Genomic DNA, 119,189 nt, shown 5'->3' on the forward strand with positions numbered 1-119,189 from the left:
TTTTTCTCACTCATACACACTTTGCTAAGTTTTCTTTTCCTTTTTTGAAGCTGCTTTTAGACAATGACCATTGTTAAAAGTGCTATATAAATAAAATTGAATTGACAAAATTTTTTTACACAAAGCATGCATTGTTAAATTGACACAAGTGTTTACATTTCTGAGGGTGGTTTTGACATAATGATACATGGATTATCCATGAATTCTTATTTCAAGAAACAATTAAAGTATTTATTATTTTATGTTTTTCATTTATCAGGTCCTCAGTAAAAAAATTTGCCCTCACGAACTTCTATAAAGAACAAAGGATGTGGTAACTTTTCCACACACACATACACAAAAAATATATTATTTTGAAAATGGAGAATTTACCACATTTTATAAGTCAGTAACATATATAACCACCTTTAGCAGTAATGGATTGAAGGAAACTTTATACATTTCACTTGAAAATGTTTTGGTGGAGTTCAGCGTTCTGTAAATAAGTGTCCCAGGTCTCGACTGTAAAACAAGCCCTCCACCACCACGCTCGACTGCCCGTTTAAAGTGTTTGTCATGATATGCACCAAAGGTAGGTATTTACGAAATATAGAGAAAATATAGAATATTTTCAGAGAGACTGGGCTTTTTCCCAGCCACCCTTCCATGAAAGCCATACTTGTGCAGTCTTTTCCTTATTGCGCTGTCATGAATAAAAATATTTAATGTGCTTGCAGAGGCCTGTAAGTCACATGATGGCGCTATTGGGATTTTTAATCTCTCTAAGCATTACATGAACTAACCCTAGACTGAATTTCCTGGAAGGCACACTGGCGATTGTTTTGATTGGTAAAATCTCTCAGTGATGAGTGGAGAATTTGCCTTAAAAATCTGCCTTAAAATCCATCTCAGATAATGATGAAGCAACAGTTGCTTCTCTGTCGTGGTTCATGTTCTTTCCTCTTGACAGGTAGACGTACCTGTCCTTACCCTTGAAAACACAGAAACAGCCAAAAAATTTTTGTTTGCGTTGAGGTTCATTTATTAATAATACATGTCTGTTTTTCTTTCAGTGATTCTGGAAATAAAAATGGACCTTATTTTTTTCCCGCAACCTAAATCTTTCAAAAATAGATTTTTTTTTTTATTTGAATCCTTTTTAAACACCTGATGTCATTTGCATTTCCACCAGCAGAAGCTACAGTAATTATATAAATACACACTTGAAGAAGGGGATGCTTTCATTTTTCCCATGATTGTAGCTGTAAACTTTATTCCACCCAGTGTATTGTATCAAGCCATTGCATATTTAGCACTACTTCTCTATTTAATTATTAAATGTGTTGTTGCAGAGTCTTGCTACCATCATCTGGAGAAATTTGATGGTCATGAAGTTAACGATGCTAAATAAGACCCTAGTAGGCCCATTATATTTTCTTATTTTAAAAAAATTGCAGTTACTGAGAAATTTCTTTCTCTTTGCTATTTGAAAGATCTTCAGCTTGATATTAAATTACCTGCTTAAATTATCCACTTAAAAAGTTGAGAGATTAGTTTGAGGACATACTGTACTGCATATATTTTTGACGATTTCAAGGGATTAATTTGTAGTTATATAGATTTTGTAAGATTTTCATGTTTATTTCGCCAGTGTGGGTCACTGTTACAAACCATGTCACTGCCACAATCAAAAAATCATCAGTCTAATGTAATAGTCAGATTAAATGATGGATGCATTATATGTCTGCTTTATGTCATGTTAATACTGTAGCTGTATCCTTTTTGTCCCTTTTGCTAGGAATGCTGTGTATTATGCTGTACATGCACATGGTACACGCTTCACACATCCTGTTATTTCCACATTCTTTTTACATTTTCATCTCAGTATTACTGTAAAGAGGTGACGAGGGTGTTGCAAGAAATGTTTCACTTCCTTCCTCTCACACTACATAGGTTTAATGTCTTCATGTACTGTATAGGCACAATATTCCATTTTATGTTGTGTAAAATTTCATTGGTGTGGCAACAAATAATCTTCCTGTATAGTTTTATTTCCTCACAGTTAGAATGTAAGGTCAATATAGTTTGCCAACTTTTACTTTAAAATAAAATTAGTAAAGTTACTATTAAAGTTCCCAATTACTATAAAACTTCTAAATTACTTCAGGCATTAGAAGTCACACAATTAGATAAATGGAGCTGACCTGTGTTAATATAAGCATTATTCCAAGAAGCACCTTAAGAAGATTAGGATAGATTTGAATAAGCTGGAGAGATCCACAGCTTGGATTTTGCCACCTATTTATATTGAAATTTTACTCTAATATTCTGCTTAGATCAATCATATTTAATCCCAGTTAAATCCATTTTATTTTCAGGTTATAACAATAAAAAAAAGTACCAGTTCAAAAGAGGTGAATACTTTAGCAAGTCCCTGTAATAAGTTGCAAGTTTGTAGTAAGTAGGGCAGAAATGTTTGATTTATTATTAAGAAGCACAATGTCTCTTTGGCAGATGTTTAAATAAATTTGTGAAGCTGTTTATCTGGAAATATGTGCTTATTTAGGCTCCATTTTCTGTCTGCACTGTAAGTGTCTGTCTTTCAGTGTTGCATGGGCATGTGGACTCTTTTGATGGACTGGCACACAATCCTGGGAAAAGCAAACAGGGTACTCTGACTGTGAGGTGCCATGTATTGGCATGAGAAGGAGAATGATGCAACTTGCTTCTGTCTTACTGTGAAAGGACGTCTCCAGTGTAGAGCTTGCTGTATGACCTGCACCGCTAGCATCTCCAGGTACGTCTGTCGATTTATTGTTTTCAGGAATAAGTGACCCCATCTTACTGGATTCTGCATGTTTTTAGTTTTAATGGGAAAAAATAGTATATAAAGTATATATATATATTTTGCGCACATTATTGTTTATAGATTATAGAAATGCGACGGTTTCGACCATAATATAGGTCTGAAAGATTATTTTCCATTTTCATCATAATCACTAGTAAAAAAATTATACTTTAATATTATATTTATAACCTAATTTGCTTAACATCACTGCAAAATTTTTGAGAACTATATACTGTATTAACACTAGAGTTTTAAGTATTTAGTAAGCATCAGTGTTTTTTAGTAAATATTTGATCAGTTCTGTCCTGTTTATGTAGTTGCAGATTTAAGTTTTTACATGTACATTTGTTAAAGTGGCTTTTTACCAACACGACTTTTGCAAATGTGTAGCCATGACATGGTTAAAACCTAACTTAAATAAAACTTTCTTCCTTCCTTTTTTTTTTTTTTACCTTTTTTTTTGTACACAAACTGAATAAAATGTTTTGTCTTATATGTTTGAAAAGTTTCTTTGGAACCTAATTTTTTATCATCTTTAAATGTTTATTGTGTACAGGTTCCTCCCACCAGACAAATGTCTACAATTATTCTAAAACTTCTGTTCTTGTAGTTTTGTGTTATGTATTAAACGCATCTGTTTCCTTACAGACAGAATTACAGCATGTCTCGTCTGCACGTCTCAGTGTTACTCTGCATCCTGATTGTGCTTCCTCTCTCCATAGCTGGTATTTGATTTGATTACCATTCCTCTATGTAATACAGGGCCAAAAGTTTGTGGACATCTGACCAACACCTGCGCATGTATGCGTCTTTCCATAAACCTTCACAAAATGTGGAAGTGCACAATTATATTGAATCTCTGCGTGCTGTAGCATTACATTTTCTCTTTACCCTAACTTAGATATAGAAACCTGTTCCAGCATGAGAATGTACCTGTGCACAAAACACAAATCCCCCAGTCATGCTCCAAAGTCTAGTGGAAAATCTTCCCAGAAGACAGGAGATTATATAGCAATTATTAAATGAATTGCAATTGGGGAATGCATCCTGAGTGAAACGCATGTAGTTGTGAATGTTTAGGGATTCACAAAATTCAGGCAATGTATTGGAGTTGACACTTTTTAAGATTAGAATGCATGTTATGTTCAGGATATTGACAGATCGGCTATTTCAATGAACCCACACATGACAAAGATTAAGCCAGTTCACTTTTTTGAAGATTTTTTTATGCATTATGTTTGTGTCTCAGTCTCTCACTCAGGCTCTGAAAGTGGAGAGGGCTCTCTTGAGTCATTGGAAGGTAGGCACTATTTTAATGTGCTTATTTATTTACTGAAAGGTTGAATGTGTATTTTCCTCACAGTTCTGGATATTGTAGTTTTCCCACACTCGGTGAACACTGTGGTAAAACCAGCTTTGTGTTTCTCCTGACATAGACACCACAATCAAAATGGAGCGTGAGGAGACATACATCATGCCCTACTGGAACATGTGGTCCTCAGACTTCTATGGCTGGATGGAGGAGTTAAGAGCTCAGGGAGCATATGATACATTGCTGGACTTGGCAAGAACCTACTGGGCTCACTTTCCTCTGAACAGCTATTTAGGTTATGACTCTGTCACTTATCCAGAACAGTCAGAGGATACTGACAACTGACAGCACCTGGCTATGTGTTTTTCCAATGAGCTGTATTTCCATGTGCTCCCTGCTACAGTAAACTCCAGAGAATAGTTTGTGTTTTTCCTTTACAGTATAGTCTCTTTTATAACTTTTACAAAATTAAAGGCACCCATACATCTTAGTTACCTCATTAATGTGAACAGAGTTTGAAATATTATGTTGTTATTCCTCAAATTTTGATTATGATCAAACAGAATCTGAGTGTGTATGACTGTTTTTGGACAGGGAGTGTATGTACAGTATACACTACATACACAATGATGAGCCATAACATTATAAGCACTGACAGGTTAAGTAAATAACATTAATTATAATTTTATAGTGACACCTGTCAAGTGAACAGTCAGTTCTTAAAATCAATGTGCTAAAAGCAGGGAAAATGGGAAAGCATAGGGTCTGATAGACTTTATCAAGGGCCACTTTGTAATGGGTAAAATGCTGACTTGGAGCATCTCCAAAATGACATGTCTTCTGGGGTGTTCGTGGTATGCAGTGGTTACCTACCTAACTTAGCGCAAAAAAAAGGACAACTGGTGACCTGATTGGGCCATGGGTGTCCAAGATTCATTTATCCATATGGGAAGTAAAGGCTAAGCTGTTAGGGCCAATCCCACTGTAGAGCTACTATGGCCAATTTGCTGAAAAAGGTATTTCAGCCTGTGATAGGAAAGTAATAAGAAGGTGTCAGAACATACAGTACATCACATCCTCTTATTGAGATAAACCTGGTCAGAGTGTCCATGCCGACCCCTGTCCATTGCTAAAAGTGATTACAATGGGTGTCATTGTCACTTCACTTTTCCGGACAAGTTTCTGGAAGACAGCAAGAAGGTGTGTTGCACTGGGCGATGCTCTGCTGTAAAACCCTTGGTCCTGGCATATGGATGGCTTTGAGATGGAACACCTACCAAAAGTTTGTAGCAGACCAAATATTTCCTGATGGCAGTGGTTTCTTTTAGCAGGATAATGTGCCTTGGCAGTGTTCTTATAAACATGACAAAGAGGTCAAAGTATTGACTTGGGCTCTAAATTCCCCAGATCTCAATCTAAGTTACCATATCTGCTGCTGTTTCCTTGTACCAGACACACAGCACATCTTTAGAGGTTTTGTGGAGCTGAGAGGTTGATGTATATATGCTATGTTTTAGAAACACATTTGTATTGACTCAAGGTTTATTGATGCCATTATAAAAATTAACAAGAAGTATGAGCATGACAACAGAACATTTTAGATTGGATTGTATTTTTAAGTTTACTCATTTGAAGCAGCATTAAATACAAAGCTTTAGCAAATGGTTGTTCCTGAGGTTGTGTTTAGAATTGAAGCTTTTTGTGTTGAGGATGTTGAGTCGTGTGATGTGATTGTTGTTGGGCTCTGGCTCTTCTCTTCATCTCTCTTTCATTAACAAAAGTTGTTTGAAGATAATAGGACATGGAGATACAACTGCAATCTTTACCACCAAGTGTTGCCAAAAACACACAAATGCAATCTTAACAGCAGTAAGTACAGTATTGAAGATGCTAAAGACATTTTTAATTACATTTTCTTTATCAACCAGCTCAAACACAAGACGAGACAAGGACAAACAATGTATTCTCAATAAAAAAAACAAAGCACCTGTTTTATAACCAGAAAAATAGCTCATTATTACAACATTCAAAATTGAAGAAAAATAACCCTTAAACAATACAAATAATGCAAAGATAAATAATAAGTTGAACGGCTATACTCAAATTTTCATATATTTTAAAATGATTAGTTCTTTATTAGTAAACCTCTAGCTATTTAAATATAATGGGTCAAAACTGAGGTTTTACAAACATCTAACCAGTGAAACTCATTACTTTTATGGTAGAGAACTTTGAGTTGTTTTTGTTCGAGTTGGATTTTAGCGCCACCTTCCAGCTTCCTCCCATCATTCCAGAATAGGGTCAATATAAAATCATCAGACCACATGAAAAGTCCAACCTTCCTAGCATGTTGGAAAGTTTTGTGTTGCCTTTTAAATGTGACACTTAGAGATCACTCTTAATCATTTTGCATCAGTGTCCATCAGCATCACACTTTTCCGCTCCTAATCTAAAACAATTAATGGAAATTTGATCAAACCTTCACAAGTTAGGAAGTATAGATATGAAAATTCCTAAAGCATTTTTTTTATTCCTCCTAATAAATATGTATTTCATAACCCCTCCTAAACCAGTCATGGGAACTGGGCCGAAGTTGAACAGTACCTTTTTTAGAAAACCTAGATGTACACCAGTTCTGGGGGGAAAAAACTATTTCATAAAAAATGAGTAAGGTTTTACAACAGCTGTCAACAACTACTCATAAACTATTGAAGGGAATTTTACAGAAAGCATACAGTACCTTTACCAACAAACACTGATAAGTACAAGTCTATTTAAGTGGTTAGAACAAATTCCAAATTTATATATTTACATTTTGGAGACAGAGAGAATGATAAAATATAAAAATAGACAGAAAGAAGTATTGTCCTAACATCTATGACCATATGAGCATGCATAATGTTTTGATTTCTTTTGTATTTCATCACTCAAGCAAAAATAAATAAATTAAAAAAATCTGCCTGTGCCCCTAACGAACCTGTAAGTGCACAAGGACCAAGTGGGTGCAGAACAGCGCAGTGCAGAACTTGTGCCACTTCACAGGTAAACACTATGTAGACTGCATGTCAACAAATGTCTTTCTAGAACGTCTCTGCAACTTGTGACAAACTCAATCTCTGTGATTTAGATTGAGATTAAAAAAAATACTTAATACACACACCTGCATTGCTAATCTGATTATGTTCTAGTAGGCTTAGTCAGTATTCTGGACTCCACTTTTTAGGTTCTTGGCTTTTAAACAAAACAGCTCTTTGTGCCCACAGTACTGAGAGAATGTCAACACTGTACACACACACGCCATCAGGCATATCCAACCATTACTCAATGGCCCTGATTTAATACAAATAAAGTCCTGGATAATAATTGAATGATAATATACAGTATTGGTAAAAAAAAAAAGTTACCTGTACACCTGTGTTTGTATATACAGTATATATAGTATATACCTCCAAGATCTTGTATTAATTTCAAAAAGATCTTGTTCAATTTAGTAAAAATAAAAAAATCAGTTTGTTCTTCGTGGTGAGATCAGTTTGTCCCTGTTTTTTTTTTTTGTTGTTGTTTGTTGTTTTGTTTTTTAGTGATTTGATTTCAGTAAGCGTAAGTGATCTCCCATTATGCTTATTCAATATGTTTTCCTGACCACATTTCTTCCTTGAAAATAATGGTTCACGACTAGCCTTCCAGTTTTTATTAAACGGTTTTACAGTTTTACAACTTGAAAGCTGGAAAATGGGGGATGTTTCAAATCATATAAGACTTTCAAATCACACAAGCCATTATTTTATTCACAATAGAACATAAAAAATGTAAACTGAGAAACTACACTTTTATCCCCAAAATGAGCTTATTTCAAATTTGATGCCTGCTACAGGTCTCTAAAAATTTGGGACGGGGCAACAAAGGGCTGAAAAAGCAAGAAATTTTCAAGAAAGATTCAGCTGGGATAACATCTAGCAGCAGCTCTGTAACATGGTTAGCTATAAAAGGGATATCTTAAATTCAAATTCAAATTCAAATTTTTTTGTCACATACACAGTCATACACAGTATGAAATGTAGTGAAATGCTTATACGACTGCCAGTGACCCTAAAAGAGAATTAAAGTTTACAATAAGAAATAAATATGAATAAAAGAAATACGATAGAAATTTTTAATAGAAAAATTAAATTAAATTAGGAAAAATAGAACTAAAAATAAAAATAGAAATATGATGTACATAAAATAGAAATATACCATACAAATTGAAATATACTGTACTGAGAAATATACTGTACAAATTGAAATATACTGTACTGGGTGTGCAAATATGCATAGAACATAGGAGTCTCTTAGAGGTAAAGATGGCCAGAGCCTTTACAATCTGTAAAAAAGTGCGTAAAATGATTGTGAAATACTTTAAAAAAACAACGTTCCTTAACATCAAACATGTTAAACATCATGCATAACATCATCAAAAGATTTAGAGATACTGGAGAAATCGCTGTCTGTAAGGGACAAGGCCAAAGACTTTTGTTGGATGCCTGTGGTCTTCTGGCCCTCAGATGACAATACATCACTTATTAGCATAATTGTATCATTTACATTACTAAATGGGCCCAGAAATACTTCCAGAAACCACTTTTGGTAAACACAATCCGCCATGCCATGGCACCTAAAGCTTTATCACATATGTCAAAAAGGGAGCCATATGTGAACATAGTCAAGAAGCGCTGTCGTGTCCTGTGGGCCAAGGCTCATTTAAAATGGACTGTTTCAAAGTGTAAAGGTGTCCTATGGTCAGACGCCGTGTCCTCCGGGCTAAAGAGTAGGGACCTTCCTTCCACCTTCCAGCGTGTTGTTAGCTTTTAGTTCATAAGTCAACATTTCTGATGGTGTGGGGGTGCATAAGTGCATACAGTATGGGCAGCTTGCATGTTTTGAAAGGCACTATGAATGCTAAAAGGTATATGAATGTTTTAGATGACATCTATTTCAGGGAAGGTCTTTCTGTATTTCAGTAGGACAATGCAAACCCATATACTGCAGCTATTACAACAGTATGCCTTTATAGTTGAAGAGTTGAGTGCTGAGTGCCTGCAGTCCAGATCTTTCACTTATGGAGAACACTTGGCGCATCTTTAAACAAAAAATATGTGCTTATTTTGTGCATAAAATTGTAAAAATTTCTCAGTTTAAAGATTTATGTTCTCTATCTCCAATTGTGAATAAAATATTTGCTCATGTGACTTAAAGGTCTTTTAATTTTTATATATATATATATATATATATATATATTAGTTATTATATATAAGTTGACTAATAAGTTGGCCCTTCTGAAACAGAGTAGCATCTTTGCCACGACTACAGAATATGGAATATGTCTTCTAACACGGTTGTTGAAGAAATGAGAAGCTACTTAGTTCCTCAGTTAGGGTTAAATGACTTGTTGCCAGCTGAACCATATCCAGTGGAAGGATTTTTTGTGCCTGTGAAAAAAAAAGTTCATAACTCATCCCAACTAGATTGTTTTCAAATCATATTCACAAACTTATATAAAGATTGATATAGATAGATAGATAGATAGATAGATAGATAGATAGATAGATAGATAGATAGATAGATAGATAGATAGATAGATAGCAGGCAGTCATTAAAGATGAATGAATGAACAATGAATGAACAATGAATTGCGCACAACTCATGTTAATGTTTAAATGTGTGTTTGTTTAAAATCTTTTACCTTTCTTTCACTTGGAAAATTTGCAGAGAAACGGATAGAGAGGATATCTCACAAAAGGAACTCAGTGCCAAGAGAAATGTTAAAACAGTTTATGGAGTTCGTGTTTTTTTTCTACTTTTCCAGTTCAGACGGACCAGCTGTAAATTAGATTTTCGCTGTATGAGAACTGCTTTATCATTGTACCTGTTTGTGGGTCACATAATATTAATATACATTTGATAAAAGGATCAGTTTCACATATCACAGTATCAATCAAAGGTGGAAAATGCACACATTGTTTTGCCTTTTGGTTTTGCAGTATTTCCTCCCTCAGGCATCTGAGCAAGTTTCCACTGGGAGTGCTTGCATAAACCTTTCTCTCCCCCTCTCTTTTTCTCTACACTGCATCCAAACCCTCAGCAGTAAACGAGTGCAGACAGAGAAAAAGAACAGCGTCCATGATGATGTACCCAAAATTTTACCTACGGCTCTTTACCTTCCTGGCAATAATCACTCTACTGGCTCTCTCAGGTAAATGCTTCCTCCCAATGCTTCTTTTCACAGATGTCTGTTAAAACTTTTCTCTCTTCCCAAAAATGCATTTATCTCTTTTCTGAGACAAACTCAAAACCAAGGCACAGATATTTTGCTCTTTGTAACTGGTTCTAGATATGCACGAACAATGAAATGCAATGAAAATGAAATGTACGTGTGATCCAAATGTATACTGTAAGGATAAAAATCTGCCTCTGTTTAATGACTCTAGCTTTCTACAGTACATGTGCTCTAGATGTGTTTTGATTTTGTCTCAGGGATTGTGAAAGTACGCTTGAATACCTGACTTTAGAGATACACAATCACTTGTTTTAAAGATCACAATTTAAACAGTGATAAAATATTATTCATATATTTAATATCTATGAATTATTAACTTTTAAAGTATTTTTTAAGTATTAAGATTATTGTCTTTGCAAGTCTAGTGTTGTACTCAAGAAATTAAATGAATTCTATAGTTCATTCCACATAAATCAGAAAGGGTTCTGGATGCCACAGCAAGTTTTTATTGTCATCAGTATTATCTACTAACTGTATAAGCTTCATTTTTGTATTTATATTTCCAGTTCAGTTAAGCACAAGAAAATCTTACACCCACAGAATTGACATAAAATGCAATCTGGTGTTTAATATACATTTTTTTATATTTTATATAGGATAGAAATTGCTACAATAATTACTGTAAAAGTAATGAAATGAGTGTAAATACTGTGGCATACAAATGGTTAACTATCCACATCACAGTTGGCCATAAATATTATCATTCATTTGCTCCATCTAGTCTGATCACACACACAATGCCATCTTTGTAGTTTTATAGTCAACTATTCTGCTTTATAGCATCCCAAAGACATTGTATCTATTTTCTTCCCCACCAGGGTACATTATATGATTTATACAACTAATATAAGCAGATTACACAAGCGGAACAGCATGATTCATAGAGCTGACCTCCATTATTTCAATAGAGTGAACTGGAGTCCTATTTACCTTTACTTAATGTCATCAGAATGGAAGACTGGATGGGAATTATGATTTTCATTTTATACTTAGTCATTAGGTTCTTAATTTCTTTTATTCAACCATTAAGGAATTATCTAACACAAAAACGTAGATTTTTTTTTTTTTTTTTACGAAAAAAAACTTTTTGGGAATGTATTTGGGAATTTTAAGGAAGGTTCTTCTGGCTCCAGCCCTATATAACCCTTGCAGCTGAAAGGTTGATAAATACCTGTTGTTGTGTCTTTACCAGCCTGCTGAACATGGTACAACAGTTGTATTGCAAATATAATTGAAGCAGTACTGTATGTCTGACGGATGTTAGTTAAACTGCCCTTCCATATCTCACTGCTCAGCTTAAACATGTTTTATCTTTAACCTGCAGCTTAAACGGTGCCTTGGTGCCTGGAGGCATGTTAAACTTAACTTATTCTGTAGTGCACTGCTCTGCTTTTCCACTTAGAAGTTATTTGCATATTATGCGTAAAGCCAAGACAGTAAATTATATAGGTAACATTCTCAATGAAAGCCAGGGAGAAAGTGTATTCTATACACCTGGGTAAATGTATGTCCAGGAAGAATATAATGTGGCGCCTATACAGTATTCCTTAGTACGCTCTTAAACATAATTTTAGGTGAGATTGAGACTATCGTGTAAAGCCTCCGTACTCTATCAGCGAATACTATTTAACTACAGTCACATAATTTGCTCTGTATGTGCATACAGTACAGTAGTGTAACATCATGCATTGTAGCCACTGTACAATCCTCTGGAGTTGCTTTAGTTGGTCAATTCTAGACTCAGCTATGTACAGTAATGTGGCAATAAAACAAAGTCAGCTGACTACCTGAATGTTCCGAATTAAAAAGTTATCCAGTAAGTTTCTTCTTCTTCTTCGATGGCACAGCCATTACCAAAGACAACAATTCCAAGATTTATCAGGCTTAATTGTTTTAAAAAGAGTGAGCATAAATCATTTTACACATAAAACTACACGAGTCCTGACCTTAATCCTATTGAGTCTCTCCAGACTTAAAGATTTTATAGAGTTTATGGAGTGCTTTTTTAATGGAAAAAAATTTATGCAACTCTAGATATAAATAAATGTTGTGAAATTGCACAATATTGTGGAAATAACGCCATAGTGTGTTGGTTTTTGGTGGTGCTGGTGCGGAGATATTTTTTTACAGCAAATCCTTGGCATGAAATCTAATACAGTACATTTTTGCACTGGAGCAAGGTATTTGTGAAGAAGGGGAAGTAAAGAAAAGACCTTCGTTACTGACAGTTTTGTATATTTTAGAAAATGGCCAGCACAAATACTGTATAAAAAGAATGTAAGGCCAAGACAAGTTTCATGTCGTTACGTTACTCGAGTTGTCTATAGATGTATTGTTCAGGCTTTTTTTCTGGCCACCTGTAAACAATCTCGGCTAAATACCTCCATATGCCACTAGCTGTGTGTTCAGTGCTAAGGAATGTGCAGCGTGTGCATTTTATGGAAATCCGTGCTCATGCATCATCACAACTTGTGGTTTCATGCTAAAAACTCTGCTAATTCTGATTGAATTCATGATTCTTTTCAGATGTGTCCAGTGAGAGTGCTCTACAAAAAATTCTGAAGAAGAGAGAAGGTGCGCGAGTATCCAGTCTCATAACTTGTTATAGTCTGCTGCTCATAATCTCAACTCGGCTCACTTTACCTGCTGTCAGCTCTTCTAGTTCATGCCATTTCTTTAATACTTACAGTGGTGTTCAAAATAATAGCAGTGTGTTAAATAAAGTGAGTAAAGCTCCATATCCATATAATAACTTTTCATTTAAAATCACATAAATGCATTGGACACCCTGCACATTCTATTTTGCATCACAACATGAAGAAAAATTTGCTAAATGTATTCTTAGTTTAATGTAAGTGAAGAAAAACAAATTTTAGCCTGTTTAAACAAATAGCAATGTGGAGTTCAATCAGAGAGGTAAATTATTCTGTGAAAACAGGTGTCAAACAAGTTCCCCTTATTTAAGGATAAATGCAGAAAAGGTTGTCCTGTGCATTTCCCTCTAAAAATCAGAGTAAAATGGGTTGTCCAGACATTGTTCAAAAGAACATCTTACTTTGATTTAAAAGTTGATTAGAGATAGGAAAACATACAAAGAAGTGCAGAAAAAGATGATACCAAATCATTTTTAAGCTTTAAAATGGAGACCAAAACCAGAAAGACGTGGAAGAAAACAGACAATTACCATTCGATATTGGATCGAACAATAACAATTGACTCAAAGAACATCTAAAGTTACCTGTGAGTACTGTTACTATTAGAAGTCGGCTATGTGAAGCCAAGCTATCAGCAAGAAGCCCCCGCAAAGTCCCATTGTTGAAAAAAAGACATGTGCTGAAGAGGTAACAGTTCGCCTAAGAACACATTGACTGGCCTAAAGAGAAATTATGCAATATTATGTGACTGATGAAAGCAAGATCGTTCTTTTTGGGTCTAGAGGCCGCAGACAGTTTGTCAGGCCCCCAAACATTGAATTCAGGCCACAGTACACTGTGAAGACAGTGAAGCATGGAGGCACAAGCGTCATGATATGGGGATGCTTCTCGTACTATGGTGTTGGGCCTATTTATCACATTTCAGGGATCATGGATCAATTTGAATACATCAGAATACTTAGGTCATGTTGCCTTATGCCGAAGAGGAAATGCCCTTGAAATGGGTGTTTCAATAAGACAACAACCCCAAACACACCAGTAAGCGAACAGCATCTTGGTTCCAGACAAACAAGATTAATGTTATGGAGTGACCAGCCCAATCCTCAGACCCTAATCCAATAGAAAACTTGTGAGCTGACATTAAAAATGCTGTTTCTGAGGCAAAACCAAGAAATGCAGAGGAATTGTGGCATGTAGTACAATTGTCACGGATGTGAAGCAGTTCTCAGAAAGCATGGTTATACATATAAATATTAGTTCAGAGATGCACAAGAAACGGTTGTTGTTTAAACGGTAAATTCATCACTTTGTAAAGATGAATGATGACACTGCTATTTTTTTGAACAAGCTAATATTTGCTTTTCTTCACTTACATTAAACTAATAACACATTTAGCACATTTTTTTTCAATAAAATAGAATAGAATGTGCAGGGTGTCCAATGCATTTGTGTGATTTAAATGAAAAGTTATTATATGGATATGGAGCTTTACTCACTTTTTTAAACATACAGTACTATTATTTTGAACACTACTGTATATACAGTATTTTAAAAAAACTATATTGACTATATAGTCCATTTCCATGCTTGTCCTGAACACTCTGCTGTCTGTTTCTTTCTAGTGGAGAGTGAGGTGAAGGCGGCAGCAGCTGTAGTAGTTTCTCCTTCTAAGGCTAAGCAGTTCCTGCCTTCTCTCCGAAGGCCTAAGAGGAACCTCTGGGACCGTAGTCGTCCTGATGTGCAGCAATGGATTCAGCAGTTTATGTATCTGGGGTATGATGAGGCGGTGAGTTAAAGCACTCCTTCACAGTTAATTTTTTTTTTTTTATACATTTTTCCTTTTAATTTGGTAATAAATGCACATTTAAAAAATCTTAAGTTTATGAAGATTAATGAGCCTAAGGATGCAAACTGTGTCATGAACCATGTGCACCATGAGGTTATTAAAAAGGTCTTGAATCTCAATTGGTTTGAGATTTTATTATTTTTGTTGCATTCAGCCTGTGCCATTCAGCTACCAATCAGCATGACTTCATACACGCTTCCTTCTGAGAGACAAGCGGCACTTTTTCAATCTCTCTAATTTTCTTCCAACATCAGACAGCAGCTGAATGCCCTTGAGAAAGATTTTGTGTCAGAAAGTAACATTTTATTTTCCTTTCAGAGACTAGAAACTGATCTGGCTTACTGGAAGGACTTTGCGCGCTCCACAGATCAAGGACGGCAGCATCACTATGATGAGAACGCTCCAATGGGTCCTCGCTATCCCACCTCTGACAGACATGGAGCAAACGTCAACTATGACTACTATTAGCTTTTTTTCTCATTAGTAATGACCTCAGAAAAGATTAAAACAGGCGACATCCACCTTTCAGGCAGATATATAATAAAACCCAACATGATTTGAATGAAATTACCAAAGCAATCTAATAAGTTTAACTAATCGCTGATTATCTTGGTTACCTGTAATAACGCAACACAATCAGTAACTTTGTTCCATCTGACATCTACTAATAGCTTCAGCTTTAGAGAAATCATCTTCTCTTCAGTAATCAAAAGCATGCTAGGGTTAGTGTAACTTGTATAAGTGTACATCAGTACACTGCTTTTTTTAAACTAGCTTGTGTTTATATGCCTAAACTTTGCAGTGCGATGCTTTAATATGTTTTCCGTTGATGTGTGTGTGCATGCGTTTTTGTTTAATGAACAAAAAAAGTAAAAAAATAAAAGTAAATAAAAAGAAACCACGATATGTGGCTTATGATGAGTGATTTTTTTTTTCATCTGTTCAATACATAAAGTAGAAAAGGTAAGAGATAAATAGCAGTATAACGAAGAGTGTAAATATTTTATTAAAATAGCCTTTTTTCCCCTGAAATCAGAAAAAAGCATAAGGGTTCTCTTCGAAGTGTGACAATGGCAACAGTAGACTTGGCTCAAAATTACATTAAAAAAGCAGAAACACGTTTCACATGTTTTTTTTTTTTTTTTTTTTAGAATAGCGCCCGGATGTCCCACTGCAGCACATTCAAGATAAATAAAGGGGATATCATTACGCTCCATAATCCAAATCTCAACATGAAAACAGAGACATATTACAGTAAAAAATCCTCACATCAAACAAAACTGCATGGCATAAATGCACAAAGCACAGAGAGAAGTTTTTCCATTTTCTTAAATAATAGGCAATTGACAAAATCCAAAGTGCAAGATGTGGTAATTAGCGTCTAGGTTTTCTCTGTCTCTCTTTTTCTGAGGCACAAGTTTGAAAAGCAAGCACGAAAGGAAGAGTTCTTGCTAAAGCTCCTTTCCAAAAACGGAGGGGAAAAAATAATAAAAATCACCCGGTTTAAGGGGGAAAAATACCTCCGTGTAAAATGGCTGCTAGAGGGCACATGAGACGTGTCCCAGCATCCCTGAGAAAAACATCCTGTTCTCTAGTTGTGTCTCGGTCTGCCTTTCTTCATACGAGCAGCCTTGGGTTTGGGAATATATTGATTGTTGGCTTGATGTTCCAGTTCCTTGCTGAAATACTGGATAGTTTTGTTTAGACCCTCCTCCAATGGCACCTAGTGTAAAAATCACACAAACAGATATTTTTGTAGATATTACAAAAACAATCAAGGAACAGTTTTTTTTTTTTTTTTTTAATCAAGGTAGTACTGGGATTGAAATGCCAGAACAGAGTTCTGACACTTTACAAGCTTTAAATGCAGCAAATAAATCTCTTTCCACTCCCTTGACACTATAATAATGTGAAAATTGCTTCTCACTCATGTGGTTACCATGGCAACAGCAAGGTAACACTAGCATATGACCAACCAAGACTTTGTATACTAAACCTACACGCGGCATATCAAAAACAGAAACCTTTTTAACATAAATACAACCAAAATCATGAATTGTTTCAGCTAAAATATAAATATTAATCAAAATATTTCACTATGCAATATTGTTCATGTTCAGAAAATGTTATTTCCCAATTGCTTACGTCTAAAGTAAATGGAAAAGACCTATTTTTCTCTTCAAACTTTGCTTTTTTGACCTGGATAGGGAAATGTTTAAATATACAAATTTTGCAGAACATTCCAGATTTTCTCAACCTTACCAAATAAATGCTTCTCTTTATTTGGTTTTAGAGACAGACATATTTTAACATGCAGTGATTAGAGGAGACTGCGTGTGTCAGGCCTTCATGGTCAAATTGTATTAAAGAAACAATTACTTCAAAAGAACAAGCAGCAAAAGAGACTTGCTTGGGCTAATAAACACAAGGAATGGACATTAGAGCAATGGAAAACTGTATTTTGGTCTGATGAAGCTAAATTTGCGATTTTTGGTTCTAACTGTCATGCTTTTCTTAGACATTGGGAGGGTAAATAGATGGTTCCTGAATGTGTTCACACATGGTTCATTACCCAACTCACAAAAGCAAAGTTTTAAAAAATTATTGTAATTTATGTAAACTTTTCATACATAAGCAAAAAAAAAACAAAAAAAACATTTAAATCATAAACGCTGCATGTTATTTATTTTTATTTTTTGCAGATTTTACTCAACAATCCTATAGTACAGCTCTCTAATCTAAAGGAGCTGGACTTGTATATTGTACAGTGATGTAAAGTGGTTCACTGTTTTCCACAATTATGCAATTGCTATAAGAATATTTCACTATATCACAAATCATATTCTAATCTAAACATATATGTTTGAGTCTAAATTCAAGGGGAAAAAACAGTGATCAATTTGTCAGTACATGTTTTAACAGTTAAGGCTGTGAGGTAATGCTCACCACAGGTTCCCAGCTCAGCAGCAATTTTGCTTTGCGGATGTCTGGCCGCCGTCTCTGAGGGTCATCCTGTGCTTCTGGAAGGAACTGAATATGGCTGCGGCTCACTGTACAGAGAGAGGAAGAGAGGAAGAGAGGAAGAGAGAGAGCGAGGAAGAGAGGAAGAGAGGAAGAGAGAGAGAGAGAGAGAGGATTTGAGAACCTGAGTAAGAATGATGAGGACATACTGCAGTCACTCACAACAGATATGTGTCAAAGAAGGAAGCAAGGTGTCATTTAGGACTAGATTTTTTCACTCACCGACCAGGCTTTTAATCATCTGAGCAAATTCCAATATGGTATGTTCCTCAGGGTTTCCCTGAAAGCAGAGCAAACATATGAAGAAATTAAATGTGAGAGTCAGCTGTGTAAATTATTCTCTGGTACATCTCTGGTAGTGTTGAGCGCTAAGAAATTTCAAGAACAAAAATAAAATGTTTCAACAAATGTAGGATCGCAGATTATTTTATTAGCAGCAAAGTATTTCATCATGAACAAATAAATAATTTAATTACAAATTGTAAGCTGTAAAGAACAAAAGAAAATCGATATACCAAATCTGATTACTTTATTTGTCCAGTTCTCATCACTGTCAATTAACTGTGCAGTTACATAAACCCATACACACTACATATACAAAACTGCAAATATTTAATCACACTTAACATCTTTGTGAAAAATAAGTTTACTCTGCCTAAATCTTAAGTAATTCTCAGAATGATAAGCAATTAAATATTAACTATGTTGTTAAAATTAAATATTGAACGTTGCTTTCTTGGTTAAGGAAGTAATTAACTGGACTAAAGTACATAATATTTTAAGAACAATATTAAAAATTCTATATTTAATTGAATAAATAGCGCTGGTAAAAAAAAAAAAAATCTTTTGATTTAGGCAGAAGATAAATATTTTTCACATTGTTGTTGAGGCCCTGCTATCATCGTCTTCTTTTGGCTGTTCCCGTTAGGGGTCGCCACAGCGGACCATTTGTCTAAATCAAACTCTGTCTACCGCATCTTCCCTTGTCACTCCAACCTCCTGTATGTCCTTCCTCACCACATTCATAAACCTAGCCTTGGGGCTTCCTCTTCTCTTTCTGTCTGACAGCTCCATCTGTAACATTCTCCTCCCGATATACCCCTCGTCCTTCCTCTGCACATGTCCAAACTATCTTAATCCGGTCTCTCTAATCTTTTTCCCCGAACCGTCCTACCTGCACTATCCCTCTAATATACTCATTCCTAATCCTGACCATTATTGTTATTGTCAAAGTAAAACACTACATCTGCAGCTCTGCCACCTCCAGCTCTGCTTCCTGTTTTTTTGTTAGCGGCAATGTCTTCACACTGGACAACACTGCTGGTCTCACTATCGTCCTGTAAAAGTCTCCCTTTCATTCTTGTCGAAACCTTTCGGTCATAGATCACTCCTGCTTCCCTTCTCCAACCATTTCACCCAGCCTGCACTCTTCTCTTGCTCTCTTTTTCATATACAATGTTGGATTTATTTCTTACCAGAGTTGCATTCACTTGACAGAAGAATCAAACCACTCAGTAATGTCATCTCTAGCACTTACAATTGGGTTAGGGTCACTCTGTAGTGACTTAAGGCCAGCTACCTTGACACATTTACCACTCAGTTTTTTTTCTTGGGGTAAATCTTCTACAACTTATTTAAAAAGACATTTTTAATTTCAATTCAAACAACCACCTTCCTTTTGCGCAGGTGTGTCATTAAGTCAGTCAATAAACGAATCAGTGTACCAGGCAGTCAGTCAATTAATTACTAGAATCCTTACCAGGTTAACAGGGCTGCTGACATTACTATTCATTAGGGCCACCAGACCATTAACAAGATCACTGAAAAAGAAAGAAGAATAAACATACTGTGCATTACAGAAAGAATAGACAAAACACAGAAAATGTACAGTAGCAGTGGTAGATATAAAACACATGATGCTAAGTCTGTGCTTTTATTTACACAATAACATAATTTAGCATTAACATTCATAATGGTTAATGCTTTATTTTCCTTGTAATAAAATGTAATAAAACAATGCAAGCATTATTAATGATGATATTATTATTATTATTATTTCTACTACTACCACCACCACCATTTCTAATGTTAAGGCCATACTAAAGAAAAGCTAACTAGATACTTTATTAAACCCAGAGGAAATTTCAAACATCCGGTAGCAATGAGGACAGAAACACAAGGACAGGGTAAATGTGAGAGCTGACCATGGTTATTGGTGCAGTGCTAAACTAAAAGAATATAAATATGAAAGCATATAAGTCATAAGCAGCATTATAAATAAATAAATGAAAAATAATAACAGTGCAACTACTGATGTGCTGTTATACTCAAGGTTGTGCTGTTAAACTGTTATCAGAACAGCTGTGATCCCATCGGCACTTGGGCATTATTATATTGCTTAAATATAAAAGGGTCATATTCTTTTGTGTCAACACAAGTTTAAGATAAACTTTTCCTTTTGCAGTTTTGTTGACGGAGCTCCAGGTTCCGTGGTTAAATTTTTCATAGCACTAAATAGAAAGCTAGCAAGCTTAGGATTAAGTCATCTGACTAGTATTAGAAGCTAGTTAACAGTGTAGCTTTGGATGTTGACTCTGTGATGCCATGCACTGAGCATGGGAGATGTTTACCCACAATCCCACAGCATGGGGATCACCATGACAGTATGTGCTGGAGTCAGGTGAATGCATTAACTAATGTCATGAACAGACAGTGAACACACATCTTAAACTTGCTGATGCTTACCTGACATACTGAAACGCTCTTGTCTGGGATCCAGAACCATAAACCTAAAGAAAACAATGCAGAGCAAATTAAAATGACATTATTGTTAGGGGTTACACTTTTAATATACCAAAATACTAAATTGTAAATGCTGTTAATGTATATTAAATTGTGGTCCAACATTAAAAAATCCTCAACCACCAATGCAGTGAGTTATGTTACAGCATCATGTACAGCTCACCGTCAGGGGCTCCCCCTGTAGAGCCTGCAGGATGAAGTTACTAACCACACGCCCATCATTCATATGCATACGAGATCCGAACGTGTTGAAGATGCGTGCTACTCGCACCTCTACCCCCTCCTGAAGAACAAATTTTGACAGTTGCATTTGTGGAAATATCACAATAGTTTATTTTTTTAAACAGAGCATTTTTTTTATTGACTGGTTAAGGTACACTGGCCAAAAACAAACCAACAAAAATAGAAGCTGCCACAATTTGTATTTAAATAAGCAAATACTTAAGATGCTTAGATTATTAGCTGGCAGCAATTTGTTTAGACTATGAAGTGAGCATCTTCTCGTCTCTTAAACAATTATGTCCGGATATGAAATCCGTGAAAAATATGTTATTGTGTTCAAGAAGGGTCAAATTATTGGCCTATTGGGTATTGTTGAAATTACTTGAATTGGGTTAAAATAAGAGGATAAAAAGAAGATAGGATAAAATAAGATAAGATAAAACTCTTTCTTGTGCTAGAGACTGCTCCAAGAGCAAAGAGAGTAAAAACATATTTACATACAATAATGTAATAAATAAAATAAAACAAATCCACAAACTAGACATCAGATAGACAAAAGTAGAGTGCAATAACCAAACAAGGTGGAATGCAGCAACCAGCAGTAATAGAGTAGCAGAAAGCTACTACTGATGTAGAATTTACGTAGCAACAACGATGAGTAATATTGCATATAATAGTTAAATGATGTTACATATGATATTGTAAACTGATATTGCTAGTTAATAAGAATGGTGCTGATCTGTCAACTCCTGTGTGTTAACGCGTGTGCAAGATGAAAGTGGTATAAAAGGATGAGATATTGTGATTTTAACCTGATTAGACAAGGAGCTGGCAGGAGAACTCGAAATATGTGATGACAGTTTGCTAATAAGAGACAAGCCTGAGGCAAAAGGGGGGGTCTCAAATGAGGACTGGCTTCTCCAGTCACATATCTACAGAACAAACTTTATCATCGCTGCTCCATTACAATCCGAATTTAACAACTAATTAAAAATGGAAAGTAAAAAGAAGCACTGAGAAAAAGACACAGTAATGCCCAATCGTGTAATGTTAATATTGCCATTATAGATATGTACCTCATTTAATTGTGACATGGCCAAACACAAAGGGTGGAAGGAGAGAGAGGAGCCCTAAACTAAAAAAAACTAAAGAGAGTTTTAGAGTGTAAGAGTGATGCTAAAAACAAAATAAAACATGGAAATAGAAACAATTTGTATCTCATGCACATGTGGTACATTCACATTTTTTTTTATTTGTGGCCACACAATAAAATACAGCCACATTTCTTAATTCAGGGGGTAGCTCAGTGGTTAAGGCATTGGACTACGGTTCGGAAGATCCCAGGTTCAAACCCCACAACCACCAAGTTGCCACTGTTGGGCCCTTGAGCAAGGCCCTTAACCCTCAACTGCTCAGATGTGTAATGAGATAAAAATGTAAGTCGCTCTGGATAAGAGCGTCTGCCAAATGCCTAAATGTAAATGTAAATGTAAGTAAGTTTTGTTACCTTTTCAGGGCATAAAGCAACTACTGTGTGCACTGAGCGAGAGCATGATTTACTTCATTGCCTTGTTTTGTGTATGTTGTGCAGAGACTATTTCACAAGAATTTAAATTGCATGTTTTTCAAGTTTCTTTACTTATTTAAAAACTTGTTCACAGGGTTTGGTTAAATGAGTGAGTGAGACAGATTAACATATGATGTGACCACTCTGTGTCTCTCTGTACGACTTAAATGAAAGCATTCTCTATCTTTAAATAGCTAAAGGATTTGATTCATATCAGTAAATTATTATAGAAATATTTTGAATAACAATTACCCAAAAATCTTAATAATGCAACTTCAATTAGCATTCTGTATTTAGCTGGTATCGTAGTTTTAAATCTAAATGTTTATGCTGAAACTAAAATAACTGACATATGAAGGAAATTATTACATATAAAGTTATCAGCTATCTGGGAACATTTCCATGATGATCTATGCCAGTATGAAAGGCTGAGAAATAAAATGTGATGACATTAGACAGAAAGAAAGGCTTCGTTTATGGTGAAGGAGAAGAAAATGGAACTGACGAGGTGACAAGATTTCAGATTCTGATTCACAAAAGGCCTGCTGCCAATCATCAAAGATACTGCACTTACAGTTGATTTTCAGTCATGTCTTATAGTTGATATGCAGTTGCTGACATTTGCTTTCCTTAAAAGCTTTTACTTTACTAAGATAAAAGCCTTTCACATTGGATTTACAAAAAAAAGAAGAGAGAACTTGTGTGATAGGACTGCAACTAACGACAATTTTGATAATTAATTTATCGATTATCAAACCAATTAACAGAATTGTGAATGGCACTGTTCCTCAATAGCTCTTATTTACCTATCAGCTTTTAAATTTAGCTTGAGGTTGTTTTGTGTGTGTGCTAATAATCAAGATAATAAAGAAAAGGAAAAAAATAAATACTTTCCTGATGAAAATAAATCTAAAAACAAGGAAAAGCAAAGTAGTAGCTATTAAATATAACGGAAGTAAAGCTTAAAAATGACAAATAGTATGTTATGAAAACTGAGATTAAGTTTGTGGTGATTGGTCTGAGAGTGAGGTAAGTAAAAACAAAAACATGCTTTTTCCAATTATAAATTAATATTTGTTCATACCACTATGGAACAAACTCTCCTGTTGTGCACAATTATTAACACCTCCTGCTTGGAAAGATAGACGCATGTTTACATTTAATATTTTGCTCAGTGATTTGGGTCTGTGTAATTTCTTAGGCTAATTCACACTCTGTAAGAATTCATTATTTTTAATAACTTGGACTGAGAGCAGATATGAAAATCAAGAGGTATGGGATAACCCAATAAACATTCGATGACTAAATAATTTGTGCCTTGTTCCTCCAAAAAGGGCATGGTTTCATCAGTTTCCTGCTTTTCTCCCCCCTGAACTTGTCTCTTCCAGGAGAAGGATACTATGGAAATTCATTAAGCAGTAATGTGTTAGTACTGACACTTTCATACATACCTGCTTCATGTATGCATAACACATAGTTTCAGCCACACGTTTCCCTTCATCATAACAAGCCCGCGGTCCGATTGGGTTCACGTGCCCCCAGTAGTCTTCATTCTGAGGATGTACCTCCGGATCTACATGCATACATACACACAGGGCAAATCAAGTTAATTGGATATGATGGGCTGTCCAATTACTCACAAACTCATGAACATGTAAACATGGAAATACCCTATGCAGCCTTGGGAAGCTGACATTGACAAACCCTGCTGGGTCTATCCAGTCCTCCTCATTATAAGGGAGTCAAACTGGGGGTCAAAGTGAGATGTTCATTAACTGTGCCCTTCAGCTCCAGTTCAGGAGACAACACTTGTCTTTTTGTTTTAATCAAAGCAGCATCCTAAAGCTCATTTTTCATAAAACCTTCACTGAAAATAAGTAATACTGCAAGTGTAAACCACTAAGGTCTGGGCAATAATGAAAGACTTTAAAAAGCAGTACTGTGCAAAGTGGCACCATAATATATGCAGAGTGGCACCATAATATATGCAGTATAAATTTTTTTATACTGTTTATGTTTATCATGTCTAAATAAATATGTACAAAATCATTCAGTATTTCCATATATAACTTAAAAATTATTAAATAAATAATATTGCAGGACAATATATGCATGGCTGTTAAAAAAAAAAAATATATATATATATATATATATATATATATATATATATATATATATATATATATATATATATATATATATATATATATATACACACACAGTATAGTACAAGACAGACCAGTTTTCAGATGGAAAGAAAAAACCTTATGTGCGCTCCAGGAATTTGTTTGTTTGAATAAAAACAGAAAGGAGCGAGTGCGACAAAGTTACCAGAAGAACTCATTCTCCATCAAGCTCAGTAAAACCTAACAGCTGTTTTCTTATAAAACTACACAAACCTGTGTCTAAAACTCCTGATTTTAAGCAATGAGTTTTCACTTCAAATGAGTGTTTATTTTATCACTTTTTATTGATCTTTATTCTTCTTTATAGAAGTTTCTTTTATGCAGAAATATTTTCAAAAGCATCTTTTGCTTATGCCATATTTTTGTATGTGCCGGACTTTTGCACAGAACTACAAGTAAAATAGTAGGTAGGTTTTACTGAGCTTGCTGGAGAATATGAGTTCTTCTGGTAACTGGTCTTGTACTATATTTTTTATTTTCTTTACCGCCATGCATACATTCTCCTATAATGTTATTTTATTTATTAATTTTTAAGTTATATATGGAAATACTGAATGATTTTGTACATAATTACAGAACGTATAACAAAATTGGTACAGCATATAATACAGTGCACCTAAGACTTTTGCACAGTACTGTATGTCTGAATTACTTGGACATTGATATTTTCCAGTACACTTTATTTGATTTTGTTTGTCTTTACATGTGCAATGATTACATGAAGACTACCAGTATTTAAGGATACTCCCATACCTCCGTAAACCTCTGATGTGGATGCAAGAAGTAGTCGAGCACCTACACGCTTCGCCAGACCTGACGACAATGAGATACAAAAAATAATAGTAAAGCAATTCTTCATCAGCTGGACCAACAGCATGTTATAGTTAAATTAAATACGGGAGTCATGAGCCACAAGAACATTGAATCTGTGTAAACTGCAATCAAAGTAACATAGCACATGTTTACTTCAGTGGATTTTTAATTCAGAATTCCAGAATCTCTGTACAAATATAAACCGTATACACACACACACAATGTGCAGTGGGTTTAAAAGCACTGTTTTGAGTCTTCTTAACAAATTCAAACACACAATCTAGATTTTATGTAAATTGCCATGCATTTCAATACGTAATTCCCACCATGTCATTAGTCTATGTACCGTACAAACATTACACAAAAGTTGAATGGAGGCTTTTAAATTCACAATGGGCAAAGAATTAACTGGGCTTTTTCCTACAGCTGTTTGTAACTGGGAAAGCTGATATAAAAGATTTCTCTTTTTTAAGACACAGATTCTCAGCATACTCTCATTCTATTACATACGAATGCTGGTTGCTAATACTTACCAAGCATATTTAGAGTGCCTATAGTGTTGGTTTTTAGTGTCTTGATAGGATTATACATGTAATTGGGCGGTGATGCAGGAGAAGCCAAGTGATAGATCTGATCCACTAAAACAGGAAAAAGAAAACAGAATGGCAAAATGTTTCAGTATACACAAAAAAGGCAACAAAATCATCAGCATGCTCCTAACTCCAAGTTCATACAAATAGTATTGTTAATATGACCCATATACCAACAGGACATATTTAATAGGAAAATTCATTTAACAAAAAAACAAACAAACAAAAAAAAAAGACCTCTCTGATTAATTCTACATCTATATAATGTACATTGAAGAACAACAGAAAATAAGATCCAAGCTTGTCCCTTTATTGGTAAATAAACAATTGCATCATCTGGACTTATTGATGTACCTCCAAGATGGGAGATAAAAAAAGTTAGTTCAAGTTGAATCTTGTGCAACTAGTTCTGTCAAGGATTTTTATTTTGATAGATATTATTGTGTACTCTTAAACTCGTGCTAAATGCTCTTTCAATTATATACCACTGGAGGAAGATGTGCAAGGGTAAATGCAGGCAATATTAAAGGAATGTGCAGATACGCACACACGCTCGCTCATTTATTCATTCACATAGAGAAGCAAGATGAGCAAGGACAAATGCAGGCAATATTGAAGGAATGCATGCACACAGAATAACAGACACACACCCACACACACACACACACAAAGAGGCAAACACAGACACAAACATACACATCTTCACTAAGCCCATTAATAAAGCAATAGAATTAATGTCAAAAATGCATGATAAAAACAAATCGTAATATATCGAAAATGTATTAAAACAAACAAATAAGTGTTCCAGTGTCTATTGGTCAAAGATTCCAAGCCGACGAATTAACTAGCGAGTAGACATGGGCATAGTATAAATACTGATTATTTAAAAATACTGGCATGCTACCATTTTTTCAATTCTTTTTCTGCAGTACTTTTCAGTACTGGTATACCACGCAACACTGACGTAACATTACTTTTGGAATTTCTTTTAATTTTTAAAAGTACATACTATTGTGTTAATATAGAATTAATTGCAACAGATTTTCAAGAAAATTTAAGAGAGAACAGTTCTATTAATCATTGGATATGGTCTACAGTGTAAGATAATATTTTGACAGGGTGATAAGTTTGTTTGTATTAATATTTATTGCCATAACAACTTCTCAGGCTATTTCATGGCAGATTAATATCAAATATTAAGCTGGTTTATTCGAACCAATATTATATTGTTATAATGTAATTTAAAGAGTTGTGGGCAAGTAAAAAAAGGATATAATAATAATAATAATGGATAAAATGAAATATCACATTATAGCATGGCCTTGGCCCTGAAGAAAAAGATTTACATTAGATTCTTTGGGTGCACTTTAGATAGAAATTGTAAAAGTTTTTCTGGTTTTGTCTTGCAGAATATGTTTTTTAAAACTTGTTCTGGTAGAAATTGTTTTCTTATGATATGAAAACTTGAGCAGTCCAAATGTATGTGCTTTATGGTTAGAGTAGTTCCACAGCGCTGACATTTAGGAGCTTTATCCTTTAATAAATACGCATGGGTTAAATTCATATGGCCTATACAGCACCCTGTATATACGACCTGGTCGTGTCTTGATTTAAAGGAGTGATAGCATCTTTTTTTCTACCACTGGATTTATTTTAAATAATTTGACAGGGTGATAAGTATTCATTAGCAATGTTACTTTTATAATTACATCAATATACAGTAGCCGTGTGTGCTAATGGTTTAAGATTTTGGTAAAAAGGCAAAACCATTTTTCTTTTTAAGTGTAGCGTAGAACCACAGGAACACTCACCTTCAATATAGAGTGGCTCCACTACATCATGGTTGATAAGCTCAAAGTTTTCATGGCCAATCCAGTGCTCTACATTGCGTTTGCGGCCAGTAAAAAAGTTATCGACCACAGTCACCTCATGGCCATCCATCATCAGTTTATCAGTCAGGTGGGAGCCCACAAAGCCTGCACCACCAGTGATCTACAGCCAGAGAAAATCTATTAAATGACCAATACAAGCGAGATGCAGAATACAAAGACTAAATACACCAAATATGTCTGAATGTCTTCCACCTATCCTTTTATCTTATCGTACAGATATGTGCTTCTCACATGCTTAATTACTGAGTCAAATCAAACTATACTACTTTTCCCTCACTTCTCTTTGCCATGTCTATAGATTACAATCTTAGATTTATAGAATAAAATCTTTTGATTAATTTATGTTCTGTGCTACACTGTTGCAGAAGCTACAAATTGAATTACTAAAGACTTGAATTTCCTTGTAATGGAGGTATTGTCATGTATTTGCTGCTTCTGAAACAGTGTAGCACAAAACATATAGCACATTACCCTTTTAATTTAAAGACTTTTTCTACTGCAATTTCTTCCATTTCTGAGTGACACGAATGAGACATCATTTAGCATCCATCAAACATCCTGCCTTGATAATTACAAAACACTTCTGAGCCTCCACTCTGGACTTTATTAATAGCAATTCAAAATTGGAGAACAATGTGTTCTTACCAAAATCCTCTTCCGATCCTTCTCAGAGAGAAACTTCACAGGAGGATACTTTTGTGTTAAGCTGAAAAATAACAATCAAGGTTTGAGGAACAATTGTTGCTAACTGACATGGAAATATGCAAAAACTTAATTCAAATTTTTTCAGGAAAAGGCAAGTAGTTGTGGACTTGATATTAAAACAATAATTTACTTATTTCATTGAGATCATGCAAGAGATCCTGGATCCAAGTGGCAACTGGGGAGGATCAGCTGGAACAAACTGAATTTACTTAACCAAAAATACCATCATAGCTTGCTTACAAACAGGTGTTTTGCCAAACCACCCACACAATCCATTTATAACACACATGTCAAGAACTTCTGAAGGGGTGTTGAAGTTAATTTGGACTTTTCTATCTCACTGTGACCAGAAACATGACCAGGTCCCTTTAAGAATGTTAATCACCAGGCTATTCTCATGGACACTCCTATGAATTATTGAACACTTCATGCTTTTTCAAGTCTCTTTTCAAGGCATATTCTTGTATATTCAGGCAATTAATCATTTAGAAAGCAGAAACCACACCATCCTGAGTGAAGGGAATATTTATGTATACATCTGTGAAACATGGGTCCACAATAAGGTGCTGGAAAGGTGTCACGCTTAAGATATTAATCATCATCATTTCACTGGATAAAATCAAGACCTTGCATTTAAATAAACTTAGGCAGAAACAGGCAAACATCTTCATGCTGGTAATCGTTTAGTAGCAGCAGAATGTACGACTGCATACCGTACTGTGTATGACTGTGTATGTGACAAATTGAATTTGAATTTGAGAATGCCATATATCTCTTTTTTTCTTTTTTATTATCATTTCAATGTTAGTGCAAGCAAAAACAAAAATTATATTCCCTTAAGTACAAGGAGTACAACAGAACATAAGTTCTTTTTCTGTAATTACATGGAGGGCTGTATACAAAACCTATTTACATTAACACACATTCCAACATGATGTAAATTTTCTTGGTATCACAGCCTTTTGGCTATGCTTGCAGCACTCCAGATACACAAAAGAATTATTGAAAACTTTAGACTAAAGCTAATTATAATGACTTCAGTTATGATGCTGCATAAGCCTGGCTCGAACAAGCAGATACACTTCATTTTGGCTGTACACTAACCATACTCTAAATTATGCAAGCAGAAGATCAGATACAAAGTCTAAATAGTGACATGCAAGACATTTCACAAGAGACTCAAACAAGTGCAAAACATACCTGAGCTCAAGATCTCGAATCTTGTCTCTCAAAGGTGCAACAGCCTGTAATAAGAAAAAAGTACAATTAAGATAGTCGGAGAAATAACAGATGAGAAGCAACTTATGAACTATATAATTTTAATTATAATTCAATATATTGTTATAGTTCATATATTCAACACTTAAGTAGTAAATGAAAAAAGGCTTTTTAAAGTGCACTCTCATTTGTATTAAAAAATATTTTTAATCTCAAATGGTCAGGTAGATCAAAGCAACACTTTCTGCTCATTGGCTTCCACCTTTTAGCAGCTGCAAAAAATCTGTAACAATAAGATAGTGCTGATAGAATTTACTGTGTTTGTAAGGTATGTTTACATCATTTCACAATGTCAGGACCTACGCCTGAGAGAGAGAAACATCACATTTATTGTGCAACAAATTTATGAAATGGCTAGGGCTCCATCATTAACCATTTTTAAATTTTGGCTATTGAATTTTAAATAATTAACCATTGTACTTTAGAAGCACCCATTGGGTAAGTTTAGACAGGATAAATTACAACATTTATAACTATCTGGCTCCATACTGCAGTGGCATAAGTGTGGACATCTAAGCAAACCCCAGAAAGCTAGATCCTATTAAAATTATTTTTATTTGATATAAAAGAATCTGTACCCAATCATCTATTTCATACATACTATACATGCACCATCTTAACCTCAACGTTCTGCTTTATTTTTACTGGTATATATCCCACCGCATCTTGACTAAAGTACTTTAACTATCCTGTGTGTAATGGAGCATTTCTATTTTCGCAATAACTCATACAGTATGTGTGTTGCAAATAATTGTAGTGCAAGAAGGTAATTCCCTAATACCTTGCACATATTCTATTTTAAGAAATACAAATGTTGGTGGTTTCTATCGTAAGAAAAAAAAAATCTTCACCCACCTCATCTATCCTCTGTTCAATCTTCAGTTCACTATGCTCCTGGATCAACCTGTGTAGCAGAGAAACAGGTTAAAAAGATTTACTGGTCCATTTATCCAAAAACACATTTTTGCAAGGATATTCAGAACAGTTTATTAATAATAATAATAATAAAAACAGTAAGAAATAACATTTTTTATAATCTGCATCATAAAATACAAGCTGCCTGATGGTTTGGTCCACTATATGAAAGAGCAAATCAAATATGGGGGGGTGGTGTGTTAATAAATGTACATGGGTGTTAATTATATTTTATGTGCTTGAGAATCTTTGCAACAATTTTCAAGCCTCGGCAGCACATACTGGCTACTGGGTGTGTCCGGGTAGATTCTGAATGTTTCAAAAGAAATGGAATGGTATAATATATATACGATTGCAGAGTTTTTATATGTCAGCTTGCAATCTGAGCATCCATAAGCGCTCATACAAAATTATTTGCACTGTGTTCATTGTGCTGCAGTCAGTCACAAGTACTGACTTAAAACTAAATACTGTAAAATTAGGCACAAGTTGTTAGATACTTGCTGATACATAGGGCTGCAACAACGAATCAATTAAATCGATAAAAATCAATTACTAAAAGCTTTGGCAACGAATTTCATAATCAATTCATGTAAGTATAAAAAATAAATAAATAAACAAAACATTAGTTGAGCGCGGAGCGGAGTGAACACACTTGGTCTCACGCACTTGTGCTAGCAGAGTTCGGCACCTCATAGATAGAAGCAAAAAAAAAAAAAAAAAACGAGCGGAGGTAAAGGAAAGATACATGGCGGAGGCAGAGAAATCTTCTCCCCTGCTGGGTCTTAGAGCGTGTCTCTTTCTGGTATAATCAACATCCGTGCACGTGTCTACTGTAACCCTGAACACGTGTGTGTGTTTGTGCGTAAAACATATTTTATTTTGTGTCTGTATGCGTGTGTACAGATAAAGCAAGTTTCATTAGAGACATTAAAAATCCATTTTCTCTCGCTGCTCAAGGCTTAGCTAGCCTTCTCTTTGCTTGCTGTGTGTGTGTGTGTGTGTGTGTGTGTGTGTGTGTGTGTGTGTGCGTGTGTGCGCGTGCGTCATTGGACACCATGCCCCCCCCCAAAAAAAAACACACACACACACCCTCCTACTTTCACCTTCACAGACACACACTCTTTCTCTTTGCTCTACACAGAAACACTGCTCTGTCTCAATTCTTTTCAAAAGTGCAGGTTAATTTGTTTTATTTTTACTTTACAGCAGTGATTCCGTTAGTGTGTTTTTAAAAATGTAATTCGGTTTACAAGTGTTGTGTAACACAAGCCCGCTCCTGGGAAACAAATTATGTTCGTAATCAAAGGTTCCACTGTATATATTTGGCAGATGTAAAGCATACATGTCTATGTTTTTTGTGTTAGTCCATTTTTATTTTATTATAACAGCTTAAGGAGCAACATGTTTGTGCACTTTCTAAAGAGTTTAGTTCTGTTTTTAAATAAAGGGTTGGAAAGGAATGATTTTCTTGTGTGTTTTTTTTTTTTATCCGATTCATCGAGTAATCGAAGAAAATAATGATCAACAGATTAATCGATTATTAAAATAACCGTTAGTTGTAGCCCTACTGACACACGAATTGCTAAACCTAAACCATTCATTTTGATTAGGCATGAAAAAAAAAAGATCAACTGTTATCCTGCTTTCTGCAAATGCTATTTGTGCTGCATGTATTAGATGTAAAGTGCATTTTACTAATTTATTACAATTGAATCTCTGTACCTGTTTCTGCTGACTGTTACAAATATACTGTAATGCATTTATCCATTTTATATGTAATGCATTTGTAAAATTTCTTGCACTTTGCTGACTATTTTTAACACAGCATATGTTGCACAACACAATTCACCTAGTTCATTAGCATAATAATCTTGAACTACTTGCAACAAGTATAGCTGTCTTCTAAAATTTTTAGACAACATATAAATCACAAAATCAACTGGAATAAGAAATAACCCAGAATTTTTACCTCATGTTGGTGTAGGCTGCCCAGACAGCTAAAACAGAGAGAGAAAAAAAGTGAAGGGATAAGTATGGCATTAATAAGATTAATACAACAATGTCATCAATTCAATTCGAAATATCACAAGACCTCACTACTTGAATCCAGTAATATGTAGCCCTTATCCTCTGACCTCTCTTATCAACAAGAACTGTCACTACCTCAATGTTCTGCTTGTTTTTCCATACCATTATGTGTACTCTAGAGACTGGTCTGTGTGAAAATTCCAAGAGATCAGCAGTTTATGCAATACTCAAACTAGCCCTTCTGGTACAACACACTTACTACCCATTCTGTTCATTCTATTTAATATGAAGATTAGATTAAGCTCTTGACCTGCAATTTAATGAATGGTTGCAATGCACAAAAACTGCATGGTTGGGGTTAGAGTTTATACACATACAATATACTATGTCTTACAATATGAACACATGAACATGGTTTTCCTGTTTCTTTTCTACAGTGCTTAAATACAGCCCAGCTCTCACGGCTGTAAAAATAGCAACAGTCATGGATGATGGGCAATTTTTAGAGCTTTGCTATACCAAAGCATCCACTCGAACAGAGACATGCTTTCTGTGGTTTATATTCATTATGTGCATTAATGGGATGTATCTGTAAAAACTGACAGTTTTAATGGTCAACTGGTGCATCAATATAATAATCCAAAGATTTCTAACGATCAGACAGATGAACTCAACCTCTAGACCATCTTTAACACTACTGCATTTGGCTTATTTTAAATGGAAAATTGCTTTACCAATGAAATAAATATAAAATTATTTATTCTGCTAAAACAGGACTAAATATTAAACTAATTAATAAATAAAATAGACTTAATTTCTCTGTAATTCAATCCAGATACAGCAAAGGGTTGCATCAAGTACTTTTTTAAAATATTGGCTAAAAAAGTAAAAACAAAAAAGTGCTAAGGAGAATATCCAGTACCATGGACAGCAACTGCTCATCATAACATCTGAGCTTAAGGTGTTTATGTGCAACAGCTTTGCAACAACAAGCTTTATTAATATTTACCAATATAGGCATTTTCATATAGTGAAGACATCCAAAAAGTAAACAAGCACAGGCCTTTACTTTAATGTAGCAAACAATTTTAAAACTGTTGTGGGACGTGCCCCCATCATCATATTTTTGGTTATTTTTATTCAGTGCTTATGTCCTGATTTCATTCGTTACCGCAAAGTGTGAATCATACATTTTAAATTGCTCTTCACCTTCAACTATGAGTCTTTAACATTTTCCAGTATGAAAACAAGCAAGCTCCATGAAGACAATGTTTGCCATAGTTTTCCTAATCTACTTTTTCTTTTTCCTTAATAAATTGGTCAGTACATGCACTGAGTGTTTAGAGCCAATGTGCATCACACCAGGTGCAGTAAATACCAGTGATTTAGCCAGGCATTTATGTTAGTGTGGATGTGATTTAGCCAGTGATTTAGCCAGGCATTTATGTTAGTGTGGATGTGTTCTGATACTACGTTAGCTCCCATTTTCAATCTAATTAATGAGGTTTCTATGCAAAGAAAAGCAAGATGGTGAGGCAACATTTTCAGGTTTGATTTGATATTTGCTGCAAGCATGGGGGTGTAGGGTTTAGCACCGTGGCCTCGCACCTCCAGGGTCGAGGGTTCGATTTCTGCCTTGGGTCTGTGTGCAGGTAGTGAGTGTTTTTGTGCATGTATGCACACTATTCTATTCCAAATTATAGCAGTGCAGAAGAATGATGACTCATTCAAATTAAAGGTCAAACATGTACCACTAAAGATAACAGGTCATAATTTTGCTAAATAAACAATTATACAACCTTTAGGTTTATTTCACTTTTGCATTATCTAAAGTAATTGGTTTGTGTTGCCCCAAGCATGTCTATATAAAGTAAGCAGTACTCTGCAAAAAAGATATAAAGCTTAAATTTATACTGAAATAGACATGACGTGTAAGTATTATATGTCTACTTTTACGTCTTTAAAAGATGACATGCAGCATTTGTTAAGATCATCATGATTTCCTCACAGTAGTCAAACTGTAAATGCAGTCACCAATGGACAGCCTGCTTCACTCTGTGTCCTGTGTTACATACAAGATCTGTTTCTTCTCAGTAAACATCATTCTAGCTTAGAGTATAAAATACATCTGTGAGTCCTGACTCTATACAAATCTGTATATAAATTCTCTATACAGTAAAGCCTGCCTCTTCTCTGCACAGGAATCATTGCCACCTGACAGCGTCAGGGTCCTGATCTCAGGTTATTCTCTGTTCTGAGTTTTTCTTGTGTTCATGTGGGTCATCTTTAAGTTCTCTGATTTTTTTTTTCTTCTTACCTCCAAACCGTGTGCAGGTAAGTGTACTGACTGTGCTGAATTGCTCTTAAGTGTCACTAAGGGTGTATTGTAGAACATCGCTGAACTTACTGTACAAACTTAGCAAATAACACTGCTTGCACACCCAGTTCATGGACAGTCTAACCAGTTCGGTCAGAGAGAAAAGGAAACATACAAGGAAATTTAAACCTGACGCATAAATTTAAAGATTTATTTGTGGAATAAAACTGAACAAGTAGACATTTCGTGTAAACAGTGTGCACTCACAGGCGATGTATGCGATGAGCCCGAGGGCGACGAGAAGTTTCATGATTCTTCGGTTAATCACAGTAAAGAGCCAGGGCATCCGCATCATCTACATCCAGCACGTGCAGCACTTAGGCCGGAAGTGGAGCTCCGTCAGTCACTGCATTACTGAGTGACACACGCTCCAGCACGCGCCCTACTTTACTCTCTAGCATTCACTCCCTTCTGTTACTGAAAGAATGCACAACTCGCTTTACACTCTGGCGGCTACTGGAGTCCAACAGCATGTACATGTAGGATCAGCTCGGGCTTCTGCACCGCTAGATAACCGGCTAAAGATTAACTGGCAGGTTTATAGTAGAGTCTGCTCAAACCTGTCTCCGCAAATAAACTGTTTAAGCACTCGCGGGCTTTTGTGCTTTCGTCCGGTTTAGCGCTAAAACAATAACAAAAACAGACAGACGCTGCGTTCTTTTCGGTACGTACAAGAACTTCCTGATAGCTTGTTAGCCAGCCGAGTCGACAGCTAGCCATTCCACCATGCATGACTTCAACCAAGCCATTTTCTGTTTGTAACTTTTAAAAAATAGAAACGTTTGTGAGAAACGTTCTGTTACTAGGATTGTTACGCGTCACTCCGAAAGGGGCGGGGTTCCAGATAAAGCCCTGTTCCGAAGCCTGTCTTTCCCCTGTGCGTGACGTAACCAATTACGTGTCCAATCAGCGTACTATGCGACCCTTGTAGCGCTACAACTGCTACACGTCTATCATTTAAAAAAAAAGAAAAACACTACCTGGCAACATTTAGAAGTAATTTCTCCACCCAATCCCACACTCTCTCTGACACACACAGGCCACAAAAGGCACCATTTTAGAAAGGACGAGTTATTGTCCTTCTACAAGTAAAGAATACAAATAAGGATCTTTGTAATTACTAGAATTTGCAAGGGAGCATAAAGTTTGAGCTTTGGAGTAATGGAAATAGATCATGTGGTTTGATGTGTTAAGTTTGACCCTATCCAGGAGTGGTGGGTGTCACAGGTAAAAAGGGAAGTGCATAAAGCAATTTACCACAGAACAAGCCTCTTGATTTAGCCTTAGCAAGTTTATGTAGCAATAAAGTGTCAGCTGATCATTTAAATGTACTGAATGCCCAGGTTACATCAATGGTGGTTGTTCTTCTATGTTGGCAAGGACACATTCCGGGATTCAAGTTGTGAAAAAGTGGTTCTGGGAGCATGAGGACTAATTTTTCACACATGAACTTCCCTCCACACACTACACCATAATCAAAGCTAAATGCAATCAATGGACTTTTAGAGTGTACTATTTCCCCAGTAGGAAAGGCACCTGAGCCTTCCACTGTGTCTTCTGTCCTGACTGGATCCAGTTGGGGACTGGATTTTTGTTTGGTTATTTTAATTTTAATTTATATTGCAAATGCCAGGGCACTCTCCCTATAAAGAAAGAGCCAGGTACAGTAAACATTCAAATTGTTGGTTGATGACTGTGTCTTCTGTCCTGACTGGATCCAGTTGGGGACTATTGTGTATACCCTTTAAAAAATTTTTTAATTTCTTGGCTATACCTTTAAAACAAGTATAGACTGACAAGTTTCTGAGGAAAGCTTTTCGTTTGGTTATTTTAATTCTAATTTATATTGCAAATGCCAGGACACTCTCCCTATAAAGAAAGAGCCAGCTACAGTAAACATTCAAATTGTTGGTTGCTGGACTTAAACTTAATATGTTTGAACACCTGACAGGGCATGCATAATCAATTTACCATCCACATTTGAATTTCTAAAAAAAAAAGATAGTTGCAAAGCCTTCAAGTTTAACACAGATTAAGTAGCAAAAAAAAGGAAGCAAATAATCTTTAAGGTTTTAGATGGTTTATCTGCTGATTCAATTGTTACAAATCAATAATGAACATGTTTTTGGTATTATTTTTTGTTTGGTATTATTATTATTTTTTATTCATTTATTAGTTCTGACCAAGTAATCTGATTATATGAGAGGTGGTGTTAATATATCACACCATGTCCCAGGTGCCCCCGGGGAGCAGCTGCATGCCAAAATTTACATTCAAAACCAGCTACGAAAGCACTTTCAACAAGAAAACACATCGGACATTAGGTAATTTTACACAAACACTTTGTCTCCATAATAATTGCCTCTAAGTAATTCCAAATTGTCTCTGAACAATCAGTGTTCTTTTACTTACGGCTACAAAACAAAATATAGTTGCAAGCAATGATGAGCAGGCTCAAGCACCTGTGCCATCGCAACCCGGGCAATCACATAACCTGTGTGGTTTTTGAGAATGTTAATACCTCCAAAAAAAAAAAGGGAATTTCATGTTTGGACCTTCAAAAAGCACCAGATGCTGGAAAAACCATCACATGTCCCTCAATGTGATGTCACACAGAAGGTTTTGACTCAAAACAACTGATTTCCTGTTGAGTAGAGCCCATGACATGCAATGCAAAAGTTGTTTAGCTCAGTGCGCTCTAAATATGTACTGGGTTTTGTGTGCATATGTACAAGTGTGTATGATTTATGCAGCAAAATCTCCTGTTTGGGGCCTAACTAGATCCCAACACAAGGCTGACTCCAAAATCACTCTTAAATCCTGATCAAGGACACTATTTATTGTGTGGGACAATGGATTGTACACCCTACATAGCACACTAGCTTTCAATTTAATGCTATTTTTTTCAACCCCAAAACCCAAAAGTTAATGGAGCTAATATTCTAAAGCAGAATAAGTGGAAATATAAAGAGAAGCTTTTACATAACTATCCACCACCTCCATAGTTTTTTTTTTCCTCACTTGATATGACATGATGAATGCTCTCTCTCTCTCTCTCCATGCTACCTAGCTTTGAAAACTGCCAGATGAGGTTTGTGCTCTTGACTTTGTTTGGCTTTCTCCACAACAGATTTCCTTAGCGCACACCTCACAAATTGTAAATTTACTGTGCCAAGATGTGTCCCAAGGTGCCTCATAATTGTCTTACAGTAGTCAAACTGTAGATGCCAGTATCTACACCAACAGACAGCCTGCTACACTGTGTTCTGTGTTTACATACAAGCTCTGTTTCTTCTTAGAAAATGAACAAAACATCTGTGAGTCTCTATCAAAAAAATAAATAAATCTGATCAGATACCAGCACCTCAGTGTTCAATTAGTGCACTTATAAAACCTTAACCTGTAACAATGTGATGTTAGTTGAAGATAATGGTTCAACATAACTTGTGCTATTTATAAAACACAGAAATGTAAGATTCAAATTCTCTCTACAGTAAAGCAAGAGGTTTAGGAAGTTTGCTTCTTGTCTGCACAGGAATCATTGCCAATTGATAGTGTCAGGGTCCGGGTTGCGGTCCTGATCTCAGGTTATTCTCTGTTCTGAGTCCTCCCTGTGGTCATGAGGGTCAAATCTCTGGCTTCTTCTCACCTCCAGAAAACATGCATGCAGGTGGATGCTGTGCTGAATTGCTCTTTGGTGTGAATAGATATTTGTGTGTTTTTAAAGTACCCTATGTTCAAGCTAGGGTGTATTCTAGGAGAGCATGGCTTTTGACAGTGATTGCATTTAGTCTATTTGCTCAGCCAGATTAAAATGAATGCCTGGTGTGATGCGCAGTGACTCTACACACCCAGTTCATGGACAGTCTAACCGGTTCGGTCAGAGAGAAAGGAAAAATACAAGAAAAGTTAAACCTGACGCGTAAATTTAAAGATTAATTTGTGGAATAAAACTGAACATTTCGTGTAAACGGTGTGTACTCACAGGCGATGTATGCGATGAGTCCGAGGGCGACGAGAAGTTTCATGATTCTTCGGTTAATCACAGTAAAGAGCCAGGGCATCCGCATCATCTACATCCAGCACGTGCAGCACTTAGGCCGGAAGTGGAGCTCCGTCAGTCACTGCATTACTGAGTGACACACGCTCCAGCACGCGCCCTACTTTACTCTCTAGCATTCACTCCCTTCTGTTACTGAAAGAATGCACAACTCGCTTTACACGCTGGCGGCTACTGGAGTCCAACAGCATGTACATGTAGGATCAGCTCGGGCTTCTGCACCGCTAGCTAACCGGCTAAAGATTAACTGGCAGGTTTATAGCAGTGTCCGCTCAACTTTTGTTTCCGCAAATAAACTGTTTAAGCACTCGCGGGCTTTTGTGCTTTCGTCCGGTTTAGCGCCAAAACAATGACAAAAACAAACAGACGCTGCGTTCTTTTCGGTACGTACAAGAACTTCCTGATGGCTTGTTAGCCAGCCAAGTCGACAGCTAGCTATTCCACCACGCATGACTTCAACCAAGCCATTTGCTATTTCCTTGACGGTTTTTTTAAAACAGACTCCGGTTCTGACAAACGTTCTGCTACGTCTTTAACATCTCCAGCTATGAATAACTGTAATTCGAGCACAACCAGACGACGTGTTGGCCGTTACGTATCGTGAAGCCGCCGTACACAACACGAGCGATTACTTCTGTTATCGATTCATCATCCTGCCGCGGCAGCAACAAAATCCAACTAAAACGTCCCAAAGAATGTGGAGAAATTTTGTGCTAGTTATAGCATAGACTTGGATACAACACTGCTATGCAACGTGTTTTATTTCGCTGAGCTTAAAACTAAAGTTTCGAAGCGACTTCTTTACACAAGTGACTGCAGATGCTGGTAGGGGAAAGCAGTCGAGTACAGATTCCTTGATCAAAGAACAGAGCTTTATTCACGGAGAGAAGACAGCACAGCAGTACAGTTTTCTATTCATACATTAGGCTAGTTCATACAGTAATTTTCCATTTCACATACTTTTCTTTTCACTTTTTCCCCTACACCAGCTATTATGATAGTGGTTAAATTTAGTCAAAAAAAATATGCATGTTCTTTTATTTATTAGGAAATAAATAAAAGAACATGCATAATTTTTTTGACTAAATTGAAAAAATATTATTACAAGCAGAACATGTATTAAACATGTCAAAAAAGACGATAAGCATGTACTTGGTCGAGCTAATACCTCCCTCACCTTTTTCAGTCATGGAAATGATGGGCTCTTCCACCACGAAGACTGTTGCTTCATCTCAGGGTCTTACCTATACACCCATGTTACACCACCAGTAATGGTCCTTAACATAAAGAACAGGTCTTCCATGGCATGCTAAGTTTTTGTCAGACTTCGATGCATTGTTCCTTCTGCGCTTGGATCCGCAGCCTGTTGACAAACTGGGCAGCAAGACGGTGCATGTTTAAATCACACATGAGGACTATGCCTGGACTATTCTGTACGACACACCAACAATGGCAGCAATGTTGTGGATTGTACTTATTGAACATGTTTCTGATACTTCATTGTTTTCCTGTGGTGGTGTTTCACTCTTTAAGCATATATGCCACTCAAAACACCTCAAACGGCTAATTGGAGCATGACAGAATCGTCAAATGTCTCTGTGGTAGATTTGCCCAGTTTCATGCAGAATTTCATGTTCGCTCTGTTTTAACTTGCTGTCCATAATGAAATAGAAAACATGGTAACACACCTGGTCAGAATAACACCAGTTGCACAGCTCCTGATGTACACAGAACAATGTTTTTTGGCACACTGACTTATGAAGCTCCGTTCTGCCTGTGTCTGTGCGTACAGCTTTGTGCTGCCATCTGTTGGTGTGTTCCAAAAATAGTCTTGAAACATTTTGATACCACCTGTGTTAGCTAATTAAATACCCCATAGACCTCCAGAGTCCACACTCACTCAATTACTCATTCTCTACACCACATATCCTGTACATCAGTGGTGTCCAATCTCTTTCAGAAAGGGTCTGTGTGTGCACTGGCTTTTATTTCAACCAGGCAGAAGCCACATTTAACCTGCCAAGTGTTAATTCAGAGAGGTGTGAGACAGCAGCGCTACATACATTTTTAGGTCCTCATTATAATCTCCCTTAATTTTTATATATTAAATGTAATTTAAACAAGTTTTTAATTAACAGACCGAATTATATAGAATGATTGTGCTAAGTTCACATAATGTAAACATGGTCCAGTAATGTCATCAAGTCTTTTTAATCTTGAGCTTGTTGAAAGAGCAAGGATTGGAGAATTAAGTCAATTCAATCACCTTTTAAAGTATGAGGAGTTTACGAAAATTTTCCTGAAGTTATCTAGGGTGTTAATATTTTGATGTCTGTAAAATGTTAGTTACGCCTATATTTATTATAAATGTTATAGTTATCAATATTATCAGCAAACAACTGTGGCTGCACGCAGCTAAATATATCTGAAAAATCATGAATGGAGATCACTTAAACAGTTGACGTTGCATCAACAGTAAGAACCATATGTTTAATAGTGAAAGTATAAGCATCTGTGTACACCCACAACGTGATAAGAACTCACAGGATTGGGAATAAACATCTTAGTGGCCATAAGAAAACCACTTGTTAGTGGGACTAATCAGAAAAAAAGGCTTCAGTTTGCTAGGGACCGTAAAGATTGGACTTTAGAGCATTGGGGGGAGGGGGGGGGGAGGGGGTTTCACGTAGTCTGATGAGTTCAGATGGCCCTATACCAGAGCAATGTTTGCATCAGGGTAAGAAAGGAACTGTATAAAGAGATGGCACCCATCATGCATAAGGTCCACTGTACAAGCCTCTGATGGTGGTGTTATGATCAGGGATTGCTTCAGTTGATCAGGTCTAATCTCTATAACATTATTTGGCAATAAAATGAAGTCAGCTGACTACCTGAATGTACTGATTTACCAGGTTATCAGATCAGGATTTTCTTTAATGGTGGCATGGCACAGACATATTCCAGGACTCAAACTGTGATAAAGTGATTTTGGAAGCATGAGAAATCATTCACAGACATGAACTTGTAACCACATTGTGTGCTGTAATTAAAAATCATTCAACCACCCTGATTTTTCAGGGTGGTTGAATGAAGTGTGTGACGTTTTCGGAAAGTTGCAAGGATTGTAAGTATGCAGATGACTGTATTTTACCCTGTTAATTTTTGTGCCTTATTTTTGAAAAAATATTTAAATAGATGTTATAAAATGACAACTTCTGACAGTTTACAGATTCGACTCCTAGTAGTGAGCCGAGTCAGATGATTTGACTCACTGAATAGAGCATCGGAATCCCCACCACTTATGAACTGCGCGCATCAGACTGTGTGTGAGTGCAGCACCAGGTTTCTCCCCGGGGTTTTTGTTTAGTAAAGCCGTGCTCTCTCAGCTGGACAGAGTAAATCTCCAGCTTCAGCATGAGTGATCCTGACCTGCACACGTCTCTGGCCGCTGACTCGGGCGACTCTCCCGGGCCGAAGCTCTCCCCCGCGGGCTTCGCTGCGCTCTCCGTCTTCTTGGGCTTTATAATGACTTTCGGCTTTCTGAACAACTTTGTGGTCTTGGTGCTTTTCTGTAAATTTAAGAAGCTCAGGACGCCAGTGAACATGCTCCTGCTGAACATCAGTGTGAGTGACATGCTGGTGTGTGTGTGCGGAACGAGCCTAAGCTTCGCGTCCAGTGTGTGCGGGCGCTGGCTGCTGGGGAGGACTGGCTGCATGTGGTACGGCTTCATCAACTCCTGCTTCGGTGAGCAAATGCCCTGAACAGAGCAATGTCGCGTACACATAAGATCTCTAATGTACTTAAACATCACAAATATCATAAAAAAAACTATTGCGAATGAATGAATGCACCAGTTTTTAAGCTCAAAATGTGCTTAGATCTGTTAAAGTTTGTATATTGGTACACTGGAATAAAAAAAAATACACAGTGATGGAGTTGCATTTCATTGTTACTGTAATAACTGCATTCAGCGGATATGGCAAAAAACAGCAACTTTTTACCCTTTCTTTGATTTTTGATGCAGTGTATTCTTTTCTAAACAGCAGAACTGGCAAATACTACAGTTTATTTCAATAATAATAATAATAATAATAATAATATATATATATATATATATATATATATATATATATATATATTAGTAGTAGTAGTATTAATAATAATAATAATAAATTGGACACCTTACAGAAATTATTATTATTATTATTATTATTTGCTTCGGTGATCATTTAACTCTTTAGTAACACTGTAAATTCACACTCAGTTTGTGTAACATTATTCAGGACTGTATTTAAATTCTGTACAATGGGAATCAATCAATGCAATTAATTTGTACAGAGAAAGTAACATAGGTGCTAGGTTAAAGCTAGTCTTTTGTCTGCTGTTAACTTGTTTGGCCATCAGTGGCAGCATCTGGCAGCATCTGATCTCTGACCAACATTTTGGGGTTTAAGAATAGTGAGAAAACTAAACCATCCCTCATACAGCTGTGATGATAAAATTAACTATATACAAACCTTGACAAAAATAAATAAATAAATAAATAAATAAAAAGTCACAAAAGAAATTTGTTTAATAACTGAGCATTATGGTTCATGAAACACCTCAAACAAATGAAATAAAATTATTTTAATTAATGGCAAATTTTTCCCAGATCAAATATAGAAAACAGAGTTATGGAATTACTTAATGTTAAGAAAAGAAATTATGAAATAATCAACAGGGGAAAAAATTATCATTAGTGGTTGCTGGAACCGTTTGTACAGAATGTAACCGTGTTATCTTTCAATCAGTTTGAGATCTACAGTAGTCTCTTTGCTAGATATATTACTGAGTTTATATGCCTTTCCTAAAAAAATATTCAACATTGAACAATCCCCTTTATACAACAGTTAGTTCCAACCGATTTATTTGATTGCATGAAAGGCATTCTACAAATGGTGATAATGAACGGTAACATCACTGGGCGTTTAACTACTTATCACTATACTTATCACTCCTCATCACAGGTGTTTTAATAACCGCTAATTTCAGTATTCTAACCATCAGCCTTCAGAATTTTTTCAGTCATTTATTTAAAGTATTACAGTACTGTCTCAGACATTGACATGTTTCATTCCATTTGTTTTTCCTTTTTTTGTGCATTTTTTAATTTCAAGTCATGTTGCTTTGTTTTCTATGTCCCCATTTTGTATATATTTGGACCAATATGGTAGAACAGCCACTGCCCTTTGTCATACACTGTGTTGGATTTCATTCTTGAAGGAGTTTTATAACAATTTAGATTGATTCATTTGGATTGAACACAGACTTACAGATCACAGTGCATGTGTCACCCAACAGCACATAGGCTTTATTTTAGCACTTAGTTATCTTCCCCAGCCACATGCTTTTTATATGAATTTTTTATTTGACCAAGTCTGCAGTAAAAGCATCTACATGAATTATTAATATTAATAATATAAGTCGAACCAGTACTTTTGATTATTGTGTTATTGTGTTAATTTTTACAATAACCGAACACAGTTATGGGAGTAAAACAAGCTTTATTTATAATATGCATTCATCCTAGGTTTCACTAGTGCTTGAATACCATTAAGAGTTTCTCAGTATGCTAGTGCCATGATCTGACTGCTTGCTTCACGTCTGACACGCTGGCACTCTCAGGAACTCCTTTAATGGCCCAAACATGTATTGAAATGACAATACATGACCCCCAGCCGAGTTCTGTAATGTGCAAGTGGTGTTTGTGAATTACTATATTGTGTGCACCGCTCCCACAGACAGATGTGTCTTTTCTGCAAGTTGGTGAAAAGTTATCCATTGATTTCAAGGATCAGGAATATTTTGCACAAATATTAAAATATGAAAAAATTATTTGGGTTGTATCAATGTGAATTTGCATAATTTTACAAGAAGCTGTATCTCCTTCTCCCACAGTTGGATAAATCAGCCTTCAGTTTTGTTTGGAGTAATTTAAGTATAAATACTATGTTGGTTGAGGTTTAATTAGAAATATATATTAATACACATTTATTCTTCAATATATATAATAATGGCAGTAAATAGAAGATCATAAACTTTATAAGCAGTACAAAAACCTCATATTTCTGTGCACTATGGTTTTCAAATACAGCAAAACAAATGCAGGTGAAAGCAGGAGATATCAATTGGGAAGTGAAACAGAAGGTTGCACAACTAACTACAGTAACTTTACCAAAGTGCTTACACCACACTATCTAACACAGCTTCGTTTGCACAACATCCATATCGCATAATGCACTATTTCACAGAACATATCATGGATATTAAATAATACACACCTGTAGTTCATTATTGCTAACAGTAACAGAGTGTAATGTTCTCCAAAAATCTATCAAACTTATAAGCACTGAACTGCACCCCGGATAAACAATGTCTGGATTTGTAAGAGGAGGTACTGTAGCATGTTGACTCTGCTACTGTATATCAATCCATGTCAACAGTAAAACAATTTTTATCCATATACTTTTCCTTGGAAAGTTTGGCTCAATACAGTACAACCCCTCTCCCTCCTATGATTTGCTTAAACATATAATGACTAAAATCTACAAGAATACAACAATATCTTAAGCTCTTGTAAAAAAAACAAAAAAAAAAACACAGTTGAACATATTTAATTTACTTGCTTAGACTCGCACTAAAATGTAAAAGTAACATAAATAGTGCAGCATCTAGATTTCTGGTTATAGCTTGACAATCAGTGTCGCTGACATTTATCTAGTTTAAATGGCAAAATGTTGAGAATTTAAAGGGCAATAGAATATATTATACACACCTAGGCACTTTTAGAGCACTTAGTACTGATCCCAAGACTAAAATAATTATTTAGTAATAACATGGCATCGAATACTTTGCTGATTGTTTAGGTAATTAAGGTTACCTGTATTAAATTAAAGCTCTGCTTTTCTCTCGTTTTTTCAGAAGTTAGCTTCTAACATTGCATGTCTTTTTCCCATTTTGCTTCTTGCTTTCATTTTTTTCCTATTTAACTCTCTTTTTTCCCCCTTCTTGTTTTTAGGTATTGTATCCTTAATATCCTTGGTGATTTTGTCTTATGAGCGCTACAGCACAATGACAGTGTATAACAACCGGGAGCCAAACTACAATAAACACTTGCTGGCAGTTGGGGGGTCATGGCTCTACTCCCTGATTTGGACTGTCCCACCTCTGCTGGGGTGGAGTAGTTACGGGTTAGAGGGAGCTGGAACCAGCTGTTCGGTGTCATGGACTGATCACTCCTCTAAATCCCGTTCCTATATTATCTGCCTATTCATCTTTTGCCTGGGTCTGCCAGTGCTGGTAATGGTGTACAGCTATAGCAGGCTGCTATATGCTGTCAAAAAGGTGAGATCTGATCCTCTTGTTCATAAGTGAGAGACTATCTGTGACAGGCACAGCCTGATGGCATAATTACCAAATAAAGTCTGAATGTTGTGAAGTTTGGTGGCATTTAAACCATTAAGTGTCATGTACACATTGTAAATCATAAGACAAAATCTTGCGTAGTGAATTGATGTGACCTGTCTAGTGGTTCTGACACAAATCCAATATTAATACACCAACAAGTCCAAATAGTCCAAAGTCTTTTGAGGTTTTTAAGGACCCTTTTCCTTCTTTTTTTATATCCAGTTAGGGAAGATTTGCAGGACTGCGCGAAAGCGAGATTACCACCTATTGATTATGGTCATCACCAATGTGGTGTGTTATCTGCTGTGTTGGACACCATACAGTGTGGTGGCCATTATGGCCACATTTGGTCAACCGGGAATCATTACACCTGTTGCAAGCATAGTCCCGTCACTTCTTGCCAAGAGCAGCACCGTCATCAACCCAATCATTTACATTTTCATGAACAAACAGGTAAGAACCCTCGACCTTTTGTCATGTTAAACTTTTTGATAGCACACGTTTCAATATTTTAATAATTAAAAGAGTATACTATAAAAAAAGGAATTGGAATTGACTTGAGATATTTTTGCCACTTAAAAAAATCCACTGGATCATGATGTGTCTAAATTGTAGGCCAGTTCAATTGCTTCATAAAAATAATGCAAAAAACGTCTGGCACCACCACAAAAATATTTGTACATAATTTTGGTATTTGTAAATGTATTGATACTTTTACCATGAAGTGGTAAACTGCTTTAATTGCGGGTTGTTTTCTTAGTGATGATGTTAAAGGGTTAATCATGTATAACAAACACTAGAAAAAGTTCTAAATCCATGTACAACCTATAGTCTTCATGATGAAGGAGGTAAGAAAATGTATAAAATGGAAAGTAGAGGATTATTCAGAAGTGAGCAGAAGCTTCATTTAAGAATTCAATTTCAAGACCGGAGACCGGAGAGGGTTTATTTATTGTGTTAGTCATGAGGTGTAGACTGGGTTATGAAAACAATGCTAAAAAAAAAAAAATCTTGGATTTTCAGAAAGGTTACATGCACCCGAACACAGCAATTCACAGTGCGTTAGAACAATGGGATATCACACTTTCTTTTGTTTCTTTCTTTAAAGAAGGTTAAGCCAAAAACAAATAGACACAGACACCAAATAATTTGTGCCCCTTTAAATTAAAGCCCATATTTATATCAGTTAGAAAGTACTATTAAAATACATATTTCTTTCTTTGACAATATAATTTGTCACAAACTCAACTGGCCCAAGACTTTTTTTTGGAAAAAATATTATAAAAAAAAAAACACACAGATTGCATTGCACTTATGCATGTTTATTTTCATGTTGGAAAATGGCAAAACACACATTTAATTGAAATAATTGCATTAACAAATGAACAAAGAAATGGCATCAAAAGCATCCAATGGCTTTTGAAGGCTAACTGGCTTAACTATGTACACTCAGATCAGGCTTCAAGTGGTGTACAACATCAGATCATGTTTTTGAAAGGCTGTGCGCGGTGGTAAGGTGAGAGAGAGAGAGAGAGAGAGAGAGAGAGATCCATAATCAACTGTTAACGTTTTTGTGGGACAAGACGAAGTGCAAACAATAAGTCAGCTTTATTTTCAGGGTGTTGCCGCCAGCAGACAGCTGTTGAATTAGTGAATTAGTAAAACTTGTTAGCCGTTGTTTAAATCTGGCCAGCCAAACACCACTGAGCACACAATTTTACTTTCTGAAGATTTAATAACAAACGGGAAAAATTATTGCCTTAGGATATCAGTTTCCATTTAGGATATCCAGCCCATAATTCATTTCAAACAATTTACAAGCAACACACTGTGTTAAAATTTTAATACATGGTTTACCCAGTAGTAATTAAAGCTGACAGTGTATTTTGCACGCATGATTCCAACTTTTTTCTTTTTTTTAATTTTTTTTTAGTTTTTTTTGCAAATTCAGTGTCCCCGGCCAACAAGAGAATCACAAATGCAGCTGTCAAAATGTATGAACATGATAGACCAACAGAGTGAGCTAGTTAAAAAGAAATCTAGCGGAGATTCACAGCACCACAGTTCCAGTCCATAGTAAAGATTCACAGCACCAACATTACAACCCCAAACACACAGTGGCCCTTACAACCCAATCAGGAAAACACTCAACATCTATTTGGCACAGTATTGCCAACACCCAAAACAGTGCAGTGATGACCTTATCAAATTGTCCAATGTAACTCGATTCCTGTTACCTAAAACAACCTGCACAAATTTTAAGTAAGACTTAACTTTGCTTTTTCAGCTTAATTATTGTTACACTGACAAATAAATATATATATAATTTTTTTTTACCACAATGAGCTTACAAGCCCTGATATTTAGCATGCGGTGTCCACTTTGTAGTGAGAAATTATATAGCTAGGAGTTTATTATGTATAAGTAAAAGTAGACAGTGATAACAAAACAGTTTTTGCAAAAGATTAAAAGGTAAACTGTGTGTAAAGGACTAGAAATATTAAGGGAAGCACAGATCAGTGGCAATTTCTTTTTAAATCCCAAAAGTCACAACATTTTCAAATCTCAGAACTCGTATTGTGTTGCTCTGAATGTGCAAACAATAGGGAGTGGTTTGTGACACCTTTGTGGCTGACGGTGCTCCTGCAGTGATTGAAAGCTTCTTAGACATTCAGTAAGTGATCAGTAGTGTGCTCCTGTATACGTTCCCTGCAGTAATGACAGAAAAAAAGAAAGCCTTCAATTGGGCCAAATGCAGTTTCCTCTAAACTCACCACCACCACCACCATTAATATACCTCTCTAATGTGGAAGCACGGGATGGTGTGTGACAAAGATGTATATGTATATACACATACTGCTCATATATGATTCATCTTAAGAGTTGAAAGAACCCCTTTTTTTGTTATAAAGAAACCTCATACACGAACACTGACAGGATGACTTCAATTGCCAAGTAAACGATTAGTTGCAGTATTACAGACTAAATCATCCTGAAAAAAGGAAAACTTATTACCTTATCAATCAATATCTGTTTACATTACCCCAACATGGGGTGGGTAGGTAGTTATCAGTATTGAATAATACACTACCAACAGAGGTTCCTAAATGAAATATTTAACAAATCAGATGGATAGAGAGGTTGCGTTTCAGAGTCTGATTTAGACTTGAGAGCAAACAGCAGTTCCCATTTTCACCATCACAATTTACATGTATACAGAACTTCCGCTCTCTATGTTCAACTCATACAAGTTATCATTTTCTACACAAATTAATGGCACGTAAGGAAAACATGTCAAAGGATTACACATTGTACTTCTAGTGGTATAAAAAAACCTATTTACATTGATAAAACACAATGTGAAGAAAAATTGAAGATACAATGCAAGGAAATTTGTTTTCATTCGCTTTTGACTACTCCTTAGGGAGTTTATGAAGACCTGTAACCTCCTGGGCAAGATACAAAAACAACCAGACTGTGCTGGATTTAACATTGCACAATTACTAAAACCACTGCTCATTGGTAATATATTGCCAAAAGGCTTTAAAAAAAAACCAAAAAAAAAAACCATCATTAACACCACCAAAAAAAAAGTTAGAAGGGCGTGTTTTTTGTCGAGCAGGGAATAGATCGTTAAACCCTTATCAACACAGCTGCAGGCGTTTCAGACGTTCAACCGAGATGTCCCCGTAGCGTACAGAACATTTAGTTTGGAAGTTTTCTCAGCTGTGTAACATGTAATGGCATTCAGTACCTTCATCTGTATCTTGTCACTCAACACGATATTATCATATTATTCAGTAACAATTTCATGGCAAATGAACATTCAAAAGAGGGAAATAATGTCATTTACAATATATAGACAATATATGGCACAGACCAGGCAGTACTCTCAGACATGCACCACATTTTTCATTTGTGAACAGCTGAGAAAAGTAATACAACAGAAAGCAATATCCACTGCTATTACTATTCAAAGTCAGGTATCATCACTGGTAAACCGTGTATCTAACTACATCAATGAAATTATTCTTAATGTTCATGGTGTGTGTGTACGTGCGCAAGTGCGTCTATAATGGTGCCGTAAACTGTTAATTGCTATTCTCCAATTCCTCCACAGACACACAAACACCATTGGTCCTGTCACATGATGGCTAGCTACAGCAAAATCACCAGATACCTAGAAAAAACAGCTTTTCTGTAATAAACCTATTGCTACCCAATAACCTCTACGTCACACAAGGCTCAGAGAATTTAACTAAAAACCTCCCGAAAGAGCAAAGTTGGTCTCTGTGGACTGCGTGCAGGTAAACCTCGAACCTGCTTTCCAATTATTGCAACCTTTCCTCCAGGGTTTAGAGTTCAGGGGTCACAGTGGATGGTCCTAAAGCCGGGGAGTGTGACCTTGCCTTTCCTCTGAAGGTCGCGCTTAGGTCTGGGGTTGATGCGCTGGATGAGGATCTTCTCATAGAGCAGAGGGTGATAGGCTCCCAGAGTGCATGCAGCGTCGTAGTAGCGCTCGTGGTAATGGCACAAATCGGTCTGTCTTAGAGATGGAATGTACTCGTAGACGTCGACTTCGTCGCATAACCACATCATCAGCAAGATGCCTGTAATGGAGATAAATAAATGAAATGTAGTAAAAGCCTACAAACAGACAGATGCACACAGTCACACTATGATCTCAAAGCTGCTAAACAGACTGACGGTCTCAAAAACTAAACCATAATATTTCCTTTTCCTTTTTGTTCATCTCCTGCACTACATTTCCTTTCTTTCTTCTCCTCTGGTTTCCTGTACTCATTTACACTTTCGTCTCCCCTTCCGTTCTCAATCCCTCTCTAGTTCTACAGATGTTTCCTGATGCTGTTAGGCTTTAATGAAAGGTCAGAGATGACAGATGACAACCCTTTAATGACCACCAAGAACAAAATGATCCAGCTCAAAAGCATCATGCACAGCAACCCCAAGTCCTGTACACCACCTCATGCATCTCCGCTCCTGCAGGAACACAGCTGCATCATGGTCACTGAGGAACAAAGCGTCACAACCTAACTTACGGTTGGTGGGCCATGCTACAGTCTTTGTGTTCAGTCTCTGTATCTGTGACACTGTCAAAGGCTAGTTTATAAAACTGCTAATCTCTTTTTTGCGAAAAGAAGGACGCCTGGCATGAAACCTGTGCCAAGTTGTTGTGTGGATTGGATGGTCTGCTGTGGCGACCCCTCGACGGGAACACCTAAAAGACATTGTAATATTCTTTTTGTGTGTTAACAGTGGTGATCCAGACAGTACTTTTTGCTAAGACAAACTCTTAGTAAATCTGTCTTTTGAAAGTAACTTCTGTTGTCTTAAGACTATGGTGCTTAATTTCCCTGTGATGATAGATATGTATATAATAAAATGCAGAAGCATTTACTAGTTGTATTTCAGTTAAAAGGTCCAAAGTTCAGGATCCTTTGCTCAGATTTTTGGAGTTTTTTTTTACATTCTGTGTTTGTGGGTTTCCTCTGGATCCCTTGGCTATCACTCACTTCCTAAAAACGTATAATGGAGGACAAAGTGGATTCGTCTCATACTCGTGTTCCTGGTAAGGGCTTTGGATCAGTCCCTAGATCTCTAATCAGGATTCAGCTGTTAAGGGTTAAGGGTGGCTCAGTGGTTAAGGGGTTGGACTACTGATCAGAAGGTCCCAGCTTTAAACCCAAGCACTACAAAGCTGCCTCTGTTAAAGCAAGGCCCTTTAAACTTTTGTGTAGTAAGATTAAATGTAAGTCAAGCGTCTGCCAAATGCAATAAATGTAAATGTGTCTAAAAAATGTGTTTTCTGTGATGAAATCTAAAGTTTACATATTTATAGATTTAACTGCAATTATTCACTATTAAAGTATTTAATAAGATTCTTTAAACATAAAATTGCCTTTAAACTGCTCATAATTTCCCCTGTTCATCTCCTGTTGAGTAAGACAGAACAGATCGTTAGACAGACCAGATTTGTTTCACAGTGACAAAGTTAGGGTTATTTTTAGCTGTCTCCCCCTTTTTATACACTACCAGTCAAAAGTCTGGAGGCACTTTCTAATAATATGGTCTTTCCTGATTTTTATTCCTTTCTACATTGTTAAACGATGCAGAAGGCATTGGTCTTCATAAAAGTTTCATCATGGTGCTTGATGGATTTTGCAAATGCATTAGAAAATACTGTTCTTGCAAGAACTATTTCAGTACAGCAGACCTGCATATATTTAAATAATTGACTGTAGTTGTTACTTAATTACCTAAACCCATATGTCTTATTTCATGTTTTTTATTTTATTTTATCCAGTATTGTTCCAGAATGTAGAAATAAACACAAACCCCATTTTGACTGGTACGGTAGGCCACATTAGAGATGAATAATTAAATATTTTAAGAATTAAAAAATAAAAATGCGCTACATTACTTCCTTAAACCCGTGAATGTATTTGCACCAAAAATCGCGTAAACAACGTAGGCATTACAAAACTCCTAATACATGCTATAACACCAAAAGTAATTGTACAATTTGTGGCACAGCCAGGTGTGTTATATCCCCTCATTAGTTCACTCACAATAATTAAAACAGTAGTTACTATTATGTGTTACATTAACAACACAGCAAAGTGAAAGTGATTGATTGATTAATTGATTAATTGATTGATTGAATACCCAGTTATTAAGCCGGGGTCAGAGCTCGGGCGCAGGATTGTAAACTGGTTAAAGGTCTAGTGTATTTCCATTTGAGATTTGTCTCGATATAATGTCCAAAGTGCTGTTGCTTAAAGTGAACAAGCTATTATTTGGTTGAAAAGGCAAACCAAACCCAACAGAAAGAAAGCAAAAACATTAGAAGTGGCTGAAGCAACTATTTGAAAAGTTTTGAAAAGTCTACACCTTTAAAAAGAAAGAAAACACAGGTGAGCTCTGGAACACAAAGGCCTTGAACATCATGGAAAAACCAACTGAGGTAGATGACAGAATAGGTATTTCCCTTTTGAGGAAAATCACCATCAATACAGGAATGTTGACGTCAACAATCAAGACAAAACCAGAGTAAATACAGAGGGTTTACAAGATGATGTAGTCACACTGGCCCTTTGGACAATACTGTAGAAGACGCCTACAAATAAAGAGTAAAACTTCTTCTAACTTATCTTCAAAAGAGTTTTAGCTTGATACTACGTTTACATAAATATGTGGTAAGACAATGTTTTGATGGAGACCATGAAGCACATCTGTAAGTCCCAGTGGTTACGGTCACTTGCTAAGTCACAGAAATATAAATGGTGAATGTCTTACCAATGAACCCTGACGAAGGTGGATTGGGTTGAATGTCCTCCAAAGTGTTGCCTTGGATCATGTCCCATAGTTCCCAGATAAACTTGGGGTGCAGAATGTAGAAAGGCTGAGCAGGAAACTGTTCCCTGTACTTCACGTATGGAGTGAACAGGTTGTAGTCCGGCTTCTTGTACCACTAGACAAATACACAAATATACAAAATGGCATTTTATTCCAGTCACTTCTTTATTTTATATTTTCGTTACCATTATCAGTCAAACACAATTTGCAATGTGGCTTTTTTAATCTATTGAGAGATATTAGGTTTCCCTTGGTTGAATTTTAATACATTTTAATAACCAGAGTTCACATAAAAATTGCAACAGCTCGCAAAAATAATTAACCCCCCATTGAACTGTTCAGATTTGCCGGCCTACAAGTATTAGACACCATGGAAGCTACAAGTGCAATATGTTGCCTTAAACACACGGTTGACTTATAATTTGCTTTTACCATGTTAATTCCTTTCTGCTTCATTAAAGAGACATCAGCCTGAAGGAAAGGACTGAAAATGAATATTTCCTCCAGGAGAATATCTATGATGCAACATGGTCTATTGCATCCTTGCTTTGTATATAGCATTTTAGTTGCCGAGTGGCCTGGCTGGACATAGGGCTATGTTCTGTTCCACAGGCAGCATAAACAGATATACTAGATGTTTCCAGGTAATGTCAGTTAAGGAAACATCCCTCTATAAACATACACTGCATCTCCTACATCACCCTTTGTAACATATGGTAACATAAAAACCTGAGATGCATGTTACTGCTACTTAAAGTAAAATACATTATTGCATATATTTTGGAACAAAATGGATACCATTACAAAACCTACACCATATAAGTGTATACAAACTGTGGATAAATTTGACTTGATTTATTTATAAGATGTACAGTGTCCATTGTAAAGATGTCAGAAGGCTTACTTAACATAGAACTAACATAGAATAATCTGTGCAGTTCACTTTGCAGGCTACTAGTAGTACATTGCTGCCTTTAAACTGTCTCAGAAGCAGCTTCGCAAGTATCTTATAGTGTAGTGACATTAGCTGAGAGGCGTTTTTATGTTGCTTCGGAGCGGCAGAGATTAACTCTGGCGACTGCATTATAACTGGTGCATGTCACGACAGCTCCTTGAAAAAGGGGGGAAAGAAGAGGATCATTCTAAAAATGTTACAGAAGAGGTTATAATGTAGAAATAGGGTATTTCAGAAGCTGGACATCCCAGTAAGCAATTTTTGAGAAAGTGGAAACTGGATCACACCACCCAAGCACTACCTAGACAAGGCCCCTCCTCAAAACACAGCACTGAACCAAAAACACAGAACTAAAAAGACCAATGGGTTTTTACCATTTGCATATTGGGCTGCAATAAAAATACTGGCTAAACAATCTATTCCGGTGTCATTTGAAATCCAAACAAATCCCAGGACTTTTAAAGAGGTTCAATATAGTTGGAAGACTCTGTATAAGCAATGCATTTATTAATGCATCAAAGCTGTTTAAAATATAACATAAATGCAGAATAACAGAATAAACACATATGCAACCTGTTGAAAAGATAAATTTGAACTCAGTGCTTTCAAAGGGTCTGTGTAAATGTCATTGGACCTGAATGTCCAGAAGTCCATTCCAATCCTTTTCTTAAACACGTGCTTAAACAGCATAAATTAAATACAGTATTGATTACCTGCATTTTTGTTGCCAACATTTTATATTATTGTTTCTTACAACATTTGTATCTGCTGAAAATCTGTCACAGCATCATGGATTTACATTTACAGCATTTTTATTATTATATTGTTATAGCTTTTTTACATTGCTTGTTGCATCTGCCACTTATCACAGTAATACTGTGTACTTGTAGGGGCTACACTGTCTCTTTCTGTGAGGGTTGGAGGTTTAAGACCAATTAAAGATCATGAACAATTAAAATTTCTCCATGATCTATTTCTACTGAGAGATCACGCATACTGGGACAAAACCCCCCAAACATCGCCAATTTCTTTGAAAAGCTTCCCAATGAGTATGCCAAAATAAACATGCTTGCATGTGAGAGTAAAAACACCACTACTTAGACAGAATGATGTTAGAAAGTTACCACTCATGTAAAATTTTTTTCCTAATCTACGAATATAACATCCATTAAAACAGCTAAAACAGGGGGTTTAATCTCTAAAAATCTTTTTACATGTCAATGTTCATATCTTTGGCATTCTGCCAAAAGAAGTACAATAAAAAACATGAACTCACGAACTGCATATTAAATAAAAATATTAATATAAGCCATCACTAATAATCTATTTAGTTTTCCAAACATTTAAAAACACTAATTCCACACATTTCCATTTATTGCACTTTTCCAATGTACCTTATGATTTTCAAATACAATCTCTCTATGCCTGACATTTTTACTAAGAATTGCTTATATTTAGTTTTATTTAAACTGGCTTGGAAATTAGCTTGAGTGTCCTGTACAGTAACTGGCAATAAATAAATAAATAAATAAATAAATACTTAGGATGTAATCAGGGGGTCAGCGATTAAGGCATTGGACTACAGTCCGGAGGGTCCCAGGTTCAAATCCCACAACCACCAAGTTGTCCCTGTTGGGCCCTTGAGCAAGGCCCTTAACCCTCAACTGCTCAGATGTATAATGAGATAAAAATTTAAGTCACTCTGGATAAGGGCGTCTGCAAAATGCCTACATGTAAATGTAATCATGGATCCTGGTCAGATTGCCCATGCCTAGTTTTTATCACTTTAAGAAATCAGAATCCTAAAAATTTAGTGCAGTGATTTGATTTTTATCCTAGTGTAAAACTGAAAACAAAATAAGTCGAAGAAAAGCAGGGAAAACATGTCAACATGTCTACAATGAAATAGCACACCGTTATGAAGGCTCGAGCTTACACACACAAACAGTTTTTTTTTTTTTTTTTTTTTTTTTAGACGTCCTTGATAGAAAAAGCTTTTAGTACATGTGTGCTGGAGGTAAATACAGTGAGTGAAGAGAAAATAAATTAATAGTTAATTCATTATTTTATTGTCTTCAGTTCCCAACCTTTTCGTTTTTTTCTAGAATCAGAAATGAAAGCAGCATCAGTACTCACTTTATGCAGGTCGACAGTGTATGGTGCAGGGTCCCAGGCCACCAACGTCAAATTCTTATATAGGGAGCTGCTGTTGAAGTGGTGGCTGGGGTTAGCCAGGATCTACACAGCAAAGAGAAGAACAGGTATTGCAGAACACTAAATAACTAAAAAGCATGACATGTTCATTAATAAAATACAAACTGTACTTGCTGGTGAATTTCTGTGGTATTAAAAAAAAGAAATAAAACACTTTTAGGACATGTTACAGGACAATGATCATAACATACCGTGTTTTAGTCTTTACATACTCATGCTTCTGGAACATCTTTCACAGAACAATTTTTCTATTTTTTCTTTCTAAAAAAAAAAAAGCACATATTGGCAGATGTTCATAACAGACGAGTGTGAACGTGATCTTACCTGGGAGTTGACGATGCGAATGGTAGTCTTATTCCCCACGTCTCTTTCATAACCTTTGGTAGGGGCCGAGTTAAACCTCAAAACAGCATCATGGGAATCTGGAAAAAACAACATTGATATGATAAGTCCTTAGTTTACTCACTAACCAAGTGTTCTATATAACAAGACTTTTAAAGCTGTGTTGTATTTTAAACTACTTTTTTTAAACATGCACAGCGTTTTATGCAATTGGGATGTTTATAGAAAATGTGGAAGTGGTGAAAGTGGCATTTGTTTATTTAGTCATGATGACTTGGCCAATAACTCAAAGCTTACTCTTGGAGAAGGATGATGCAGAAATTTCTTAATTTATTTTTTCCTGTTTCTTTCTTAGATGACAAGATATCACCAGTAGATCATGTATGTAATTCCTTAAACTTAAATGTTATATGGTTTGTTCAAAGCAAGAAACAAAAATGACCAAATTACAAGAGTAAGACTAAATATTCTCTAAATACCAAATGATCTGTAAAAAGGAAAACATTGTACTGTACTTATGTTTCTAAGCTATTTTTCCCCCAGAATTAACTAACTGATAATTTGATTACCTAATTTCTCTTTATGCATAAAGGTTAAAAACTACTTTGTAGACAAAATGCACTCATGCATGACCTCACAATTTAGCTGCAACATACTGCCATTTAAAAAGCATTAGACAACTGATGGGAAAATTAGGACAAACAAAACAAACAGCCAAACAGGAAGCAGGTTTTTGATAGGAGGTCACCATCAGTGCCAGACACTAGCGATAATGTAGAAGCAGAACATTTTTATACATCATGTGCACCAATAAAGATGAAGTTGAATGTACATCACACAGACGTTACAACAAGTGAAAATTACAGAAGAAGCTGGACTAAAAAAAAACAGAAACTCACAATCTTAAATAATTGTGCTAGCAAGAAAATAACAAAACGTAGGCCAAAGTGATCAGGGACATCCGATGTGCTGAGGCTACTGAGAAATGTGGTTCAGTGCCTCTATGGCACGACCAGGACACTGATGAACAATTGAGCAATGGAAAATGTAATTACCAAGCAAAATGAACAGATATATAATATTTACATACTATAAATAATATATTATATGCTATAGTAATACAATATTTTATTTCCGGGGAGGGGGGATTGGTTGATCCTTGTCAACAGTACATGATGTCAGTACTGCAAACATGCAATGCAGATGTCTCAGGCAGGTGTTTCTGGGCTTTTTGGAGGATTGATGGCATCACTCTTCTAACTACCAGGAGATTACAGATCAAAGCCAGAAGCTTTACACATGGATATAGAATGACTAACCTAAAGAAACATATAAATTTTTAATGACAATTTTTAGTCTCCAGGATTTAACACTGACCTAAATAGAAACGGCCACATGGACAAAGGCAGGAATATAAAAGGTTGATTTAATGTCAAATCTTTGTGACCTTAAAAGTAAAAGCTTATTTATAAGAAATAAATATGCATAAAAAATTAAAATATATAAAAAATTAAATTTAGCTAGGTAAAAAGAGTAAAAATATTTCTGAACAAATAAAAATATTCTGTGTAATAGAAATATAGGAAAAAAAATCAACTTTTTCTATGAATAAATCAAAATGACTGGGGGGAGAGGTGCAAATATGCATGAAAGTGACTTATTATTAAAGTGATTTAATGTCCCACATGTATGAAGTATTTCTGCATTGTAAATCCTTTTTTGATTGTATTTAAGAAATATTCTAAAATTTGAAGATTAATATTTTAAGAAGGTTGTTGATGTTCATGAGTTGTAACCCATGACCATCAACATAAAAGGTCAAAACATTTCATTTAAGGTTAAATTGAACTAGAACATAAAAGTTAACATTTTTCAAATTATTTATGGGAAAAAGAAAATATCAATATTCTCATTATTTTTGAGATGGACTGTAAATGCACCATAAGTGAGGCATTTTTTGTACTTTTATGATGATGCCTTTATGTCTGTGCATTGTAGCTCTCTATACTTTGCTTCTTTATCATTTCATATTTTAAGCTCAGTGTTCATTCTTATAAAGATGTTATATAACGCAGAAATAGTGGTGAATACGGTATATTGTACTGTATGAAGGATAGCACCGGAACAACTGCTGGAAAAAAAAGCACAGTATTTTTCTTATTTATGTTGAACAGAAAAAATAACTCGACTGCATTCTGCCAGATGTAGTTGTTGTTTATAGTACAGTAGTGTAATGAGATGCAGCGCAGATTTACTGGAGGTGTGTGAGAGGTTGTGGGAGTTTGTGGGACTCCAGTACAAACATTTTCTACACAGAGATGGTCATGTTTACTGTCTTTTTCATAAAAAAGCAAAAACTGATTATGTAAAAAGAGACCGGAGACAAAAGCAATGCTGTTAAATTGAATAAAACCAGACAAGAATTTATGACCACTAGGTGGCAGAAGAAGACTGACAGTAGGAAAGTAAACACCTTTTTTTCACCAAGGACAATGGAATACACAAATGAGGCTTAGAGCTATTTTATAGGTAACCAGGGATAGTAATTATACTTTAACTAGACTGCTGCTCAATTCATCCTTTTGTACAAAATATACACGTTTCAGTGTTTCTGTCTGTATGTCCGCATCAGAAGTCTTCTCATATCTGCAATTCTTGACTGTGCTGTGTTTTTTTTTTTGGTTTTGTTTTCTTAAGTACTTTAAGCCAAGGGAAAGAGGGAAGGGAGTGCTAAACTTGGCATGGGATTATTTAGAGATTTGAGCAGAGCAATGGGCTTAAGAGAACTCCTATTAGCTCTTCATGAATATACAGCAAGTATGGCTTTAGAATACTTAATAAAAGATACATAAGGTGGGGCTGGTTAAAAAATATTCTCATATTTCATATTTGTGAAGGGTCGAGATGAAGTTGTAATATCGGGATTGACCCCTGAAACTGCACGCCACATGTTTAAGATGGAAAACACTGGAAGTTAGGCTGTAGTCATGGAAACAATTTCACTTCCATTGCCCATTGAAATGTCACTCTGCTACTGTGGGTGCCAAAGCTGGCGCCATGCACCCAAAGGCCCCGGGATAATAGCAAAGGGCACAAGGATCCCACAATCTGAAATACCAATGTAAGAGGGTAAAGGAGAGCAACGCCAAATTCAGACCAGAAAACAGGTCACTAAGGCAGGGCTACAGTTTCTCTGGCTCTCTGCTTCCTGCTGTAGAAAGTTGAAAACACTGGACAGAAATGTTTTGGGGGAAAAATATTTCCTGCTAATCCTATAGAAATGATTCAGCCTAAACCTGATGTTTGTAGCTTGTATATAAAGCTGTGAGACTTATGTACTAAGGCTAATATATAATACAAAATGATCGGCCCAGAATGTTTACTCTTAAGTTAAGATGGATTAAAGAAGCTTTCTGAAAATTAAACTGAGAAAAGTTGGATGGTCAAATAGAAAATAGCAGTAATTCTCATAGCTAGTGGGGTTGTGCCTTTGGTATGCTTTAGCTTTTGACGGGAAGGCTTAATGGGAGGCTTGATGGGAACTCCCAAGGCAATGATGGGGCAAATTCACCCACCTGGCCTCTATTATGAGATGAATAAATGAATGAATAAATTATACCTTGGAAAAAAGACTCCTTGATAAACATACACACCAACGTATAGAGGATAGCAAAATATCTAACAATACCAAGTGTTTTAAGTAAATAAGTTGGCGAGTAAGTCAGTCAAAGTATTCAGGTATAGGTAACTCGGTATATGATTGTATAACCAAGTCAAACAAATAGAAATTGATTCAGTATATAGTATACAAGTCAGAACATCATAATTATAATGATAATAATCTGTCATTAATTCCTTCTTCTTCTTCTTTGTCTTTCGGCTGTTCCCTTTCAGGGGTCGCCACAGCGAATCATCTGCCTCCATCTAACCCTATCCTCTGCATCCTCTTCTCTCACACCAACTAACTTCATGTCCTCGCTCACTGCATCCATAAATTCACTGCATCCATAAATGCCTGGCAGTTCAAACCTCAGCATCCTTCTACCGATATATTCACAATCTCTCCTCTGAACATGTCCAAACCACCTCGATCTGGCCTCTCTGACTTTATCTCCAAAACATCTAACATGGGTTGTCCCTCTGATGAACTCATTCTTGATCCTATCCATCTGTCATTAATTCTTGCAGTTGGTAAATAGGTACTTCTGTAAATATGACAGTACACAAGGAGTGTATTAAGTCAGTACAAACGTGATTTAGTAACCAAGCTCTCACATGTAATACCTGAATATTTTAGTCAGTCAGTCAATAAGTAGGTCCACACTTAAATTTTCAAAAATGATTTTCAAACAACAGTTTTTCATTTTCTGCATTTCAGCTTCCTAGCCCCTTAAAAACTGAATGTTTCTTCAGTAAAAATAACCACGCTGATGTCATGAGCACATGGCTACACGTGAGGACCTGCACATGCCTGCTTTGCATATGCTCTGAAAGTGTAAGGGTTTTGTTTATCATGTCTACTGATAATGTTGTTAATCTGTGGGCTGTAAAAATGGTTTTATTTAATAGTGCGTTTATAATTTCATTTCACTTTGTTTTATTAGCTTGCTCTTCTGCTACAGTATAAGATTACTGTACAATGCATGCTGTACTGCTTCTGATGCCATAAATCTGGGACTACAAAACTGCCCTGTGAGCAGATATCCCGGATCATTGCGCAGTAGTTCCACCTCATCAGGTCACACATAGAAATCCCGAGTCTCTCCAAACATGACCTTGACAGTTCCCAAAGTTGGATGAATAAGTCAGTTAAATATTTATTATTTAATTTATGTCACTATGTCATCATGGGCACTTAATTTCAATGAATTTTCACTTCACACAAATAAAAACTAGAAAATAGAAGAAATAAAAACTTTTTAAAAAAAAAACGTTATGTAAAAAGAGCCCTAATCAATAAGTGGATTAAAGAAAACTAAAAAAAAAAAAAAAACCACACACATTTTGGCATAGATATTAGCAGATATATCTGCCTACTCACCAATTTCACTTCCTAGGCCGGAGTGGAGGATGGCACCAGCCGAGGTGACTACAGCACAGGAGCGGAATGCTGTGTTATAGAGGTGCTGAAGTTCTAAAGGAGGTACAATTTTATGCCAGCCCAGTGAAGAGAAGGGTAGCTCTTTACCATCCAATGTCCTCACTTTGCCATTCTTTTTCATATTGCACAGAAGGCTTTTCCCACTCCGCCTCACCCGCCGCCGCCCCTTGTCGGATGCTCCATGTTTATTAGTGCTCATATAGTCTTTCACAGCCTTCTGTAACCGCGGACTCAGCATGTCCAGTGAGGCACTGCCATGCCATAAATGCTGCACCACTGACTTTGACTTAGAGTCAAACCAACTGTTGGTTTCTATTTGATTCATTCTGTCGTCATCCTCCTCCTCCTCAATTCCCACCACCTCTTCCTCATCCTCCTCTTCCCCCGGTTGAGGGAAGGTTTGGTTGCTTTCCTGACTATGGGCTGCAGTGCCTGAGCGTGAATCCACAGACCATGTTGCTAAGACACGAGGATCTGGGTAAATGTAGGCCTCCTGCTCGCTGTTGGGTACCTGCTCCTTTTGAGCTCTAGAGGTGGTGGATGTTGAGGTGGCGGGCAACGCCTGGCGAAGGATTGTCGCAGCGCTACGGGTATTGCCCTGAACGGAGCTAAGGCGGCGTGTGTCGGCGTGCGAGAGCGAGATGGCCTCATCCACACGTGACTCCATGAAGTAGGAGAAGAGGGCGAGAAAGAGCAATGCCCAGGTGAGCATAAGCCCCAGTGCCAGACGCCACTGCTTCATACTGGCCTTCATTTCCTAGGAGCCCTCTGTTCCCAACAGGAAGAGCTCAGCAGGAGGCCTGATAGAGAAAACAGCTTTGTTCAGTCAAATGACTGACTTGGGGCACTTTAAAAATGATGCATGCACTCTACAAAGTGATAATAATCACATTACAACAGAGTACAACTGCTTTTCTTTTTTTTTTATCCAACAAATCCAAAAACAAGGAATAACAGTGCTGGGGAAAAAATGAATAGATGACTAGGTTCAGGTGTTTCTATTTCATCTGGATAAATGAGACAGATATCATATTCTACTTCTGGCTTCAACAATAATTTTACATATTATATTTATGATAAGGACTGCAAGGTTAACGCGCAATCACACCTTTAAACGCATCATTGTCTTACATCATCGGTTGGTAATTGTACTAAAATCCCCACAGAATGTAGCTTCAATTAATATTATTTTTAATTAGTCAATAATAACTTTGCATTTTTAATTCATTTAATTCACAGTATGTGGCACGAATTTAAATCACAATGTTTTGTAGACATCAAGCTGTGTGGCAATTTAGTTAAATGCAGTACTCTAGTATTAGACTGACAACCCCACTGTTTTGCTATACACCAGAGACATTAAAAATTCTGAGGTCAACAAATGAACACGATAAAAAAAACAGATGAGAATTTCAGCTTGAATTTCCAGATATCTACACTTCAGTCTGATAAGCAACTTCTCTAACTTCTAACTTCACACCATGGTGGCAGACTACCCAATTTTTAGCTGGCCAATTGTATTGGAACTGATCCCCGGTAAAGGAATGTAAATAATACTTTATTTGATTGCTTATCTCCCTTGCTTGCAGTAAATGTATCAAAAGCTACTAAGCCACTGAAATATTTCGTAATGATCTCGCAGCTTTGTACTGCAGCTACTTGTGTGTATTTTTTTTATGCATGTTAAGTCAAGTTAAAATCTGATGATTCACTTTTCCAGTCCAAATCCCTCCACTTCCCCCCTGATTAAGTGCTTTGTTGTTTTTACAGTCATTGTCTAGCTGCATGATAAAGTTGCTTAAAATTATTTTTGATAAATTTCTATATAAATTGGCAGACAGAATGTCCCTGTAAAACTTAGAATTCATTCTGCTGCTACCATCATGCTTCATGGGCAATAAAGATTAGTAAACCTGTTCCAGAAGCCTTGTTCATGACCAGCTTATTTTATTCTCCACACCTTTCCATCATTTTGCTCTTCTGATTCTTACTGCTAATCGGTAGTCTGAATCTTGTGTTATGTGCCTCTATATATTTGCATTAAGGTGGATTGTGATGCCGTGACCCCCTCTACACCCCTACAAGGTCACTGTTTGCTGTTTTTTTGTTTTTTCTTTACATTTTTTTTTCAAGGTACGTCATAAACTGCTGCTGTTTTTCGTGCTGACCTGTTTGGTGTCTGATTGTTAGTACATCAGGGCATCCCAAACCGTTGTAATGGCTTTGCACGCGCTTGTGCAACCTGACTTGTGCTTGGGTACAACTATTCTACATTGTGACCGACAAATCAGTGGTTAGCCTTGACCTCTATTCGTGTTGTTTTTTTCTCATTCTCTCTCTCTCTCTCTGAGAATTACTGCTTAGAATAGCTATTTAAGCACTGTGTATGACACATGCGCTCATATCAAAATAAAGCAATGAAACAGAGTTGACAAGAACAGGAAATAATAAAGAACAGGAGACAAGAGCACAATTCTCACCTCGGATGATTTCCTACTGGCTTAACGCCATTCCTTTATAATACAGTCAGGCTCTGAAAAACAAAATGGATCAGATCAGGAAGTGTTAATCGAATTAAATGAAACGCTAATCCAGGTTTATCAGTTTATCATCCACTGTTTATAGGTTAATACATATGGAGAAAACAGTAGATGTGAAACGAGAGACCAAAAAAAAAAAAGAAAACCCTAACCAAGCATCTTAAACAGAACTGGTGTGACAACAGATGTACAGTAAATAATTATTAAGTATTTACACTGTATCTAGTTTGATTTTTGTGTTAATCGGTGTAAACTTAAAACATTTAACTTCAAACCAAACCACCTACAGTAGTTTTGCATTTTCCATGCTGGAATCCAATACAGTACAAACCAAAGTGTGTTTGCATTTACTGGTGCTGGGGGTGGGTAATGTCTTAGTGTAAATTGTTAACAATCTCACAACCCCAGACTCAACATCTCACAGGCTAAGGGGAGAAAAAAAAAACCCTGAAGTGTGAACTTAAACCTCAGGGACCTTGAGCTGAGGCAGAGAAAAAAACACTTGTTTAAGGTCAGCTTATCTAAGGAAATATAAAGGAGTGGACAAACCTCAAACAAACCCATTTGAACCATCGTACTAAATAATTCATCATGCTTTTCTACAGAATAACAAAGGTTTACATGGCTTTGTCACCAATATTGATGGATGGCTATGTAACCATGACAATGAGCATGAGTAATCAACAAATTAGAGATGCACTTACAGTTCAGTACTGCTTTGGCTATTGCTACAAACAAACTGTATCTACTCAGTCAGGGTGTCCCCTGCCTTGTGCCCTGATTCATCCGTTCATTGATTTCCCCACCATACTGCCTATTCTGTGTACAATCGCAAGGGAACCTGAAGACCTTCCCAAGGCTTCAGGTCCCCTTGATGGAGGTAATGAATAAATAAACTCTATCAACATTAAAAAGTAAACAGTACAAACACTAAATGACACTCAAACTGTATGTTTGCTCTCTTAATGTTGTACGGTAAGGTACACGCATAGGCAACTACAGTGGAACCTTGGATTACGAGCCTAATTTGTTTCGGAAGCGTGCTTTTTATCAAAACACTCGTATCGCAAATTTCCCCCATAAGAAATTTTAAAAACTCAGATAATTTCTTCCACAACCCCACAAAACTAAATAGACAAAAAATAATGAATACAAACTATGAAGTAAAAATAAAATAAATTGACCTGCACTTTACCTTTGAAAAGAATCGCGACAGAGCAGTGTTTCCAACTGAGTGAGTGAGTGAGTGAGTGTGTGTGTGTGTAAGAGAAGGCGAGAGGAGGAAGAGGAAGGAGGCACACACTCTCTAATGACTAGGGCATGTACACACTAACAGAATCAGTGCTTTCTGACACAGAGAGAAAAACTGGATCTAATGACACTTGCTTTTGCTTTATGCGCACGTGTGTTATATTAAAAAAAAAAAAAAAAAAAAAAAAAAAAAAAAACAGTACATGCGTGCGTGAAAAGATGTGTGGACGACTTTCACACACAGAAAATAAACAATGCTTTACGTGCACACATGGTGAGTGTTATAGTAAACAGTACACACACGCATGGATGTTGAATATACGAGTGACGCATGTGCCCCAAGACCGAGCATGGGAGACGTCTACCCACAATTCCACAGCACGCGCGAGAGAAGAAACATTGGTTCTATTGTGATCACATGAAACCCAGCGTCAAAACAAGAAGCGCATGCGTGCCACATGAAAGGCCACGATTTTTGGTACTCGTATATCAAGACTCACTTATTTATCAGGCCAATATGTAATAAAAAATTTTTTGCTCATCTTGGAGTGCTCGCAAATGGGTTACTCGCAATCCAAGGCTCCACGATACAAGATTATCAAAATATATATTTTTTTATTTCCACCCATTGTCGTCTTTCCCATGACAAAAATTGTTTACAACCATAAAGGTGTAGGCTACATTGTGCTTTTCTGGGAAACAAGAAGTCAGCCACTGCATGCTTCCTATGAGTGTTTTGAATTTAATGATTATGATTTTTCACACAACAGAATAGCTTTAATAAAAACGTTTTAATTAAAAAAATTATATTGGTCTATTGACCAATTGCAAAATATGTTTACATTAGGTCTTAAGCACAATTCCTCAAACCTGTAGGGAGACCTGAAGATTTTTCACCTTATTAAAATAAATAAAATATACATCACATATGACATGATTCATATCATATCATGTATCAAAGTCTGGCAGCCATGCTATATTTAATATACTCAACAAGGACATGATCTATTTTTTTTTAACAGTGCTTCTATTCCTCTAGTATGGCCGCACAGAATGCATGCATGTACGTGTATATAAATATGCATACTCTAGCAACTTTATCCCCATCACAATAGTATATAACCATTTTACCTACACGTCTACTTTTAAAGCCTATCTTTTAATAAAAATACAGCTAGTTTGCTTCCAATGTGTGGACATATTTCATTTTTGTTACATCTACAGTACCAATATACCCGCAATGTGTCATTACGTTTCTTGGTTTCTTGATTAGGTTATCTGTTTTTAAAGACAATTTCAATAAATTTTATTCTGTTGAGTAAAGAAATAAATAGAAATATTAGGTTGTGACTATACTGTACAAATTACATGAAATTTACATACATACACTGCTCCACAGCTCCAAGGTGTAGAATAAATAATTAATCATATGCATTAATTCATGCATTTAAAAAGCCTGAAAAATATAAACCAACATGTTACTGCATGGCATGGAAGTAGTGCCTTTTGGCAAGTGTAAGCTATCCATTTACAAGCATATCACTATTGAACAACCTTTTTACGTTTGAGTGACTGCACAGGTGGTGGTGATTTTTCCATTTCAGAGATTAGTAAAATGGCCACAGATGGCAAGGTAGGCAAAGGGGGAAAAATAATTATCTTAGGAAAAAAGGTTTAAGTGGCACAAAAGGTACGGTTCATGACAAAGCTAGTGGGCTTGAAAAAAAAAAGAATTATGAATTTGCTTACTGCTTCTAGAGGGATTTCCATTGTGTTTGGATTGGAAAAAATGCAGAAATTATATATGATGAGTTTGATTGCAAAAATGGGATAAACCTTTTTATTTAGTTTTGGGGAAAAAAAAATAAAATATTGTTAAAAAAAGCAATTAAGCACTTTAAGCCAAGACAACTAATATTCTCAGAATCACAAGAATGTGAATATGTTGACTAAGTTACATACATACATAACAGGGAGCTAATGCCCACAAGAAAAAAGTGCTTACAAAACCTATTTAATTAAAAATAATGCTGAGGGAACAAAATATCCATTTTCCACGGTTCATTCATTCACAGCAGCTGGTAGTTTTGTTTTCCTGATAACCTGACAAAGAATTTATGCAGTTGGCTTTTTTTGGATAATCCATGTTACCTATGTAATGGTAATTCATGGTGACATTTTTGCAGAAATTTTAAGTCCTGTAAAAGATAATGTGTAATTTATTTTAAATTAATCATTTTATCAACAACCTTGTGTGCCTGAGGAAAGTCATTAGCCAAAAGGAGTGAAAGAAAAAAAAAAGTGTTTATAGTGCGTGAGAAGTCATTCACATGCTGTGCCTGATGACACAGAAGCTTCTCGCCACATACACACACAGTTATATATACACTACCAGTCGAATTTTGGACACACCAACTCCTTCAGTGCTTTTTCTTTATTCTTATTATTTACTTTCAACATTGTACATTAATACTGAAGACATTTAAACTATGAAAAACATGTATGGAATTATGTAGTTAAACGAACAAAAAAAGTGTTAAACAACCCAGAATATGTTTAACATTTTCAAATGTTTAAAGTAGCTATATATTTAGCTGTGATGACGGCCTGGCACACTCATGGCATCCTCTCATCAGATTCACGAGGTAGTCACCAGAAATGGTTTTCAATTCATAGGCAAAGTCTGGCAAAGGAAGGGTGTTCACAGAGTCAATACCCCCATTAGTACTATACAACTACTGTACAAATCCATATTATAGACACTTTAATAACCTCTGCACTAAGACACTTTGTTCTATGCATATTTGCACACACCGTACAGTATATTTCAATTTGCACAGTATATTTCTATTTTGTAAATCATATTTCTATTTTTATTTTTAGTTCTATTTTTTCCTAGCACATTTCTATTTTTAGTTCTATTTTTCCTAGTTTAATTTAATTTTTTAATTTAATTTCTATCGTATTTCTTTTATTCATATTTATTTCTTATTTGTAAAATTTAACTCTCTTTTAGGGTCAATGGCAGTCGTATAATGCATTTCACTACATTTCGTACTGTGTATGTTTGTGTATGTGACAAATAAAATTTGAATTTGAATTTATGGCAAGACACTCAGTTAACTAAAAAGAAACCATATAAATGCTTCTCAGAGCTCAAACAGCAGATATATTCCAACCTCTACTCTTTCGCAAAGACTGCCTAAGTCTGGTTTTATGGTCAAATTGTGGCAAAGAAGTTGCTGCAGAAAAACAACAAGCAGAAGAGACTTACTCGGAAAACACTCCTTTGGTCTGATGAGTCCAAATGTGAGATTTCTGGTCTTAACCTCTAGGTCTTTGTTAAACACAGAGCGCGTTAACAGCCGGTTAGAAGGAGGTGTGATGATGTTGTGGTGCCTTGCTGATGACACTGTTGGTGACTTCAAAAGTCAAAATTGAAGGTAAACTTAACCAGCATGGCAAGCACACAAAATAATTGTTGTTGGTCTTTCGGCTGCTCCCAGTAAGGGGTCGCCACAGCGGACTATCCGGTCCGCACATACAAGCTTAGCACAGGTTTTATGCCGGATGCCGTTCCTGATGCAACCCTCCCATTTTACCGGGGCTTGGGAACGGCACTGCCTGCGGTCTGGGCACTGGCTGGGAATCGAACCCGGGCTTATCACATGGCAGGCGAAACACCTACTACTGAGCAACCAGTGCCCCCCACACACACACAATAATAAAAATTATTATTATTTTTTTTATTATTATTATTATTTATTCATTTATTTCTACTGCCAATTTCTTGCTGTACCCGGCAGTGTATACCTTCAGGATCTACAATATTCAAGCATGATTAATTTAGGTAAACAGGGCATTTTATTTCAAATTGTAATCCAAACAATATTGCACACAAAGGAACATCGACATAATACAACAAAAGCAAGAGTGCTCCAAGGCAGAAGTCACAGCCTAGGCCTACTCAAAAGATTCACAAAGGGCATGTTTATAAATTCAGTCTAACAAAGGATGCGGAAGAGTACCCAACCTTTATCAGGATTCTATAGGCAATGCAGAAAGCATTAATAAACACATCATCAAATGGCTCTCTCCAGGGAGAATGCCATGAATAAACATCTCATTGAGATCGAGAATCTGAGCTGCGACATGGATTTCCCGGTTTACACATTATACAATCATATTAAATCACAGGTGTAAGATAGTTATAACCACAGACACACTCGATCGCACACAAAGCGTGAAACAGATGAGACGAGTGTAAGAGTGCTGCAATAACAGAAGAGAAAAGAGAATGTGAGAGGCCAGCACTCCATTATTTATGTAGCTAGAAGGATTCACACAGCATGGGGAGCATTCTGCAAGGCTGTTCCTGATCGTGATGCAAGTCGTTCAACACAAGCCGCGTCCAGTGCCGATGCCAGTAGCATGCATACATACATTACATTTTAACCACATCAATTTACAGATTTATTACTTTTGTTAAAACTAACAGAATATGAACATTGTAAATTTCAAAGATTTCTGCATTCCTATATGTGTTGTATGTTGTATACTCTTGCCCTTATATGTCATGTACATTTGTTCTTACATTTTTCATTTTATTCTCTCCCCAATGCACTAAAAAGCTCTGCAAAAACACACCTCAAATGTTCTTGTTGCCTTTGAAGTCATTCCTTCACCTAATACAAAAGGGACAGAAACTAAGGAGATAAAAGGCTTCCTCACTGGACAACCATGTAAATGACCATACCTCTCCATTTCATTTCTACCCTGGTAAACTAAGGGAGTTTTTATATTACGCACAATTAAATCATCTATTGACTTGTACGGTCATAGCTGATAAAGTAGGATTACTAACAGCAATGACTGTGTAGGTTAAAGGATGTGGTTACGGGGATTTTGTAGGAGACTGACGGCACTGATGTTACATCTAAACAGCAATCTAATTCTGAGTTCATGTAGGATTGGCTTCCATATCTGATTTCAGTGCAAATACGCTTTACTTTTGAGTCAAGTGTTCTTAGAAACGATCCCAAGCCATATGGTAAAAATGTCCTGGGAAGTTTGAGGTGAGTTGTAAAGAGCAGAGTCTCTCTGCTCTACATGCAGTACTTTTGGTTACCTGAATAACCACTAGAGTTCTGCATTCTTAAAACCATTTCATTTCCATTTCCTCAAGGGTATGTCCTTTCCTTTCACTTCTGTTATTTATATTATGGACACTTTCTGTAATTAATAAGGCCATGCGCATCCTGTAGAAAGCAGAGAGGGACTTCCCAAGCAAACAAAGCCCATTTACTTATTCGGTCATAGTTAGTCCTGCCGGAGTTACTGCTTGCACTCTGCACTAAATATACATTGATGGCATCCGTTACATGACCGTGACCATACCTAACTTATCTCTCCTTCTCTTTCCTCTCCCCTGTTCCTCTGTCCCTGTCTGTTGAGCAACACGTGTCACCCTCAGCTGCCAGGTATCCAGACACCCTCTGTCCTCTAGACCTTACCGACTTGTCCTGGTGCCCCACTTCTGGTTGGAGATCTCATTGTGTTATCTGCTTGGGGTGCGTGCGGTGACTGGGGACGGTTCCACTTTTCTGGCCTCGGCGGATGCTGACAGCTGTTCTCTGTGGAATTTCCTACAGTCTATCTAAGCCTTTAATAACAAACTAACTTGGAAATCAATACATTATATTGAACTTCCAGCCTACAAACACACAGCATGTCTGCAAAACAATCCCTGCTATCAGTTATCACCCAAATGAGGATGGGTTCCCTGTTGAAGGTTCCTCTCAAGGTTTCTTCCTACTGCTATCTCAGGGAGTATTTCCCTTGCCACCGTCGCTTCAAAAATCACATTACAAATATGTAAGTGCTTTCCAGTACATGTGACAGTATTGTGGTTGTTCTAGAATTACCAGATGTAAATATAATCTTTTTCCGACAAATCCTGCCTATTGTGTTATGACTGGTTACAGGAATGTGTTACGTCGCTCCCAATGGTGCGTGAGCAAACAGTTCGAAAAGATGCGGTCAGCTGGCATCACGTGGTAGCACGTGATAGTCTTCGCCCCTCCTGACTGAGTGTCAGTAGAAGCCTTAATGTGGGAGCCCTCTAGTGATGGGGAGGAATTGGACATGATTAAAATAGTTTGTCTATGATTGGTTAGAGCTTTACTGGCTGCAAAATGCGAGCAAATCATAGGGCATGAAGGCAAACTTAAGCATTGGGTGAATGACGTAAATACAAATGACTAGCAAAAGCACCTCAACATTCAGTTCACCCAGCATTACTCTTGTGAAATAGTATGCAGGGGACTTCTGACACATTACATGCCACACTAGACACCACCACTGTTGTGCTGAAAAAAAAAAATCTTGTGACTCCGGATTGCTGGCATGCTGCCTGAAAGCACACACTGAGGCATGTTGAGGGGGTGGTCTTAGCACCTTTGAAGTGTGATCTCTGGATAAAAGCGCATTTTAAGTGTCTTAAGCTCAGTAAAAAAAATACAATAAAATAAAGTCCCTTAGAGGAAGTTAACAGTGCTTTAAAGTGAAGGGGAAGAAGAAAGAAAGTGAAAATAAAACTAGTGGGACGAAGTGTCTGGGACTGTTGGGGGAGGGTGGGAGAGCAGCAGTGTGTGAAAGTTATCAGCTTCATGGATGAATTCACACCTTCATTAGCAACAAGCCCATACATTATTCAAACCTTTTGGTCTCAATTCTCTTCAAACAGTAAATGGATAAACATTGTCCAAAACTCCAGCCCAGGGAAACTAATTTAATGTTTAAGAGGTATTTGTCCTGACAATTTGATATTGACAAGATAATGATTTGCTTTAGAAAACATAGGTATGTTTACTTTTGAGGAGAGTAAAGGGTGTCGAAGCATGTCTATAAAGAGCTAACCTGTGTGCAACTTGATAAAACTGTTCTGAGTTTGACCAACACCCATGAGCATAAACATCCTCAGAGTTTTATAAGGCAATTAAAACAGAACCATCCAAACGGTAGATCAGCAATATAATTATACAACTTTTACATCTGGACCCGCCTTTTAAATGATGGTGACCTTGGCACTTCAGCCAAAATGCATACTTTCTAGTGGTTATGGGAAAAGCTTTGGCATATAATGATGCCAGGCCCAACCAGTTCATTCATATTATATATACACTTATAAATTTCCAGATTTTCTCCCTAATTTAGTTATGTCCAATTTCTTCCCATCATTAGGGGGCTCCCACATTAAGGCTACTACTACTCAGTCGGGAGGGCCCAAGAATATCACGTGTTTACACGCGTAACACACTCGGAGGACAGCGCTATCCATTCCCTCCGCTTGCATGAGCTCACAGACGCTCCTGATTGTCTGTAGAGCCGTGATTAATGTGGGAGCACCAAGTACCTCTCATCCCTCCCCTCTGAGAGAGCTCAGCCTCCGGCTGCGAGAGGTTACAGCATCACCCGGGAATCGAACTCGCAATTAACGGATAATAGGACGAGCACTTTACCACTGTGCCACTCGGAGGCCGTTTCATTGCATTTTTGTAGCGTTAATATCATGAATTTAATTAAATTATACACGCATATGCTTTAGGAAGTGTGTTATAAAGACAAAGCAGATCGTGAAACTCTAAATAAAAGATTAAAGACAATTTTCCATTTATAACATTCAAATATTGCATTATACGATCAATATAGTATTCAAAACAGCAGAATGAGCTTTAACAGCCAGACTCTGCAAAGTAAAATGCTGCCTGACAATAAAGGCATGGCAGTTAAACTGATGTTATCTTGTACCTCAAGCATGAAATATTCATGAAACTCTGCAGTAACCCCTTATAAGCAGGGTTTAATGCCACACTAAATATTGATGTCAATGCAGCAAAATGTTTCAGAACCTTTATGTGGAAAGTATCATCTTTAAAAACTCAAACCTGAAATCACAGTGAAATAAAAACAAATGAAACTATTCCCATGAGGCTCTGGCAGGAAACAAAATCAACACATGGTCAATTCCATAAAACTGAAGTTTTATAATGAACAAGTCTCGTGTTGCAACAACAGCCAGACTCCTCCTAGGAGGACTCCTTCTAGAACCATTACACCCTGTGGTTGTGTAAAACAGAAACATGTACATGTATCAGCCTGATGTGGTTGCAACTCTTGGTTTGCAGTGCATGGCACTACTTGCTCTGCAGACTTCTCATGCATTCATGGCAGTGAAAACCGCACATGTGGCACAACTAAACAAAGATATAAAAAAAAAGGCTTGAGAATCTACTGAAGATCATATGTCTCTTGAGGCAAAGCCATGCAGTGCTCAGGCCTTTTACCTTAAACATGCGTCTCTCTTGAATGTAATCAGGAGAAGAATATGGGATGATTATTAAAATATATTGAGCCTATATTGACAATGTGATTTCTTTATACGCAGACAGTCAAAATGTTTGGGCACACCTTCTAATTCCATGGCTTATCTTTATTTTTCATTCTTTCTACATTGTACATCTAATGTGAGGTGCAGTAAATCCGTGACTTTCGAGGCTGGCAACTCTCAGTGATCCTTTCCTCTGCAGCAGAGGTAAGTATTGGTCTGGCTTTCCCGGGAAGGTCTTCATGAGAGCCAGTTTCATCATGGTGCTTAATGGGTTTTGCAAATGCACTCAACGATACTGTTCTTGCAAAAACTATTCCAGAACAGTGATAAATAATAGACCAGGTGCATAATTAGGATTTCTATTTTTATAGAACTAAATTTTCAGCACTAGCAGGCAGTATTATAGGATTACACTAATCTAAAAAAACAAACAAACAAACAAAAAAAAAAACATGGTGACCGTGTGGTACAATATATAAGAAACATAATAAACTGACCAAAACATGTTAAATATCTTAAAATCCATTCAAGAAGTGTTTGTATTTGTTATGTGCATAAATCACACTGACTGATAATGTACACAGATGTACACAATGTATCTATCTACATATTAATCACCCTATCTTGACAAAAAAAGATATTTCAATCTTGAAAAAGTAATTAATGAAAATAAGACCAGTGTTATTTTACATACTAAGGGTCTGCAGGGCGTGTACTGTGCTGCGGGTGGCAAGGTGGATCCTCTGTGAAATAGACCCGTTTGTCCGGTGTATCCTATGAACGCTTAACTGGATTTGCATCAGGGTTGACAATCTTGGACTCTTTGTCTGCTGGGCTCAAAGTACGGTTAGAAGTGGTGCACTGGGTGTTTTGGGGCCATTATATCATCACCAGCATTGTCCATTTGGTGATTTGGCCATTTTGACCATGGGCTTTTCTGTGGGATTAGACCGGACAGGGAGGCATTTCTTCACAGCGGTCATGAGTGAGCTTTGGGTACTCATGATCCTGTCGACAGTTTGCTGGTATATATACTACTGCTCAAAAGTTTGGGGTCACTTGCAAATTTCTCTTTTTGTTTGTTTACTAATTTATTTTCTACATTCTTCAACACTGGGAATTCCAAAACTATAAAACTACAAATGGAATTAGGTAATTATGTAACAACAACAAAAACAGTCAGTTGTTATTTTAAGACACGGAGGTCTGGACTGTGGAATAGTTCCTGCAAAAATAATACAAGTGCATTTGACAAACCCATCAAGCACCATAATGAAACTGGTGCTCCTGAAGACCTTTCCATGAAGGCAAGACCAGAACTTACCTCTGCTGCAGAGGAGAAGTTTGTTTAAAGTTACCAGCCTCAAAAATCACCAATTAACAGACAGCAGCTCAGATTAGAGCCGTTATGAAGGTTTTACAGAGCATAAGTAGCAGATAGTAGCATCTCAACATTAACCGTTTAAAGGACATTATTGCACATTTGGACGCTTTCATCATTGCTTCACAATTTAGAAAAAAAAAAATAAAAAATGAGGAACGACCATGAAGTTAAAAGTTTAGGATCACTTTCTGAGCGGTAGTGTAGGTGACATGTCAGCGGTCATAATGGTGTAGCTCATCGGTGTATAGTCCTTAATAAAGATGGAAATTACAGACCACACTCAGAACATTAAAAAGACATCAGCGGCTTGGATAATGGCCCTCTGTAAAGTGTAGAATATACAAACAATTTCTATAGAGAAAACCATGACAGAAATATCTTCACTTTGATTATGTACATAAAAGCAACACTTACAGATAAAAAAAAAAAAAAACTGACTATGGAAAGGGTCAAAACGCCTTATTGACATTTCCACATTTACAAAGCATTAAATTCAGCTAACAAGTCAAAATGCCACACCTTGCATGACATACAAACTTTCCTGGAAATTCCCTCATATTTATCAGCTGTTCCACACAGCTCCTCTGTGACTATGTGATGAGCAATTGCTTAAACCAAAACCCTGACTCATGGGAAATGGGCGGAAAATAAACGGGTTATTACTTCCTTATGGTCAATGCTATTACAGCTTCATTTTCGCTCTATATGATATGGCATTTAGCTAAATATTGCATACATTACTGCATAAGTATTGTGTTTGTGCGTGTCTGTGTTATAACTATAACATGTTTTCATCATTTAGCTCGAAATGGCTAAATATTTTATGTCGGGTACATCTGACGTCACACGTGCTTCACTTCTATTAAGGCTCAGAAAGAGATTTGATAACACGACGATGTTGAGATTATGCTTGGGCAAATAATGATGCTCAAGCAATTACCACTTAAACACACACACACACACACACACACCCCTCATCCACCTTCTGTTATGTCTTTCTTTATTAGGTTGGGTTTACTTGCATGCCTGAACACAGAGTTAAATCTTATGTATGTTTATGTGAATAGACACCCCTATACTTCTGATGAAAATCACACACACTTTAACAACCAAAAATCAGCCGCTATCGAACCAACCACACTAGAAACACCAACTACATCACTGTCAAGGTGAAAATGAGGACTTATTATAGCAGCCACCTGGCTGGAACCCCACACAGTTGAGTGATGCCTGGAAGCTCTGCTGCCCAGCACTGCAGCGCTCAGAACCAGGCCTATAATTACACACGCAGACATGCTGCGTTTATATCCCTTCAAGCCCAGAGCGGGCACTGTGTCCTCACCCAGACTGAGCTATCTCAGCTCACTAATCCCAGCTCACTCCCCCACTCTTAAGCAATGAGCCAAGTCTCCCTCTGTCTCTACCCCTCCCTCGCTCACACACCTCACTGCCACATGCATCAAATTTGACCCGTTCATCTCAACAGATTATGGATTGAGATTAAAATCTTTAAACCTCTAAGGCTGTTTAAAGAGTTAAAGCAGTGCCTTTTACCTGTATGTACCATCAACCACTTCCTGTCGATACAAACCAAGAGAGATCGAGAGAGAGAGGATTGATTCATTGGCTTAACCTGTAGATGCACATGTATATATTTTTGTTGCTTCTACTCAGTTCTGCTTTTCGGTTAAAAATAAATTAATATATTCATTGCCTTTTTATGTTCACTATTCTCAGCTGCATCTCAATCAAGAGTCTTTCAATCCTCTAACCTTGAGTGACCAACAGTCACCTAGATTAACAGAAATTATTTTACAATACAGAACTGTCTATAAAGATGAGATTTGTATGTCTTAAACAGTACAAGATATACAGTATGAATCAGACCTATTACTGTTGTACAATGTGAACAATGTGATATAATTTAATTCAATTCAATTTTATTTGTATAGCGCTTTTAGCAATTGTCATTGCCGCAAAAAGCAGCTTTACACAATCAAAAGAGTTATTTAAGTTTGTATGAAATGTGAATGTGTATGAATCAAAATGGTCAGTTTGTCCCTGGTGAGCAAGCCGAGGGCGACAGTGGCCTGAGATGGTAATAGGAAGAAACCTTGAGAGGAACCAGACTCAACAGGGAACCCATACTTATTTAGGTGAAACAGAAAGCAGTAAATGATCTGCATTTATACAGTGTGTTAGTTGGCAGGCAGGTCAGCTATAATAGCTGATGTTAATTGATGTTAATATGGAGTCCAGGTAGTTATTGAAGACCCAGGTGGACTTGTAGGAAGTTCCAGTCCTGAACTATCGAACTGTCAAGTCCCCAGAGAAACAGTTGCCAACACCAGTCAAGGCCAGAACCGTCTTTATGGTAGAGTGAAACCATCCCCAGACACCAGACGCATCCCAAAGAGACACACGGGGCATCCATGTGATGAGATCTCCAACCAGGAGCGGGGCACCAGGATGGGTCAGACAGGTCCGGAGGGCAGAGGGAGTCTGGATCACTGGCAGCATATAATGTGTATATATATGTGTCCAGATGCAATCAAGTGTCGAGCTGGCAACCTGACCCTGTTAACTGTGCCGGGTGGCGTGTAGACAGTACCATCCATCCATGTGTGTGTACATTATATATACTTATTACTTCAAAAACAGTGAGTAGACTATACTACCCAGCATATGTGAGACATGTATTGTCATCATGTGCACCTTGTGCAGTTACCAAACAAGAAATAGTGTTAAGGTGAAATTACTAAACAGGAAACCTGCAGTTTTGTGCATGTCATGGTGGTGATGGACGTCTTCCTCTAATGTTAAATCAAGTTTAAGCAGTTTGTGTTTAGTCATTTTAAAAGGCCATTTCATGCAAAGTGCTTATTTACTTGTACTCAAAGTTTTCAGTATATCCAGAAGTTTTAGTATCCTCAGTAAAATATTGTACTGTGCTTATTGTTGTTATTATCATTATTTAATACATTTATGTACTTATTTTAAATTGTGCAGCCAAAGTGCAGCCAATCCTCCTACTACACATGCATGTTTTAGCAGGTTAGAAACCCAAGAACTATGAGGAACTCTAGGAGCCTGCTTCACCATCACATCGTCCTGGTTGAGTTAAACCTCATTCAACTATCTGCTTTCGATCATTTGATGTTGGCCTATAACTTATTCATGAACAGTAACATTACATTGAATTAGGCAATTATCCTTACAAAACACTCACAGTGTACGAGTGTATGAGATTAAAAATAAAAATCATAGGTTCAAAATACAATGTCAGAGACCAGAATGTACACTAACACCAATACCATACCTATTGCGTCAATTACTGTCTAAAAAGACAATTACTTTCGTTTCACTTCACATATAAAAGAAGATGTGAAAATGTTTTCCAGTCACAATCATGTGTTACTGATGGAACGCACAAGATTAGGTCATCATCAATAACTGTAGTGTCCTATAAAAAGCAGAAGATTTGGCAATCTGGGAAGGGTTATAATGTCACCTTGAAACAATTTAAAATTCACTACTCCAGTGAGAAACACCGGTTATATATGGCGAGGCTTTAATGCAGTTGCCCATATTTCCAGAAGTGGGCATTTCACCAAATTCAGTGCAAGGTCAAACCAAACACAATATACGTTTATGTGGACGGTGGAAGTATCGGAAAAAAAATGACATATTGCTTCCATGGAAAAGTGGCAGCACTATCCATGTTTGCATAACTGCCTCTAAACCAATCACAGATGTTCTGAAACAGCATTTCTTTGGACTGATGAGACCATGGTGGAGATGAAAAAAGCAAGTCTATATGTCCAGTAGTTTAAGGGGGTTGTGACTGGGCCATGTGCAGGACAAGGATCACAAATCAAAATGTTGAAACAACTTAGCCAAAGTCCAGATTGCAATCCCAAAGAGGGGCTGTGAAGCGTTCATAAGAGAGCTGCACCTGAAGGGATCCCCTCAAACCTCAATGAGCTGAAGGAAGGATGGAAATAAGAGTGGGTCAAAATTTCTCCAAACACAATACGAGACTGAAACTCCTACCAAAAGGGTTTTTTTTTTTTTTTTACTTCAAGTTAATGCTGCTAAAGGTGGTCCTATGTTACTGAATTACAGTACAGTGAGAAAAACAATTACATATTAAAATCTGTTGGGTTTTTTTGTCCCCAGTTGACTGGTTTCCTTATAGAAGTCTGGATGGAGTTCACTTTCTTTTTCCCGTGACTGCGGTAAGACTTTTAATGCTGCAGAATTTAACATCCTGCCTTGTTTACAGTGTCTCTTACCCTCCTTAACTATTTATCTATGATGGCCGACTTTGATTTGTTAAGGGTAATCGGATACCTGCCGTGTTGGTACCCTCATGGATACTGACACCATGCACATATTTATCATTACAGAGACTTTTTCTTTCACTTTTTACTCACCCTGACAAAACGGCATTCATCATGGTTTTGCGTTTGTCAGGTTTCACCACATTTCTATGTCCTCCTTTTGCAGCAAAATGTATCTAGAGGATATATCTGCAGATAAGCCGAGTTTGATCTCAGACTTATTGCAAAAACAAAACAATGTGCTGTGATTAAAAAAAATAAAAAATTGCTGACTGTAACAGGTCATCATTGTAATGTTTTTTTTTTTTCTTTTTCTGGGGCAGGGTTGAAATCCTGACCAGTACCAGTGAAGAGGTAACTGAAGACGAAAGGACGCTAAACTTTAAGAGCAGAGCTGGCATCAAATCATGCAACACAACATTTAGCTCTGAGGCACAGTGAACCAGAAATAGACGAGTCAGGACAGAGTTTCCTGGCAGATAAAGCACCAATCAGCAGTTTTAGAAAAGTGAAGGTGTTTGGTGATGAAATCTGAACTGTAGCGTGTCTTCAGATTGCACACAGGGCAAATGCTTACAAGTTTGTAGTAAGGCTCCATTACCCTTCTTTTGTCTGCCTCTAATTGAAGTGCATTCAGTCTGTGTGAAGTCTGAGAACTGTGGCTTAAAGCCGGCATGGATTGGTTTACCCTGGTGGTATATAGCTCACAGCAGCTGCTCTGTAGTGGTCATCTCAAATGTCAGTATCTCTGCCAGAGTGCCCAGTGCTGCAGGCCAGACACACTACTAGCCCCTCACAGGCCATTAAAGGGGGGTGGTGGGGGGGAGGGGGGTGGAAAGATCAGAAGGCAGCAGCACACTGGGTGCAGAAATTATACGAGGTATCAATCTTTGAGCTGAAATGACAAGAGAGACTGCAGTTCTACACATATCCAGGAAATAACAAGGATGCCAAATGTGGCCTTCAGCACATATTCTCTCATTATTAGCTTCTGCAGCAGCATGACATTTCAGAAGAAGCAGTTCATCAATAGATTGTTAAAAATTTTTGTGAAAAAACCAAAGCCTTGATAAGCTTTTGTCACTTTTCCTTTGTTGTTAAACTCATCGGCAGTGTACAGAATTCACAAAAACCCTAATGGAGGAATGCGTCGCTTATCCTGCGTTTGTCTGGTTTTGTTTTTGTGCACGTCCACGGAAATTAACATGACGGCTCCATATGTGGCCGCACGGAGTAATATGCATACTAACGGTAAAGGCAGTGTAGTCAGTAGGCACATCAAAAATGGCATACAGTTTGGAGAAGTTATGTGAACAGGTCCGCAATGACCTGGTCCCCCTGCTGTAAGATGTATATGTACCGCTGCACAGTGAAAAATAGGCATATCAAAACTGTTGACAGGAGATAAGTACTCTCTTAAATGTTGGATGCTAACTCCTTGAGTATCACCATGTCTCTTTACTTTAAGGAAAAAAACTGATTGAAAACGGTATACATACTACATAAGAAAGTATGTGAACAAATATAGTTACTCATGGTTTTACAGCAAGTATATTTCTGCCCTAACAGCAGTTTGCTAAATTAAACAAGCTGGCATGGCTTATGATTCCTCAAATCCAAATAAATTAAGACAAAAGGCAGTGAAGAGAAAAAGCTTTTATACACATTTCTATAACAGCAATCTTTTGTTTTCTTGTTGGTGTCATTGTTTCATTGAAGCTCATTATGCACAATGCTATTTAGACAAGTTTTAGAACAAATGCCCAAAAATCTACATATTTTATAAAGATTACAACAATTCTCATAATGGAGAAAAAAAAACAAAAAAAAACAATGTGATGTCATGCTATGTCAGTGATCATGACATGGTTGTGGGTGCGAGACAGAAACTCTGGGTGCTAGACAGAAACTGTTAATTACCTGAATTTCATTTCTCACAACAGTCTCTACTGAATACATAAATGAAAAGCATGCAAAAAAAAAAAAAAAAAAAAGACAGCAGTAATTCTGTGGGTGGAAATGCCTTTTTAAACAAGGTGTGAACTGTTTTTTGGGGGGTTTTTACTTTTACTTTATGATAAGCTACAAGGCAAAAAAGTATATTGTGCACACAAAAGTTACGGTCACAGTAGTGGGAGTTCCATATAAAAAATAAGTGTAAATTGTTTTTCATAATTTTATTTAAAAAGAAAAGATCTCATTCTAGATTCAGTACATGTAAAGTGAAATATTTAAAGCACTTTTGTTACAGTATAAATGCAATGCATCTCACTGTCTAGTTAAGTAAAGGTGTGAGAAAGACTGCTGACTTGACAGTTGACAGACTTGACAGACGACCAGACCACCACAAGAAGAGTATGCCACAGAAGTGTTGTAGGAAAAGGTGCACAAGTAACGGGGATAACCGCAGCCTTAAGAAAATGATCACTATAAAGCATCTTTAGGAAATGGCCTGTAACTGTTGCATTCCAAGTATCACGCCTCTTCTTAACCAGAGAATCGTCTTACCTGGGCCAAGGAGAGAAGAAGAACTGAACCGTTGCTCAGTGAGGCATAGATTCCTGGGCCTGTATTTACAAAGCTTCTTAGAATTTCCTTCAGAGAGCTCCCATCGTACCTTAAAAACTTCTAGCTGGGAGTCCTAAACTAAAAGTGATTTAGGAAGCTTTTCAGAGCAACTCTGAGTAAGGAAAGTACAAAAACCTTTATCTTAGTAAGGAGGTGTGATTGACCCTGTTGCTAGGGATAATGCAGCAATGCAAGGACTGTGATTAGTTGATAAAAAAAAATCTGTAAAGGTCTTTAAATGTGCTCTTTGTAAAAAATAGAATTGACACTAAAATCATAATGTTTGTGTATAAAGAAATTGTATAATCATGAAAGCGGGCTACTTTTATTACTTTAATAAGGTCAACAGGCAAATGTTAAAAATGACTACTTTTGAAGAAACCAATTTCCACACAGTAGTTACTATATTTAAGTTCTCACATTTGTTTACCATACTGATTTTATTACTTGTAATTCATTTCAGATTGAAAAGCTCACCTTTTACGAATTTACATGATTGCAGGACAGTCTATTTAAGTTGCACTTTTAGATAGTATGTAGGCAACAATCCAAGAGATGGAAAGAAGTAAAACAACAAGAAAATCAAATTAGGCAGAAGAGCAGTGTTTATTTTTACATTTAGTGTTTGGAGAATATTTTTTCTTTCTGCCATTTTGTCCTCTGCTACAGAAAAGTCCTCCTCTCTACTCTTAACAATTTTTACCTAGGAGGTGTTTTTAGGGCTAAGATGTTTCGTGAATCATTTTTATCAAGATTTAGTCCTAAATTTAAGGGGAAATTCTAAGAAAAGTCATAATTCTAAAAATCGTCTTAGAATTTCATCACTAGGAGCAAAGTTTAGGCTTAAGAAGCTTTGTGAATTCAGAGCCTGGTTGCTGTGTGAAGTGTAACGTTTCTACAGTCAGTGATTTAAGATGCCATATCCTCTGCTGGTGTTGGTCCATTTTTTTTCAATCAAGTCCAGAGTCAACACAGCCTCCTACCAGAAGATGTTAGAGCACTGCTCCCGTCTGCTGACAATCTTCATAGAGATGCAGATTTCCTTTTCCTGCCGGACTGCCCACACTGTCAAAACTACCACTTCTGACCTTGATATGACTGTGCTTGAATATCTGCCAACTCACCTGACTTAAACCCCATTGATAATCTATGGGCTATTGTCAAGTGGAAGGTGAGAAACACCTGAGCCAACAATACAGACGAACTGCAGGCAGCTATCAAAGTAATTTGGTTGTCAAAAACGCTTCAGAACTGCTTCAAGCTGATCGCCTCCATTCCACGATGTACTGATGAAGTAAATCATGCTAAAGTAGCCTGAACAAGTATTTAGTGCATAAACAAACATTTTTTTTAAAATAATTTTTGTATTATACATTTTTTTGGTTTATTAGTCTTAAAATGTATTATATTATGGTTCTCATGACGTAAGTGCAAAAGGTATCCCAACCAGAGGACAATTTTTAGCTTTCCAGCTTGGAAAATACAGTGGAACTAAGGTTGCCGAGGTAACAAACAGGCATTGCGTGGCTTGAGGAGCAGCTGCAAGACCAACCATTTTCTGACATGTCTGTGCATTCATAGCATTGTCAACACATTAAACTGTTATGTGGTTACCACTAGCTGTACATGGTGTCGGTTTGCTGCTACTTAGCTAACTATGCACAGAGACTGGATGCATACAGTAGCGACATAAACAATCAGAAGAGTCTATGAAATGCTAAGATGTCATCCTGGCTCGGTCTTGTTCTTAAACCTCAAGGAATAGAGAAGTCACAGTTTAACCATAGAATAAAGAGAAAGCAAGCTCTCAAAGGGAACAACACTGAAAACATAACCTGTACCTAAGCTAGCTAGAGATCAGATAAATGCAACTAGGATGATATGGCCAAAAAAAGAAAAAAGTATCATAATCTATATTGATATCAGTCTATTGAAAGGGTTATATGGTTTTAATAAACAGCAGAAGAAAAAAGGTTTAATTAAACCAATTTTTATCAAGGCTCACAAGGTTTGAGAGGTACTCACTTTTAATTTAAACAAATAAGGACAATGGAAGAATCTTACCTCAAATTACATTAAATAAAGCAAGCAAGCAAAAAAACACTATTTACATACAAATATGATTTCATCTCGGTCAGAGCACAAAAAACTGGCATAACAACAAGCTTACCAGGCCTTTTTACTAATAATTCCTTCCTAGATAGCTTTCTGAACTCACCCAACAGAGTGATTCCAATGTTGTGGCAACAGTAAAAATAAGAGCCACATATGGGTTTGCTGGTCAGGTTTCCACACACTTTTGGCCATATACTGTATGTAAACAGCATCATGGTGCCTCTAGCTTTGAAATATTTAACACTGCCTAAAACTGCTTTTAAAGTCACCCTGTTAGTTTTTGCCACACTCTAACGTGCTACATTTGTGGACATCAAGGTTCCAGTCATGTAGTCTTGTACAGTGGAACCTTGGATTATGAGCTTAATTCGTTCTGGAGGTGGGCTCGTATTCCAAAACACTCCTAAACCAAATCGATTTTTCCCATTAAAAAAAAAATAATGAAAACTCTATTCGTTTCAGCCCAAAATAAATAAATATGTAAAAATAATTAACAAAATATAAAGTTTAAATAAAAAACAAATTATCCTGAACTTTACCTTAAAAATAAAGTAAAAATAAATCCCGACAGACGTTTGCATTTGTGCGCGCAGGCGCTGTGTATGTGTGTGTGTGAATCTAAAGTAAGCTCCCCTCTCCCCCGTCTCACCTTACACAGTTACCCTTCCTCCACTCTTTTCACACGCGCGCACACAACGGAAACACTGTTTTATCGGCAAAATAAACAAAAAATCTCTCTAATGACACTCGATTGAGTGCTAACGGAATCACTGCTGTAAAGTAAAAAAAAAACAAATTAACCTGCACTTTACCTTTAAAAAGAATCGCGACAGAGCAGTGTTTCTGTGAAGAGCAGAGAGAAAGAGTGTGTTTGTGTGTCTGGGAAGGCGAAAGTAGGAGGGGTCTGTGTGTGTGTTTGTGTGGGGCATGGGTCCTAATGACGCGCACGCGCACACACACAATGAGCAGGCTGACCCTTGAGCAGAGAGACAAAATGGATTTTTAACCTCTCTAATGAGACTTGCTTTGCATACGCGCTGTACACACACGTATACAGACACAAAATAAAATATGTTTTACACACACACACACACGGTAACAGTGTTATAGCAAACAGTACACGCCTGCACGGATGTTAATTATACCAGTAAGAGACGAGCACTAAGACCCAGCAGGGGAGACTATTACCCACAATTCTGCAGCACAAGCGAGAAAAACCGTTGGCTCAGTTGTGATTATGTGACGCTCGGCGTCAAAACAAGAAGCGCATGCGATGATACATGATACTGTACTCTTAAACCAAGACTTGATCAAAATTTATTAAAATCTTTGCTTGTCTTGTGCAAAAACTGTGTTACTCGCAATCCAAGGTTTCACTGTATTGTGAAACAGGGCCCATGATCAAAATCTGTTCACCGTTAGAGTATTCTGCCACTGTATGATGAACTTGCCTAAAGCTTCAAATCTAATTTCAGGCTTTAATCTACATTGCTTTAGAGGATATTACATGCTGGCCAGTAGACAGGCAGTCAATAGAGATGTACTGATCAGTATCAACATCCAAGCCTGTCCTGGCCTGAAATGGAGAACCGCTCATCACTTATTATCTTCTAAAAAAAAACAACAGTTCATAGATTTGTTATGACAGTCGTGTTCTAAAGTTAGTAACCATATTTTAGTACCTAAAGTTATACTAATTTTTAGGTAATTGGAGCCCTTTTCATCTGATCTCAGCAGGTCTTATTAGGCAAACACAACCTCAGACAAACAACATAACTTTTTTTTACCCTGACATTATTTATATTACAAAAATGAAGCCAAAAAGAAAAGAAAAAAAACATGTGGGCCATAAAGTACTAAGTATCCCCATAAGTACACAGCTTGTAGATCCATCATTAGAATTCTGGCCCATTCTTCCTTACAACATTGCTTTGCTTCAGTTTGGTTCATTAAGTTTTTTGGGCATTTGCTTATGCACAGCTCTCTTAAGGTGTCACCACAGCATTTCAGTTGAGCTCAGGTCTGGGCTTTCTAACTAGGTCATTTCAAAACCTTGATTCTTTTATTTTCAGCCATCCTAATATAGATTTACTGGTGTGCTTTAGATCATTGCCCTGTCACATAAGATTGTTGTCACCCATCACCAACATCAACAACTTCACCCCTCGATCTCGCGCACTGATGCTAGCAGAGCTCGGCACCTCATAGACAGGGCGGAGCAAAATAAATGAATAAATAAGCGGAGGTAGAGGAAAGATACATGGCGGAGGCAGAGAAATTCTTAATTGGGTCATCGTCTCCCCTGCTGGGTCTTAGTGTGCGTCTCTTACTGGTATAATCAACATCTATCAAAGAATCAATCAAAGAACCTGCCTGTGACAGTGACGGCTCCCTCCCGGATGCGCTGAACAACTTTTATGCTCGGTTTGACAGGCAGAACAACGTAGCGGCGAGGAAGACCACCCCTCCTCCGAACGACCAGGTGCTGTGTCTCACTACAGCTGAGGTGAGGAAAACTCTACGCAGAGTCAACCCACGTAAAGCTGCTGGACCAGACAACATCCCAGGCAGAGTGCTCAGAGAATGTGCTGAGCAGCTGGCAGATGTTCTCACCGACATCTTTAACATCTCTCTGAGCAGCGCCGTCGTTCCCACGTGCTTCAAGGCCACCACCATCGTCCCCGTGCCCAAGAAGTCTACTGTGTCCTGTCTCAATGACTACCGTCCCGTTGCACTCACACCCACCATCATGAAGTGCTTCGAGCGGCTCGTCATGAGACACATAAAGACCCTGCTGCCCTCCTCACTGGACCCACTGCAATTTGCGTACCGTCCTAACCGCTCAACGGACGACGCCATCTCCACTACACTCCATCTTGCCCTCACACACCTTGACAAGAAGGACACATATGTTCGAATGCTGTACATAGATTTCAGCTCAGCATTCAACACTATCATCCCCCAACAACTAATTGGGAAGCTGAACCTGTTGGGCCTGAACACCTCCCTCTGCAACTGGATCCTGGACTTTCTGACCGGTAGGCCTCAGTCAGTACGGATCGGGAACTGCACCTCCAGCACCACCACACTGAGCACTGGGGCCCCACAAGGCTGTGTGCTCAGTCCCCTGCTGTTCACACTGCTGACTCACGACTGTGTAGCAACACACAGTTCGAACCACATCATTAAGTTCGCTGATGACACGACCGTGGTGGGTCTCATTAGCAAGAACGACGAGTCAGCGTACAGAGAGGAAGTGCAGAGGCTAACAGACTGGTGTAAAGACAACAACCTGTCTCTAAATGTTGACAAGACAAAGGAGATGGTTGTTGACTTTAGGAGGACACGAGGCGACCATTCTCCGCTGAGCATCAATGGCTCCTCTGTGGGAATCGTCGAAAGCACCAAATTCCTGGGTGTCCACCTAGAGAAGGACCTCAGCTGGTCCCTCAACACCAGCTCCCTACAGAAGAAAGCCCAACAGCGTCTCTTCTTTCTGAGAAGACTGAGGAAGGCCCAGCTTCCACCACCGATCCTGACCACCTTCTATAGAGGAACTATCGAGAGCATCCTGAGCGGCTGCATCACTGTCTGGTTTGGGAATTGTGCCATATCGGATCGCAAAACCCTACAACGGATAGTGAGGACAGCGGAGAAGATCATCGGGGCCTCTCTCCCCTCTATTGAAGACATCTACACCACACGCTGCATCCGCAAAGCCACCAGCATTGTGGCTGATCGGACACACCCCTCTCACACACACTTCACACTCCTGCCATCTGGAAAAAGGTACCGAAGCATTCGGGCACACACATCCAGACTGTGCAACAGCTTTTTTCCACAAGCCATCCGTCTCCTCAACAAAAAGGGACTGGACTGATAAACACAAACACACTCACACACACACAAACACAAACATTATCACACAGCTTAACTCAACTACCTCAAAATATTGAGACTGGACTGACTAATCAACACAAGTGCAGACACACTGACCTACACCACCAAATTATCGTACACACCAACCTGTAAATGCTTCACTGTTTTTAACAATCTTTTTGCACAATGATCATTACTGGACTACATTTTTGCACTAATTCCTCAAATCTTGCTGCTGTTTTAAGGAATGTTTGTTTACCCACTACCTCAACACCATATTTTATGTTCTGTTATGTCGTGGTTGCGCACTGTCACTTTGTTGTTGCTCTTGTTTGCACATTTGCACGTGCACTTTATGTTGTCTGTAAAAATGTTACTTAGCTAGTTAGTTTTTGTTAATTTATGTTGTAATTTATGTTAGATCTCTCTGTCCTGTCTCTGCTAGCCAGTTAACTAGGCCTCTTGGTTAGCTAGTTTAGTGTCTCTGTTAATTTATGTTGTAAGTTTATGTTGCATGTAGCACCTTGGTCCTGGAGGAACGTTGTTTCGTTTCACTGTGTACTAACTGTATATGGTTGTAATGACAATAAAACCCACTTGAACTTGAACACTTGAACACATCTGTGCACATGTGTACTGTTTACTATAACACTGTGACCACGTGTGCGTGTAAAACATTTTTTTTTTGTGCCTGTATGCGTGTGTACAGCGCGCGTGTAAAGCAAAAGCAAGTCTTATTAGAGACATTAAAAATCCATGTTCTCTCTCTGCTCAAGGCTCAGCCTGCTCTTTGGCTGGTGTGTTCTCCTACTTTCACCTTCACAGACACACACACATTCTTTTTGCTCTACACAGAAACACTGCTCTGTATCGATTCTTTTCAAGGTAAAGTGCAGGTAAATTTGTTTTATTTTTACTTTACAGCAGTGATTCTTTTAGTGTGTTTTTAAAAAATAAATTTGGTTTACGAGTGTTTTGGAATGTGAGCCCACTTCCGGGAATGAATTATGCTGGTAATTCAAGGTTCCACTGTACTGTATATATTTGGCAGATGTAAAGCATACATGTCTATGTTGTTTGTGTTAGTCCATTTTTATTTTATTTTATTATTATATAAGGAGCAACATGTTTGTTCACTTTCTAAAGATTTCAGTTCTGTTTTTAAATAAAGGGTTGGAAATTTATGCTTTTCTTGTGTGTTTAAAAAAAAATCTAATTCATCTATTAATCGAAAAAAAAAACAATCGAAAGATTAATCGATTATAAAAATAAACTTTAGTTGCAGCCCTAAAATACAGCACTACAATAGATTTTTCTGACTATCTAAAAAGTCACCAAAGTCAAAAAGTTTTTTATATCTATAAAAGTTTTATACACCTAAAACATAGTGTATAATGTGTGAGAAAGAGTACAAGTATAGTTTATATATAAAACTATGTATGACTAAGATAACTTTTCGGATAGTCAGAAATATCAATTGTAGTACTGTAATTACAATTGTTGGGTGATGTACCAGGGCAGTGATACATATATAGACATACACACAGTATATATTATTCGCCTGTGTGATGAAAAAAAAAATACTTTTTTAAAGCAACATTAATGACTCTTAAATCCAGATGCTCACAATTCCATACATGGCACATAATAAAAGCACATGAGTAATGCTGTTCATAATAGTGCATTTTATAAATATGTGGTTACTAAAGATGGTTATAGCCTGACCACTGAAGCTGATTATTGACCACAATGAATAAGGAAGCAGCTGATGAATGAATTTTACTAGCCAGTCATGAGCTAGAATACTTAAAATATGGACAAAAGCCCCCTAAAGTATGTTTTTTAACAAAGATGCAGCACTTAGAATTTTTGTTTACTGGATTGAGTATTCTGCCATCCTCACAGCATGTGAGATAAATACTCAATACAAGACGCTGGCAGGCACAGACTCCATTTGGGCCGTCTGAATAAAGCCTGAAAATCCTTCTCAGCTCCTTCCACTAGAGCACTTCTGGCAATAATTAGAACAGAGTATGCAACAGCAGAACAGGACAAATAACCCAGCATTTATCTTAAAAAGACTACTGTTCCTCTACTTTTCCTACCTCCATTGCACATTCTCTCAGGAGAGAAAACTAAACATCAAAAGCAAACTCGATGAAAGCTTTTGCTTGGACTAAGCAAACGTCAGTAGATTCTTCACCTTGTAAACCTGCCTGAACACGTCTACACTAGTTAAAACAGCTTATGTTCCTGTCGGCTGAAAAGAAAATTTAAGAGTAGATCCATATTTTTGTAGATAATGAACATGACTTTGTTTAGTAAGAAAGAATTGAGTTATGCAACCTCTACAGACAACTAATACAGCAAGCATGTACGCATTCAAGACAGAAAAAAATAATCCACATTTACTTCTCCAGACATGAAAAAGGTGTGATGTTCTTCAAAATTGATACTTACTCAGAGGTAGATTGAAGGTTATGATAGATTACACTTAAACAGACTTTGCATATAGTGAGTACTGCATGAAAAATGTTTAATTATGATTAATTACTGATTTCTAAAAAAAAAAAAAAAAAAAAAAAAAAGTGGGTACCTGATAAAGATAGTCATCAAGAACTTCGCAGCAGGTTTACTACACGGAAACCCTGCTGAAAAAAAAAATCTAGCTGCCAACACAGACGCGTATGCCATCTTTACCACCTGGTACATGCTGCTAGAATGAAGGGGATAAAAATGGTTGCCCATAGAATACTCTGGAGAAATGATCGAAAAAGAAAAAAAAGGCAAAAACATTTTTTTTTAAATAAGACAAAAAAAAAGGCAATTGAAAAAAAATCTCCAACATTTACTTATCATTGTATGACGAGCTTGACTGATGTTTTGACAGCAGGTCAGACTGAGCACAAATTTCTTTAAAAAATAAAATAAAATAAAAAAGTTCACACCAGTTCATCAGAATGGGATGCATTTTCCACCCTGCTTAGGAATACATGAGGAGAAGCATTTGAGCTCGGGCCTCCACTCTGATCACATTTTGTTAACAGCACACGCTGCTCTGAATCACGGCTTCCTGTTTAAACGTTAAATTCAATCAAACATATCTATATATTTGGAAAACATTGACCGATATGACGTCAACAACCGAAGCGGCGACATGCCGCATAATACTTAGGGCAGAAAAATACGGCAGAAATTCAAATCTCGGCTAAATCTTATTTGTTTGCAACGACGCCCACTTTTCATTCTATCAAAGAAATGTGCATGTTGCGTGCTCATGTCAGGAGCTGTGAAAATTTTAAATATATAGAAGAATGTAATATAGTGTAGAAGAAAAAAACTGCGAAAATAAAGCGTATGAGCAGTGTGCATGTTGAAGTTGGTGTGATGATCGCAAAGCAACTCGGAGCATGCTGCATGATCGGTCACACGTTTACAGACCGAGCATGAATGAAACACAGAGGCTGCAAAACATCCAGATTTATCCGTTTTGCCTCCGAGTTACAGCCACGATGCTCCCCGCGCTGCTCCCCGCGCTGCAGACAATGACCGAGCTGCAGTTAACGCACGAATGCACGTTTCCCCCCGTACAAGTCCCCGATCCACCCTAATGAATAACACACCAGACTGAGCATTTTGCCTTGCCATTGTGCCCGCTCGACAGCCGAATGGCTGCGGATTTGCGTCCATTTTCCCCCAATGCGTTAGTAATTCCCGAGCACAAAGCGGATGTCGATCGGCCTTGAACGAGTCCCGACGCCTCCGACGCGCCTCTTACCTCTGAAATCAGCCCGCATTCATCTTCTCTAAAGGTATGCGCCGCTCTCCTCAACCTTCCCCGCTCTGTTACTGAGTACTGTGGCTGGTACACTGAGCGAGCCGCATGCTGAGATGCTCCAGGGCTTCTATGTGTGTGTGTGTGTGAGTGTGTGTGTTTTCCAAGCCTAATCACGCTGTTAATCCAGCTGTGGGGGGAGGACACGCTGCAGCTGCTGTTCTTCATTCTGTCGGCAGAGGTCGCCGAACACACCCAAGGGTTGCCAAAGTTGTCAAACTTTGTTTCTTTTATTATTATTATTATTAATTACAAAATGATGACCAAAACACAGTATTGGTGCTAATTTTATTTTTAGTGGTTCTTGCGAAGCACTACTTTTACTATCTCACAGGCTTATTATTTTTCCTCTTTTTATATTTCTTCTTCTGTACAAAGGTTTGCCCCAAAAAGTCCCATATTTAACATTGAGACCAACATCAACTGTGACATTATAGCTATGACTATGATGCCACAGCAAGAACCACTCACATTTTCTTCAGGAAATGTGCTTCTCTAGTTTTTTATGTTATACATAGTGCAGAAAATATGTGTGCCAAGGAAGATATTTTTGAAGTTTGTAAGTGACCGTCTTACGTCCCTAAAAATGGCTGTTTTGAAAAGATGATTTTATATGTTCCCCAAAAATGGCAATTTTCAAATGATAATATTTAAAAATACAAATTATTAATATTTGAATTGGTGCTTTTTACTTAAGAAACCAAAAAAAATCTGTAGTGTGCGTAACTATGTCAAATTCATGTTGCAATATCTCAATTTAGCATTTTAGAATAATACACTTTTTCGGATACATGTCTTTTCATGGAAAAATATAAATCGGCCAAGTTTCATCTGAACGACATTATTGTTTAATGTGTTAAATTATTCTATCTGAAAATTCACTTTTTTACCTAGATAAGACACTATTTTGGCACCAATACCATGTTTTGGCCATTACAAATACAGATTACAAAAAAATAACTAAAAGATATACAGTATAAGAAAACTGAAAATAAAGAATATGTAAATAAATAATAACAATAGACAACAACCAAATAACTAAATAACCAAAATAGAGAAAATAGACTAACTAAATAGGGGGGGAATCAGCGTTTCATTGTTTAATTCTGAACGTTTAGACAACAACAATGAAGAATTGTGGTTTTTTATTAGATTGAACAAGTTTCACAGAGGAAAGGTGATTTAGAAAAGTGACTTAGAAAATGTACATTTATAAATGTAGAATTTGGTCATAAACATATAAAAGTTGACAAAATATATTCAAATTATTTGTTACTGTGGTGGAAAAAGATAATTATTTCCTTTAATTTGAAGTTATAAGACTCAACAATAAAATGAAAGATATAATTTTCAAGTTGCAGCCAAAAAACATTAAAAAAAAATTTGGAGATTGGGGTTTTCAGAGGAAACGCACCAAGCACAGGGAGAACATGCAAACTCCATGGTCCAGCCCCAAGGTGGGAATCTAACCCTGACCCTGGAGGTGCAAGACAACTGTGCTAACCACTAAGTCACTCCATGATCTGGCCATGAAGAAACACACATTCACACCTGGGAGTGGTTTAGCACTGTGGCTTTGCACCTCCATTGTCAAGGTTTTGATTTCTGCTTCAGGTGTGTGTGTGTGTGTGTGTGTGTGTGTGTGTGTGTGTGTTAAGTTTATATTATATTAGTCCTGTTCAAAAGTTAGCATTGCAATTCTATGCATTTTTGTGTAAAAACATAATAAAAAAATAATCTAATCTTAGTCAGTCTCAGTTGGTGGGTTTCTTCCAGGTTCTCCAGTTTCCTTCCACAGTTCAAAGATATGCAGATTATATAATAATTGGTGTTTGCAAATTGCATACAGTGTGTGTCCCCACTGTGATGGATTCGCACCCTGTAAAGGGTGTACCCAAAGTTTCCTGGGATAAGCTCCAGGCCCTCGGTGATCCTGTGTACAGGATAAGCAGTATAGAATATGAATAAATGAACACACCACTGTGCCACTCAAGGGAGAAACTGGGTGGTCAGGATGCATTCAAATTCAAATGTTCATCAGAGTCACTTTTACATACAAATCATGTTGTAAAGCCACTACGAAGAACTGCTTAAAATACATATCAATACACGGTTCTGGTGTAAATCTGCCCCAGTGTATGCTTTCTAGCATGCCAGATTTGTTGGACTCATATGTGGCATGATGTGTAACACAACACTATCAGCATCTAGTATAATCACTCACTTATTCACTGACCCACTCATTCTCTATACCGCTTATCCCATCCAGGGTCACAGGAGGCCACGAGACTAACTCAGGTTACTCAGGGCACTAGTGACAATTAGCCTAATCTGCATGTCTGTAGACTGTTGGAGGGAACCGGAGTACTTGGATGAACCCCAATAAATCCAAAATGTCATACCATGGCTCCTTGTTTTATATAGCTCTCGATCCGGTGACAAATACACACACATGCACACAGACACACACACACACACACACACACACAAATTGATATTGACATTTATTTATGCTTAAATATATACTGCATATAATGACTACATACTGTATAATGCAACCTCAGGTAAATCAAAATCTACAACTTATTTTCACCATGCAATTATTTATTTAACAAAATAAAAACATGTGGGCAATATTACATACCTCTTTATTGCTTCTACAGTATTTAAGCGGGTAGGTTGCAGCCAGATGCTGCTTGATTAATGGATCATCAACAGGTGTTCAGACCTCTATAAAAGCTTTTTTTTTTTGGGATTTTTGCTGGTCTGGATTATTCAGGTGTCTTTTAACACAATGCCAAGAGGGAAAGAAAGGGTCTTACAGAAGCAAATTTTGCTGCACATTAATCTGGAAAGGGTTAGAAACCCATTTTTAAACTATTTGGATTTTAACGATTATTCCCAAGTGGAAAATATTTAAGATAGTTGCCAATCTTCAACACAGTGGATGTCCCAACACATTTACTCTAAGGTCAGGCCACGCAATTTTTAAAGAAACAGGGAATTAAAAAAGCCAAGAGGTACATCTCAGACCCATCTCAGGGGTGATGACTTGGACTTGTTTTGCAGCCACAGGACTTGGGCATTTTGCAGTCTTTAAGTCGACCGTGATCTTCTTTGTATACCAGAGTATTCTATAGTCAAATGTGCGGCCATCTGTCTGCCAACTAGGGGTGATTGAAATTGGGTCATGCAACAGGACAATGATTTGAAGCACAATAGTAAATCTACTGTACATCAGAATGGCTGAAAAAGAAAAGAATCCATTTTTTGGTATGGCCAAAGACCAAACCTCAACTGAATTAAAATACTGTAGTGGATCATGGGGAAAACTGTGCATAAGCAAATTCCCAAAAGCCTCAATGAACTGAATCAATGTTGTGAGGTAGAATAGGCCAAAATTCCTCCACAACAATGTGAGAGAATAATACATTTATAAAACAAATTATTCCTTCAAGTTATTGCAGTTAGAAGTGGATATACAGGCTATTGAATCATAAGGATTACCTAAATTGGCCACATGTTTTTTATGTTGAAAAAAAGGTATTTGTTTATGTTTAAACAAATACCTTCTGAGGTTGTATTTGCCTAGCACTAAGACCTGAACCTAGAACGTAGATTGTGATGTGAATGGCGTGCTGTATATATACAGTGGGGCGAAAAAAATATTTAATTAGCCACCAATTGTGCAAGTTCTCCCACTTAAAGAAATGAGAGAGGCTTGTAATTTTCATCATAGGTATACCTCAACCATGAGAGACAAAACAAATAAAAAAAATCCAAAAAATCACATTGTAGGATTTTTAAAGAATTAGTTTGCGAATTATGGTGGAAAATAAGTATTTGGTCAATAACAAAATTTCATCTAAATATTTTATTATATAGCCTTTGTTGGCAATAACAGAGGTCAAACATTTTTCTGTAAGTCTTCACAAGGTTTTTACACACCGTTGCTGGTATTTTGGCCGCTGGGCAACACAGACTTTCAACTCCCTCCAAAGACTTTTAATGGGGCTGAGATCTGGAGACTGTCTAGGCCACTCCAGGACCTTGAAACGCTTCTTACGAAGCCACTCCTTCGTTGCCCAGGCGGTGTGTTTGGGATCATTGTCATGCTGAAAGACCCAGCCATGTTTCATTTTCAATGCCCTTGCTGATGGAAGGAGGTTTTCACTCAAACTTTCACGATTCATAGCCCTATTCATTCTTTCCTTTTCACGGATCAGTCGTCCTGGTCCCTTTGCAGAAAAACAGCCCCAAAGCATGATGTTTCCACCCCCATGCTTCACAGTAGGTATGGTGTTCTTTGGATGCAACTCAGCATTCTTTCTCATCCAAACACGAAGTTCTATTTTGGCTTTATCTTTTTCTGAATTATCCAAATGCTCTCTAACTTCAGATGTTCTTCAGGCCTGAACATGAACTGGCTTAAGCAAGGGGGACACGTCTGGCATTGCAGGATTTGAGTCCCTGGTGGCGCAGTGTGTTACAGCTGGTAGCCTTTGTTACCTTGGTCCCAGCTCTCTGCAGGTCATTCACTAGGTCCCCCATGTGGTTCTGGGATTTTTTACTTACAGTTCTACAGATCTTTTTGACCCCACGGGATAAGATCTTACGTGTAGCCCCGGATAGGAGGAGATTATCAGTGGTCTTTTATGTCCATTTTTTACACGCCTTTTTTGTTCCATTTTTCATTTAATTTAATTGCTCCCACACTGGAAAGCACCAAGCTGCTTACCTATTGCAGATTAAGTCTTCCCAGCCTGATGCAGGTCTACAATTTTGTTCTGGTGTCCTTTGACAGCTCTTTGGTCTTGACCATAGTGGAGTTTGGCATGTGACTGTTTGAGGTTGTGGACAGGTGTCTTTTATACTGAGAACAGATAACAGGTAACGAGTGGAGGACAGAGGAGCCTTTTAAAGAAGTTACAGGTCTGTGAGAGCCAAAAATCTTGTTTGTTTGTAGGTGACCAAATACTTATTTTACAGAGGAATTTAATTCTTTTATAATCCTACAATGTGATTTTCTGGATTTCTTTTCTTATTTTGTCTCAAGAGGCCTGGAGCCTACACTGTAAAAAATGTTCATAATATTAACAGTAAAATACCATATAAATGCTACAGAATAAAACCATATTTCACAAAACTTGGGATAACCGTAGAATTTACACTTACAAAGTAAGATCCTAAATTTAACAGTTAAAAACATATGAAAATATGGCTTATTGCAGTAAAATTTATGATATACTGGAAATTTTACGGTAAAAAACTGGCAGCTTTGGTTGCCAGAAATTTACCGGACCTGCAGGTGCATACCTTTCCTTCCATTTTTACCTTCCTCCCTCCTTTAACCCTTTCCTTCCCTAATTAAAATTACCCCTTTTCCGTAAGACCTCGCCACATGTCCGTGTTTGTTGTTGTGACCCTTATGCCAAACCCATTACAAAATACATGAACATATTTAACACCCCAGTGCAGTGTGCACTTAAAAACCATAATGAAGGACAGAGGACCTAAAAAATTTTAACATATGTGTGATAAAATCATTTTTTGTGTAAAGTTGTAATAAAAGCCCTTCTATAAAATTATATGCTTAGATTGTCTGCCCAAAACGCTTAAAAATGTCCACCCTGGCATTTGTATATTTGATGTTGAGAATGTAAATATTGTTTTGCTGTCTTTATTAAAAAATACATTCTTGAATAAATTTTGATGGGTTTTGATAATTTGATTAAGGTTTGTTAATAGTTAATAGTTTTTTAACAGTACTTCTATCTCTTTTAGTGCCCAGCTAACAATGACAGCAATAGTGTAGCAAGCATAGTAGTGTAGTGGTTAGCACTATCGCCTTGCACCTCCAGGGTCCGGGGTCGATTCCCGGCCAGGCTCGATTCCCGTCTCTGTGTGCATGGAGTTTGTATGCTCTCTCCCCCTAATTAACAGGATAAAGCTGTATAGACGATGATTGAGTGAGTTCTGAGCTGTAAAAAAGATGGAAATAAACCATTAATATTACAACATAAATCTTTAAATTAGACAGTTTTGAGCTGTAAAAAACATGGTTATGATCCGTATTTGTTACAATGTAACAAATTTTGTACAATGTTACAAAATTTGATGGGAATAAACAGTTTTTATAACAACATAAGCATGTTAATTAGACAGTTATAAACCGTTAAAAAAACAATTAAAATCTGTAAATTATACAGTATAATGAGTGCAATCCCGTACAACCAAAAACATTGCTATCATATTTTTTCTGGCAACTTCTGGCAACCACAGCTGCCATTTTTTTAGCGTAAAATTTACGGTTTATTTTTTTTACAGTACAATAACAGTGCTACCGTATTTTTTATGGTAGAATTCAGGCAACCACAGCTGCTGGTTTTTACTGTAAAATGTGTTTTACAGTGTATCTCAAAAGACTTAGGGCACAAGGCGGGGTACATCCTGGACAGGGTACACTCATTTACACACTATGGAAAATTTGAGAACGCCAAATTAGCCTAATCTGCATGTCTTTGGACTGCAGGAGAAAACTGAAGTACCCAGAGGAAACCCCAAGCACAGGGAGAACATGCAAAATCCATGCACAGAGGGGCGGGAATCGAACCTGGCCGAGAATCTAACCCAGACTCTAGGGGTGCAAGGCAAAAGTGATAACCAAACTACTCTCCATTCTTGTGTAAACAATTGTGTAAAAAAAAAGGTAATTTGTAGGTTTTTTGTTTGTTTATTTTTTATATTTAAAATTATAATGCACAACAAGAACAACGACAAAAATGAAGGCAGTGTTTTAAAGACAGCATCCTGAGTTATGCCATTGATCATCCATAACATTAAAACCACTTGCCTAATGCTATGTAAGTAAGTATGCTATGCACCACCAAAACAGCTCTGGACTGTTGAGGCATGGACTCCAAAAGACCTCAAAAGGTGTGCTGTGGTATCTGGCACTAAGATCTTAGCAACACATCTTTTAATTCCAGCAAGTGTGTAGTACCCCTCTGTGGATCAAAATCATCTGTCCAGCACATCCCACAAATGCTCGATTTTATTGAGATCTGGGAAATTTGGACACAACCTTGTTTTTTTTATACATTTTTTGGTGGCCTTGTTCCTTAAACAATTCTTGAATATTTTGGTCTGCAACAATCTAGATCAATCTAGATACATATCAAATTATTAGTAGCAAAGTACAATATCTAATAATTTGCAAGTCATCACAGAGTTATTTCCTGTTCATGCATTCCTGAGTTTCAGCTGTCTCATTACATGTCCCACAGATGCATGATTTTGGTCAGTGTATATTTGTACACTTCCAAACATTCTAGTCGGCAGTGCTGCTGACCTGTGATGTGGGCCAATCTAAATTTCCCATCTTTCCTGTCTTTGATCCTGCTGTCATTGAGCAGAATAAATATAATAGAATAAATATTATCAGCCCGTGTTTCCTCTTGCCATAACTTCCTTTGCAGATGAACTCCCTCTTCACTTCCACATACGACCTGCATCCTGTATCATACTGTTTCTGTGTTCGCAAACTTTATATCGTTCTCTCTAAATGCTCAGGCCTGACATAGGCAGTTCTGACTTGGGTACCCTTCTTTATTTTCTATATCATTGCTTTCTAAATTTACTGATTTGCTATTTCTGGAGTCTTTAAATCCTGAGCCATTTACTTATAAAGGAGGTTCCTTAAGCACTTTTCAGTGGTTATATTAAGTGCATTAGGGTTACAAAAACAACAGCCTAGAATAGCTCAGGCTTTAATGCATTGATATCATTTTAAAAATGTTAGCTTTTAGTTCGTATGAGCCTTATCTTAACAATTTTTTTCCCACAGATTAAGATAAAAATTATTTAGCAGTATCACAGGTAATGGTGTAGATTATTTTTAGACTTTTAGCCTTGTATTTTATTAAGTTATCATCATATATTCATCGTGTCTTTATCTTTGAGATTTGTTTCAGTTTCTTGCATCTGTCCTCTTGTCCACTTTGTCTTGAATCTTCCAAAAAAACCAACATCATGTTGCAAAGCATCCAGTCCCTATATGAAACATATTGAGCACTACAAACATTACCATAATTATCTATGTTATAATTATGTTTCTGCTATGCCATTTTGGATGCATCTGGTTTCTATTTTTTGTGTCTTTCTGACTCAGAGAGGGAAGAGAGCTACAGGAAATTGAAACCAGTGAAAACAATCCTGTGCCATCTGTGCAGTGCCCTGATTTATTCTGGTTTGTTGTTGCTCAAGGATAATAATTAGGGCAGTTAGCTCCATGTGAGCATGGCAGTAACCACAGGGACACAGCAATCCTATCTATCAGCGGAACAACAAAGAGATGTTTCTGTAAAAAGATGTGTCTTTCAACCTGAATTTGTGTCATTAAATTATTTAACATTCAATACAAGTTTTTTCAACAACACTATAGAAATAATTCCATTCTGATGATTAACAAACTGATGCCCACTGGATAAAGTGACAACCAAACCTTACTACCCGGTGTAAAATGACATGCAATAAATGTCAACCAAGAAACAAATGTAACAGGAAGCTGTTTGCCCACTCAAAACTTATCGCCAGCTTCAAATCACAGACCTCACGAACATGCTATCATTATATAAACAAATGTCATTATTTGGTATTCTGTCAGGAAGATGTTGAGTGACAATTTACAGATTCCGGTGCATGTCACTGCACTCGGTTGTATGTGTTGTACACTGCCTATCCATTACTGCAATGAGTCCTCGGGAGCTGTCTAAAGCTCCTACTGTGTTGGAAACTGTGTACATGCATTACAGAAAAGCTTTTAATGGATAAACACCACATATGATAAGATTTAATGGACTGCTGTATGAGTGTGTGTTTACCTTAGATAGTACTATACTGCTGCTTTGGTCTACACAAAATATATTTAACATATTCTTACTTAAGCAACATATATTCATTTTTTTTCTTCTTGCAAAATGCATTGAAATAGCATTTCTTTTGTTCAGAAACAAACAGGTGTGGTGAGTATCAGTTTAAAAATACCACGCTTTTTGTCTATTTTGGTGGTTTCTAGTTTTGCAATCCATCATTTAGACTAAAAGACTCAGATTAAAAAGATTTATCCTTTGCATTTGCCTCTACTTGTTCAGCTGCAAATAATTACATTGTTGTTTGAGTTTATGGGTATTCAATGTCTTAATAACAAGTGCAATGCCTGGTACCTGTAAGGAATTTGTGTACTTCTATCATGACTGATAACAATATCACTAAACTGGATAAAATGCAGAAGGGAGATTTCTTATAGCCTGTTTCAAAGTGTTGCATCAGGAAAAACATAGCTCTATGCGAGTCAGCTTTAGCAGCTTCAGCTATTGCCCCATCAGCACTGACTGGTGTGTGATTCCCTCTGTGCCTCCCAGATTTGGCAGTTATCACCTTATTTTTTTTTTTTGATAGGTTGTTTTTCTGCTGCCACTTGACTGGAATTTAAATCAGTTGTCATAACATTAACACTGAAGTTGCAGTGTCATGAACTCTTTTCCTTCAGGCACATACAGTGGGCTGTTAATAAGAAAAATCCAAAAATTGTATTTGATATGATTTTTCCCCCTTTTATGTCATTTAGATTACTTTCACAGAAACATGGTGGCATGGTGGTTAGCACTGTCACCTTGTACCTCCAGGATCTGGGTTTGATTCCCTTCTTGGGGTCTGTGTGCATAAAGTTTCCATATTGTCCACTTGGCTCCTCCAAAGACATGCAGATTAGACTAATTGGTGTATCCAAATTGCCTCCAAAAATGTGTGTGTGTGTGTGTGTGTGTGTGTGTATGTATGTGCGTGCCCTGTGATGGATTGACACCCCAACCAGGGTGACACCAAGTTATATTAAATGTCAGTTATATTCAGTCTTACTTTACTTTAATACATTTAATACACATATAGTCAATAAACCTGTAAAAATAAATGGTATTAGGCTGCTATTTATACTGTTGAAGTTGGATGTTTCCATATACTTAAGTAGAAATAATTGAAACATTTTTAATTCCTCCACAGGTTTTAATTGTTTACAGATAACTTTTTTAATTTATAATTGACTATAGCACAGTTTCAGTGGGTCAGAAGTTTACATACAATAAGTTAGCTGTTCCTGTAAAAAGCTTTAATACAATGGATTTAGAGGCTTTCAAAATCATTTGAGTCAATTGGAGGTGTACCTATGGATGTTTGTACCAATCAAAAGTTTGGACACACCTTCTAAATTAATGTTTTTTCTTTAGTGATGTATTTTCTACATTATAAGACAATACTGGAGATTTTAATTCTATTAAATAACACATATGGAATTAGAAAATTCATGTTAAAAATACTGTCAGTTGTTTTTTTAAGACATGTGGGTCAGCTGTTCTGGAGTAGTTCTTTCAAGAACAATATTGTCAAGTGCATTTGCAAATCCAATTATGCACCATGATGAAACTCGTTCTCATGAATACCCTCTCAAGTGTTCATTTGGGTGTTATTGGATATTTTGAATGCCTTCAGCATTTTTTTTACAATGTAGAAAGAAATAAAACTTAGGAAAACAATTAAATTCGAAAGTACTGAATTTCCAAACTTTTGACTGGTGCTATATTTTACCCTTGGCAAAAACTAAATAAGAAAATCAAATCAAATCAGATCAGATTAGACAAGACTTGTTCATAGTACAGTGGCTCGCCTAACAAAACCTAAGATGCCTGCAGAGAGTACTCCACAACAATTTAGTAGTGAAGATTTTATGGACTTCTTTAATAAAAAAATCGATAGCATAAGGAAGAAAATAACGGAGGTTCAACCTCTAATAGCATCTCATGATCTAGTTCAACCTAAAGTTTCACATTTAGTTTTTCAGTGCTTTACAGGTATAGGACAGGAAGAGCTGTATAAACTTATCACCTCAGCTAATTCAACAACGTGCCTGTTAGACCCAATCCCAACCAGATTTTTGAAAGAAGTGATTCATACGGTTGGAAAGCCACTTTTAAACATTATTAATTCTTCATTATATCTAGGTCACATCCCTAAACCTAATTTGGACGCAAATGAAATAACAAATTATAGACCTATTTCAAACCTCCCGTTTATATCAAAAATATTAGAAAAAGTAGTATCAGCTCAAATATGCAAATTTTTGCAGGAAAACAACATCCTTGAAGAATTTCAGTCAGGTTTCAGGCCCTATCATAGTACAGAAACTGCACTAGTTAAGATTGCTAACGACTTGTTTTTAGCTTCAGACCAAGGCTGCATCTCAATACTAGTCTTGCTTGATATTAGTGCTGCATTCGACACTATAGATCATAATATTCTCATAGATCACTTACAAAATCACATACGTATTCAGGGACAGGCATTAAAATGGTTTAGATCATACCTGTCTGATCGATTTTGTAGATCTAAATGGAGAACTGTCTGGTGTAATGCCAGTGAAATATGGGGTTCCACAAGGGTCAGTTTTAGGACCTCTGCTGTTCTCAATATACATGCTTCCCTTGGGTAACATCATTAGAAGACATGGGATTAGTTTCCATTGTTATGCTGATGATACCCAATTATATATCTCAACAAAACCAGACGAAATACCTAAGTTGTCTAGGTTAACCGAGTGTGTCCAGCGCATAAAAGATTGGATGACCAATAACCTTTTTCTAGTAAACTCAGACAAGACAGAGATATTACTCATCGGCCCAAAAACCAGCACACAACAGCTTTCACAATTCAGCCTGCGTTTAGAAGGATGTACTGTTACTACTAGCTCAACAGTAAAAGACCTGGGCGTAATATTAGACAGTAACTTGTCCTTTGAAAATCATATTTCCAATATCACAAAAACAGCCTTTTTCCATCTTAGAAATATCGCCAAACTTAGGAGCATCTTATCCGTATCTGATGCAGAAAAGCTAGTTCATGCGTTCATGATCCAGACTGGACTATTGTAATGCATTACTAGGTGGTTGTCCTGCATCCTCAATAAACAAACTTCAGTTAGTCCAAAATGCAGCCGCCAGGGTTCTCACTAGATCCAGAAAATATGATCATATAACCCCAATATTATCATCCCTGCACTGGCTACCTGTTCAATTTAGAATTAATTACAAAATAGTATTACTTACATACAAGGCTTTAAATGGTTTAGCTCCCACATACCTAACCAGTCTTCTGAAACGCTATAATCCACCACGTCCCTTAAGATCACAAAACTCTGGACTTCTTGTAATTCCCAGAATTTCAAAATCTACAAAAGCGGATATGGCTTTTTCATATTTAGCTCCAAAGCTTTGGAATAGCCTTCCAGACACTGTTCGGGGAGCAGACACGGTTTTCCAGTTTAAAAGTAGACTCAAGACGCATCTCTTTAATCTGGCATACGCGTAACTCATCCCATTACTTTATACTAGTACATCTATCCTGAATGGCAACTACGCTAATTCTCTCCATCTGTTCTGTACTTTTCTACCCATCCCGAGACATCTGGAGATTGTACTAGCTTCAGTAGACAAAGGCCAACCCTGCGAGGATCCTGAGGCATCCAGAGAAGGACCAGCTTCAGCTGGATTCTGCTTTATTATGGTTGGAGCTACACATCCTGCTCCTGTGCTCCCAGTGATCCAGACCCCATCTGCCCTCTGCACCTACTGACTCATCCCTATGCTGAACTGGACTTCATGTTAATTTAAAGAATTTCTGTTATATTGTACTTTCAGCTGCATAACACACATGATGTTATATTATTTCTATCTGTTATCACCCAGATGAGGATGGGTTCCCTGTTGAGTCTGGTTCCTCTTAAGGTTTCTTCCTATTGCCATCTCAGGGAGTTTTTCCTTGCCACTGTCGCCGTCACCCTTGGCTTGCTCATCAGAGAAATTTCATTCATTCATTCTAGACACATTTTTCTCACACATACACAATTTATTATTATTATTATTATTATTATTATTATTATTTTATTATATATATATATATATATATATATATATATATATATATATATAATTATTATTAATTATTTTTTAAATGAATTTCTTTCATTTTTGTGAAGCTGCTTTAGGACAATGACCTTGTCATTGCTTTTTTCTCGTCGTTGAAAGCGCTATATAAATAAAAATTGAATTGAATTGAATTGAATTGAATTGTTCATCCTTGGAAGCAATTTTCAAATGCCTAAAGGTACTATGTCCATCTATGCAACCAATACTATGCCAGTATAAACATCGTAGGACAACACAGCCATTATACTGCTCAGACCTGTTTTGTCTCCTACAGATAAACATATATAGGTACAAAAAGTACAAACAAATCCTAGAACAACAGCAAAGGAAAATTTGGGGGGGCGGAGGGGACAATGCTTGCCACGGCATTTCCCCCCAGCACGACACAGTTTCGTAGTAGTTTCTTTGAAATAAGATCTTCCCAGCGACTATATCCACAACTAAAAATATGAGTCTGATATTGACATACAGTAATCTGAAAGGCTGATCAGCAAAGAAGAAGTCACTGTTTAAATCCAAGGTAAGCAGCTGCACAACTAATATTTGACTGTTTGTTCATAATAAACATACATATGTCTGGAGGAAAAAAGGAGGAGTTTTGCAAGTCAAAGAATATTCTTCAAACCATGAAGCACATAATTGCCAGCATCAGGTTTTGGGGTGCTTTGCTGCAGATGGGATTGGTGCACATCACAAAATAGGTAGCATCAGGAAGCAGGAAGTTTATGGGGACATATTGAAGCAAAATCTCAAGATATCAGACATGAGGTAAAGACAAGACTTTTTGTACCTATCACAAATGGATCTTCCAAATGGACAAAGACCCAGTCCATACCTGCAAAGTTGTAGCACAATGGCTTAAGAACAACAAACTCAAGGCATTCTATAGATTCCTAGAGGGACTATCAAGAGCATCCTGAGCAGCTGAATTACTGCCTAGTTTTGTGACTTCTCGGACCCCAAGACTCTACAGCGGATAGTGAGGAAGATCATTGGGGTCTCAATTCCCTCTATCACAGACATCTACACCATCTACACCAGTTTTGTCATAAAGGCTGGGATAAAATTCAAGCAATTTGTTTCAAGAAGCTTGAAGAAGCTTACCTTAAGGATTTGTCCCAAGTTAAACAATTTAAAGGCAATGTACCAAAAAATAGTTTCAAGTGTATGTAAATGTCTGAATTCAGATCTTCCTCTCTATTATTCTGATATTTAACATGAAGTAGTGATCCTATCTGACCTAAGACAGGGACTGTTTATTATGATTAAATGTCATGAATTGTGAAAAAACAAGTTTAGATGTATTTGGCCAAGGTGTATGTAAACTTCTGACATCAACTGTATGACCTTTCATAATAAAGGGTTTGCTAGATAACAAGAGTGTCAGGAGTATCTCAAGCCATATTTAGAAAAAAAAAGGGAAAAAAAGAATTGTGTAAAAGTAATACCAGTAACAAAATAATAATAATAATAATAATAATAATAATAATAATAATAATAATAATAAATATATATTCAATATATTTTGTTAACATAAACATTTTAAATAAATTTCAGGCAGAACATTGGTCAGGTGTTTGAATCTCCAGTCTGTGTGAGGTTTGTTTGTTCTCCCAATGCTTTGTGGCATTCCTCTGGGTATTCCAATTTCCTCTCTCTGTCCAAAGACATGTAGGCAGACATGCACTGTAGGCATTAGAATGTCAAACTGCCTAAAGTGTGTGAATATGTGTGCATGTGACCTGCAGAGGGTTGGGATCCCATATACTGTAGGGTATCCCCTGCCGTGAGTTCCTTGAGATAGACTTTAGGCCCCTTGTGACCCTACATAGGATAAGCAGCATGGAAAATGAATGGATGCATAAAGAATAATAAACATTTACTGGACATGAATAAAAACTGTAATGATAAAAGCTTACAGTTGATGTAGAAAAGGACAGTGAAACAGAAGGAGAGGAAGAAGAGAGCAGAGGTAGTTGTGTAATAGAAAGTTGGAACAATGAAGATGTTACATGTAACATAAGGTGGAGGAATTTGGACAAATGTACATACAGTATATTTATTTATTTTTGTGCTTATTTTTTATTTTATTTGGTACTTGTATTCCCATTTTTCTCTCTCTCTCTCTCTCTCTCTCACATACTGTAGATAAGTACTGTTAGACCTTAGATTGTGAGCATAAATCGTTGCTGAAAGAGTGCTTGGATATCAAAGCACTCGTTTATCAAACAAATTTTCCCATAAAAAATAATGGAAACTCTGATGATTCTTTGCACGACCCCAAAATATTCATACAAAAATATATTTATTAAAAAATATAAAGTAAAAATAACGCACAGACACAGAATCACTGCTCTGTCAGCAAACTTCTTTAAAAAGGAACCTCTCTTCACTAACACTTGCTTTTGCCTCTTTTTGGGGATTTGGCAGAAACGTGACATTGCATTGTTGTTAAATTGATTGATTCCCCCACTGCTACAGCCTTTAAACTTTTTTCTTGACAGGGGCCGTTGTTGCAGTACAGTTACTAAAGAACAGTCACTACACTTGAACACAAAAAAATTAAAAAATGCTTTATGCACGCACACACATGTGGTCACAATGTTATAATAAACAGTATGCCCACACACTGAGCATTTCAATCAAAGAAATTTATACCAACATTATGAAACATGGTGGTCGTAGTGTGATGGTCTGGGGCTGCTTTTCAGCTTCTGGACCTGTGTGACTTGCCATAATTGATGCCATGAATTTTGCACTCTACCAAATAATCACGAAGACGAATGTCCAGCCATCAGTTCATGACCTCAAGCTCACTTTGGTTATGCAGCAGGACACCAGCAAGCCTATCTCTGGTTTAAAAAATACTAAATTGAGGTTTTGAAGGGAATTAGTCAAAGTCCAAACTTAAATCCGAGTGAGGTCCTTAAAGAGGCCGTTCATTCTTGAACTGACACTTATGTCCTGAATTAAAACATTTCTGAAGAGTGTGCCAAAATTCCTCACAGAGATGTGAAAGACAGGTTTATTAAAAGTTATTGCAAACGCTAAATTGCTGTTATTGCCACCAAGAGTGGCATAACCAGTTATTAGGTTTAGGGGCAATTATATACTGTAGGGCCAGGCAGGTTTTGCAGCTTTTTTCATGTAATAAATGAAATTATCGTTTAAAAACTGCATTTTGCAACTCGGGTTATCTTTGTGTAATATAAATTGTTTTTTGATGATCTAAATAATAGGCAGCATGGTGGTGTAGTGGTTAACATTATTGCCTTGCACTTCCATGGTCTGGATTTGATCCTCATCTCTGTGTGCCTGGAGTTTGCATGTTCTCCCCGTGCTTGGTTGGTTTCCTCAGGGTGCTCCAGTTTCCTCCCACAGTCCAGAGACCTGCAAATTAGGATAATTGGCATTCAAAGATTTCCCCTAGTGTATGAATGAGTGTGTGTACGTGTGTGCCCTAAGATGGATTGGCACTCTGTCCAGGGTGTACCCTGCTTTGTGCCGTAAGTCTCCTGGGATAGGCTTCCGTATATGGAATAAAGCAGTATGGACGAGTGAGTGAGTAAGTGAGTGAGTGAAAGTGATCTGAAACATTTGTTTGTGTACAGTATAAAAAAAATCAGGAAGAGGTATATATTTTTTCATGGCACTGTAGTTTATGTTCATAATGTGTTATTATAACCTATAACCTGCTATAAGAGCAGGCCTTGCTTGTTTGTTTCTGTTTTTATGCCCAGTACATCAGGGCTACCGTGTAAAGTGTCATTGGATACCTTGATATAATTGATGGGTAGGGCAGTCAAACTTGCAGATAATCCAATAAAAGCTGCATAATACTGTATAGAGACACAGTACTGTGGAAAAGCTCTTGAGTGACAAGCCGCCAAGTGCCAAAAGCAATTTAAAAATCGGTTGGGTTTTAAGCATCCTTATCAGCAACTTGATTTCCCCTTTCATTTGTTGCAAACAACTCAACATTAAGCGCCATGTAAATTTATATTTGGCCATTTGGGAGAAGCTTTTGTCCAGAGCAACATATACAAATGCATACAAATTCAAATTTTCATTATTAAATATATCCTTACACTAATGCACTAGGTTGCTAATTAGGAGCACCATCGGTCAACCACTTATGAAAGATTTTTTTTTTTTTTTTGCAGCTGTCGAGGTGTGTGGGGGGAGTTACCCCAAATACCTAAGAAACAAATAGGTCTTTAGTTGTCACTTTAAGTGACTCGGTGAATTAGCTGCATGGACATCTCAAATACTGTAAGTTCCACAACCTAGGAGCTAGAACAGAAAACGGTATAGATGTGAGTCTTCCTCAATCCCTAAAATGAACTAGAGGAAATGTACTGCAGTGCGGGGTGTGCTAAGTGCTTTCAGGTAAGTGGGTGCTGGGCCATTTTTAGCTGTGTAGGCATGCTTCAGTGTTTTGAATTTAATATGGGCAGCTACAGGAACCCAGTGGATGGTGTGGAAAAGTAAGATGTTTTTGGACAATTTAGTAAGGTTGAAAACAAATTGTGCAGCTGCATTCTGGATCAGCTGCAGAGGACAAATTGTCATAGTATACTAATAACTGGCCTGATCATCTGTCATCATCTGCACCTGTTTCTCACGGGGTTCATGTTTTTTTATGCTTGAATGATTCATACTTTGTGGCTTACAGTGCCTTGCAAAAGAATTCATACCCCTTGAACGTTTTCACTTTTTGTTACATTACAGCCACAAACGTAAAATGTATTTTGTGATAAGTGGTACTGTACAGTTGTGAAGTGGAAAAAAATGTCCCAAAGGTTTTTTAAAATGTTTTACAAATAAAAATCTAAGAAGTGTGGTGTGCATTTGTGTTCATCCCCCTTTATTTTGATATCACTAACTAAAATCCAGTGGACCTGATTGCCTTTAGAAGTCACCTTAAATAGAGCCTACCTGTGTGAAATTTAATCTCAGTATAAACACAGCTGTTCTTCGAAGCCCTTAAAGGTTTGTTAGAGAACATTATCGAACAAACAACATCATGAAGCCCAAGTAACACACCAGACTGATAAGGAATAAAGTTGTGGAAAAGTTTTAAGCACTGTTGGCTTATGAAAAATATCTCAAGCATTGAACAACTCACAGAGCACTGTTCAATCCATTACCCAAAAATGGAAAGAGTATAGCACAACTGCAAGACATGAAGCAGCCAGGAGGCCATGGTGTCTCTGGAGAAGCTGCAAAGTGAAAGAATCTGCCCACAGAATCTGGTCATTATGGAAGAGTTGCAAGAAGAAAGCCATTGTTCAAAGAAAGCCATAAGAAGTTTCATTTGCAGTTTTGGACAAGCCATGTGGGAGACACAGTAAACAGGCAAAAAAGGTGCTCTGGTCAGAGCAGCTAAAACTTTTTGGCCAAAATGCCAAATGCTATGTGTGGTGAAAAACTAACACTGTGCAAGGTGGTGGCAGCATCATGTTGTAGGGATGCTTTTCTTTAGCAGGGACATGTGCATTCATGTGTTAAAACTGTGCTGTTTACAGGCACTATCCATACAATTTACTGAGCTTGAGCTCTTTTGCAAAAAAAAAAAAAAAAAGAATGGGCAAAAATTTTACTCTCTAGTTGTGCAAAGCTGGTAGAGGCAAATTCCAAAAGACCAAATGGAGCAAAAGGTGGTTATACAAAGTAATGACTGAATACAAATGCATGCTACACTTTTAAAATATTTCTTTGTTAAAAAAAATTAAAAACCATTTATCATTATTCAACTTTCACTTTCACTTATGAGAACTTCCACTTCTCAATTATGTGAAAAATTGTGTTGATCTAGCACATAAAATCCTAATGGAATACATTACTGTTTGAGTTTGTAAGTGACAAAACGTGGAAAGGTTTGCTGAAAATTAAATAAATATTCATCTGGAATTGGTCATGTACTGTTCAGGGACGGGTCAGAAAATAAGAGGCAAAAAAAATGGAAAAACAAGAGCCAAGGGCAAAGTCCTTCTGGAAGTCTTGAGAAATTACTTCTTTAGACTACATTAAAATAAGAGAAAGTTTGGCTCTTTGGATGCAAAATATGAAGAAATGAGGGGTGGTTCAATACTTTTGCATAATACTTTATGTGTTTTGCTATTTTTCACAGCACAAATACATAACAGACAAAATGAGCAAAGGGTTACCAATCCTTTGACTCCACAGGGATGATCTTGGCTTAATAAAGCCTGTTGTCTCAGCTGTTCTCTATAACACAGCTTATGTTTTCTCTCTAGTGTTTTAGCTTTTGCTTGTTATGCTGTGTAGAGCCATGGAGTGCTGGAGTAAAATCAGACCTTAAAAGCTCTCTACAGTTTTGTAACCAGTGCTGCTTTAATAAAAAAAATATATATAAACTTTTAAAAACTTTTATATATGCAGAATGCTGCTTCTTGCCTACTACACATTTTTATATGAGCTTATATAGCCTTTACAAAGACTAGTAATGTCTTCATATTATCGACAATTTTCAGAGACTTCTTTTCTTCAAGAAATCATCGTGGTAAATTAGGTAAACTGAGTATTTTTTACTTGAAGGTTCTTTTGGTATACATCAGATGGCCTTCACTTCCTCAGCTCCAGATGTTGTGTTTTTAAGAGTTCCCATATGTGCACTCATTTTCCCTATGCCAGAATATGTCTCAGCTTTTCCCCTTTTAAACCCTGTAAGCTCATTGGGCAAGGCAAAACAAATTCACACACCATTCATATAACAGTATTCATTGTAAAAATGTAATTCTATTGCATGTTTAAGCATATAAAATAATTGAGCTTTGGTCAAAGCTTTTTGTCATAAACAAATTAAAATAAATACTGTGTCCCAAGTCATTATTCATTAGACTCCTCACAGTCTCTCTACGGTCAACCTGTTCAATCCATCGACACTCTCTCTTCCTCTTTTTTACTCCTAAAGTGATTGGAGTAGGCTGGAGTGACTATCACATTATTACCATCATGTCTGAGATGAGTTGTCTCGGAGGCCTTGATGAGAGGGTACACTTCAACTGATTACAGGAAGTTAAAAATATCCTCTTACAAGCAGAATCTTCATCTTGGTTTTAAAATTGAGGAGGAAAGAGCTTGTTTAAAGTCCTCTTCTCTTTTTCAGCTGAAAAATGCACAGCTGGATTAGACCTACTGTCAAATCTGCAGTATTTCTATGGATTCTGGCCTGAACGACACAGAAGAAGTTAAGACATGAGACAGATTAGATTTTGGAATCTGTAGCTAGCCTTGGAAAGTGTTTACATTTGTAAGGAGAAACTGTTGATAAGCTGTACCTGTATAGCCATTTAAAAAACCTTGAATACACCAGCAGTCAGCATATGTATGGGTTATAAATGTCAATAGTAGATTAAACCAGACATGTGATAATCTGTACCAGAAACCTACTTTGCAGGTTACATGAGTAAAGGCCTACTGCGGAAAGGCAGTTTAATGCAGGAAAGCGAAAAGGCATTTGGCCATGGGCACTGATAACTTTGCAATAGGCACTGAGAATTTGATGCGGCATGCATGTAACATCCACTGACATTATCCTTCGGTAATTCTGACTCACTGAGGATTTTGAAAAATAAATCATAATGACTGCTGCATTATTATGATTGCAGTTTCCTGATGCAAGTACCTGGTACTGTACTTTGTTGACTTAAGTATTATGTCAATTCTAATTACATTTTACATAAATTAATTGCATAGCCCAATGTAATGTATAATAATACTGTAGGTTAATGCCAATTTTGAAAAAAATATAAAACATAAAACAAATATACACTGTAAAAACGATGGGCAACATTTTTTTGTGACATTTATGTACACCACTTAATATTTAAGTTGACATTACCAAAAAATCTGGCTTTAACTGTCTTTACTTTAAAAATGTTTCTTCTTTTAGTAAAATTAAGGATTTATTTTGAAATCTCAATGAATAAATATTTGAGTTAATACTAAGTTACTTCCACAACAGTGAAGGCGCTACTGTGAGCAGTATCCGAAGTCAGATGTATAGAGTGTGAACAGAAAGGGAGACAGGACAGTCTCCTGAGGGACCCCTGTGCTGCTCACTATGGTGTCTGACACTGTGTTCAGCAGCTTCAAATATTGTGGTCGACCTGTGAGGTAGTTGAAAACCAGGTCACCAGTGTAGTATCCACCTGCATGGCCATATGGCGGATGATTTTTAACTGTAAATGCAATAAGTTTATACAATAAAATAAGTTTTATTGCTAGAGAAACAACAGGTTAGTAAATTTTAATCAAATCCTTTTATTGAAACCACAAGAATACCACAATCACAATTATACCCTTTCACTTATCCCACCTATACAGTATATAACAGTGACGTTAGATCTAAACCGGGCAGTGTAGCATTAGTGTTATAGACACAGACACTTTTTGAAGTTTTACAAGAAGAAAAAAAGAGATTTTATTTTATAGTAGACAGTTATTAATGAATATTTTCAACAACCTTTTACATTCTCTCAAAAACTCTTCCTGAATATAAATTCTAAATATAACAAACACAGAAAATACTGGCCTGCATTTATTATTTTATTTAAGCAAAGTTTTATAGAATTTTAATGGGCAAACTTTACTTGGCTTAAGAATCATTGATTACAGTATACTTTCTGACACTGAAAGACAAAAACTACTATATAATTTTTTTTGTAACCCTGACAGCTGCAGCACCCCCCACTTCCTATGTGTCCTTGATCTAAAAGGTACATATTGTTGTTTACTTTTTGCTGTGTCTGTGGTTACTACAGTAGCTTCACCTTACAGAATAGCTAGCTTCCCCTTGAACTGCATATAAGTTTTTTTTTTAAATACTTTTTCTACTTTAATGGTATTGTTTTACTATTGTTCTGTAATGCAACCTTACATCTGTAAAAGAGCAATAAAATATTATTATTATTATGATGCACTTTGGTCTCGCCCCTCCAGAGTCAAGGGTTTGATTCCTGCCTCAGGTCTCTGTGTGTGCGGAGTTTGAAATGAAAGAAAGAAAGAAAGAAAGAAAGAAGGAAAGAAAGAAAGAAAGAAAGAAAGAAAGAATTAATAAATGATCAGTTTCTTAAACGATCAGTAACTCTAATAATCTTTTAAAGGCTGTAGCATTTAAGTATTGGTCAGGCTGTGGCAGACAGCCGGACCAGAAGTGACAGAAACAGTGCTGGATCTGAAAGTGAACTCTTTGGCAAGGCAGTCTCCCTCTGCTAAGCCTAAGCACATTGCTCTTAAAGATTGGCAGTAACAGCAGGGGACCATATGGTAAAAAGTGTAGGCAGACATAAACGTGCGTGTCCACACACACACACACACACACACACACACTCTCTCCCTCCCTCTGCCTCCTTCACAAATTGTGGGGATCGAAGAGCAGTCTTTGACTAGGAGGAAAACTATGTACCCTTTTCTTACTTTCTGTTAAATCTTCGCTAATTTCAACTGCTTTCATAAAGCATACACTGTGTAATAAAAATGCAAGTTTTGCAACTGAGCTTTTAATCCATTTTTAGCTTTACAGAAATAGAAGTTCTGGATATATATTTAAAAACAAAAACATGTAAATGTACAGCTTTATCAAAGTATTCCTAATGAGTAAGCCAGAGGCAAATGTGACAATAGAAAATTCTCTAAGGTAACACGAGGAGAAAACCTTGAGAGGAACCAGACTCAAAAGGGAATGACAAATTATATAATTTGTAAAATATTAATTATCACTTATTTATTATGTGCTTATTTAATGAGTAAATAGTTAGAAAGCAGTGAGAACCTGGTTAGCTTTGTGCTGCTAATCTTGTTCACATGGCAAACCACTGCTTAAAAAAGGACATGTACTGTAACTGTGATATAATTTACATTAAAAGGATAGGCAAAATTCACTGTTTAAATCATTGTTAAATGACTCAGTGACTCAGATGGGGCACAAATGTGTGCATACAAATAGAAAACATAAAAAAAAATGTGCCTTTTGGCTTTGTGCCATTTTTGTATTGTTCTTTAAGTGGGGCTTAAAGAAGCCAAGTAGACTTCCACCTAATGTGACCTCATACAGTATAAGAAGAACACTGCTTGCTGCTCAGCTCTGCCCAACTCCGCTTAGCCTTTCTCTGGTGAGGGTGGGGCATGACAGAGGGAGTTTGTGTAGAGATAATGCATTATCTGAGAGGTATATATTTCAGCCGGTCAATTAACAGAGACACTTTTTTTTAAATCAAGGTGACCTTTTTGTAAACTTGACCCATATATGGCTTGCATCATGGAAGCACAGAGAGAAACAGTATTTTGTACTTTTCTGTTCCATATCAAGCAGCCCTCTAAAACCCCACAGTGCCAACAAGGGATCAGGCATACTGTATGTTTAACCTTCTACAATTGATGTGCCACAAAACCAGCTTTTGGCATGTTTCCTTGTAAAATGTTTTCATTCACTCTCAGTTTCTCTTTCATGTTATACAATGGGTTTTAACCAAAATAATCTAGCACTTATTTCTGTAAAAATAGCAAATGCAAATCCAGCTCTGCCTTTCATGTGGTTCATGTGCATGTGGAGCTGCATTCTATGTAAAGCAGCAAATATTAACTGAAATATTTGTTATATTACTCAGCATAAACAGAAAATGTGTTTTCAACTTGGAATCCTTGTGTCTAGGTACATTGTCTAGGTAGACAACACCCATCGGCTGAGCATGTCCCTGAGGACGTCGTTGATAAACTGTTGGAAGGCCGAGGGTGCGTTGCAGAGTATGGGTATGACTAGGCTCTCGTAGTGTCCGGTGGGTGTGATGAATGCCGTCTTCCACTCATCGCCCTCTCTGTTGTAGGTGCTCCGGATGTCCAAGTTGTAGGTGCAACTTGGACCTCCAACATCGCCAAGTTGTAGGTGCTCCGGAGGTCCAACTTCGTGAAGACGGTGGCACCAGAGAGGGCGTCCAGGGCTGAGTTGGTGAGCGGCAGCGGGTGTCGTTTTTTTTGGTGATCTTGTTTATCCCCCGATAGTCAACACACGGGCGAAGTTCGCCCCCTTTCTTCTTAACGAAGAAGAACCCCACGGCCGCTGGTGAGGAGGAGGGCCAGATGGCACCATGACGCAGGGCATTGGCAACATACTCCTCCATAGCTTGTGTCTCGGCGGCCGACAGGGAGTAGAGGTGGCCGTGGGGGGTAATAGAACCTGACTGAATTTCTATCGGCAGGTCGTATGGGCGATGAGGTGGTAGGTGGGTGGCTCTCCTCTTGCAGAAGACTTCAGCCAGGTCTCGATATTCAGGTGGGATGGTGTCAGTGCCGACGTCGAGGGCCTCAGGACTCCTTGGAACACGTCCCAGTCTGTGCCCGTAGGCAAAGTTCGGTGCAGGTCGGCCCCCACTGGAGGATCTGGTTTTGTGTTCATGAAATGAGAGGGTCGTGCTGTAGCAGCCAGGGATAGCCGAGTATTATGGGAGGTGATGAGATGGGGGTGAGGTAAAACTGCAGCTGTTCCTGATGTTGGTTGATGGTGAAAGTGAGTGACGGGGCTGGAAAAAAGGTCTCGATATTCAGGTGATATTCAGGTGATATTCAACCGTCGACTCATGTGATGTGAATTGGCTGGGATAATGCCTCGATCTTCACCCCCATTTCTTTGGCATAGGTGGAGTCAATGAAGTTACCTGCGGCACCAGAATCGATGAATGCAGTACTTCAGACCCGTTTGTGGCCAAATTGGAGGGCTACCTGAACCGTGAGGCGGGAGGTGGTGGCATTGGTAGCGGTGGAGAGGTTGATGGTGCCCGGTGAGTCTCTCCTCCTGCTTACCGGGGCTGCGTGTTTCCCGGGCGCAATGGACAGATCGCCCGGTGGTGGGCCGCCGACCCACAGTAGGCACACAAACCCTCTCGAAACCGGCGTTCATGTTCTGCAACGGTCGGGGGGGCTCGCCCTAATTGCATGGGTTTCCCGGCCCCAGTGTTAACCATGGCAGTTGTGGAGATCCGACATGTTCAGTGATGGCGGGAGTAAAGGTGGTCGGTGGTCGAGGTGAAGTGTGGGCGTAGGTAGAAGCAGGCGGCAGGGTCCTCGGGGCTGGCTTTGGACGAGAGAGGAGGCGCTGGTCAATGCGGAGAGTGAGCTGGATTAGCCTCTCCAGTGTCCCCCCAGGATGTCTGTACCGCGAGGGTGGGGAATTCGGCGGTGTAGCGGCTCATGGACGATCCTCCCTGCCGCAGGTGGTAGAGCTTGGTGTCGGTCTCCACCTCGCCCGCAGGGTGTTCAAAAGTGAGTCTGTGCTGGCTGGTGAATTCATTGTAGAAATGGGCGGTGTCTGTGTCTGACTCAGCTGCCTGGCTGGAAAGCAACGAGACGAGAAAAGCAATGCAAAGCCGATCGGTGGAGTACTTGGTGGAATTAAACTTAAACACCACATCTAGCACTGTCAAAAACACACTACATTTCCCGTCCGTGCCATCCCATTTATCTGGTAATGCAAGAAAGACATCAAAAGAAGGGGGAGGTTGGGGATGTGCCGCTGCGGCCGCCGCAATAGGGGGCCGGCTAGCCGTGCTGGCAATAGCCATGCGGATATCCGCGTTCTCCCGCCGGAGCTCTGCAACCTCGCAGTGCAAGGCCGCGACGTCTTGGACGCTCTAACGCAGAGTAGCGATCTCTCCGGTTAGCTTATTGATAAGCATGGCATGCTGATCCACCACATCGCATAGGCACGCATGATCTGCTGGGTTCACCGCGGTAGGCTCAGTCATTCTGTCAAGAACTAACCCGAGAAGACCAGAAAACGTAGCTTTAGCGGTTAGCCCTTTGTAGTGTGAATGGTAAACCCAAAAGCGGAGTGACACAAATAGGCAGGATAATCACATTGTTTAGTCTAGGGACTCTCATGACTGGGGAGTAAGGGAAAGACACAATCTAACCCACGTCCTATAAACACACACTCAATACGACAGCAAAACCAAGAAAGTGAGTACTCATGAATTGGT

At 37.3% G+C, this 119,189-nt stretch overlaps 4 protein-coding genes across 4 annotated transcripts; 2 read left to right on the forward strand and 2 right to left on the reverse strand.

The window, feature by feature from the left end:
- The first annotated feature begins 10,251 nt into the window (after positions 1-10,251).
- ecrg4a (ECRG4 augurin precursor a) lies at positions 10,252-15,852 on the forward strand. Its single transcript, XM_053497024.1, has 4 exons — positions 10,252-10,371; positions 12,982-13,029; positions 14,732-14,895; positions 15,274-15,852. Exons 1-4 carry the CDS (start codon positions 10,299-10,301, stop codon positions 15,421-15,423), a joined length of 435 nt encoding a protein of 144 aa, XP_053352999.1. The 5' UTR covers positions 10,252-10,298; the 3' UTR covers positions 15,424-15,852.
- Positions 15,853-15,938: 86 nt separating this feature from the next.
- uxs1 (UDP-glucuronate decarboxylase 1) lies at positions 15,939-35,991 on the reverse strand. The gene is made up of 15 exons (XM_053497403.1): positions 35,562-35,991; positions 32,919-32,946; positions 30,887-30,935; positions 29,954-29,997; positions 28,694-28,754; positions 27,968-28,148; positions 26,100-26,204; positions 25,507-25,566; positions 24,019-24,140; positions 20,942-21,061; positions 20,722-20,765; positions 19,736-19,796; positions 18,199-18,256; positions 17,902-18,005; positions 15,939-16,678 (listed from the first exon to the last, which is right to left on the reverse strand). Exons 1-15 carry the CDS (start codon positions 35,647-35,649, stop codon positions 16,547-16,549), a joined length of 1,257 nt encoding a protein of 418 aa, XP_053353378.1. The 5' UTR covers positions 35,650-35,991; the 3' UTR covers positions 15,939-16,546.
- A 6,797-nt stretch (positions 35,992-42,788) lies between these two features.
- tmtops2b (teleost multiple tissue opsin 2b) lies at positions 42,789-53,535 on the forward strand. The gene is made up of 4 exons (XM_053496209.1): positions 42,789-43,159; positions 46,476-46,801; positions 47,087-47,317; positions 51,710-53,535. Exons 1-4 carry the CDS (start codon positions 42,829-42,831, stop codon positions 51,917-51,919), a joined length of 1,098 nt encoding a protein of 365 aa, XP_053352184.1. The 5' UTR covers positions 42,789-42,828; the 3' UTR covers positions 51,920-53,535.
- st6gal2a (ST6 beta-galactosamide alpha-2,6-sialyltranferase 2a) lies at positions 48,171-93,258 on the reverse strand. Its single transcript, XM_053496208.1, has 7 exons — positions 93,101-93,258; positions 65,334-65,386; positions 62,794-63,653; positions 57,735-57,832; positions 57,333-57,434; positions 54,182-54,356; positions 48,171-51,474 (listed from the first exon to the last, which is right to left on the reverse strand). Exons 3-7 carry the CDS (start codon positions 63,605-63,607, stop codon positions 51,227-51,229), a joined length of 1,437 nt encoding a protein of 478 aa, XP_053352183.1. The 5' UTR covers positions 63,608-63,653; positions 65,334-65,386; positions 93,101-93,258; the 3' UTR covers positions 48,171-51,226.
- Positions 93,259-119,189: the final 25,931 nt, after the last annotated feature.

The sequence above is a fragment of the Clarias gariepinus genome, chromosome 5, assembly GCF_024256425.1.
Source record: "Clarias gariepinus isolate MV-2021 ecotype Netherlands chromosome 5, CGAR_prim_01v2, whole genome shotgun sequence".
Lineage (NCBI taxonomy): Eukaryota > Metazoa > Chordata > Actinopteri > Siluriformes > Clariidae > Clarias > Clarias gariepinus.

Coding starts and splice junctions, on each gene's coding strand:
- ecrg4a (XM_053497024.1), top strand. CDS start 10,299: ATGATGATGTACCCAAAATTTTACCTACGGCTCTTTACCTTCCTGGCA. Junction 10,372..12,981: donor CACTCTACTGGCTCTCTCAG/GTAAATGCTTCC, acceptor GATTCTTTTCAG/ATGTGTCCAGTGAGAGTGCT. Junction 13,030..14,731: donor AATTCTGAAGAAGAGAGAAG/GTGCGCGAGTAT, acceptor GTTTCTTTCTAG/TGGAGAGTGAGGTGAAGGCG.
- uxs1 (XM_053497403.1), bottom strand. CDS start 35,649: ATGATGCGGATGCCCTGGCTCTTTACTGTGATTAACCGAAGAATCATG. Junction 24,141..25,506: donor CACATCAGAGGTTTACGGAG/GTATGGGAGTAT, acceptor GTATGCATGTAG/ATCCGGAGGTACATCCTCAG. Junction 18,006..18,198: donor GATGATTAAAAGCCTGGTCG/GTGAGTGAAAAA, acceptor CTCTCTGTACAG/TGAGCCGCAGCCATATTCAG.
- tmtops2b (XM_053496209.1), top strand. CDS start 42,829: ATGAGTGATCCTGACCTGCACACGTCTCTGGCCGCTGACTCGGGCGAC. Junction 43,160..46,475: donor CTTCATCAACTCCTGCTTCG/GTGAGCAAATGC, acceptor TCTTGTTTTTAG/GTATTGTATCCTTAATATCC. Junction 46,802..47,086: donor TGCTATATGCTGTCAAAAAG/GTGAGATCTGAT, acceptor TTTTATATCCAG/TTAGGGAAGATTTGCAGGAC.
- st6gal2a (XM_053496208.1), bottom strand. CDS start 63,607: ATGAAGGCCAGTATGAAGCAGTGGCGTCTGGCACTGGGGCTTATGCTC. Junction 57,833..62,793: donor CGGCCTAGGAAGTGAAATTG/GTGAGTAGGCAG, acceptor TGTTTTTTCCAG/ATTCCCATGATGCTGTTTTG. Junction 54,357..57,332: donor ACACTGTCGACCTGCATAAA/GTGAGTACTGAT, acceptor GTATTTGTCTAG/TGGTACAAGAAGCCGGACTA.